General features: G+C 39.6%; 6 protein-coding genes and 1 long non-coding RNA gene across 7 annotated transcripts in view; 3 read left to right on the top strand and 4 right to left on the bottom strand.

Moving 5' to 3' along the window:
- The first annotated feature begins 34,270 nt into the window (after nucleotides 1–34,270).
- Nucleotides 34,271–62,870, top strand: LOC109139494 (uncharacterized). The gene is made up of 3 exons (XR_002042215.2): nucleotides 34,271–34,399; nucleotides 43,865–44,150; nucleotides 62,737–62,870. It is a non-coding gene; the product is annotated as an uncharacterized LOC109139494 (long non-coding RNA).
- Nucleotides 62,871–67,336, top strand: hs3st1l2 (heparan sulfate (glucosamine) 3-O-sulfotransferase 1-like 2). Its single transcript, XM_010736546.3, has 2 exons — nucleotides 62,871–63,141; nucleotides 65,322–67,336. Exons 1-2 carry the CDS (start codon nucleotides 62,884–62,886, stop codon nucleotides 65,985–65,987), a joined length of 924 nt encoding a protein of 307 aa, XP_010734848.1. The 5' UTR covers nucleotides 62,871–62,883; the 3' UTR covers nucleotides 65,988–67,336.
- Nucleotides 67,337–71,397: 4,061 nt separating this feature from the next.
- On the bottom strand, nucleotides 71,398–74,190 carry h2az2a (H2A.Z variant histone 2a). Its single transcript, XM_010736547.3, has 5 exons — nucleotides 74,043–74,190; nucleotides 72,953–73,030; nucleotides 72,745–72,858; nucleotides 72,494–72,623; nucleotides 71,398–72,332 (listed from the first exon to the last, which is right to left on the bottom strand). Exons 1-5 carry the CDS (start codon nucleotides 74,043–74,045, stop codon nucleotides 72,271–72,273), a joined length of 387 nt encoding a protein of 128 aa, XP_010734849.1. The 5' UTR covers nucleotides 74,046–74,190; the 3' UTR covers nucleotides 71,398–72,270.
- A 607-nt stretch (nucleotides 74,191–74,797) lies between these two features.
- Nucleotides 74,798–78,197, top strand: purba (purine-rich element binding protein Ba). The gene has a single exon (XM_027277380.1). It carries the CDS (start codon nucleotides 74,860–74,862, stop codon nucleotides 75,796–75,798), a length of 939 nt encoding a protein of 312 aa, XP_027133181.1. The 5' UTR covers nucleotides 74,798–74,859; the 3' UTR covers nucleotides 75,799–78,197.
- Nucleotides 78,198–95,735: 17,538 nt separating this feature from the next.
- LOC104923460 (uncharacterized) lies at nucleotides 95,736–99,041 on the bottom strand. The gene is made up of 5 exons (XM_019263325.2): nucleotides 98,851–99,041; nucleotides 97,533–97,651; nucleotides 97,285–97,397; nucleotides 96,924–97,138; nucleotides 95,736–96,384 (listed from the first exon to the last, which is right to left on the bottom strand). Exons 1-4 carry the CDS (start codon nucleotides 99,024–99,026, stop codon nucleotides 96,926–96,928), a joined length of 621 nt encoding a protein of 206 aa, XP_019118870.1. The 5' UTR covers nucleotides 99,027–99,041; the 3' UTR covers nucleotides 95,736–96,384; nucleotides 96,924–96,925.
- A 2,991-nt stretch (nucleotides 99,042–102,032) lies between these two features.
- On the bottom strand, nucleotides 102,033–108,330 carry ckap2l (cytoskeleton associated protein 2-like). Its single transcript, XM_010736550.3, has 9 exons — nucleotides 108,153–108,330; nucleotides 106,639–106,705; nucleotides 106,496–106,550; nucleotides 105,175–106,373; nucleotides 104,546–104,741; nucleotides 104,131–104,289; nucleotides 103,421–103,481; nucleotides 102,994–103,147; nucleotides 102,033–102,606 (listed from the first exon to the last, which is right to left on the bottom strand). The coding sequence occupies exons 1-9, from the start codon at nucleotides 108,190–108,192 to the stop codon at nucleotides 102,294–102,296; spliced, it is 2,244 nt and encodes a 747-aa protein (XP_010734852.2). The 5' UTR covers nucleotides 108,193–108,330; the 3' UTR covers nucleotides 102,033–102,293.
- Nucleotides 108,331–111,619: 3,289 nt separating this feature from the next.
- Nucleotides 111,620–111,756, bottom strand: part of LOC104923462 (interleukin-1 beta) — a 2,764-nt gene continuing 2,627 nt past the window's right edge. Inside the window, exon 5 of the mRNA XM_010736551.3 lies at nucleotides 111,620–111,756. This exon is cut by the window's right edge and continues 527 nt beyond it. The gene's annotated coding sequence lies outside the window, so the exon portion shown is untranslated.

The raw sequence follows: 111,756 nt of genomic DNA, 5'->3' as shown, positions 1-111,756 counted from the left end.
GAGTGACTTTAGGCAAAATGAAATCACCTGAAATCCAGTACAATACGGATACAGAGACAAACAACCATTTTTACACCTACGGGCCATTAAGGGTCACCAAGCCGGGGGACCCTGAGGGGACGCATGCAGACACAGGGAAAACATGCAAACTCTAAAGACCATTATTCTGTCATGTTTTTTTTTTTTAAATGCTGTGCTAATATGGTTTTCTGAATTTGGTTTGAATTCTTTCAATTCCTTCTTTTGAGACAAAGTTAGTAAACTTAAAACAATAAATGAAATAAATAATAAGAACTAAAGACTATCTTTATTGAAATCCTGATCCTCAAAGGCTCTGTGGGTTTGATGACGATTTGAACTGATTCTAAAAATACCTCTGCTTGCCTATGAATGTACATTATACAGGGTTTTTTTGGGTTTTCAAACATGATTTTCGCCACCCTGATTGGTGAAATCACAGGATGTTGCAGATGTGAATGTCCAAAGAGGAAGACACTTTCGTATAGGAGATATGTGTCACTGAGGCACTGTTTATAATGACACTACTATAGATCTGTAGAATTTTTAATTGAGCTTTTAAAATAACTTTTACAGCCGCCTGCAGTTCACTTCATACAGGAGGAGATACTCCACAGTTTATTTTAAGTTTAAGAGGAGACAAATAAAATGCAAATATGACATACAGTACTTCTTTAAACCCTGACATTTTTCAGAATTACTTGAACCAACATGTTCACATTTTAGTTTTGTTTCAGCTGTACAATGCAAAGCTTATGCCAGTCAAATACTTGGCATCCAGTTAAAGAAAAATGTTAAGGAACGTGAAGAATCAATGCCTTTTCTGGGTCATGTAAATATGTAAATAAGGGTAACTTTATTTGGATATTCCACCTACAGATCTTTGTAACATTTCAACCCTAACCCTGTAGATATTTAACAATTTTTTGCCTAAACCTAACCAAACCCTAACCACAGTGGTGTAATATCAGTGAACAGATGAATTTTAATTATCCACATGAAGTGTTAAACCATTAATAAGTGAATAAGCAGAAAAGACTGAATAGCTGAATGGAAACCCTGTGAATGAAGGAAGAGCAGAGAGTTTATGTAGAGCAGGAATACAACAGATCAAATATAATTTCCCAGTCAAACCTGTTGTGTCTATAGCACATCCCACATTTACTTGAATGAGTAAAACTTTAAATAAGACTGCGATCCACTAGCAAAGAAAAAAACATCATTTAATCTCAGTTAAGTTTGAATATTGGTGAAAGCAGTGAATAAACACTCATATATATCAGGGAATAGTTGTTTATAGTTATCTGGAATTGCTGTAGACGCTGCACCAACCTGTCGAGTTTCATCTCTTTACACCGCTGCCAGGTCATGTTACGAAATATCTGATGTCATGCCCTCCAGGTTGAAATTGATTACAGCAAGTTGTGAAATGTATACAATTTTTTGTATAAATTAGAACAACTTTTGTTTCTTCAGTACACAATAAAATAAAACACAATAAGAAAATGAAAGCTGTGAGCAGCGATGCATAGGGCCCTTCACTCTGTGCAGCAGCTGTACTGTTGTTGCTGAAAGTCAGTTGACACACCTCCAAATTTGAAACTGGAAAATGAAATATCACTAAAACGCCTGCTAATTCTACGTAATGTTTCAACATATAAATTGTGGACAACTGCAGACTGCAAAATAATAATAATAATAATAATGATAATAATGAAAGCACATTAAATCTAAAATGGCAAACGGCAGTCACTGTTTGAGCCCTAAAGGTGTAAAACACAAATGGCAAGAAGCTTTAAGGTGAGTATAGCACAATGGATGAACAGTGCTCCCACACATGTGCATTCCAGTGAAACCTGAATCAATATTTTTGTATTTAGCCTTTTCTGCATTTTTTAGCTGCGATAAATTGGACTGTGTGAATGATCAAAGCCATGGATGCGTACGTGACTACAGCTATTGTGAATTCACAGCTACCTGATAGTGAGTAATACATCACTTTGTCAATTTACCAAGAATACAACAAAGGAATGACAAAGGGTGTGATATAATGAATCACAAGTTGTTTATCTTTGCTGCAGGCAAACTATTAATGTACTTTTGATGATCTCTTGTATGGGTGTTGATTTCTCACCTCCTCTCAGTTTGGAGCATGATTAGGCAGTCCAGTATTCCAGTCATCTGTGATATGCAAATCGATAACCACTAAAGTGAGCTATTTCGCAATGCAGTGTTAACAAAAGTGAAAAATGCTTTGTGTACCCGCCCTGGGATTCAGCTGCACTCCTACTAATGGTAGGCACGAAGGTAAGAAATGTTCAAATTCCAGAGGTAGGGAAGATTAAGCAGTAAGAAACTGGATTGAGCTGGGCTCGGTACCTCACTGGTATTGTGCATGGTTCATCTACCACCTGTCCTGTCATTCTTCAGCTGTGACTGTCAAACTAAAGACATAAAAAAGGAAAAACAATTGGATTGGTGATACTGATCTAATGGATGTGTAAAATCAGTGACTTAAATTATTATTTTTTAAAACAAAAGATGCTAGTACTCCAATGTTTAACACACATAAAGTTTGCAACTTAGTAATTCATAAAATGAAGTAATTAAGGCCCTGATATTTCTGATTAAGGTGAGAGCATGTCTTCTGGATAATGAACTATTTAATTTTCATTAGATTGACATATCCTGACATGATCTGTTAAGTTTTATATCAGGATCTGTCCCAACAAAGACCTCAAAAATGAAACTTGTTGTTACAAGTTAAAAATACTTGGTATGCATTTCTGTAACGTTTGTTTCATTGTGAGCTTCAGCAGAAAGAATCAGAAGCATCTGAACCTGCTAAAGGACAAGAAGGCCATTAGCATGACATCACACACACATGCACGCCCACACACACACACACACACACACACACTGTAATGGGAAGCTTTACTAAGTGTCTGGGATGGCCGGAGGAGGACGTGGCTATTTTTTTCTCATCAGGGTGTGAGATTCCTGACACTGTATGTTCATTTAGACAAACACACACGGTCTAATGTATCAGTGTTTCCAAATATGGCAGGCAGTGAGGCGAGCCATCGTCACCAACAGAAGAGCAAATGAAATCTGAGATGATGCATACTGTATGTTACAGTATATGGTAGTCATAGGTCAGATCCCACGCAGTGGCCCAAATATGCAGTTTTCTGTGAATACGGTGAAGTCGGTGTAGATGCAGATTATGAGAAACGTGTCTTTGTCATTATGCAAACATACATTAAAATACTAAATTAAAAGATACATTAAAATACTGAATTAAAAGATGATATTTTTAGCAATTGGACACATCCACATCCCCTGGAAGAAGAGTCCAACCAGATTACCAAATGTACATTTGTGAGCCCTCATTGGCCGAATGAGTTTCATCTAAACCACATGCAGGTTGATTTCACACTTAACTCATGGTTCTATGGGTTCATGATTCATTAATTATGTTCCACTTAGGATGAATTCTAATAACTTGTGATCCCCTGAGTCTTTATTTAGCTCCAGCATCAGATCCGATATTTTAATTTATGCAAAACTGATGACATTCCTATTAGCCTCAATGATAATTTGTATCTAGTGCTAGTCTTGTTGTAGCCACCAGACATTCACACAATCAAACGCACCCACTTTAATCATAGAGATAGTCAGTCAGAAAATGGTCATGTGTATCACTTTTGTAAGGATCATTGAACTATATTGTTATCTCGATGTGAGGGCATCATAGATGCTGATCAACATGGATTTGATTTTTAAAACTTGAAAAAGTAGAAAGGTCATTTGAAATTCAAAGGGAAAATCAAGAGGTCAAAGAGTTTAGAACAGTGAATAATAGAGGGTCCTCCAGCCTCCAGCTCAGGTTGTTGCGGTCTGAAAAGGTTTTTCCACTCTGACAGTAAACTGTGATGAGACCTCCTACAGTCTAAACAGCCGTTTTCACATTGTAAGCTCCCATGTGTTATTTTAATGACACTAATCCACCTTCTCTACATGTGTTCATTTCTAACAGAGATGTCAGGGAAGCGACGTCACACTCTGTCTGCTGTCTGGTATTCAACACTTCCACGCCACTGTTGACTTTTTCCGCTTTTACTGTAAGAGACTGAGCGACTTCCAGGCGAGCAAAGAGTGTTTTTTTTTCCTGCTTAAATGAATGAGTTACGGGTTGAGTTACGCCTATAATGTTGACCACATGGACTATGTATTGTGTGTTTTTTCTCCCTCTGTTTTCTTTATACAGTAACTGTCTCTGATCCAGACAACCGAGGAGTCATGGGCGACTTCAGTCAGCAGACACACACGCTCGTTGACTGGTCACTTTCACTGAACCCAGAACTGTGAGGTCATTATGGGCGCCACGTGATGTGGGTCACTATTGTGCGGTAATTCTGATCAAAGGTGCTTTTAATTGGCTGTGCTGGCTCGTTATTGGCTTGTTTCCATGTGAACGGACCTACGTGCAGAGAAGGACAGTGTCTGGAAAGCGACAATTAGGGTGACAAGCCCCCTTTTACTGTAGCTCTGCCCACGCAGAGTCCCCTCCTAAACTAGGTCACATATTTGTTTCTGGATGATTTGTTGCTGTCATTCATAATGTTTGTGTTTTTGAAAGGTTTTTGTTGTTCTAAGGACAGAGGGCATTGCACAGACGGTAAAACCATCTGAGCTAAATATGCAATTTTGTCCAGTATAAATAAATTTTACTTTACTCCCCCCCCCACATCTTTTCTAAACAAAAGGTGAAAAGGTTAGAAAGGTTTGAAACATCATTTACGTATAATCCATGTGGAGCTTCTTCTTTTGAAACTAGACCACAAAATCTGACAAACAATGCCAACAACTAGCTTTTTCTATAGATTTCAACCATCTTCATCACTGGAGGGATCCTTTGAAATGCAAGCTTGGTAGGTCCACTGATGAAAACCATGGAAATCTCAAAAAATAAAAACTTCTCAACTACTGTATCGCCATGATTGCTGGAGGAATCAGGTCGAACGTGACACGACAACAAAAAATCTGATATAATTATGTTGCTATGCTCCATCTATCCTGTTTGTGTTATTTATCTTAGCTAAGACACAAATTACAAAGTAATCAAAGGAACTGATTCTTTTTAAACTGGGAAAACCTCTGTAACAGATTAGTGATTACTGATTAGTGAAACTCTGCAAGGGCGAGGTTTTTTAATATCTCATTATTACATCGTTACGCATACTTCAATATGTTTTTGAGTAACAGAAAATTACTGACAGTATATCATATATATTCCATATATCTCTAGCTATATCGTGTTTACACTGAGTGAAATGTTTAATGTCAAGACTATAATATTCTAAATGTCTTCATCACATTTCAGCCAAAAATCCAGCCATGTTTGATATCTTTAGGATGTCTAGTAGAATAAAAAATAAAGTTCAGTGGGTGACGTATGGCTGCACAGCCCAAATTTGTGAAAATGGAGGAAAGTTTAAAAATGTCTAATATATTCTAATATTATCTAATATATTACAAAACTATTCTATGAAAAGTATTCCTACATGGACTCTGATTTAAGATAAGGAACATTTTAATCTATTGAAGCGCATGCACGGTGCCGTGTTCCAAAGATTTATGTTAAGTTTTTTTCTTTCTGTCAATTAAAGTGTTAATTTTGTACACTGGATGGTTTTGGCCTCTCGCTTCTTCTTTTCCATCTCAATCTGATTGGACCAGCAGCTGAGAGGGGGACGGGTCCATGTGGTTGGGGGTTGCCAGGGGCTGCTAAGTAATTCCAGCTGTTTCTGGTTTGAAGCGAGTTGAAGTGGTTCATAGAGAGCCACTGGACTGTCCAGAAACATGATGCTTCTCACAGCTAACCCTAAACCTCAGCAAACTAAATAAATGACTGCCTGTATGAGTCATTTCTGACTACTGATCAACGTCAGCAACACGAGCACAACGTTCATGCTTAATCTCAGAGGCACACATGGGAGATTTTAAGTCATACGACTGTGTCACTGTGTTGTTTTTTCTCTCTTCCTGTAACCCCTATACTCAGACCAGCAGCAGGAAAATCCCACGTCTCTAAACTCGAGAAAGTTTGACTAACTGGTCATCTATTGTGACAAAAAGATTCCTCATCAAAATAAAACACACTTTGAAATGCTGATGTAAGTGCTTCCTGCATAAACACATGAGGATATTCAGAGGGAAGAGTGACTTGCATTTTTTGAAACTTTGAACTCTCCTTCTCTGTGTCTTTATTTATTTCACAATTATAACAAGGTGCAAGCAGAAAATATAAGTGTTGCATCCACTGTGTTCAGAAATTATGTTTGTAATTGCTGCTATGAAACATAGTGTGTTGGTTTTCCTACAGTGATATGTACAGTAATAACTCATTGCATGAGTAAATTTCATGTAAATCTGCTTTGTCAATTACAAAAAGGTGGTGATGGTCAGTGTCAGGAAATTCACAAAATAAAACTTAGAAATAAAATGAATGATACATTTTTTCCATACAGATGGAAGCTTTTTCTAAGAATTCTTCAACTATTTTGAATGTTTAACAAGTGTATACAGCCTTACAAGCTCTTAGCTCAGTATGGCTTGTGTCTCTAGGGATGTTAACTGGTTTGAATAACTTAATATTGTGTTCTTGTATTCACAAAAGCATGGTGGGTTGATTCAATTCCTGGGTAGGTCTTGACAAGTGTGTCATCTTTCCATCTTTCAAAGAATGGGTGTATTTACTCATATGGACGAACTTGCAGCTCTGCAGGTGATCACGTCCTCACATATTAAAGGCAGGTTTTTGCACAACATCTCACCTGTAGGTTGTTTTTACTTTTTTTTACATCTGCTCCTCTCCTGTCCACACATGTTGTTCTGTTGAATCTACATGAAATCACACTACCTCTGAATTTACTTTGTGCTGAGTCTGAACAGATCTTGAGAGTGTTAACTGTTGTCAAGCTGTGAAGACTAGTTTCATACACCTGTTTTTATGGTAAGAATAAACTGTCGACTAAATGTCTCACATCTATATGTTGTTTAGGTAGTTGTACAGTGCCATTAATATAAAGCCAGAGGGAGGTTGGGGTGTATGGATGGGTCATCAAAAAAACTGTCTGACTTTAACACTGTTTGCCTTCTGTTTCATACCAACAGTCAACATTGGTTTATGTTATCTCATTTATGACCATGATGCTTCTCTAATGTCAGCCAAGTAGTTTGTGTGCCTACATCTAAGCAAACCTTAAAGGTCCAGTCTGTTACATTTAGGGGGCTATATTCATATTGTATGCTAACGGACTAGCTTTGGCACATACTGTGTTGTAATACCACTTGTACTTCAAGAGGTGATAGGGAGTTACTGTAGTGTCTATCTGAGAACCAAGGGGAGTGTAGGGACAGACCTGCTGGTAATTTATCTGAAATACCCGGAGTCATGCTCTGATCTGGAACTTACCAGCAGGAGGAAAGAGCTATTTAATATAGACCATGTGTCTAATGTGTCTGTTACTTGATTACAGCTATTGATTATACTTTACTATGAACCAAAACAAACATCTCAAAGGTTTACTTGACGTGTGGACTAACCTGACAAAGTATGAATTCAGATGATGTATTCAGTTCAACATCAAAACAAAGGGAAATCTGTTTTTGTTGGGTTCTTACCACTGCAATGTTTCAGTGGTTGTTACTCTCGCATGAACAGAACTGATCCCATTGACACAAGTTTGGAAAGTTGGCTATACTTTTTCGAGGAAGATTTATTTTGCATGTCTAACTGCATACAATCTTGAATGTTGTCATTGCATCAAACTGTCGCTCATTTAACTGTAGAGCTGTCAGATCCAAAACTTAACTGTACCGTGACAACGCTCCTTTGCATTTGTGGACTAGGTTTGTACAATTTGTTACAATAAATTAGTAATACATGAACATCACTTCTTGGAGACATCTCAAATTGCAAATCAGTCAGTTAGGACTAACATTAATAACTGTCAACAATAATTACTGTTTTGGGAATTTTTAACCATAATATTTAGAAAAGTTCCCTAAAGCAAGTCATGACACTTGATGATGGCATGACTTGAGTGTTTGGTGAAAGAGACATTCATACACAAACCAGGAAACTAATCAGGAAAGGAAAAAACATTTTTGGCATATGCTTTGGTCGATCATCAGGTTCACTTGCAAAAAAACAGTGTCCCAGTAAAGCATTAAGCTGTAAGAAAGGTTATATAAACCAGAGGCAAAACAGGTCCAACTGTTGAGCTATAACCCAACCACCACAGAAAGGAGATACCTGCTGTTGTTATTTTTGGCTCAGGTGGATGTGAACTGATCTAATTACCCGTAGGTATTTAAAGAGTTATTGAGAATGTTTTCTTCCGTGTTTTTTAGATTCGCCCTTTTACAAATATCATGCGTCAATGACAATGCACATTTTGCTGTTGGCAGACAGGTGAACTTTCTGCTGATGTTTTTTTTGCATAAAGACGTGTCCTGATGGTGACGTGCGACAAAAGCAAGAAGTTGACTCTATGCACTTATCTTCTGTCAAGTTATAAATAACCTGCACAGGTTCAAATTTCATTGGTAAAAATAGCAAAGTGACGTGCACAAGTACTTACGTTCTTAAGTACAAATATACAAGCACATACCACAAACCAGTTCTGGTTCTGGATGCCTGTCTAAAGTTTTCTTGGTTTGGGCAAGTTTAGTTTCAATTAAGATAATTTTACGTAACAGCCAATCAGCAACCTGTGGCTGTGAAGTAAAGCCATCATGGAAGTGCCAAAAACTGCAGTTCGGCCTCTTAAGGCTGGCTACAGTACAAGTCGCTATAAGCTCCCCTGTTAAAATGTTACTCTAACTTTACAGCAAAAATAACATGTTACATCCTGGTACAAAAAATGTTTTGGTCTATAGCTAATTTCACCATTCATGACAACTGTACTGAGGAGAGCCTCCACATTCTGAGCTGCACAATGGCTCTTCAGAAACTTGTGGGTGACGTCATGGATACTACATCCACGTTTCATACTGTCTATGGTAACAGCGTGATATTTTAGATAATAGTGTTTTTCCATCCTTGTCAACAGCTTATGTTTGTCTCTTGACAACCTTGACAATTTAACAATGCTCCCTGGCACAAAGAAATCAACCCTATCCAACACATTTTGGATGAACTGGAACACAGACTGTGACCCAGATATTGTCACCCAACATCAGTGTTAGACGTCACTAATGCTCCAGTGACTGAAACACAAGTAAATCCCTGCAGCCAGATTCAAAGGTCTGGACGAATGACGCAGCTGGAATGTTCAGCTGTCCAGATACTTTTGACATTGTTCTGTACTTGACAGACAGCCATTGTTTTCTTTTTTGAATCTGAAACAGAAAAGCAGTCAGCAGACACTTCAGCACTGATATTCAATGAATATGTACATTTACTCAAGCAACTGACTTAGGTACAGCTGTGAGGTACTTGTTTATGACTTGAGTACTTACTTTATGCTGGTTTATGTTTCTACACCACTACTTTTGACTACTACCATTGCATTCATCTGATAGCTGTAGTTACTTTACAGATTAGAAATATTCTGTTGACAATGGGGACTCCACAGATGAAGAGTGGCTTTGTTCGTTGTGTGTATCAAACTGGACTTTTATTGTGAAAATCTAAGCTATTATGTTTGCATAATGGTCACCCCTCTCTTCAGGTCATTTCCCTCTGTAACAAACACCCTGACCTGGTCAATAAAACACCATGTTGTCTTTTGTTCAATCTCTGTCTCTTCTTTTTCACTTAGTTCTTTCATGCAAGATGCAGTCTACCGAAAAAAAGGACAAGAAATGATCACAGCCACAACATGACGCCTGCCCGTATTAAGATCTCTGCAGGTTAGCACACTACTAACTCGGACATGTTACCGCCTGCAGCATGCAGAGTCTGTCAGCTGACTTTAGAAGAAGGAACAAAACAAGTTAAACAGAGCTGTTTGTGCATTGCACAGACAATGCACAAAGTTACCCAGTTTCCTCCAACCTGCCCAAGCGTGTGGCAAAGACTTTTCCCCAGCCTGGCTCACAAACAGCACACCAACACCTCTTTCCTCTCACCTTTTACAGACTGGTAACATGCCTGGGCATAAAGCTTCACATCGCTTGACACGAGCAAACACAGGACTGCTTCACTTTTATTACCACTAGCATTGCCATGATGGTCAGACATACCATTTTAGGTTTTTATAATGCAAATTTATTTATTTATTTATTTATTTTGCATGCAAACTGACAAATTTATTTATTTATTTATTTATTTTGCATGCAAACTGACTAATTCTTCAACACTGTTATTCTACACAGATCACACACAAATACACCTTTGTTGACCTTAAATACAGACTCCCGCTTCATTTCTCTTTCTCTCTGATGTAGCACGTTTCATGTTGGTGCACGCTGAGCATACGGTATTTAGATTACAGACACACATATTCTTGGTTTCAAACCTATTAAGAGGACAAGGAATTCCACTTTCATTCATCCCACTCTTGTCAGGATACACCTGTGAAAACCAGTTCAGGTGACTACCACATGAAGCTGAGAGAATGCCAAGCAAAGCAAAGGGTGGTTTCTTTGAAGAGTCTAAAATATTTGAACCAAAATAAACTGCAACCAGACATTGCTGTACCAAAATATGAATTTTATTTACAATGTGTCAAATAAAATTGTACCAAAATATGAATTTTATTTACAATGTGTCAAATAAAATGCGGGTCTTCAGTCCACTAGTTTAAGTAATGTATATAGTTTTTAATCAAACATGAAATGAAATGAAACGAGTCACAAATTATAAAATCAGTAGCTAAATTATGACTAAATCCCCACTAAACACGAACCAGTTTGAACCAGATCAAAACTTTTCTACAAGACTTAATTTACCTGCTCATATTAAACTAAGTTGACAATAAAAGCACACATGCAAGACAAACATTAATTATAGATGTGTTATTTCATAGTTGGGATGCTTTTAGTGTCTCATCTTCAATAAGTTTATCCCTGGAAACCAAATATACACAAACAATTACGCATGCACCTGTGCGCACACCTGTACACACCTGCAGTGACTATGTGTCCTGATGGCTCTGCCAATTTTACTTTCAACCAAGCTGTGAATTACGACACACATTCAAACACACATAAACAGCACACACACATACACGCATTCATGAGAATTTTGATAGAAACTGACTGCCGTGCTCATCAAACTGTCATCCAGCTCTGCAATGACGCGACATCGTCTACCTTCAAACTGTAAAGTTTAGTCACTTGAACATGGTCACGACACCTCACCCTTCAAACATGTCTGTGTGTCTGATTGTCTTTATATGGCTCTCTTCAGCAGAGGTCATCAACACGGTGAGGGTTATGAGACCTCTTGATGACATCAGCTGAGGTGCGTTCACAACATTCATGACCCAACTATGGGAAGATGTCAGACTAAATTAGGATTTATTTGTGTGTGCAATACTACAAACAATCAAATCAATCATTCTATTTATTGCTGTTCTATGTATTACATTAAAATGCCACATATTTAAATATCAAAAATAAACTGAATAAAATAAAAAGAAGTGCCCAATTGGGAAAAAAATATTAAAAGCTGCTGTCATTAAGGTTTTAGGAGGCAGAAGAACAAGCTGACAGACAATTGTGGCTAACGTGCAAATAGTTGCCCAATCATCAAGTCATGTTTGTGTCCATGTTTGTATCCACTCTCGTTTTAGCTCAGTCTTGTATTTTGTAAGGAAACATCCTCAAAACTTGTTTTATCCATTGATATATACAAACAAAAAAAAGCCCAATAAACACATGATGTATATGCACTTGACACATGACACAAGGCCTGAGTGAGTAATTGCAAGACTGGATGATCCAAAATGGTGACTTTTGTCCCAAAGCTAACAAACTTAGATCTGCACTACATTCTGGGTAGTTTTTGTTTCACTAAAAACTGTGAAACAGTCACAAAAGCAGAAATATTCAGTGGGTGTTCAGATATTTACAGCAGGCAGGTAGGCACGTTAACTCCCTCATCTGGTCTGTCCTGAGGAATTTGTTAACAATCTCACGCACAGTGCATGCTGGTACATGAAGAATGGGACAGACCTCCATCACAGACTGCATGCTCACATATTTAGCTGCAGAGGTTTCCTTTTAGAGTCTTTGCTTATCTACTGCAGTAAACTGCCCATCTGTCATCGCACTGCCTTCTCCTGCAGTGACGTGATGTTTGGGTTCATATGAATGAACAACACAGTGAGCTCAGATATACAACTTTATATGGCTGATGAGACATAAATATTACAAATCCACATTGGCATATTGCTTAAAGGCATGTTGAATGAATCTCTGCTGTTTTTCTACCCATGTATCCATCAACAAATGTCCTCTAGAAGAAATACACTCTTTATGTTTTGAGATAGTTTGATGTGTGATGTCATTTTAGACATTTATGTCTTATGATACATATTATGTGTTGTTCTGTTTCAGCTGTTGTACGTTTTTGTTGTTGCTCTTGATGACTTTTACATTGTATTGTTTATTATTTATATTATTTCTACTCATACTGACCAGTCAAAAATCGGTCAGCTTAGATGTCTTGGTCCCTGCCAGAGACCAAGTCTGATTTCTGCTTCAATCTGTCGAATTGTATAAGTCTTCACAGACAAATATAGCCTGAGTCTCCCATGGAAAGACTGGATTATATATGTGTTTAACATGAAAAGCACTAAGAATTATGTGTTTAAAAATTGAAAAGATTAATCTTCATAAATGCATACATTTTTACACTACAGTACCTACACTACATTTTTTTAATTTCAATTTGACTATTAACAAGTACTACGTTCCCGAGCTGCAAATACCAACATTTGAACATACATTTTCACAAATAAATAAATAAATGTGGGTATATGTTCAGTTGCCTACCCTTATAGCATGTTTCTTTTCACCTTGACATGAATTTCCATCCTGAGGTTCTATTAAGATTTTATGTTTTACATGTAAACATGGCATGCAGTCTATTAAAGTATACTAAAACTATATCAGTCCAGTCAGCTGGTGTTGGGTATTGCACACACACAGAGCGGCATGTACAGACACATACTCACTTTCTCACTCAGTGATACCAGCCAGTTTCCCAGCCTGCGTGGGCTGAACGAGGATTTACCCAGTCTCTCTGAGTCACTGCCTCAGTTCAAAGACCCGTGTGTGCAAAGTAAACACCCATACAGTATACTCTCATACCTGCACCACCCCCAAACACCCCACTCCTACACACACAGACACATGCACAAGCACACACTAAGGCCTCCCACAGTTTCGCAGACTGCCTCAGGAAATTTGTCAGTTGACTAACGACAGATGTGTTAGGCAGTTAGGTTTCAGAGTGGAAAGCAGGTTGAACCAGAAACTCATGAGTTCCTTCTTTTATTAAACAGAGTTTGCACTGCACACCAGTGGTGGAGGAAGTTTTCACATCCACATCACTTCCAAAAAAAAACAAAAGAAACATCACTAAACGCTGTCACGTTTCACTGTGAATTTATGCTGTATGATAATAAAAGTATTATCAGATTTAGATAAAAAATATTATTATTATAACTGTTTTCATTATTTACAGTAGACCAGAATGGATGAACCAAATGCTGGCTCTAGATAGCGCAGCATGTTTTGCAGCCACTGTAGTTGCTAAGAGGGAAAAAATCAAATCAGTTGTATGAAAAGATATTACTTTATTATATTTACAATTTACTACTTAAGGTAATGCAAATATTGAACAGTTTTGAACAAGTTTCTACTAACTGTGCCTGATAAATTCAGGTTTTATTTCCATATTTACAAAGTGAGAGCACATCATTGTCAGCACATAAGCTGAGCTCCTCCAAAGAGAAATGTCACTCAAATGTCAGTATGGTCTCATGTTGGAAATCGCCAACATTAGGAGCATCCAAGGTCAGGGGTCACCTCAAACTCAAAAATATTTGTGCAACCACTAATAGGACTGATAGCTTTGCCTCCCAAATGGATTCAGTTTCTTTGGGGGACGCAAGTTGGACACGAGTAGAGTCAGTAGACAATACTTGTTCCTCTGTCATGACACCACACACTCCAGCTGAGAATCTGAAGCTCCAGCAACCATCTGGACTCTCCAAGACTCATCTCCTGCCCATGCCCGTGTCATGCCCAGGTTCCCCTCACCTTCCTGGAGCTGAGGCCCTGCTGGGCACTGGCTCTGGAGCTCTGCAAGTTCACAAAAAAAGAGATATTTTTTTTCAAAATCAACTTAAAAATGATAAATTTAGTGACTTTAAAATCGACAACTAAAGCTAAATCAGCAAATACCCATCTACACAAGACAACACATTCCCAATGGAGTTAAGTTAAAAGATTAAATTATGCAGTTGGAGCTCCTTGTAGCTGAAAATATAAAACTAAACTGAATATAACAAAAATGACAAAACATTTTTTTAAACTACATCTAAACTAAATAAAAATCAGGTACCAAAATCAATTACATAAAGATATTGTATATAAATGGTTGATGTATCACTGTATGCAACCTAACCTGTGCAAGTGTGCGTCTCCTCAGTGTAGATCTGCAGGAAGACGAGTGCAGAGAGGATAAGCAGCCAGCGGCGGGCCTGATCCGGGTCCTCCCTCATTGGGGGTCTCCTACTCTGAGAGGCTGGGTATAGTACGCGCCGGAATCGGCGTCCCCGTGTAGGAGAGGGAGGAGGCAGCAGGGAAGATGAGGAACAGGAGGAGGAGGTGAAGGTGCTGGTTGTCTCCAAAGGCCCCAGGGCAGCAGGGAGTTGTCTGCAGCAGGAGGTGGAAGGCATGCTCGGTGTCTGATGATCTTCTTTTATTATTATGAGTTAACTGTCTGAAGTGATTTTTCTCTCGCTATGTCTGCTTCAACACAAACATCTCTCCATTATAAAGCAGTGAGATCTGTTGCAGGCTGCTGTGATTATGTTTGTATATAATCTTCAAGTCTTTTCCGTCTATCTCACTTTCACTCCCTCAGTCTTTCTGTCTCTCAGTCCTGTCTTAACCTGAAAATCATCCTTTAGTCTTCTCCAGAATCTTATCTCTCCAGCACAAACTTCAATCTGCGTATTTTCCCCAGACTTTAAATCTGTCTCACTGCATCAGATCCTATTTTTAACTCTTTTATCTGAGATGTTCTTTCTTGCTCTGAAAGTGTATCTCCATCATTAGTCTAGTTCTAAATTCAGTATACCGTCTGTTTATATATGTGCAGAGTAGGTGTTGTCAACATGCCTTTGGGCCGGTAGACCTGCCCACTTCTGGAATGACTTTTGTTGTCTTATGAAAATATTTTTAGATGCACGCAAACGCTTTTCCTTACCAAAGAAAACTTCTCCACCTCCTCCTTACATCATGTCTCTGTGCTGCAGCTGCAGAGCAGGCTCGGGTCAGAGGGTCAAGTTTGTGGCTCTCATTGTAGCAGTAGCAATAGGAGTCTCAGCGTATCATTGTCCATCATCATTTTACTTACAAAAGGATGAAATCAAATGTAGTTGAAGCTGCACTGCTTTAAGTTGTGTGTATATCCAAAGCCTGCTGCAGCATATTGCAATTACATTAATATAGCTATAGTTTTGCTGATTAATATACTGTTGCCCATAAAGTTGGAATAATTTTGTTTTCAGACATATTCCTCTTTTTATTCCTATTTATACACATCAGGTTAATTATGGTTTAACTTTCACTGTGATATGTCTGGAGGAGATTGATCAACAAAGTTTTGTGAAGATACACGTTATCTATCAAGAATAAACCACAATTCATCAATCATTTCATGAGAAGAGGTATAATAAATATTATTTATTTTCCTCTCCTCTCCTCTTTTTGTGTTTCTTCTCTCTTTTCCTTCGCGTGTGGATTTTTGTTTTTCCTCGGAGGAGAGATCCCCAGGCTTCAACCACAGAAGCTCTCACTGAAACTTTAGGAATGTTTTTCATTCTCTTTGATCGCCTGCCTGCCTTTCTCTCTGCACGCAACGCACACACACGCACTCACCCACCACTGCATGCAACATGTAGTTACAGTATTACTGTATGTGATGTGCAGTAATTCAACACGGCACTAATTCACACACGACCAACTGTTTAACTCATTTTGGTGAAACTGGATCATATTTTATAGATAAATGTTTTCTATTTTTTCCCCTGATTTCATAATAACATACATTCTCTGGGATTTACAGAGTTTCCTAATAGACAGCAAAGTAAACTGCTGCAAACTATAGCTGCTGTTAGCTAATGCTAGCTCAGTTCGTTAGCTAGGCTGCCTGGATTGTGAGCTCAGAGCACCAGAAGAGGTTTACAGGGGGAATACAGATGCAGAGCCTGTGTTGTGGAGAGGTGAATACATTGAAAAGGATGTTGATGGTGATTGCTAAGAAGAGGAAAGGTCAGAGTTGCCAGATAAGAAAAAGCTTGGCGAACTAAAATGCTGAAAGACAAACGCCGAGCTGGGCTTCTTGCTGTTGGACTAGTAAGTATATTAGCTGGCTTCTACATCTTGTGTTGTTGCATTTGCTTGATGTTTGGATGTTAGCAAAGCGATTGGCTTGCTAGTTTTTGATAATGTAATATAATCATAACTACACATATACACGTGTACAGCTGTCCATATTTACAGCAGTGGTATTGCACTCTGAAACTGGGGACACTAAATGGCAAAAATATCAATTTCTACATAATGACGTATTCAGTTTCAGCCTGAAATTTTGATTACTTTCATGTGAGTATACACAAATGCACAAGATCCCTGAAGTGTAGAAACACATTGGCCAAAGGCTTCAAGGCTTCTGTAGATTATTAAATAATCACAGTGTCTCACATTTGGAGACAAACTGGGTGTAGGAACTTCTCCAATGTGATTCAACCACCATTGGTCCAAACCCTCAGAGTCGATTAGACTGTGATTCACTAAGGGAGTGTCAGTGTTTCAGGCCCTGGCCAAGGGGTGTCTTTATCCTTGAGCCTATTTTTAATAAGGTCTATAAGGTTCAGGTATTGAGCCTGTCAACACCCACGGTCAGTGAAGGAGGAGCAACAAAAACAAAATGATCTTGTCTTAGTTGGATTGTTTGCAGTTGATAGGAGTTAACATCCATCCATCTCAGGTTGTTTGATTTTAGATACCTGGTTCATAATTGGGTACAAAACAAAACAAAGAACATGTAACAGCATGATATACTATGATTTGAAGTTTTTAGGCCCTACTCAGACCAAATCAGGCATTGCGGCAAATAATCACAGGGTGTGCTGGGCTGCTGGGTGTATTCATGCTGAACATAACTGCTATAAAATAATCAGAAAATATGTTTTTATTTCATTTATTCACCGGCTCTCTCAATACTTCCCTCACTCTCATTCATTGTCTATGACGCTATATACAGACATAAAAACAAGCCACCCAGTTTCACTGACGTTTCAGGCAGACTATGAAGGAGTTTGACCGGTCTGTGTGTCTGATTGGCCACCGCAGCGTGACGTCGGTTTGCTTCTTTGCTCCAAAATTTGAATCTGGATCAACTTCTTGAGCGCAGGTCACTGTGTTTTTACCCCCTGCATCCCGCACTGCCACAGCTGGGGATCAAAGCATTGGACCAACTAACAGACAATGCCATCTATAGAGGCATACCGCTACCACGACTAAACTAAATCACCAATGTGCTTACTGTAATTGACATACAGGAGGCATGTCACAAACAGAACACAATGCCTTTAACACATTCAGCTAATCCCAGTAACCAGAATCCATGCACTGGGAATCTATTCTTTACAAACATAAAAGATCACATTGTTCTTCAGTACATAAAGAGCTGATTCATGTATAAATAAGCTCTTTCACATATTGTTGTCCAAGGGTTTACCTTATTTTTAACACAATGTGTTGTTCACATACTCAAATCCTTTCTTGACAAGAACTCAAAGCCATTGTACGTCAGTGCATTCTGATTTCACAGCAGAAAGGTCACTCTTTTGTTCACAAAACATGAACGTGACACTAAACACATCTAAAGACCTGAGCACACGCACCACTGTAACGCATATCACCACGTTCAGACCAAAAATAGCTTTGTTTAAGAAACACACAAGGGTCATGTGTTTTCTTACACGCAGGTAAAAGCAAATAATCCAGAGGTGCATTTAGTTATAAATGAGTTTGAAATACTGTGATCCATATGATGCAAGATTTTATCATGTGAGTACATTTTTCCATCAAGCTAGTAGAAATATGCAGCGCATTCAGAGCAACAAGTAATTTAGACCTATTTAATTTCAGATACAAATTACTGTCTTAGAATTTAACCAAAACCGAATTAGTTCAAGAAACTGTGAGCAAGAAGAAATATAAAATAAAGATTTTCTTAGAGCTCAAACATATGGCATTTAATTGACATTAAATTGTGAATTTTTCTCAGTGGAACCCTAAAAATTGTTAAAAAAAAAAAAATTAACTGTAGAACTCACTCTGAAATTAACCTAAAGCAGTTTTTAAAAAAGATTTTATTGGGGTTTCAGTTTAATAGCACTGACATGTCTCTTTTACTGGTAATATCTAACTGTTCAACTTTGTGGAAACATTGTGGAGCTCAATGAAGAATAAAATAACTTATAAACAAAGCAGGAGAACATAAAATTAGACATGTTGCCCTGGTGCATGCTGGGAGGTTTCTCAACACACCTGTCTAATGTAACATATTTTTTTTAACTGTTATTTAAGAGGACTGAACCCAGAACTCACAAATCAAACAACTGTTTTCAAAGAACCATAGTTTGATGCATGATACATGTCTTGGGTTTATGCTTGTTTTTTCTTCCCATGAATCAGATTAGTAATACAGAGATATAAATCCTATGAACTGAGCCATAGCAGTAATCAGGAATTCATTGTGTCAGAGCGGATATAACCGACATCTCTGTTGCAACACAGAGAAAGTGATGACTGTAATTGTTCATTCAGATAAATTCCTGCAGTGACGATATTAGAGTCAGAGGGAGATGAAGACATGAACAGAGGTCAGCTAATCGTTTGGACAGTTCTGGTTTAATAAAGATGTTTTTAAACTTCATCGTCTATTCCTGTCCTGGCAGCAGTTCCCTCTTCTGTTGACCAAATGTTTTTCTCACTATGTTTGATGCTGTGCGATGCTACAGTAGCTGCTGTCTGTTGTTCCTATACTGGCATGGTAACAGAATACCGATGTGCTGGTTCATACCTGCTCAGAGGAAAAGGCTCGGCCTTTTGACTGCCGGAAACACAGGCCAGCGACACGTTAGAGCTTGAAAATCACATTTATTACAGCTTAATAATACAGGTAAGTGTTTCTGAGAGCTGCGATCACAGTTAACACCCTGCTGAAAGATTCCAGCCTCATCATTGAGCTTGTGTCTCAAAGGAGCGGTCTGAAGGAAAATTCCAGTTCTGTGCAAACTGGGTTGCCTTTTTTTTGCCCCATTGCCCTTTTTTTGCCGCCTCTTACACTACCAGTTATTCTTATTTAGGATGAACATTCTAAATATTTCAGCAAAGAAATTAAACATCCACAACATTTTGAATATCTACTCCCTCCCGCAACTATATAATAAAATGGAGCTTTACAATTGTCGAGTCATCCTAATTTTTATAGTCAAGTTTAGATAACGATAAAATCTGAAATTTAAATTGTAGAGTGCATCTGTGTTAAGGTACCAGTACAGCTTGTTATCAAGGTGTACACCTAGATATTTATAGGTTGTCACCACCTCGATGTCCACTTCACAAGTGTTCACAGGCTGAAGAGGGGGCTTGGACCTACGGAAATCAATGACCATTTTCCATTAGCTGTTTCCAGCTACAATAGTCATTTACACACAGACACACACACACACACACACACACACACACACACATATATAGATATATATATATATATCACCACACTGGGAGGAGGTGGAGCTGATGCTTCAAACTATTTGATTTATCATCTATAGGCAATATCAAATCAATAGTTGGTGTGTCTCCAAGTCTCATTAGAGACTGCCATGACAACTGAGAAACAAACAGCTGACTATTTGCATATAAACTGTTAATGACATAACTTCTGGAGGTATTTTGATACATGCCTCTGCCCTGCTCTGCCTGCAGCAGGTCATTTTCTTTTCTCAGGTACTGTTGATCTGTTGCTGCTGCAACACGAAGCCCTGCTGTTGTTGTTGGGATTTAAAACACAAAATTAAAGGTTGTGTGAGTACACCTTTAGGGTGCACTCACAAATGATTTAACAGTTGAAACATATTTTGTTCTAAAACCCAAAAAGCAAATGACAAAAGTTACAGTAATAAGAAGAGAAAGTCAAATTAAGAACATTTTCTAAGCTAATATGGATCATTTTCAAGACTTTCCTGCACACTCCCTGGTCTAAAGGTTTGGGTTGTATCTGTTAATTAAGTAATTAATGGCAGATTAAACTGTGGCAGGGAGCCAGCACTGTGTTAATTGTGTCTGACGTATGATTTCGTCATGACGTAAGATCACAATAATTTGAATACTACTTTTGTTTGAGTCTTCAATTGATAATATTTTTTTTTATTGAGGTCAAAGATGTTGTAGGAATGCTGTCATCCCTGCTGCTCAAAGTCATACTCATACATCCTGCACAATTCACTACTTAAAGAAATGATTCATGCAGCTTGCCCATCTGTCCAAGCAGTTATCATTCCCTCACTGTCATCTGGCCAAATGCATGATAATTTCAAATTATCTATTGGTAATAAATTGCTTTAAAAGCCTTATCTTGATCCATCAATTTAAGGGGATATATTATAAAATGGTTAAATGCGGATTCATTTCTTTTTTGATTGAAATAAGACTGAAACACACACCTGGAAAACTGTGCATCTACTAAAATTGTTTTATCTACCTGATATGAACCTGATTTCTGGAGTCTAAAATTACAAGAAAGCTACCACTGGGGTAAAAGTAGTAAAAACATTATATCACTGTCCTCAGTAATAGCCACTTTACAGTCCTGGTTGTATGTTATATATAATAAGATTATAGATTAATATCTTGAAATGTTTGATGATTAGTTTCCATTTTTCATTATCATCCAGTGTTTTTTTGCTTTTTATTCTTAGTGTATGATGCTTTCATACTGTTTTTGTATATGTATACTTTTATTACATTTGTTTTGATCATGTGACATAGTGGTTGTCACATGAAAATGAGGTTAATGATTGTTTTAGCATTTTCTGGTGTTAAAAAAAATAATAATTTCAACTCATTTTAAACTTTTTTGGGGGAGTGGAATGCCTCATCTGCCTCCTCCACCTCTGCACCCTTACTTTCCACCACAAACTGTCTTTCTACTCATCCCACCTTCTGTATAATCCTTTCCTGCCGAGGAAGCATGCCGTTTTCGTGCAAAGAGCACATTATTTGTATTTTAAAGGCATCATCCTCCCAGGCTAAACTCTGGTGGGTGGATGCAGAGGACATAAATACAGTTAAGGAAAAGAGAGTAACACACAGACAGCTGGAGTACAGTACGCTGGCCTCGAGCTGAATATTTGTGGGAGGTAGAGGTAGCGTGCAGGACACCACACAGGTTATGACAGTGTGCAGAGAAGAAACCTCAGCTATGAAAATGACTTACTGTACCTGAAGGTATTCTCACACAGGTTCATGCTGAGCTCAGTGAACTCTGGCTCAACTCACAATCAGGTTGGTTACTCGATTCTGAAAAGGTTTTAAAACATATATAGATTGAAACCATCCATCCATTATCTGTAACTGCTTATCCTCATCAGGGTCACGGTGGAGCTGGAGTCTATCCCAGCTGACTTTGGGCAAGATTGCCAAACCAGCAATACTTTACCTACATTACCCACAATGCAACTCGAACCCCAACATTTTGGCCAGAGATTGGGATGTGTTATGCAAGTAGCTGCACATGTAGCCTGAAGTCTCTAACCTATAAAGCAGAGATGAGGAACGGGATACAGACGTCTGTCAAGCTCACTTCTTCCACACTCAGTCCTAGACGACTCAATTGACATCGCTTAAGGACATTCATCAGATGTCAGCTTCCTCTGGAGACACTAAAGACACTTTTCATTTTTTAAACAGAAACATTGTATCACTTTTCTTTTCCAGGGCTGAGGAGAATATCGTCCAACAAATGTGCATGCGGGCATGCTTTTATAATGCTAACACACTGATGATGGTGAACACTGTCTGTATGTGCGTGTGAGGCTAAACACGATAATTAGAGAAACACTTTTGGTTTGGCAGCCAAAGACTGAAGGAACATCTCTGTATGTACAGGTATTAATAGAGCTGTGATTTGCAAGAGTTGGGTGGTGTGTGTCTGTGCATTTAGGGAAAGTCAGTAATGCTGTGATTCAAGAGTCCTCAGGCAAGACAAGAATCTGCAGACGTTTCCAGAACACTTTCACATAACCTCTCCACAACCTCTGCAACAGAGTGCAAAGCAACAAACTAAAACTCTGTCAAAGCTAAATGCCAACCACCGTGAACTGATTCACTATTCAACTAGTGCAAAGATAAATATAAATTTCTTTTGTGTTCCTTCATTTCCGACTCATGTGGATACCTTTTCACCTCTCTTTACGCTGCCTAATCTCTGTTTCATACATACAAACTCAAATCCTTGAGACACAACAGGTTCACTTACACCAAATGTAATAAGAACATTACATACATGTTGCTCAAATTAAACTACTGGATTGGACTCATTTGCAGATACAGCAGGCAGCAGGTTGACTTCCATGGCCTACTTAAAGAATGTCTTACAGACAGGCAGGCAGCAAGATAACAGGCAGACAGGCAACAGGCAGATAGCTTCATGTCTGGGTTTCAGAAGTTTAAAAGCAAAACAAGATGGACTGACACTGAGACATGGGAACACAAAGATAAACTAAATCAGGCCAGACAATCAAAACTAATGGGAAACACACAAAGGCAGGGAGTGAAGTTATAGACACAAACAGGTCTTTCTCAATACTAAGTATGCAAATTTTGGACAGCAGTTTTATGAAATGTCATACGTATATAGAATTATTGTAAACAAAAAACGAAGCAAATTATGTTTTGTTTTAGATTGTTAAAGTGTTGATGACAGTTTTGCACTCTCTTAATCGACTTAATGAGTTACCACTGTTACCACTGCCATAGTTTTGATGTCTTCAATAACAAAAAAGCATTTAGTGAGAAGTTGTGTCCAAACCATTGACAGTATAAAGAATGGACAGAGCCTGAATGACGTCACCCCTAGGTTTCTGAAGTTTTGATGGACACCACCATGTTGGATATACTGCTTTTTCCGCCTCCTGGCTAATCTAAATATCGGCAAAGACTTAATATCATTTAAACTGTCGAGTTAAAAAAAGAAATTCACCCCCCTCACAGTATTCGCTAAAGAGACCAAAACTCTTTATGCAGATTGGCCGCTTGAGGAATTACGTTTGCACTTCCACATTGGCTTCATTTCCCAGAACCAGAGGTTGCCGCTTGGTCCAAACTTTTGACTGGTACTTTTCTTTTTACAGAGATTAAGTGCTGAAAGAAAAAGAATAGTGATACATTAAATAAATCTAAAGTTGATGATTGTCAGTTTATTTCAGATTAGTCCCTGAAGGCAGCATTCCCTAGCAATGAAACATGGCAAAAACAACATAAAGCCAAGGGACAAGACAAATGCATAACTATGGCAGATAATTCAGAGGACAGAGATATGTTGATATATTCAAATATGATACAACATATGGGTGAGGAGTTGGAAAGGTAACACTGTGTTAGAATCACACAAGATTCTTGTGTATGACCCTCAGGACTGTGTGTCCCTCTTCATCCTGCAGACGTCAGCTTAAATGTGACACGCTGAAGAAAGAGAACAAGGACCTTACTTCTCAATGCTCTCAGCTAGCGGAAGACAATAAAGACATTGCGGCGTACCTGGAATACGCTACTGCTTTAGAAAACAAGAAGTAGAAGATGAAAGAGCTGAAGGGACAGCGCAGGCTATCGAACTGGACAGTGAGGCCCTGAAGCTGCAGCACCGTCAGAAGATGCAGGAGCTGCAGAAGCAGGGTGAGACAATGCGTCATTGGACAAATGTTTACTACGCAGTATTTAGTTGTTTCATCTTGCACCCTTTTACAGCGATTTGGAATTGCAGTGATGGAAAATTTGCACTTCGCACTTTGTATGAAGTATACTGTGGGAAGCATCGTCTTGTGTCCTTGTTTACTCTACTTTCCTCTCCTTGTTTACTCTACTTTCCTCTCCTCAGTGACAGAGAACGAGAACCTGACGTAGGAGGTGTCCATTCTGGAGATGCACCTTGTCAGTCAGACTGAAGAGTTTAAGGCTACCATAAAAGAGGAGAGTGAAAAACAGCCAAGGTAAAGTCTTGGACAAAATTAAAATAACATCTGCTGTTAGTCACCAAATAATAAACGCTTACCCTACAATTTATACTGTCCGCTAACTTCAGGTTGACCAATAAGTTGTTTAAGAAAGTGGAGGATTGCATTAAGACCTCGAATATAGTTCAGGAGGAGAGGTTCCAGGAGCTCCAGCTCCTGCTGAACAAGTACATGGAGCTGACGGAGAAGAGAAAAGCCCTCTCTGAGATAGACACCCCTAACATTACCTTAAATTAAATGAAGGTAAGAGTGTAAGTGTTAACACTTTTGACGAACTGATATTATTGGTATCATAATTTCTTGGTTATTATACAGTCTTTGGACTGGACTATGATCTCCTGAGCTCTGTCCCTGCTAAGTTATGCTATGTGCTGTTCCACTTGTTTCTGTATTTGTGCAATCTCTCATGGAGGGTTTCTTTCATTGTTTCTTCAGTTTGGATTAGCCATTGTGAGCTTTTATGATCATTTGGACGTTTGGAAGCATGTTGTGAACTAGTATAAACTGGACTTCAACCAGAATCTTCGGTATCTGCAGTCAAATGCATTTCCACTGAGCGATACCCTCACATTTTAAGATCTGCATCACTGTCTCCATCGACAGGCCTGGGCCCCCATGTTTGTGAGAGACTACAGTAGCATGTGCAAATAGGTGGACAAAGTGTTTGTACTCAGATGTACCACAAGATATATGGCAGTAGAAGCTTCTCAGTTGTAGTCAATTATATGACCTAGGTCTATCTTTTTAAACATTTAAGTGCAGAAACATTATACGTTATACCTTTTACACAGAAATGTGTGACACTGATAAAAAATGTTGTAACACTGAAGTACATATAAACCGCAGTTTTTCATGTTGTAACATGAGATATTCACACAGAAAGATGGTACGCTGAAGATTTTTTTTGTTTGTTTCAATTTAAGAAACACTTTTTTTCAAACTGTGCTTGAAAATCGGCAGTACGCCATCGACATGGCATCAACACAGGATGCCAAGATTACGTGCAGTAGCTCTATTTCCTTCTCTGATGGCCAGATCAATTGCCTTTAACTTAAAAGCTTCATCATGTGCATTTCTTTGTGTGTTTTCCGATGAGGGTGTGTACATGATGTGCAAAATGACAGTTTAAAATCAAAACTAGAGTCTTCTTTGGCGCATAATCTTTCCCCACGTCTGTTTCACTTTTGCGTTTACTGCTAGATAGTGCCCCCGGTGGCTGTTGGCCAGTAAAAATGTATAAATTAGCTGCACCATTGTATAGACCACAGGGTTCAAAGCATGTGAAAAAAGTATCAGCGTATAGTTCGAAAATTACAGTATATACTAAAAGGTGGTTTTGTTTTTCTGTTTATCAGAACTCCAGGAGAGGTATGGACACTCTGCCAGTGAGTCTGCTGGAGATCCTGGAGAGTGCTATCACCAAAGAAACAGGCTACAATCTCAACGTCTCCACTGAGGGAGCACAGACACCGCAGACCACAGACCCTAAACCAGCCAGGTACCAGAAAATTCGACATCTGATGACAGTGGTGTGAATATCCAGAAAACACTATAACTGTTTCCTGCTGACGCTTTAGTCCCAGTGGAACCAAAATAGCTGTTAACTGTTCTCAACAAAAATATTCAAATGGCAATGCACTCCTCTCTAAATGAGACTGTAAAGTTAAAAACAATTATATGAAAATCTACGCTACATATATTGGTTTCACTGTGCTTTCATGGCATCATACTTTCTAGCTGCAGGCAGCTGTTTATTATAAAAGGCTCTGAAAAACGCTGTACACTACTCGCTGGTGAATAATGTAAAGCATTAGGCAGTTAGGCAAAGAACCAAATACTTTAAGAAAACAAAAACATTATTTTATGTATCATTTTTCCTTTATATAAATGCTGTTTCTCTGTCCATCCATTCAGCTCTGTTGATCCTGCTTCTCCAGCTCCTCAGCAGACTGATTCACTGGCAGGAACCTCCACCTCTGCAGACTGCTAAATCAAATCCAGTCATCAGTTAACTCTCTAATATTGTTTCATCAATGTCAGTGTAATAATATCATAATATGTTGCATCCATTTTAATTGGTTGGTGGATTTGTTCATTGCAGACCAAAGACAATAAGGTATCTTATTGACAGCCATGCAAACATCTCTGTGAGGCTGTACTTAAACCAAAGTCTGAGGTCTAGGGTCCAGCCCTGACAGTTGCAACAGCTATACATAACACTTTAAATGACATTAAAGACAGTGTAGAGTGACTGATGATCAGTTAGTGCGTGTGTGTGTGTGTGTGTGTGTGTGTGTGTGTGCGTCTGTCATAGACAGATGCATGAAATTGTGGTCAACAAATCGTCCTCTCTTTCCCTCACTGACCAAAATCATGTCTACTCAGGTTGTTCCAGCAAGTACTGTAAAACGTTCCAGACCTTTATTTCTCTGCTAATCTGTTGCTGCCCCCTGCTGTCTGCAATTTCAACCTGTTATGGGTCCAATGAGGTGGCTTCAAAGACTAAGATTTGAAATTGCATTTTTTTTATATATGTATATGATTAGAAATTAGGGGTAAATGTGATCTCTGGGTGTCACAGACTGCTCTTAACACTTATGTTAGCAGGTAGAAGAGGCATGCAAACGTTAGTCTGCAGGCAAGGATAGATACTTAATGCTACTGCCAATTTATATTACATTACTCATTAACATTAGACTTGTGTAATGTTAGACCCATTCCGTACGCTTTTGAAGCACCTGGAGGAGTCCTGATTCCTGCAGTCACATCAAGAAAAAAGTTTCATTTCAGGACCTTTGCATGATACCCTTAAACATGTGGTGGGAATTTCAGATTCCTTCTGGATATAATGAAATCAAATACACATTCACATGTCCAATCTGCCTGTGACTGCACTCACAGGACCAAGGTGAAGGTGAGGAAAGGCTTGTCCTTCAAGTTGGATGTACATGATTTAACACCATAGAGACCCCACTGTAACTCATTTCTTCCACAATTTATGCTAATATCAGTCTTTGGTCAATAACATTCAGAACTTTTCATCCATGTTTACTTGTGATTAAATCTGACAATCTGTAGGTGGCGCCATTTTATTGATCAGTTGCTGCTGTAGCACTGTGCCGCATTACATTCTGACGTTAAATCATTTTACCACCAGCATTAAAGTTTGATGTAAAGTCTCTCCCTCTGCACTCTCACAGAGTTCATCAACAGGGGTCAGAGGTTCACAGATGTTCTTCACTGGTGATGCATATGGAGCTGTTGACGGGTTTTAAGTCCGTGTTAGGGTTTTATTTCTGTGCATGACAACTGGAGCCTCCTCTCTCATCAACAGCGCAGAGAAGAAACAGAAGTGAGGTATGCTGTTCTCAGTAGGACTTCTACTGTAACTCTACTTCTATTGCTTCCTTCTTCTTTCCTCTGTGGATTCTACTATTTTGTGTCCTTCCCTGTATCAGATTTAGCAACTTTGCATGTTTTTTACATTCATTTTCTTCAGATTATGCAGTAGGCTACTACTCTCATGATTGTGTAACGTAACATTCAGGTGCAGGGGAAAAAACAGCATTTTTGCATTTTGACATGGGTAGGGTTTGATTATCTGCACTTTACTTTCACTTTTGACAAAAATTACTTGTCAAGGACCTTTGACAAAACGAAGAGTGAAAATGTTCTTTGTGATGGATCACCTTCTCCTGCATCCTAAGCAAGTTTCTACAGCACAGAGCGGGTCCTCTTCCACTGGGGACGTGAATCTAATATAGATTCCTAAAAAATATTTTAAAAATGAATTAAATATTGAAGTGTGATATAAATAAATAAATAAATAAATAAATACACTGACCACCTTCGTGATATGATAAGATAATATGAAACCAAAAGGTTGCTACCAAGACATAAAATCAATCTAAAAACAGCTTGTTTGTGTTAAGAAAATGAAACACAGAAGCCCTCCATCATTAAAAGTTGAGTGGAAAAGAAGAGTGGAAGCAAATAGAACAAAGGAAAAGAACATTTTTGGGGATTACAGTAACAGGTCATATTCATGGAGGATCATAGTTTATTCTTTGCAGAAACTGTTTTACAGTTTTTGCTTCAGAAATGTTTAATTTTTGTTATTTTGTTTTGTTTTATTCAGTAAAGCGCTGGGACACACAAACCAAGGCCACCTGGGAAACACTCTCTTAGGTTTATCTTAGTAACTCTGTGAAGAAAAATACACACGATCACACATGCCCATTTGTTTTTGTGTGTGTGTACACTGTGTGTGTCTTGTTATTCTGATGCAGCAGGCATACAGCTGGGTAGACAGATGTGTGAAACAAAGAAAAGTGTGTTTTAGACAGCAGGGATGAGACAGGCCTGACAACACTGTGATCTGTGGAAGACACCTGGAGCCGCCTGTCACAGACACACACAAAAACACACACAGACGCACAGGTATTAGGTTATTAGTGCGCACACACCAAGAATGAATGAACAGAGACAGCTTTTACACACACATAAGTGCAGACTGAGAGGGATGCACACACACACACACACACACACACACACACACACACACACATTAAAAGCTCCTCGTCGATCCCCTAAGGAAGAAACCTCATTTGTTTCACCATGGAGATGGAGGAGGTGGAAAAAGACACTTGCCCCTTGGAGGACTCTCATGTACGAAACAAGCAACCTGTCCACACACACACACACCTACACACACACACACACACCTACACATACACACACACACCTTCCCTTTAATGTCAAAGTCTGGTTTTTGTGATTGTGATTCCTACTGATTCCAGGTGAGACCCCTCGTTCACCTAACTTTATTAAACATTCAGACAACATGAGAAACTAATAAGCAATGTGCATTTGGAGCAGTTATACATAACATACATTCAGCCACCTGCACACACATACAAACAAACAAACCCATTCAGCCACGTACACACATTTGCACACACTCCTCAGGGCTTTCTGTTAATCTTTGTATCCCCCCTCTCATCATCATTAAACCAACCATAAAGATCTGTTGTCCTTTCTAATGTCAGTCATGAACATCACACACAAACATCACAGCTTCTCCAGCAGGGACACTCAAACTGTTCTGTCTGTGTGTCTGGAGAGACGGCCGGACTAACAGATCCTCTGGACTGCTGGGTTTGTGTCACCAGCTGTCTTGGATGCATTAGCCACCCAGACTGGACCGTCCCCCGGCTGAAATGGCAGCCTCGCCTCAGTCCCCTGGTGAGCTACGCATCATTAGCCTCGATCTTGGCCCTCACACTTGCTGCATCCCCCAAAACCAGAGGGATGGTTACATGGAAGTGTACTGCTGTGATTAATGTCGATGTGAGGGGATGTTTTTCGATTTACGCTGGTTGTCATTATTTTTGTTCCGGCTGTGTAGCTCAGAATGAAATTACAGATGCCTTCAAACTCGGCGAAGTTTAGAAAATACACATACTGTATGATAGGACACAAAGTCAGTGCATTCAGTTCATGAAAATGCATAACCAATACTGTTTGTTTGAAAATCAGAACTGGATAATGAACATGGAAAACAGTGTGTACTGTACGTTAAATTGTATTTATATAGCACCAAATCATAAAATAAGTTATTTCAGGACACTAGACCATACTCTTTATAATATTATTTACAGATAAGAGACTCAACTATTCCAGTTCCCACCATAAGCAATCACATGGTGATAGTGGCAAGGAAAAACTTCCCATCACTTCCCAACAGCCATCACTTTGGTCCAGACTGAAATATCTTAACAATAATCTGATGGTTTGCCTTAAAATTTGGTGCAGACATTCAAGGTTCCCAGAGGTTACATCCTAATGACTTTGGTAATGCCCTGACTTTTCCTCTTGAACCACCATGAGGCCAACATTTGTGGTTCCACATTGTGCCATAATGACCAATTTTTAAAATTTGTCCAGTACTAGTTTACAACTAAATACTTACAAAACTAATGATGTTCCCATCAATCTCAGCACCTGTGCTTTTATGTTTTTATGTAATAGCAGCAAGGGCTTTGAACAAATAATACAGTGAAAAAAAAAGTTAAACAAAAGATGACGTATTGTGTGAGTATGAAAGACACCTTGATGAACATAAAATTCAGTGCTTAAATAGCAGAGTTGTCTGCTGGGTCAGAAAGTTGTCTCTTCTAAATCCCTCGGGCGTTTCATTCACCCTCTGGTAATGTTGTTATGACGGCTGAGCTAATGCATATCCTGTCATGGCTGCTTCCCTCAGGAACTGTTGTGTGTGTGTTCTAAGTATCTCACCAAAGAAGAGCAGAGGAGGAGAGCGTAATTGCAGTACATTAAGAGACAGATTATACTGACCATGCTGACATCAACATGTTAGCTAATTGACACGTTGGGTGGGGGGGAGGGGGTTGGGGGATAGGCTACTTGTTTTATCAAATCCTCTTTGGGCTTAGACTGAATAAGATACTTGCTGAATGAATGTCTACAAGCACATCCTCACAGACACTTACACACAAGCAAAAAAAAACTCCAATTCCCCAGTGCATTTTGGTGTAAATAAAATAACTTAAAAACAATAAAACATGATAGCAGAACATGATGACGGTAAGTTCCCCCCCGACTCATTAGACCTAAAGACACATACAATTGAATATCATCAGTATAACAGTGATGCCTTTAAATTTGCTAGTGATATTACCTAATGGAAGTGTACGTAAGGCAAAAAATAAAGGACCCGAGACAGAACCCTGGGGCACACCACAGACCAGAAGAGCTGCTTCAGACATTACAGGGACAGTAAGAGAACTAGTCAAAGGTGCTGCATATAAACTGCTGCATATTATTTGCTTACAGTATATGGCTGTAGTATGGCTGAGTGTTTTCTGCTGAAACAAGTTGACAGTCGATTTGTGGGTCATGTTCTCGGGGGCCAAGGCACACACGGCTGGATCGTTGTAACAATGTGACTTGTGTAAAATTCGTAGATAATGTTCAGTCAAACTAACAGCATCTCTTCCACCCTGTCCTTCATCTTCTCTCCTCCTTTCCTTTCCACTCCTTTTTACACTTATTTTCCTCTTCTTTCCTCCTTTCATCTCTTTGTTTCATCCCCTGTCCTGCCTCCTTTTTTCCTTCCCTCTGCTTCTTCCCTCTGCTTCTTTCCTCTCCTCGTTTTGTCTTCTCTTCTCTTCTCTTCTCTTCTCTTCTCTTCTCTTCTCTTCTCTTCTCTTCTCTTCTCTTCTCCTCTATTCTACTCTACTCTACGTTTCTTCATCTCTCCTCGTTTTGCCTCCTCCCCTACCCCCTTGTTTCCTCTCCTCTCCTCCTTATATCCTTTCCTATTCCTTTTTTCTTCTCTGTCTTCTCTCCTAGTTCCCTCTTCTCATTTCCTGTTCCCTTTTTTGTCTCCTCTATCCTTTCCTAAATTACTGTCCCCTCTCCACATTTTATTCCTTTTATTTCCTTTCTCCACTACTTTTTTCCTCTCCTCTCATCTAGCCACAAAGGCTCAGAGGAGCGTCATAGAGGAGCATCTCCAAGCTAAGGGCTCCAGACACAACACACCCAATTCACTCTGCTGGGGCAGAGGGACGGAGTCAGACAGAGAGAATTAACAATGGACAACATTAACAACAATAATAAGTGTTCTTGCTGAAGCAAGCAAACTCATTAAGTACTTCCCTTTACGAGCTACTGTTTTATTTTTTTAACGAGGCCCGATGTGGATAAAAGTCAACCAAAGGTTGGTAGATGGTGGTGGTGGGGTGGGGGACACAACTGAATTATCAATGAGCAAACTGACATTAAAACAAAAAAAATAATTGAATACCGTACTTTTTATTTGAATGTCAAACTGATGACAATGTGTTACTATACAACACACAGAGCATGATTACAACAAATATTAGAGCTTATAGATATGTAAATAGTTGCATTTCCCTCCTCTCCTGTTATCTCTCTACTGTTATCATCTAACAATGGCAAAAAAAAGAGAAGAGAAAATACAGGCTGTAAAAAGGGAAACGCTCACTTAAAGCTCATTAACCTCAGTAGTGTAATGAAGCAAAACTACAGTGTTTGATTAAGTGCAGGATAAAAAGAAGCCCCTCTGTGAAAAAGAAGCTGCATGCAGCTGTTCAGCCTTTAAACTCAGTCAGTCTCTGGTCGGCTGCCAGTGGATCAGCTCCCAGGTTTTGTCCCTCGAGGACCGTCACAGAGCATCTTTGCTCCATCTTGTATTGTTTCCAGCCTCGGGAAAAGTGATCCTTGTTCACAAATATTGATTGTTGAATATCAGCCATGGGAACAAATCATCATTCAGTCAATTTTAGAAAATGGAGAGGCCACAGCTTCTTATCTGTGGAGCAATTAAAGGAGCAAAGGATGAAAAGCCTTTGATTTTACTCGGTTCAAGGAAGATATTTCAGGAATGCAAGAGTAATGATGCAGATGGCAATAAAATGTTGGCATCAGTATCTCAGAGAGAAATAATAATTTGTACTGGTTGCCTATTTATATATTTATATATATATTCATATTTATATATATTTCTCTGAAATCGTTTTGGCCTTGGTTTTTTTGACATTTTACATGCCAAATGAGCATCAAAAGAGCACCAAGATAAAAGATGAGGCGATGATCTGAATCTTAAATATAAAATTGAATCAATCTTTGCCGATTTGTCTTGAAATTATCTCATAACATCATACTATGATTAAGTTGGGCAACATTTTGACAACAGCTGTGATATTGCATTTCAGCGTTTGCATGTTAGCTCTCTGTTATGAAAACATACAACTGGTACACTGAGACAAACAGAAAGATGCACAAATCTAAATTAAAGCTTCATTTAATCCCACTTAAGAAAAAGGTAATGGTCTCTTCCTAAAAACTGAAACCATGCAATAAATGAATGAAAGGATGAAGCGATTGAACCCATGTGTTAACCAAAAACCACATAATTCCATTTTCCCTAATGGACCATATTTCCAATCAGTCCCTTCACATACTTCCCTAGAAATCTTTCAGCGGTTACTGTTTTAGTGGCATGCAGATGTTGCTGTTTCCTTTTTTAGTCTGATTGACAGGTTTGTACCATAATAAGATCTCATCTCGTAAAAGATAGAAGAAAGGCAATGGGACCACATCTGACATTTACCATAAGTGTGCAGTAACATGCTGGCATAATTATGATACTTAAATGTTTCTGGTGGTTTGTATTAAAACTAGAGCTGGTGTTTGCAAGTACCCTGTAATGTCACCTTGACACAACAGAAAAGCCCAGGACCCTGACGATGGTTGCTGTACTCTCAGCTGGAATTTGAGTGCAACAGCTAATTAATCTGTTTTGTAGAAATAGACAGAAGGATAAGATTTCAATGATTAATTCAATTACTGCTCCTGCATCATGATTTTATATTGTGCTCAGTGCCCCTCTTTGGACCACTTATCATTCCTGTTGCTGTGTTAGTTTATGGACTGATGACAATGCTGTGAAAAAGGTAGTGAAGTAGATGTATTAAACAATGTTTTTCACCAAGGAGTGAATTCATAGCTTCCTTTAACTGTAATTATTATGAAATTGTTTGGGTTGTGTAACAGTCTGGAAGTGAAACCAAGAGAGTTGGTGACCATGAAAAATGCAGGTAATCAAAATCAGTGTTCCTCTTCTGTGGTGTTAATAAGCCAGGGGGTTACAGAAACTGAGTAAACTGAGTCTCATAAACAAACTTGCAGATCTGCAGTGGGCTGAATGGACTCTAGGAGCTCAAAAAAGCCATCTGGAACAGTACCCTCCTGTCAATCAACACTCTTAACGGGTAAGTAAATAAATAAATAAATTTACGGTTTTTTGTACCAGACTCTAAACATGTTTATTTCTGCTTTGAAGTTTGAAGACATTTTAAATATGGAGCCTATGGAGATTGGCTCATTTCTGTAGTCAGCCATTCAAGGAACTGCATTTTTTTCTTAATTTTACAGCCACAACAGAGGTTGCCGCTTGGTTGGGAGTAAGAACATGTTGACCAGAGAAATAGCAGTTTAAAGTCAGCGTATGCTTGTCCCTGTAAAATCCAATCCCCCAATGGCATTTTAGGTGCTTCTGTGGTTAAAATGACAGTGAGATAAGTCCAATGAATCCAAAACATACACCCCTGAAACCCCCCAAACACTTATATACACTTATAAACACTTACATATTTCTTCTTTTTTTTTCTTTTGGGCTTTCTGATGAAGACTGACTTTATTGTTTCCTGTTTTATTTTGTAACTTTACTTCCTGCCTTTGTTGCAATCTTGATAGTGTGTTCCACCTGGATGAGTTTCACCTGTCACCAATTAGTTTTTATGTCTTGTCTTCTTGCCTTTAGTATCGTGGTATTGTATTTAGTCCATGTGTTCTCCTCTTCGTGTCTTTGTGTGTTCCTGCTCCTGTATAAATGAGCAGGGGGGAATGAGTCAGAGATTAATCAGGCTATATCATGCAAATGAAGAGTAACTGTTAAGAGCGGGAAATTTGTCATTACTATTGCAAGTTTGCACTTGCATCCTTTTTCTTCTCTCTCCTCCTTTTGGACTTGTTAATTTACGTTTACCGACAGGCTGCCAAAATCTCGCCTGTGATGTGTGTGTGTCTGTGTGTGTGTGTCTGTGTGTATATATATACAGTCCCATCGGAGGCCATCATGCTCAATTCTGAATCGCTGCTTAAATCTGATTTTTTTTTGGTTGACAGTTCATATCTATTCTAGGATATAGAACATATCCCCTACCAACATACGCTGACAGGGATGTCAGATGTGTGTGCATGCAGAGTCAGTGTAACAAAAGGTGTCATTGTTGTACCCGTGCTTGTTTTCATACATATTTTTAGTCAAGGAACAAAATGTACCTTCCAGTGACGGTCCAAAAACCAAATACCATTTTTCTCTTTTCACTGATTAAAAAAAAAATCCCTGAGCTTTTTTACACATGAGTGAGTTAAGAAGCCCTTCAACATTTAATAATTATGCCTCTGGCTCTGTTTAACTCATGGTGGGAGTTGGAGGTTTGTAAAGTGTCCACTGCTCTGACGTCCCAGGCCACTTCAACACACAGAGTATGCGAAAATGCCAAAAAATGTCTCTTTTAGTCTCCTGAGAAACCATTTGCATCCTGCTCTCATGGCAGGTAATTAATCTGAGACTCTGAGACTTCAGTACATGTGCACAGACACACTTGCTGCTGAGGTTTTATTTAAAATGCATCAAGTCAGCAGTTAGTTAAAATTAGCAATAGCGGATTTCCGTCTAATGCCACTTGCAGTCACTCAGAACTCAGAAGGAAAATGGAGCATTAAAGGCAGAATTTCTTGAAAGTCTGGTCACATTAGCATTGCTGACAGCAAAATCTTCAACTCTGTAAGTTTTGATTGAATTGCCATGACCAGAGTTAAGTTCAACGTATGATATGATAATCCTGAAGCTATTGGCTATGTTGCTACAATAATAAACTTTTACTCCTTGTGTCTTTTTTTTTTCTTTTTACATAACTCACAACCAACTTTCGTGCTCCACACAAGAGATAAGTATATCACCAATCTTCTAACACCACCTACTTTCACCTACATGAACACGGTAGAATTTGGCTGTGAATTTGGTGGTTTGGTTTATTCAAATGCCGCAATCATAGCAGCGTTTCTGCAAACCATTTCTCCTTCCTTCTGACAGAGGAGGTCAGATAAAAGTGAAAGGTGCGAGGCAGCAAAAAATCCATTAGGGAATCTCTGGCTCGCTGTCTCCTCAAAGGTCAATACTGTCAAGACAGTCCACAATTGTCAGTGGCATAAATTTGTGAATCAAAGTTCAGCAAAGTTGAACTGTCATTGGATCCTTTGATTTAAGAAGATGTGTGATCTTTTGCTGGAAAATAATCCTGAACTTTTCTAAAAGTTACTAGCTGAATACGTATCCGAATCCTTGAACAGCCCAGTAAAGTGATACTCCATCTGCAGTTGGATGAACTAAAGTGTTTGCTCTCTACTTGTAATTAGTACTGTTGTTGGATCAGATCTGATTAAAGCATATTTGGAGTTCATCATCATGTAATCATAGGACAAATAACACACATAGTCAAAATCACTATAATACACACTTAATATACACAATACACTTCTTGTTGTCATGCTTGTTTTTTATGCTTTTGGGCTTCCCTGGTAACCTTGTGTTTATCATCACAAACAGTGGGTAAAAACAGATGCACTACTTCTCCCTTTTATTATTGCACTAGGTGGGTAAGCTATACGTGTTTGCTCTTTTAGAGCAGATGTACTTCTGCAATATTTAGATAGCAACACATCTGCCTCAAGCTGAAACATCCTTTAATTGTAGGTCATTAGGTCACATAAGGTTCAAATCAATTTTCTACACATGATTTGACAGTGGAACAACCCTAAGTCCTCGCGCACATTGTGGGAATGCACCTTAGAGTAAAATTTTAGCCAGGGAGTGTGGACATTGGGGATTGGGTTGCGGTCAAATAAGCCAAAATAATGAAAATCACCCGTGAGAGTAGGTAGAGACAAGTGCACCACAAAGTTCTCCTGTTTATTTATCGTCTACCTTCACCTAAATCAATACATGCTATCACAAATTGCATCAGGTTATTGCATTGATGCATTATTGGAACTGCAGATTATTATGTGAGGTCCTCCAGAAAGACACTATTTAAAAGTATATTAGCTCAAGACTAAGATAAAGTTAAAACTCGCAAGCTCAAGAGATATGTCACATATGTGCAAAGGATATTTTTGTGTCCACACCCAATGAGCAACTTTGATTGGAATGAATGGATGTTGGAATACTATACACTTTTCTTAACACACCAACCTTCCCTGCACAGTTCTTGTGAAGTGACATTGCAGTGAAGTTCAAGTAGGGAGGGAACCGTTTGGAAAAAGGACAAGTGCAAACCTCATGAACTTAAATTGCAAAGAAAGAAAAAACATCACTGTGTTGATGCTAAGCTTAGACTCAGGTGTATGGAAGAACACATAAGTCGCCATCTTAAATGATCACTCCATAAATAAACAGCCTCTACCCGCTTTTAACTGCTTTACTAGAGTCTTCTCATACAATCACAGTCTTTGCACACGTCAATAGCGCAAAGGTTCACCGACCCAGCTGGCAACTGTTGGATAATTAGCCTCTGTTCGCTCTGTTTGGACTGGTGCAGCTAAGTGACTCATCAGACACATCACCTTCGGGTTCAACCAGGGATTCCCCTGCTTTTCCAACTGGCATATTAAGCCCTTATCTGCTATTACAGCTTGGATGGGGAATTGAGTTGATAGATTGGACTCCAGCTCCTTCCATTTAGCTATATATGTTTCATTACACCAGTATAAAGGGGAGCTATCTGTGCAGCCTTGTAGTAATTCCTTAGGCAGGGGAGATCCATTTGTCCCATTCCCTAAATTGATTTTCACCCACCTCTATAGGCAAATTCCTAAAAAGGTAAAGTAGGCGTGGCAACACATTCATCTTGATTGAACTTATCCTCGCGCTGAGACTCAGGAAGGGGAACAGGTTCCATCTATGTAAATCCACTTTTATACTTTTATACTAATTTATTGGCCTAGTACCTCTATAAATAAATTGAAGAGGAGAGGCGAGAGAATAAAGGCCTCTGATAGATCACCATTGACCTTGATACGGGCTGAGGGTCTGTTATATAACGCCTGGATTATTCTGATGAACCTATCCTAAAATCTAAACTTCCCCAGCACCTAATACAGAAATGCCCATCTATCAGAGTCAAAAGCTTTCTTAGCATCTAGACTCCCTATAATTACTTGAGTTTTGTCATTTTGTATTTGTCCTAGGATGTGTAATATTCTTCTGATGTTATCAGTTGTTTGTCTGTGATGTATAAAATCAGTCTGATCTAAATTAATGAGGTCAGGCAGCATGTTCTCCAATCTGTGATACAGGAAGAATACAGGTGAGTAATTTATAGTCTAAGTTGAGTACACTAATAACTGTATGTATGTATGTTATGATCGAGCATGATCCGCACATTGCGGAGGGCAGTAACATGACACAGAAGCAAAAGATTAAGCTTAACTGAGACATGTGAAAGTGTAAACGTATTAAACCATAAAGATGAAGTACACGTAAAAAGATGGATGATAGGAACTTATGGTTATTATGGTTACAGTTGTTTTCAGTCATTTCTGTTGTGCTTGCATAAGGTAACATTTATTGAAGACATTTCTGTTTCAGTCCTTTTTGACAGTGAAGCATAATAATAATAAAAATGTATTTTTCCTATCTAAAAGAATTAAAACAAGCAAAATAATCTTATTAACAAACACAATAAAGGAAGATTTTGTGCAGCTGGTTACATAAAAGCCCGCACAGCAAAAGAAAGACATCTGAATAGTATTAACATACATTTACAAACTCACTTACAGACTCAGAAGCCCAAAGTACACCAATGAAACTGAAACTAAGAGAGCTGATAAAGTTGTGCTGCTTCTTATAAAGGTAGACTTTATTTATATATTTTTTAAAAGACTCTAAAACCCAAAATGAAAAAGAACATATTAACATATTATAACTCATATTAAATCAGCATTGATGTTGGTGCAGTCTTATATGCATAACATGTTTCTGAGTTATGTAGAATTTGCTTCTATATGATATTTTACGTCAGATAATAGCCATTTAAATAAATTAGTTAACTTAACTATGCTACCACGTCCCTTGTGATCATGCTTTGAACATAACAAAATCCTTCTCGTGTTCTCTTGGGATTGGGATCGCTGCAAATTTAATATTAGTTACATATAAAAATGATCAATGCAAGTCTCCTCAAACAAACCTTGCCATGTGACTTTATGGGAAGAACTTTGTTTCCCAGAACTTGTCATCTCATGACTAACTTGCTTTTCTGTTGTGTCAGTTTGAATAGAGTCAATCAAGTCTCAAGGCAAGTGGACAAACCGTAACTCATCTTTTTTATAATATTCAGCCATCTAATTAAGTTAACCTCACTTAACTACAAAGCTAGTAACACACTAATATTAGAGAGCTGATGCTGAGCTAAACGTTTAACTGTACGTGTGACTGACATAGTTTGTTTTCTTGTGCTTTTTACAGTTTGATGTAGTTGATCCAGTGTACTTACTTTTACTTACTGCAGACTTTACATTTAGTGATTTTTTTTTGTTTGTTTGTTTTTGTTTTACTTTATTTTGGTTGTGATGTCACAACAAAAATTCTGACAAATGGCACAGCAGCTGGGTGCTCGCCATGATGTTGTTGCTGCAGCTTAAAGTCATCCTTGGCCGTGCACAAATAAAATAAAGATTGTTCCCAAGTCCCAGATCTCGGGTCTGAGTCGAGTCAAGTATTTTAAGTTTGAGTCTCGAGTCAAATCTCTTATGTGTGCCACATAAGGGTGACTCGAGTCCATGTCACAGACTTGAGTCCCCATCTCTGCTATGAGCTGCATTCACATACACATAGTCATGTGATCCACCTTTAATAACATTTATTATAGATTCTTCCCGCAGTTCAAAAGCTGGCTGGCATGCACAAATTATTCCAAAATAATAATAATAATTCACAGTACTCTTGCCAAATTTTGAGCCTTTTGATGTGAAAAAGGCTCAAACTGAGAAAAAAACATTTTCTCCAAATGTTTTCTCCCCTGCACACACTTCTCCCGGTCTGTCAGGTCATGTAGCTCACAGTGGTGGGATAGAGAATGGAGACGCAGAGTCGGAGTGCACAGCTTTGTAGTCTGAGGGGCTGCTTCCTGTCCTGCATTATTAATACCTGATGTTCACAGTTGACCTGGCGCTTACAAATATCCCTCACCGGGCCATGAATGGAGGAGTGTGTTTGTATGTGTAGCAGAGAGAAAGAGAATTAAACTAGTGGATGGATACACCACATCTAGTTCATTGCATAAAATGTCTCCTTTTTGAGGCAAATTGCTGATAAACGGCTTAATCCTCATCAGAGTCTCTTAGGCTGGGTGTGTGAGGCAGTATGCTGCTAATAGCTGTTAGCCCTGTACGACAAGATTTGCAATTTGTTCTTGACAATCTGCCTTAGTTCAGCTAGAATTGGCGGTTCATTACTTCCTTAAATGAGGCCGGTTTTACCCGAACACTCAGCGAACAAACAGGAATGTAATATAGATAATTTGCCCTGAAAAGAAATAGACTAGTGGAGTGGGCCTGAGCGATCTGTCACAAAGCCCTGTGAGAAAACTTCACTGACAACCATATAATGAGCCTCTGTGAGGATCTCCCACTATTTTATTGTGTCTTTATCTCCTCTCTTTAAACTGGGAGGGTGAAAAGAAGAAAAAAAAAATAAGGGGCTGCAGGTTTGGAGTAAATTACCATGCTTATTTATTCAGAGATGTCGCCTCATAGAGCAACCAACCCCCTGGGTCTTCTCACAGGCCCGAGTGAGCGCCAAATAGCTTTCCTGCTTAGAAGGAGAGAAAAACAACAGAAAATAAAAAGGGGGGGAATGGAAAAGTAAAATTTTCAAAGAAGTTGTAAAAAAAAAGGGTTTAGGCGACAGATAAGAGAAGGCAGATTACAGGTCGGGGTCAGGGGGGAGGTTGAGAGGCAGCAGGAAAGAAGAGGGGACAAAGAGACAGGAAGGAGACCTGAACACAAAGACAAAATGACAAAAAAATGAGAGGAAAAAACATTTTTTGGGGGGGGGGGCACATCAGAATGATAGTCAACTGGAGCCCTGGAGGGTGGGAAATGAGATGAGAGGGCCTGAGGGAAGGTGGTAGTGGTGGTGGTGGTGGTGGTGGTGGTGGTGGTGGGGGGGAACTAACATGGGAGGAGGCGATGAAGGGTGCAGGGCTGGTTGAGAGTCTCCCAGGGGTCTCAGAGGGAGAGGAAGATGGCTCAGTGAGTGCACCCCCTGCAGAGAAACTCAACGGGGGGTCAGCTTTTTGTTTTGGAGAGAAAAAAAAGAAGACCTCCTCACCACTATCGACAGTAACATGGTGATAACATAGGCTCATGCACTCCATATTTCAGCTGGTGGAGGGGCTTTATTCCGAAAAATAGGGGGCCACCCCCACAGTCACAAACACACACACACACGCGCCCTCCCAGCCTACCAACACACACTCAAATATAAATGTACAATCCAAGTATTAGACTTTTATTAGACATTTCTTTAAAAAAGTGGAGGAAAAGTTGGTAGATCAATAAAAAGCAAGCTGTGATAAAGTCCAGTGAAAACAGACTTTTGAATTAATCATGACTTATATGAAGCATTTGGTTTAAACATCACTCAAGCGTAGAGATGAAAAATAGCAGCACCAGTCCAAACATCAGATCTGCATGGACTGATGAGGAAACTGGAACGTTCGTCAACTGAATACATGAAACAAACATAAATGTCATATTTTTTTTTGACACATTCCTTCTATACCATGAATACAACACTGTAGTTTATCTTTATTCAATCACGCGTATACACACACACACTCCTGCTGCAGAAAATATATAGTTAGATAAAAACTTATGTCACTGTATATGCTACAGGAAAGTTGGAAAGTTATGTGCATGGGATTTGTTTACAATAAGAAAAATATGGGATATAGAAGGTTTATAAAAAAAACACAAGTTGGCTGGTAATTACTCTTGCTGTATTAGATGTATATTAAATTAATTGCTAGGAGACAGAGTTGAATATGAGGTTGCAGCACTAATTTTCAGCTTTAAGGGTGTTTGAGGTTGTTTACATCCATATCTAGTCAACAGTAGGACTTGTAGCCCTCCTTACCCTTGTGGGTGTTATGTATAAAAAGGGTTACAATCCCCAGCTGTAGATGTAAACAACCTCAGATTAAAGCTGAATATCAGCATTTTAACTTCATCGCCATTGTGTAATTTGACCCAATGTACTGCAGAACAGTGCCAAAACAATAGTCCAAATACTTCAGGACACTGGGCTCGACAAAAACACCTCCCCTTGCTCAGCCTCCCGAGGAGCAGTTATTGTGGATCTAGAGCAGATTAACAGGCTAAAGCTAAATTCTGTAATCGTTGTGATGGGCTTAAAGAAAACTGAGCGGGGGTCTCTTCAAGGTTAAACTGATTGCTGTCTTTTTCTCTGACATTCTTGCAAGATATTCAGGTATTGATTTGGATGGCAAATTTGGCAAACTGTGTGTAAAAACCTCTTGGGAACAAGAGGAACAAGCTAAGAACGACTTCTGTGTTTCTGAACTACCAAGCTTGTCTTGTTTCAAGGTACAGAGATATTCAAAAAAACAAGGGGATTTCTACTCAAAACATATTTTACTTTCAGATTTCTTTACTTGTTTCAAGAAAGTAAGGTTTGCAGGACAGAAATGGCTCGACATGAGGGGAATTTAGTCGTATTTAACTGAAGGTTGCAGAAGATTTGATGTTAGAAAGGAATGTGAAGGGTACGGCTGTGTTTAAATTTTAAAAGTTACATATTTTTTCATTCACACTGTTTACAACTTGGTTCCTTGACACTCAGCATCATGGCATTTAGCAAAAACTTTAGCCAAGTAAGCATTTTGTCCCTGAGATGATTTTAAAACTGAAAAGATGTCTTTCTTTTTCCACCTGCAGGCTCACTATTCAGTTAAATATCTTTGTAGATTCAAAGGCAGGGAAAACATGGAATGTGTAAAAAGATTACATATCTTTTTACACATAACTATCTATCTATCTATCTATCTATCTATCTATCTATCTATCTATCATATCTCATATCTAATAAACAAAAAGCAACAGCTCACAGAGAGAAGAAATCAGAGATATTTGGGTTCTTTTGTTGCCTTTGTGCTGTTTTGTGCCAGCACTCTGTAACTTATTTATGATTCAGGGGACTCACAACGGCAAACTGGAAGGGGAATATGAAGAGGAAAGACAACAAAAGAGATGGTTAAAAACCGGATCGGCTTGAGTGGAATGGGAGCAGAGGCAGAGGAGGAGTGGAAATGTTTTGCTCCATGAGTCCTTCAAGGTGATCAGATGAAAGACGGGAAAAGACCTGATGTGACAGAAATCAAAAAAAGACAAGAAAAAGGGAAATAAAGGCAGGAAGTAGGAGAGAGAGTAGGGTGTTTCCCTCAGGCAGAGATGTGTTTGTGTGTGAACTAATGTCTCTCTCTCTCTCTCTCTCTCTCTCTCTCTCTCTCTCTCTCCCTCTCACTCTCTCTCTCTCTCTCACACACACACACACACACACACTCCCTCCCTCTCTCCCTGTCATTCAGTCAGTTGCAACAACACGCTCGAGGTCGGCAGCACAAAGCAGAGTCGCTCTCTTACCAGCTTGCATACCGCACCACTCACAGACACACACACTCAGACAGTCAACACACACACCTTGCCAGGAACACCCGGGGAGCTGAAACACAACTGACTATAGAGGAAGGAAGAAAAGAAGAAAGGAGGAGAGACCGGCAAAGAGAAGAAAAGGGAAAAAGAAGTAAAAGAAGAAGAAAAAGAAGACTTATAGACAGATAACATATAGATACATTTGTGGAAAATATCAGTCAGGTAAGACCTTTGTTCTGTTTCTATTCACTCTTTTTCATGATAGCACAATGTTTGCACCTCACTTCATGCTGTGTGAGGCGACTGTACCTGTGTGGTATAAACGGGCAGAGTTAACCTCATCTACCCTCACTCTCTGGAAGTCGTTGACCTCTCCTCCCTCTTTAGAGCAGCTCACGTGTTTTTGGTGACTTGTTTGTTTATATCTCACCTGTGCGAGACTACAGCAAAGACGTGGACATACATTTGACTTGCTGGTGCTTGCTTTTAAGTCACAAATGCTGACACGTGGGGAAAGTGTGGGGTTCATTCATGTGTGTAGATGGAGTCTTTTCCAGGGCTCTTTTGTGCGTGCGTTCAAGTTTGTGTGTCAAGTGAAAGCAAAAGGAAAATGTTTTAAGAAGGAAGTTTTGAAATCTAATAAAGGAGTTCCTGAGTATTTCCAAGACTGCTTCCTCGTCAGATAAGAGCACTTTTTTCCTTCAATTTCTGTGATGCCAGGGGCCAGAAGTTAGTTTTGCACATTAAAAAGGAGGTAAAAGTTTGCTTTAAATGGAAATGAATTCTTATTCTAATTAGTTTGTATATAATTTGTACAAACTAAATAGAATTTTCACCAGCAAAATGCTGTTTGTAATGTAGGTATTCTTTTTATTGGTTCGTTGATGATGATGTTGCCAAGCGACCTAGACTCATCTTTACTCTCAAAAACCAAGACTGTTTTCCCCCAAAAAAACGACCACCTCAGTCGTTTCAGCTGAATGTCCCCAGACATTTGTTTAAATTCAACTATGTATTTCCTTATTTAATTTGGAGGACTTGATGCAAAGACCAAAACACTTACATTTTATTGTTTATCTTCGATTATTCTGTTGTGTTTATACAATGATTGTGCAGAACATTCTATCTGCATGTCTACAGGATGATTTAGCGCAGAACTACTAACAAAGAAGTAATTCCCAGCCAGCAACACTTATCATGACACTCCCACATGACTAATTGGTTAAGTGAGTCTGTAACATGCAAAACAAAACCTGCTCTGGAGTGTCTGCAGCATTTAAACAGACTGTAAAAAAGACAACTTGAGCCGATCCAGGTCAGGGAGACTGCGAAGGGTAAAGACGTAGTATGTTTTTGACCTTCACCGTGTTGATAAAGAGCTGATGTGAGCGGAGGAGGAAAAAGAGAGAGTGAGAGAGAGAGACAGAGGAGACGGAGAGAGCAAAGGCATGAATGCAGTCATTGTCTGGTGTTTGTGTGTGTGTGTGTGTGCGCGCACGCTGAATGGGGGGGGGGCTGTGTCAGTGTCATGTCAGGGGGTAATGTTAAACCAAGATGTGGCGCGTCATGTTAAATAAATGTTTTACTCAGGTATTAACCGTGAACAGTCATGTGAGTATGTTTTATAATGTTTAATCCATGATACTGTAACAGAGAAATTCATGACTTCCTCAGAAAAAACACCTAGTTTACAGGCATGTGTTTTATATTTCCTTTTTTTCATAAGTAGAAGATGAACTCGATACTCAGCATTAGTATAGCTTGACATCTTTAGCGGATTGAAAAATGTCACTCACCGGAAAACAATGACACAGTTGCCATTAAGCTCTGTAGAGCTAAAGGGAACTGCTATAATTACAGAAATTATCTATCCATATCCATTATTCATCACAAGAAGCAACGTCTTCCACATACAAGTGGTTATATAATGATTTCCAATATAAAAAACTGGTTAGAGCAGTTTTAACATGCTCATAAGCTACAGGAGTTGAAGCATCCCTCCAAAAATATATGTATATGTGGTGGAAATCCAAGTCCAAAGTGAGAAAATCGCACACAATAGTACAATATGACATCACTAGGATCACAGTGAACTTTCAACAAATGTGGCTCAGTATTTCTGTCCTGACTCTTTCAAATGGTTACAATGAGACACCAATTTCCAGAAAGCAGCTCTTAAAGTGTCTCCTGAGAGAAATTATTGCATTTCTTCTTTATTTTCCCAAAAACAAATAAAAACTGTGATCTTGAGTTATATTACACTTCAAAAGAATTAAAGTGGGCCACAAAGACGAAAGAATGACAAAACACCAAAGCAGTTAAAACCACAGACAGTGAACAAGTGAATCAATTACAAAGTGATTAGAGCAAACAATGTCAATAAAATGCAGACAAGCAGAGCAGCAGCGATAAACATTTCATCTTAAACTCACTTTATTGTGTTTTCAGGGGGCTGTTTTTTGGTTCACACTGTTTCCTGTTTAACTCGGGATGGAATCAGTTTAATATCCCTAAAACTAATTAAAATTATGTACTTAGGAAGCTTCCCTACCAGCATCTCACAGCTTCCAATCCTTGTTTAGACATAATCCTAATTCTTTAGAAAGCCGGCACCCCGTGTAATGCAGAGGTGGGGAACATGTTTTTTTTTTTTTCAAAACTGTATTCAAATATAGGACCTACTGCATGTTCTGTTAAAGAGGAAGAGTGAGGTGGAGACAGTGATGATGGAGAATTAGGGACAAATCGAGCAAGTCTGATGGAAATATGGCGAGACAGCGTGAGCAAGAGTAATTTGGATCAAAAGTCAAATGGGTTTTTTAGAAAATTAGGAACATGAGACGATTTTGAGAGCAAGATAAAAGGACAAAAGCACGGGTGGAGGTTTGACGTCTGTGTGTGTGTCTATGTGTGTATGTGTTAAGGGGGTCTCTGCCACCTTGGTAGCAGAGTACATTATGGCTGTTTGGGCACATTAAGGGGCATTAGCTGGAGGAGCATCCCTGAATAATGCATGGCCTTTATTTATGAGTCCTTATGAAGCACGCACACACACGCATGCATGCACACACACACACATTTAGATGCTCTTAATATCACAAAATTTGGTGAACTGACATCTCGCATATGCTTTTATTTGTGTATGAGAAACTATGACGTGTGTGTGTGTGTTTGTGTGTGTGTGAAGCATCTGAGTGTGTGACTAACAATATTTCTGAGACACCGGCAAATTCCTACACGCCGACACAAAAAGGCGACAACAGACGGTCAGAGCGCTTTACTGAATGGTCATCAGGTCTAACAGGACAGCCAATGAGCCCATTAACATCTCAGACACATACTCTTAGTCACACACACACACAGATTTATGACTTGGTGCAGCGACTGATTTCAAAGATTCTTTTTTTTGGTATTTTGAAGCTTTGTTTGATAGAGACAGCTGAAAAGTGACAGGAATGTGGGAGGAGAGAGATGGGGAATGATATGCAGTAAAGGACCGCAGGTCGGATACGAAACCATTGGCCGCTGTTTCAAGGATTGAGCCTTCGTACATGGAGCGGCTGCTCTACCAACTGAGCTAAACAACACCCCTCAGCAGCGACTGATTTGGAGTCTTTGTTTAAAGAAATTTTGCCATTTGCTATATATGCCCTGGAAAAGGCAAACCCATCTCTGTGAAAAGCAATCTCTAACAAAATGTTATGCTTATTCTAAATGAATTACACATTGACAGTATAAAGAGTGGACGACGTATCCATGATGTCACCTGGACTGTGGTGGCTCTGGCCGCCACCATGTTGGCAGTCCTGCCTCTTCTGCCTCCCGGCTAATCTAAAAATCAATAATGACGTGGATCGTCTGTGGAGCTGTGGTGGGCTGAATGTACAGTTGTCATGAACAGGCAACTGAGCTATTGAGACCAAAATCATTCTTGTACCAGGCTGTAAACATGTTTATTGCTGCTTTAATATGGGTGCTTATGGAGACTGACTCATTTTGTAGCCAGCCTCAAGTGGCCATTTGATGAACTGCAGTTTTTCTCACTTCTTCCGCATTGGCTTCACAGTCACAGAGGTTGTCACTTGGAACTTATGTATACACATATGCAATGATGATTGCTAGGTAATATGTATAGTGATGTTGACCAATGTCAAGTCTCTGTTTGATCATGTGACAACACAATACAATATATGGTACGTAGGGCCCATCATAATAGCATGTACTGAGGCCTGTTGTAACCACCTTACGTCACTAAATTATGTTTTGTCTCGACTGCTGTTATGTTTATTTCACGTTAGTTCATTGTTGGGGGACCACAATGGATCAATCAATCAATTTATTTTGTATGTAAAGCATCTTTAAATCATCTGTTGCTTGATTTTCATTATGTTTTTCTATCTGAAGTGAGACTAGGTTAGAAACAAGCTTCAGTTAATGAGCCCAAAAGACACTGTAAAAAAGAAAATCCCTGGAGGGAGGCAGTGCACTCAGGAGGTCAGTGTTAACTGTGTTTGTAAAACCTTGGGGTAGGTGTTCCTCAGCCTGGCAGCCGCCCGCTCTGTCAGGTTGAAGGTTCACAGTGACTCCAGCTTAGCAGGGAAACACACATACACAAACACACATACATGTAGGCTGTCAAGGCCGTCACACCTCAGCAGCTCTGAGGTGACATGAACTCCTGGTGGCACAGACAGATGGAGGGAGCCAGCAAGATACACACACATACATAATTGTAATTTGTGTTGTTATGGTCTCACTTGTTTCCTGGCCAAGACCTACAGGAATGGACCTGACAGCCAAACCGGACTGTGATTTCAGACACAGTTTAACCCAAGAATCATGTCAGAAATCCTGTCATAGAGGAGTACTCTGCTCAAAATCTATGTTTTGAGTATCAAATACCGCACCATATGGGCTTGAAACGAGTTGTGAGTTGTGCTCATGTGTGGACTCACAGCTCTTGAAAGATTTCCAAAAAAAAAAAAAAAAAAAAAATGCTGATCAAGAGTCACAACTGGTTTGGTTCTGAAAACATGTTCCTGTTATTTCAATGTGTCAGATACAAACTAATCAACACTTCATATATTAAGCTGACAGGCTGTACCTACAGGGTACAGTGTTAGGCTGCCACTAAAAACGACAGAACTTGATTACACATCTACATGTGACTTTTCTTTACTTCTGAGTTGACTTGTTTGCATATGTTGAAGACTGAAATGATTTAATGAAATCCAATAAAATTATATGAAAGTACCCTTCGCCACTTCGGTTGTTGATACTCACTTAACGATTAAATTGTCAAATATACTATATATTAATATTTTCCCATTTAACCCTGAACTAGCACTTGAGAACATGCTTACAAGCCAACACAAACACTAAAGATCAAAAACTCCAAACCATAGTTTTTTCAGATTTTTAAAGGTTAAATGTTCAGAATCGGACTCCTTGCCTACACGATGCCTTTCAGCTCTATTAATTACATGATAGTGCATTGATCCCCGGGAATGTTCCTTTCGCTTGCCCTACTGCACACTCAGAGCTCAGAGGTCAGCTACAGAGCAGCTGTCCTGAGGCTGGCTGGATGGATTTGAATGTATGGCTCAAGGGCACAACAGCAGGATTAGATCTCTGTCAACACACTGGACTTGAGCCAAGCTTTTCAGGCTGATTTTCCCACTCACTATGATACAGACGGATGCAGTGTACGTGTTTTTGGTCGGTTTTAATGTTTCTGAAGCAATAAAATAACTACAGCTGGAACAAATGTTTTCTCTTTTTGTCATATTTGCAATGACAGAGGTCAAATTTGAAAAACAGCGACATGTAGCAGCCTCTGAACTCTTATATCTGATGAACCCTTGTCCCATCCTACGCATAGTCTGCGTCTCCATTGCCCTCTCGCCTCCTGGTGTCCTGCCAATTAAAATCAATCAACCCAATCTCCCATATCGACCTGTTCTGTACAGTAACAAAGTCATTAGATTTGAATCCTGGCATGGTTCCAAAATTTAAGAAAGAAGTATCAAAGCAAGTTCCTGGAGGGCAAACAAAAAAACTCCAGAGGGAAGAGCAACGCTTTAGATTTGCAGGGTGACCTTGATGGATTCCAGACAGTAGCAGGGAGCTCAAATCATAAGCTGGGTGACAATATGTTTGTGTGTGTAAGGTTAGTGATTAATCATTCTCATTAATTCCCAGACGCAGAGATGGTCTGATGACTGTGTGCATGTGTGTGTGTGTATGTGTTGCGGTGTGACAGGGAGGAAGGAGGTGGTGTGCGGGGGTTAAGTAGGAAGGCAATAAAGCCATTTAAGAGTCATAAAGTGCTTGGTCAATCAAAACCACCCCCTGCTAGGCACCTCATGTCCTCCACCGTGTGTGCATCCATGTGTGTGTCATATGTGTGTGTTGAGGGGGCGAGCGAGCCAGTCTGGAGAATCAGTGGGATACTGGGCTCAAAGAGAGAAAGAAAGGGGGAACGAAAGAAAGGATGCACCACCAGTGGAGCTCATGAAAATAGCCACAGAGCGGATGCAGAGTGATTAGAGCGTAATGTTTCCGGCTACATCAACGTGTTTGTGCCTGCAAAAACATGTGCACACATTTGCACCTATGTCTCTGCCTGTGAGTCAGACTTTCTGCCTAATTTGGAGCCGTTACAGCATGACACTGTCCATTATGTGCCACCTGTTCGGCTTGCAGATGCACTTTTTGCCTTTTAGGAAACTCTTACTGACATGTTGCAAACAAACTGCACATTTCTTGTCATCATCCCAACACAATGTTGTGTTCCAAAAAAAAAAAAAAAAAAAAAAGCAAGGGGCTGAGCAATGACACCATCAGTACTCGTGTTGCATTACTCACAGTTCTGCTGAATTTGAGCAACGTGTAAACATACAGTATTACACATTAAAAAAAAGGACAGCTCAGCTTTTATTCAAAACATCTTGACTAGTGTAGCTTCAAAAAAAGCGAAAACATAAAACTGTTAGCAGGATATCTGTCTCTGTAGGTGTCTGTGTTGACTTTAGGGATGAACAATTGAGACACCAATCAGACTAATCGTCCATTTTGGCCAACAAAGCCACCAGCAGCTGATTTGGTTTATTACTGTCGCTGCAGGGCACCGTTTGGCCATAGCACCACACCAACTGTGGCATCATCTGTAACCACCACCACCACCACCCTCGCTCATCCCCCTGATTCTTTCTCTACAGCTTATCTCACTCTCTTTTTCCATCCACCTCAACCTCCCTGTGTTAATAATCATCAATCCCTGGGGTCTACTGCCCAGGTGAGCGTGATCTAAACAGTTGTTGCCATGGTAAGCTAACAGCAGGAGCCCAAATATAACTGATGATGCTGGTACATCATTTTTTTTTTCTCTCTGTCCCTTTCACTCACTTTCCACTTGCCTTCCTCCAACCTTCAAATCCTCCTCTTTCACATAAAAGCCATCTGTTTTTCCAACCTTCACTCACTCTCTGTTTTGTTCTATTTTCCTACTTCATGTACAGTGTGTAACCCCCCATCCAAAAAAAAAAAAACACAGTTCAAGACCTAGATAATATTTGGACTCACTGGCCCGTGATGATATTGACTAGACACAACTTGCCCGCCCCCATCTGTCAGTTTGCCCTCATTCCAGACGCCCATATGTACACAAGCGTGACACTGAAATGTAAAGCAACTGACACTGAATCCCCTCGAAAAAACAAGTCAGTGGTGTCTGTTGCTGACCTCGCCAATATGCCAAGAGGAATGCACCCAAATCCTCCCATCACTTATCCCGCCAAATACCACACACACACACACGAGCCCTGCACCCCTCGAGTGTGCCGTCACTCAGTGACAATCGGGTTAAATCCACTCTGACAGGTCAGTCTCCTCTCACTGTCAGGCCAAGCTGTCTGGGCCACTGTCACAGTGAAAGAGGCCACATATGTTATGTCTGTAAGTGTGTGTGTGTGTGTGTGTGTGTGTGTGAGCGTGTAAACAAGTCGCAGTAATCAAAATGATGTGCTACCCCTCGAGTGAACATTAGGAGGTGATTATCCACCAATGTCAGCCAATTTTACCTTCACTGCATTAAATGATACGTTTTTGGTTTGTTTGTTTTATTTGTCAATGTTGTATCCAAAAAATCTGGAAATATATAATTTTTTGGTGGAGGTTTGAAGGAAGAAATGATTTGTGTTTGGTATGTAACTCCACTTATAAAGCAATCTTTGCTTATATACACAACGTGATGCTTAGAAAATATATATTTTGATCCACAACTAACCTATCTGTGCTGATTTTTCACAATTTTTACTTTAAGTGCAAAACACCATGTGTCCTTGTGAATGTTATGTTTTCATAGTTTCTAATATGTTACTACATTTGGTTGCAAATTCTGGTATGTGTGTCCTATTTTATTGTAATTTAAGGAAGGAGCATGTGTGACAAATTCTGAAGGTGTTTCAGCACCATGTTTGAGAAGCACTGGTCTAAAATATAATTGAATGCTGTAGCATTAAGAACTAAACAAAAGTGTACCAGAGAGAAAAAAAAAAAACAAAGAAAGACACATGGCCCCATCATGTACCTGGCTCAGAGAATAACCAAGCCTCATCGGGCAGACAGTCTTTCTCCCTCACCTCCATAAAACCTAATGACATATGCTTGGCCCTGCACACACACACACCAGACAGGCAGACATAAGTGTGGATTGTGTGCCCAGACACTCAGGCCAAAACCCCTTTTAATTAGAGCAAAATTTACACACACTCCCAGCATGCTTTGCTTTTTCTGTGTAAATCTCTCTCTCTGTCACCCACCCACATGTGCGCACACACCCCCACACACACATAAACTATATATACATTATTAAAGAAGCAGTTTTTCTTTTTCTGCATAGACACACAGAAAGATTCCTTTGATAAACTGGATTTCCTAATCAGACCCCCCTGCACACTTTCTGATAAAAAACAACAGTAGAACCCCCCACTTCTTCCCCTGCACACACTCAATAATCACACTCCATGCACACACTAAACACACACCAGAGAGGAAAGGGAGCAGGCACATTTTGGTGTTTGATACGGTTGACCCAGATCTTCAGACGTGCACGGCTGAAGATGCAAGGAGGAGGAGGAGGAGAGGGGAGGAGTGGCGGAAGATTTGGGTTTAAGCAGTCGGGGGGTTGGGATGGGGGTTATCTGGGTGTTATGCATGTGTGAATGAATAAGATGATGAGGGAGTGAACGGGCTGTGGGTGTTGGCCACTGGGCTGCTCTGAGTTTTTTTTTTTTTTTCCAAAGAGTCTAATTTGAAAAGCAGCAGGGGGCTGATGGGTAAAAGACGGACAGACCTCAGCAAAGGTCGAGCGAGATATAAACAGAGAGAGTGAGAGAGATAGAGAAGCCAACAAATAAAGAGATGATGGAATTACATGAAGAGAGACCTTCTGTCTGCCTATTGATTTGACATAAACCTAAGCACTAAATCATTGGCTGAAGAATCACAGTCTTAATACTGTTAGTTTACAATGCTAATGTTCACTTATCAGCTAATAGACAAGAAATGAATACAGTAGCAAGAGACATCAAGAGATTGGCACTACCAGACCACCATTTTGTGGGATTGTTATTAATACCCATTTGCACTGACAAACTTCTGAGATGAATAGAAAGGAAGAAGCTCTTGTTAGGGCAGTTCTGTTTTCTACCCGATATCTATTTCCACCATTTGTTTTCTTTACTCTGAATCTCTCTCAGGAAAAGATCAAACCCTCCACTTTTGTAGGTATCTAAGCATATCTCTCCCCAGGCTCAGTACCTGGTGCAAAGTGCCTCGAACTCCTCACACAGAGAGATAAAGTGCCTGGAAGAGGCGAAACTCCTTGACTTCAATAGAGATGAAGGAGTTGTTTCCAGTCTCTCATCCACATCTTGTTTTTCTTATCTATGAACCTTGAAAGACCTGGCAGAAGATAGGAAGCTTTGTTGGGCTTAACATAATGTGATGGGAAAACGAGAAAGGTGGGCTTGCAGGATCTCTCAAGAATCTTTTCTGTATCCATACATTGTCCTCCATCTTTTCTGTGCGACTTAGGAACACAAGATAAATGCCGCTGGTCGGCCAATTTAGAAGCATGACCAATTCTCGTCTTTCTCAGATGGCTTCATCTATTTTGATTACAGACCCCCCTCCAAGTGTTGGCTATCTCCTCTCCAGGTGGGTAATGGGACCAGGATGGGAAAAAGGCACAGCCTTGTTACATTTGTTTTTTATTTTATTCTGAAAGGCAATCATCATCTCCATGGCTGTGGTGGATGTGTGCCACAATCAGCAAGAGTGATTGTTTGAACGGGGCCTGGGCACGAAAAAGGTATATGAACACAAACAGAAGACCTACAAAGTGCAGCTGAGGTGGAAGTTTGGAGGTAAAGAAAGACAAATGACAGAGGAAAAGAAGGCGGGCCCCAACAAATAAAGGAGAAAGAAGTAGACCAGAGTGTGAAAGAGAGATAGATGAGGGGGGGGGGGGGGGGGGGTTGAATGGAAAAAGAAAGGAAGGAAGGAGGACAGAGAGAGTTTTATCTGACTCTCACAGCCTTGGTGATATGACAGGCTTAGAAATCCAAAGCATTTCACTATACCACCCCCTACCAGGGACAATCTTCCTGGCTGCCTTACACACACACCCTCCTGCCGAGCACACACACACACACCAACTGTACCTCAGCCCCATCCTGTCTTCCTACCACCCGTCTCTTCCCTCCCTGCCACCCTCCGTCTCTGTGTACAGGATAATCCTCCCCCCACCCCCCCACCCCCAAAATACCATCGCTCAGTAAAAAGATATTTCCAAGGGCCTGGATCGCGGGCAGTCGCATGCTGCGTGCTGGCACAAAAGGCAAAGGCGCTGCACACATGCAGATGAGACTAGATACACACACACCCACGCACACACACACACTAAAAACTTATAAAGCACAGAAACTCTCCCAATACGCAGATGACAGCATCTGCCTTTCACAGATAATTACACTCCACCCTTTTCTTTTTTTCTCTCCATCTCTATCTTTTCCAGCCTGGACAGATACGTGTGTTTGTCAATATGGAGAATTCACGCATCATTGACAATCCTGGCATTGTTGTTGTTGTTGTTCTTCTTCTTCTTCCTATCCATGCTGGCTAATGTGAATCACAAGAAGTGATGAGCAGGAAAGACAAGGACTTACAATGACTCGTGAGGCTCATTGAGCAGGACTAAGAGGCTAACTCGGAGCTCATATGGCGCTGATAAAAAGAGCCGCCCAGCCATTAAGCGGAGCTAATGAAGTCTGCCATTTTGTTGTGTGTGCCATTTACAACAAAAAGGTCAATCATTACGTATGGCTAGTTCTAAGTGCAGACAATAAAGTAACTAAAGTAACAGAAATGTCTCAGGAATTTGCTTTCATAATGCATTTTTTTGCAAATTCAATTACAAATAGTAAGTAAGTAAAATGTGTATTTGACACATACTTTGAATGAAAGTGCTAAAAATGGTTAGAAATAGATTAATAAGTACAAACTGGATATTTTAGACATTTACTGTCATGCAGTTTATAGTTTTAAAAATAACCAAATTAAAGGTTTTCAAATATTTTTGGAACCAGTAAAGAAAAAGTTCCAATTACAGCAAAAATTGTAGGGAGTGAACTAAGGACAGGAGACATGAAGCGTTTCTAAATTTAACCTTGTCTCATTTCCTGTCAAGATTAAAAGTTCATTGACTCAAAAATATTTCAGGGCAGAAAGGTGAGCTTCTGTTTTATTTATGAGCAGCTAAGAGGCTGCTGCGGGGCATCCCCATTAGCATGGTGCCAGGGTTTGTTATCGGATTTCACATAAACAGGGACGGACTCAAACGACTCACGGAGATAGAGTCAGGAACAGGCTGAGGAAACAGAGAACAAAGGTGAGGGTTGACGAGGACAAGGAAAGGTGAGAGGAAGGGTAGGAGGAGGTGGAGGAGAGAAGAAGGTCATGAGGTGAGGTGGAAGCGAAGCGACTTGACAGCAGGGGAATATTTCAGCTTACAGAGGAGTCACAAGAGACTCACACAACCACTTAACACACAAGCGTGTGCATGTGTCTCGCTGTGGAACACAAACATCTACACACAGACACACACAACTCCTCGATCTCTCTTTGTCTCCATTGCTCTCACACACACACACACACACACACACATAAGCTGTATGCACTCCACACTGTGATTGGCATCAGCCCACAGTTTGCCACTTTACATCAACATGATGACTGTCGGTGCTCATTCTCTCTGCTCGCTGCCAGCAGCTAATGTACATGAGGCAGAATTCAAGTGAACACTCATCAGGGTCAAAATGGGTCTGTTATCAGCCAATGTGTATCAGTATGGGGTATACAGTATGTTGGCCAGTAAGTGACAGGAAATTGCAGTACAGAAATGTACTGTAGGTTTGAGGTTATTAATAAACAGTAAGTGGTGAGTGACAAAGTGCAATGGAAACATTCAAAAGAATCATGTTTTCTTCTTTTCCCCAGCATTTGATGTTTGATTTGTGCGCTTTTATTACGTAATCTTGTGGTATGGCTGCAACATTAGCCCATCTACTGCTTATCTCAATGAACTAAATCCTAATATTCACGTCATGGATGGAAACGTGCATTCACCTGCCATCTCCTGAGTTTGCCAAGTTGATCATTTTTTAAGCTGTAGAGTATTCCTCTCAATATGTATCTTTGTGACAGTAAACAACCCAATATTTGCAACAGTAAATGCATTTTGTGAGAAATGTAATGCCACCTGATCATTAGTAATTAACATATCGTTGTAAAATACTGATACTGAGCAACACATTTTATTCTATATCTATAGAATCCTAAGCATCATTAGACTATGGTTATGTTTGGGCTCTCGCGGCACTTACAATTAAAATTGGTCTTTGTTAAATACTGAAAAAGTCAGCTGTGACTTGAACCACAAGATTGGACAATTTTAAGTTATTAACGTCCAGTTGAATCCATTGCCTTTCTCTAACCTTCTCTAACTAACACACAAAGGAGTCAGGATGCAAACTGCTGTCTCCACTAGACCACCCATGAATGAACACAGTATATAGTTATAATATAGCTTTCCTATATTAAGAGAAAATAACCCAGACAGCAATTACTTTTCCCCTCAAAGCACAAATACATTAGTAGTACATAAATGTCATTTCTATGAGATAGGATTGTTCTGAGGGAAACAAAGGGCCAGTGTAAAAGCTGATTCAACAGTGTTCAGGCTGCAGTTTGGAGTCTGGTGTACATTGACTATAAAAGACTGATGGGACTCAAAAATCATTTTCACACACAAGCCACATGAAAACAATATTTTTTTAATGACAATTGTGTCAATTCATAAATCCTGCTAATCTTTGGGAGCTTGCACATAACCAGAAACACAATATTTGCTTTGTCAGTGGCTGGAACTGGTCAGAAGAATGCAGTAGTAAACCTACCAATTATCTATGGATAGATGATGTTTAGATGATGACAATGAGCCTCCCAGCTACATATGGAATTTAAACTAAGCCCTGTGTTTGGCTTTCTGCATTTCTGAAGATATGGTTGGTATGGTTTTGGGAAATTATGCCATTTGGTGCTTAGAGCACAAGACAAGATTGCTGATAAAAAGCCATGCACAACACTTGTTGTGATCTTGTTTTCTTGGGTACAACCATAGATAGTGTAGAAATGAACGTCGTATCTTCAGCGTCGACCTTAGGTTTCTGTGAAACTTAGAAAGTACAGTCCTGTGTCTGCCGCCTCCCTGTTAATCCAAAAATGGGCAAAGACATGGATCATGTGCAGGTCCACAGGCACGCTAAATAATGCCTGGATGCTCAAACAAAGCCACCCATAACGACATCCACCTGTCAATCAAAGCAGCCAAGAATCAGAATCAGAATCAGAAATACTTTAATAATCCCAGGGGGAAATCATTTAGGCTGTTAATTATGCAGAACATTGAGCCTTAATGTAATTTGAACAGGGAAATTTGCTATTGTGCCAGACTCTTAACATGTTTACTTCTGCTGTGAAGTTGGAAGTTTTCAAAATGGGGGCTTTTGGAGACTCGTTCTTTAGCCAGCCTTAATTAGATGTTTGAGGAACTGCAATTTTTAGCACTTCCACATTGGCTTCCCCTCACAGCCACGGGGGTTGCCAGTTGGGTATAACTAGACTGTTGAATGATTGTTTGTAAATATATATATAGTTAAGTATATAAGTTTCAACTTCATTTGACAAACATGAGAAAGATATTATAAAAATACAATATTTTGATGAGGCATGGCAGTGTGAGTGCTTTGGTTAGGTGGTCCACTTGAATGACTTGGTCTCCACAACCATTTGATGACCCTCTATGCAATGTTTGAATAACTTTAGTGATCTCTAAATCAGTTACGTTAGCATTTAGGTAAAATCATTGGCTGTGCCAAAGTACAGACTCACAGATTTGATAGTGTGGCTTTAATTTTTCGTTAATTTGTCGATCCTGATTACTTAAAACACAAAACACAAATGTCACAAAGGATTTTGTTTGGTTTTCATCTCATGTCTGCCTGTGTGACAAGTGACACTACACCTTGGTGGAAAAACTAAGTTTTCAGGTCAGTGAGAGCAGCGTCTGAATTCCCAACAGGTCCTTTGTTAGAGTAAAAAATCAAAAGGAATAAAAAAAATCTAGCTGTTTTCATAGTAAAATAAGCTGGCCTTCATTTATATTCTATTAAATCAAAAATAGTATGCCTTAAAATCACAGACAAAAAATAGGAATGGCTAGATTTGTACTTTAACTTAATACAATTTCACAAACACATATTTTCAAATCAACTGGTCTAAAGCTGTTGATTATGAATATGATTTGATTACTCTCACTCACAAAAAGAAAGAACCCCAAGTAAACGAAAAACAAAGAAGACACTGAAGAAGGCCAAAAAAAAAAGGTCTGTTAAAGCCTATCCTCACTTCTACCTACAACACTAAAGTGAACACTCACAACACCCACAGCACCGTCTTTAACCACACAGTGTTTTACATTGGTACATTGGAGCTCCCATCCACAGTCAACAAGGGATGGCAAAGGTTGCAACATCGATGACGACAATGTCACCAAGCCAGGGGATAGCACAGAAGGTTGGGGGGTGCAGCGACACTCCCTCAAGGTGCAATTAGTGCTCTGCAACAGGAAAAATGCTAGACAGGGTCCCTCCTCTACATTGTTATACTAATTAATAACTCAGTCGCATCAGGGCGGCTCTAGCACAATAACAACAGTAACAATAACAACAGGAAAACCAGAAGAACAAGAAGGGTTCAGGGTGAACACTACTGTATGTACTGAATGAACTGAAACACTGACAAAACATATTTCCAGTGCAGCTGCTCACTGCTAGGTTTGAGTTGACGCCCCAGCATTTCAGTTTTTCCCACTTGGCTGCTTGTAAGTATGACATAAAAGTGAAACTTTGACCTTTTATTCAATGTAATATCTGTCCAGCTCTTTTGGTTTAAATAACAGCATGAACATGGCTCTGCACACTGTAACCACATTTAATGGGATTGATTTAACCTGTGATATTAAGACCTCAGTTTAATGAGTCAAAATGTAAAACCGGTACAGAAAATAGGTCCAAGTGCAAGAAAATTAGGAAATGTTTGGCAAATTGCGACATTCAGATTGTGTGAATTGATTTTTGATTGAAAATTGAAAATACCCTGACTACATACAAAGACAAGAAAAAACAAAAACAAAGCAAGCAAACATATGAAAATGTATCCATATGTGCCGTATTGTATCAAATGCATTTCATTCTCTGCCTCATTACACAGGCCATGCTTATTGTCCTCCTATGTGACTGGGTGAAACAGCCCAGTTTCTACAGCTAAAGGCAGATTACAAGATCATAAAGAAATAGATTAGACATTTTGGCATTTAACCACAACCACCCTTTGTGCTAAGCTAAGCTATGCTGTCCCATGATTTTTAGATACTTACCATACAAAAATCTAACTCTCTACAAGAAAGAGTCTTTTCCAAAATGTTAAACTATTCCTTTGAGTGAGCACTGATTAAAGCTGGAGTTGAGTTGAATGTGAGATTTGTCCCCATCTTGAGCACTTATTACTGTGCTGTTTATGTTTATCATGCCTATTAAACTATGGAAGCCACTCATCACTTGTGGATCATTTTGGTCAGGACCAGTGCAAAACAGGGCTTTAAAACACATATCAGCAGGGAGATGTGATTAGGCAGCTGATCAGTTCAGTTCGATCACATGAGGGTTGCTTAACGGCAAAGGATTGTTTAAAAAGAAGAGAGTCTCTGAATTAATATCATATACTGTGTATGGACATCTTGTGGCCCAAAAATAAAGAAAAAAAGATATTATTTGTATTTAAAATGATGACGTTTTTGGCTGATATTTTCGCAGTAGCTACACTGCAAGATGCCACTAAATTCTTGAAATGCTTTTTGAGGAACCTTATACTTTACTTGTGTCTTTCCATTTTCTGCTCCTCCATACTTCTACTCAAAATTAAAGTAAAAGTTCAAAATACTTATTCCATCACTGGAAACCTCATCATATATACAGATTAAACCCATCTCCAAGGGACATCTTGCTGCCTTCAGACATTTAGGATTCACTGTAACTTGTCTTTTCTACCATAAAAATGGTTCAGCTAATCACAGAGGAGTGTTAGTGCTTCTTGGGGAGACCCTAAACTAAACCTCATAACAGCATTCATTTTCAGTGCATCTTCTATCTGTCTGCTTTAGATATAGATGAATATTTTAGTATCTTCTTGCCATGATTATATGACAGTCCTATATTCTGGGCTGAATCCACCACTGGCATATTAGAGTAAAGACTCGTCTCAGATATATAGGATCATGAAACCGTTGAGCAAGTACGCGTGCATGGAGCGACTGCTGAGATGAATTGAAACGATCTGTGACTACACTCTTATAATCTGAGTGATGTCAACACTGCATCATCTGCTGCTCAAAGGAAACATTTTACATTTTTATTCTTTCTGTACAGAAGGTTTGGTGTTTTTATTTGGTTGGGACACACAGATATATCTGTTATTCAAAGCTGTGCATCTTCAGTAGATTTGTTATTGTGTAATTTTATCAATTATTTGCAGAAATGCAGAAAAGAAAAGTATAAATCATTTATGTGGCATACTTTCAGATATAAATAATATAAATTTCACAATATGAACATGCTGCCATACAGTGTTCTTATACTTTTATTTGTTCACTTAGAGTTTTTACAATTTAAAATATGATGAAAGAATGTAGAAGTCAGTCAGTTGAATTCTTATTTTATATCTGAAACTTTTACAGCTCTGTTGGAGGAATCTGGGCAACTCGATATGTGGATAAACAGCAATTAGTGACAAGACTACAACAGAGCTTCTGTAGAATGGAATAAGTTCCCAGTCAGTATCGGGGAATCAAAAAACTGCCTACAGTCTAAGAAACATATCTAAAGAAGACTATATTATGGAATATATACAGACGGGTGACAAATTAAGGGAAAAACCAACATAAAGTGTCTTAACAAAGTGTTGGCCCGTCACATACTGCCAGAAGAAAACAGCTTTAATGCGCCTTGGCATTGATTCTCTGAATACTACTGGAGGGATTTGGTGTTTTGATGATGGTGGTGGAGAGCGCTATACAAAACGTCAGTCCAAAATCTCCCTTGGCTTCAATCGGGTTGAGATGTGGTGACTGTGAAATCATTTTCATATTGATCAAGCCATTCAGTGATGCCTTGTGCCCTATGCATGGAGCATTGTCATCCTGGAAGAGATCACTCCCATCAGGATAGAAATGTTTCATCATAGGATAAAGGTGATCACTCTGAACGACTTGGTATGGATTTACAGTGTACTCTAAGCCAGAAGCCAGAAAAATACCCTTCACAGTAGAACAGAGTCACTGGATCTCCTCACTGTAGGGGTCAAACATTCAGGCCTGTACTGTGTCTTGTCATTTCACGTCTCTGTGGACAAACTCTTAAAGGTGCATTCATCTTTTAATGAGGGCTTTATGCACTTCAACCGTACTATAATATGCTGTCTAAGTGATTGTGAATAGACTGTTCTTTCTGACAGTCTGATCACTGACACTGAGAACTGACATTGTCAGTCACTTGTCTCAGTTATTCTTCTGCTTTACCTTAGATATGATATTACTGGACAAGCATCATAACCATCAAATTTGCACCGTTGATCACAATTTCTGACCCGATTTACTGCTCAGTCAGTCACATAGATCTACACGCAGATGCTACTTTAGTAACTGTTCCTGTTAAATGACTAGCCAGTTGAGTAATCTACGATATTTTCCTCTTTAACTGGCACTGCTCAGCATCTTCATACATGCCTCAGAGCATGATTGGATGATAACTGCACCATGTAGTGCACCTGTGATATCCATGTTTCTCCTGTCACTTGCTCAGGTTTCTCCTTTAAATTGTCACTCATCTATATATGTTTTTCTATCTGATGTCATCATAGCTTTCATAAACTTTAAGGATGATTGTGTATTTAAATGAAGCTGTATTGTTGTAATTATTATAGCCTCCTAATATGTGACAATAAACTTGATAAAAACTCTTTATCCGTCAGAATTTAAACAATCTCTGCTTTAAGTGTAAATGTATCACTTTTCTATCTTGTATTTCTACCAAAAGTGGACTATAACCATTATTTTTCTCTTGACTCATAGGTTGTCCAATTGAAGAGCTCCCTCCTGAGGCCTCCTGCTGACTGATAACAAGCACAGCTCTGTACAAGTCCGGGAGCTCATGAGCGTGTGTGCATAACCTCCACTCTACCTCTGTGTGTGTGTGTGTGTGTGTGTGTGTGTGGCACCATGCTGTGGACACTGCTACTAGCCCTGTTGTTGCTTCTGCTGCTGCAGACTCAGCTGTCTGTATGCTTAAGGGAATTACGCAGCGGGGGTTCCAGCTCGCCTGCCTACTCCTCTTCATCATCCTCTTCCTCCTCCTCTTACAACGCCTCACAGCAGAGGCTGCCCGGAGCTATTATTATTGGTGTGCGGAAAGGCGGCACCAGGGCACTGCTGGAGATGCTCAACCTGCACCCAGATGTGGAAGTGGCAAAGGCCGAGGTAAAAAAGCATCACTGTCACCTAATAACTGTACTATCAACAGTGGTGGGAAGTAACTGAGTAGATTTACTTAAGTACTGCATTTAAGTACAATTTTGAGGTTTTTCCAGCTTATGTTACTTTATTCTTCTACTTCACAAGATTTCATAGGGACATACTATTTATTGTACTTCTATGACTGTACTTTTGTAAAATGTGAGACATCACAACACAGATTAAACCTGTGATTCTCTGCCTTCATGGCTTGTGAGTCACCACAAAAGGAGGTCTAGAAATGTCTATAAATTGTTAGATGTCTATAAATTGTTAGCAATTCCACCAAAGAGATGTTTCCCTTCTTAAAAAAAATGTATCCGATTTTTTCGTCTTTCCTATCCCATTAGTCATCACATGACCTGTCCCTCACGATTCTTCTTGTGACCCTTCAGATTGGTTCAAGTCTAAGTTGCAAGTCTCAAGTAGCACCAGCATTAAAATACTGCTTGGGCATTGGTGCATCACAATAAACAATAATATAATAAATATATAGCAATCACAGGGAATACAAGTACTTTTACTGCTGTTATTTTAAGTACATGAAACTGATGATGCTTCTGTACTATTACTGAAGCCGATTTTGGATGCATCTTTACTGCCTATCACACAGATTAGACTTAAACACTCTCACTCACTATCATTAAGTATAAACAGTGAAGTACTGTAAAATCTAATCTATCTAAATGTAATAGAACTGCAAAAGCTGTGTCTGTGAACACTCCAAACATCACATATTTTAAATGACAATTTATTGTGAAACACACAAAGTGACAATTTTCCATCTATATAGTTTAAAACCTTGACAGTACACATTAGTACAATTTTAAAGTACTACCTAACTTAGCTCCAGCTCAGGTCAGACAATACAAGTAATTTTAATGTTATTAATTGGCATATTTCACTACCCAGACAATTTATAGAACAAGTAATTCATCGTAGTATTCATAGTAATCTAGAAAATAAATGAGAAGATGAAGATAAAGATTAATTCATAATGAAAGTAGTCATTAGTCGCAGAACGACTAAATTTGTACTTGTCAAAAACTTGTGTTGGCTATAGTTACTTTGCAGAATATAAAGTACCATTTACCTTGAGACTCCTTTTAAACTTCTCATCTCATGTATAAAGAAGTTAGAGCCAGTGCCACCTGAACCAGCTACAATATTAAAATGCTGCTTAAAGGTTACCACATTAATAATTTATATTGCAAAGATAACACAAGAAAGAGCACTAATTTCTTCAAAATGAGTGCTATTAGTTATGAAACTTGGGTGTGTTTTTCTCGTGTACTTTAATTAGTTATAAGTCCTTAATAATTGAATGTGGGCTATCATCATACTTATTTAAAATAATAAAAGTCATCAAAAGTTTCAACTAAGTGAGAATTGTGAGGTTATAAAGGCCACACTGTACACCTGTATGGTGATACCAGTAATTGGGGGTAATAAGTCAGCTGGCAGCAGCTGACCCAGTCATTAAGCATGTCTGAAACACAAATAGCATCATGATTAGGATGATGCAAGTGCACTATCTGAACTGATGTAATGATCCAGTAGTGATAAATCTGCTTCACTGATGGATCTCTTATTTCCCCAAATAAACCTTGATATTTCCAACCTGGTACAAAAAAACAGCAATTTGCTTAAGACCTTGCTTAAGACTTAATTTGCTTAAGACCGGGCAGTGTGTTGCCAAGCTGCTGCAACTGTTTTACTAAATAAATTTGTTTCAATAAATGTATCAAGTTTAACCTTTAAAAATGTTCAGGTGAATTTGTGTTACGCTCTAGATGAACTTTTCCCCTTTCATCATTATCAGTGTAGAGGCATTAATAGAATGAGAACAAAGTCAGCTCAGCCTATACATGCTTTGCGTACTTGTGATTATGAATGATGACAGGTCTGTCCCAAAGAAGCTGCCGAGAGAGAAATCCTAACCAGGGTAGTTTGAGGTGAGGACTGCTGGCACAAAGGAATAGATTGGTTTTGACAAGAAAGACAAAGTGACTTTTTAATGATAAAACGCTTATAGATACATTTGAAGAATGTTTTCAGCATCACTGGATCAAGAAGTGAAATTTCATGGATGTGTACTGTTTTCATTTTTGTCCTTAACACTGCTGCACCTTTTGTCCCTCTGTCAGGTGCACTACTTTAACGTGGAGGAGCACTACCGCAGAGGCCTGGGCTGGTACAAAGCCCAAATGCCCTTCACCCTCCCTGGTCAGCTGACGGTGGAGAAGACCCCTGGCTACTTTGCGGCCCCTCAGGTCCCTGCACGTGTCTGGGACATGAATCCAGCTGCCCGCTTGTTACTCATTGTCCGGGATCCGGCCGAGAGGCTGGTCTCTGACTACACCCAGGTCCTCCACAATCGTCTGACCCGCCACAAGCCCTACCAGCCACTAGAGCAGCTCCTGATCCACAAGGGCCACATTGACCCTGGGTACAAGGCACTGCAGAGGAGCCTCTACTACCAGCATCTAGCCCGTTGGCTAGAAGTATTCCCCAGGGATCAGATCCATGTGGTGGATGGAGATGCCCTTATTCGGGATCCCTTCCCCGAGCTGAGAAAGGCTGAGAGGTTTCTGGACTTACCACCCAGGATAAGCCCCAACAACTTCTACTACAACACCACCAAGGGGTTCTACTGCCTCCTGTCTGCCGGACACGATAAGTGCCTGGACGAGTCTAAAGGCAGGCCGCATGCTCCGCTGAGCTCCCAGGCATTTAAGCAGCTTTGTCACTACTTCAGGAAGCCCAACAAGTTATTCTTTGAAATGGTGGGGAGGTCGTTTTCCTGGTGCTGATTCAGTGGTGAATTGCAGCCGTGGAGATAAAACACCTCCTGAACAATGCCAACACATTCAGGGACACAGAAAGGGAACCGTTGTTTGTGTGTTTTTGTAGGTAGATGAGTGGAAAGATTTTAGTTCAATTAAAGTCATACACATCGCTTGTCATTGATACCTACTCAGGTATAAATGTGGCCAATAGTACATGTGTGTGTGTGTGAAGATATGTGGAGAATTCAAACTGCTTGTGTTGAATATGTGGCCAACACGAACCTTTACCATGACCATACTGGTGCCTCCTTGGATAAACTCACTTGAAGAATCTACAACAACTGTGCCATACAGAAGTCTACTACTAACTGCTCGTGCTTATTTGTGAGGTGTCACAAGAAGACATGCAGACTTTGAAGTGATGTAGAAATAGACAAGTCATTAAAAGATGGCTGAATTAATTAATTGTTGCACTATGAACTCTAAGTACGTAAAAAAATAAAAAATAATTAAAAAAATCAATCGACGTTCAATGTAGAACAGTTCCGAACAGAAACTAACTCCTTGCTTTGATTTTTCTCAACAGCTGTAACATGTCGTTAGTTTGTTGTGTGTTAGTAAAAATGTTTTAGTTGAGTTTAAATCATTCTTTGTTATTTTACAAGAAATCTTTTAGATGTTCAGTGAAAATATCTATTTTTAGCTGTTTTGAAAGTAGCCATATTGAGAACTCGTCTTTTGTTTTTTTTTATTTTTAAAAGTTTCAATGCCAGTGTCGTACTATCACTAGTCTGTGTTTCTTTTTCAAAGACATCATTGTAATAAATGTGTTCAGCCCTACAGTCTCCTGCCTGGTACTGCATTGAACCCAGCTACAAGGTTTAAAAACATCAAACATGAAGACACATAGAGCCACTGACAGGTCTCTCTGAAAGTTCCTCTCTCTTAGAGTGTATGAAGATGTTCTCTGTCAGTGTCTATCTAACATGTTTCTTTACAATCGAGGATCAAAGGACACCTACATTTCTTTTCATTGTGGAGTTAAGGGATAACCGTCAGTTTCACCTCCACACTGTAACAGATCACACCTGTTTGATGCCTTAATAATCAAAGCCAGTATGGATTAGTTAGTTCAGTTCATCTGGAAGGTCCGGATCGGACACACATGTCTTGACATTACTGCAGAAAGTCCAAACTCCAAGGTTAAAGGATAGGTGGAACTCTAAGCTGACATAAATCTGTTTCTGTCAAAATATTTTATCAAGACTTATTTTATTTTCACCACATACATTTTGTATAATAGGGAGACAGGGAGTCGCATTGTCCATGAAGGAGGTTATAGAGAAAGTAGTCGCCATCTTATGACTGCAAGTACTGACACAACAATAAATTTGAGGATGCTTCATAGATCACTGACAACCTTTGTTTGTTATTTCCTTTGTTTGTGTGTTATTTGTTACATGGCTATATGGAAATAAATAGTGTTTTGAAGTAAAATTAGTTTAATATATATATATATATATATATATATATATATATATATATATATCTATATATATAATTATATATCTTATATCTCTATAGATTCTATCAGAATTTTTTTATTTACAGTTGTAGTGTAAAGAGTAGGGGAAGACGTTCATTAGAATAAAAAAATAAATAAATCTTAATTCTTCACAAAGAAATATGACCTGGATGACTGAAACCTTCAAAGACTTCTATGAAGGCCGATAGATCTTTTCATCAGGATGCACAAAAGGATCTATAGTAGCAGGTCAACAAAACTGCAAACGCATTAATTCATTAAAGGTTGAATTATAACTCTTGTTAGGGCATCCACCAATAGAAACTATAATTAAACCAATCTGGTTTATAAATTAAGACGTTGTCACTGTTTTGTGTGTTACATTTCAGGCATCTCCTGTTCACTGCAGAAGAGAATGGGAGCTGAAGGCTGACCTCCAGCTGTCACCCTCCCACTGTCCTCGAGAGAAAACTGTAAAGACGGAGGGAGACAGAGATGTAGAAATAAACAAATGATTCTCAGTCTTTGAAGATGTGAGACAGCTGTGTCTTTCATGTGTTCCCACAGAGGATCGCACTCATGTGGACAATACATCTGATGTCACATTCGATCAGGGAAATCTTAACTTCCTGTGTTGGGTGTTGGATGGGTTCTTTAGTTGGCAGCAGTTTCATAACCAACTTTTCAGAGTTATTTTTACTGTCAGCTTTATTTTAGAAGATGTGATGATCTGGTAAAGGGGTACATCTGCAGGATTATTATGTTCTACTTTCGTGCCAGCATGCCACTGAGATGTGTGGTTATATTACTCAGCCAGGATGGGTATCGCTGCTTTTGTTGAGAGAGTAGCCACATGAGCAGCTCTAAGGATGGTCAATTAGTCAGCTTACCACACTGGTGCAGACTAAAATATCTCAACAACTATTGGATAGATCAATTTTGTAAAGATTCTCCTCATTGAAACTTACTGACTTTTCCTGTAACAGAGACTAACGTTGGTGGGTTTTGAGGGAAGTGATCCCCTGACTTTCATAGAGAACCATAATCAGGTCAAATTTTTAATTAGCCATACTTTGGTTTATGACAAAATATCTGTAAAACTAGTGACATTTCCATCAACCAACACATAGGTAAACATGTCAACATGGTCTGCGTGAGCATATTAGCATGCATTAGCACGTTGGCATTTATCTTAGAGCACTGTGCCTCAATACACCCTTGTGGAGCCACCAGCTTGGTAACAGGTTCTTGCTTCTAGAACAACCCTATCACATTTTCTGAGAAAAGATCTACCTGACAGTGAATGCGGATGCACAAATATAGCAAAGCAGCAACTCAGATTTACGTCACTGTGTCCCTCTGGTTAAATCTTTAAATTACGTCCATTTGTTGCTGATACTTTCACGAAACTTTAATATTAAATCAGACTCAGATCTGAGTAAATAAAAGTGGGATTTGGACGTTGGTGGAAGTATTGCTGCCTTGCAAAGGTCAATCCTGTTAGTGTCATAACAAGATCCTCGCTGTCAGTGTTGGGCTGTGAGACACCACGCAGAAAACAGCATGTTTTATCATTTCAGGGTCATTAACCCTCTGAGTCAGACATGAGTAAACCAAACTTCAGAAGTTTTCTTTTTTGAATAAACCAGCTTTCTGTTCCTGGCACCCTCAGAGCTGCTTGTTCTTCTGCAGTCTTATTGCTGAATCTCTTCCACATCATTTGTAGCTCATATAATAAAGAGATTTTCTGACACTTAAGCCAGTGGGAACTGCAAAGGAAATAATGAGATGAGATACAAAGGAGATACTAACTATAGTCAAACTCTTTTATGTTTTTCTCAGGGAACAAAGGTAATTAGGCTTCTCATAGGTGATGGTAATAATATAGAATCGCTATGAGAATGAGGTTGTACAAAAGCTATCAGAAGAGTTTACATTTGCCTGTAGCCTATTAGGAGTGGTTCAACATTTCAAGAAATATGGTCACTTTCTTGCCAAGAGTTAAATGAGAAGATCGATACCACTTTGGTGCCTGCTTGATGAACATGAAGCTTAGCTTAGTTTAGCATGAACACTGGAAACAGATGGAAACATGTATCTTGGCTCTGCCCAAAGGCAAAGAAAATCAGCCTAACAAGTTTCTTTAAATCTACTTGAAAAAGTTACTGCACCCAGCAAAGAAATTCAGCACAGATAGCTCTTTCCACTTGTTTCAAGTTCTGGCTGCTGGTTGCAGCTTCATATTTACTGTATATGAGAATGGGATCAAGCTTTTCATCTAACGCAGAGCAATAAAGATACATGTTCAAATGGATTCCCTTAATTTAATTTATTGTATCTCTAGATATGGTGTTATTCCAAGCAAACAAAAACAATCAAATTTAAATATTATATCATATTCTAGTTAGAGAGTTTTACCCTGGTTGAGGGGTCTTCAACTAAAAGCATGAAAACACATGCATTTGGAAGATAGTATAATGTTTGCCATTTGCTGTGTCTGCATGAGTCCTGGTTGTAGTCCACAAATATCGTCTGAAATATAACTCATATGAACTCCTACCATTTGGAGAGGATGTAACGTTAACTAAAATGTCTAAAAAGTCTTTCAAGGTTGAAATGTTTCCACAAACAGTTGAAGGCATCAACAACAGCACCAACGCCCTTCAGAAAAAATCACTAGTGACGCAAATGTAGAAAAAGGAATAAGCAAACTGAGTAAACACAACCCACATATTTCAGCACTGAATAGCAGAGATTGGAAATATATATAATATATCACAAGACTGTCACAACAAACAGCTGGACTGTCCTTGTTCCTGTTGGTAAAGCTGCTGTAGGACATCGTGGGAATGCGTAAGTTGTTCATCTTGAATGCAGTCAAAGTTTTATGGGGCGTTTTCTATACAGTTTGGTGTCACATCCTGGTGTAGCTGTAGATCACATGAGGTCTGTTCATCATCAAAGACAACATCGCCCAGGGCGCAAATGTGGCCAGGACCGGCGCTGAGTATAGTATAAAAGTCTACAGCATTCTGGTCTGCCTGTGTGAGATACTGTATACTTATAATTTTTAAAAAAGTGTATTGAAACAGTGATAGGATAGATGTCTAGTTTTCAATGAGTATGGTTGTTTCCATATTATTTATCATTCATCACAACCAGCTTCCCATCACAAACACAAGATTAACACGTTCACAGCCTCATTTTAAATCCTAATCATGGCCATCACATTGTTTAATGCCACACAAACATTTTTATGAGATAATATGACCATAAAATGTTTGCATCTTCGACTGTACCTTCTGTCAGTAAATTAATGCATTCTCTAGCCTCACTGGAGTGTTGGGAGTAGCAGATACAGAATACAAACTGTATGTGGACATCATTACATTACATTGTAGTAGTTTGACAAGTATATTTTACATCAATCTTATTTCTGTGTTGTATTCCATTTGCAGAAATGTTTTCCTGTTTATTTAAAAAAAAAAAAAATCGGTATAGTTATGTTTGCATAATTTTATGTATTTATGATGCAGATCTGCCTAGTACTGTATTGGTCATTCAGGAGAGGTAGATGTTATAGTGAATGTCAGTGGCTCCCTCTCCTGGCAGATTGTAAAAGTGCAGGACAAATCATGTCGCTAAATTTGATTTGTCAAACGACTACATTGAGTTATGATCTCTGTTGTAAAACTGAATGTTACTCTGAAACCTGCTTAGTACAGCCATTTTAAACTGTTAAATCACCTTCTCTTGCTGTTTTAATTCTGCAAATACTGAGAATAACAGATTTGAAAAAAATAACTGCACTGTTCATGTATTGGACATTTGAAGAATCTTACATGTAAGATTTAGAAATTGCATAACTCAAAAATAATTTCAAGTAATGCCTTCCAACCAAGCCAAAGACATCATGCAATGGGTCTTTATTCAAAGATAAAATATGAAGTCATTTCCCTGAACACAGCTTTTATAAAATACTTATTTGAAAAGATTTAATAGACTTATGGTCAGGACATTTAATTTTGTCCCCAACTATAAGAACAGTGCACTAATACGGTTCAATCTGCCAGATCTTCAGCCCACTTTCTCCAGATATCAGGGTACCAACTATGTAGTACTGATATGTAGTTGACAGTAGGCTCCACAGTGAAGCAAAGACTGCAGGATCACTGTCACCCGATCACAGCAGTGGAGGATCACATTTATATTTATGACATGTTTGAACTGCTGTAAACAAACAAAACACTGTATCAGAAAGTTGTGATAAGTGGTTTTCAATGATTTGGAAAAAAAAAAACTTTTAATACAACACTATCTTTGTGCAGTTCAAAGTATTAAAAATTCAAATAGGGAAAAAAAAGCACCATCTCACATTTAGCTCTCCTCCCAAAAAACTCCTTAAAAACTTGTATTATAGTAAATATTGTAACTTCAAGAAAATAACCACAAAACAAGTTTTTTTTTTTATATAAAAAATGGTTTTAACAATCTTTTCGGTATAAAACATTACAGAGTCCTAGCCCAATCAAACAAATTCTGTCACCATTTGAAATAATCATAAACTCCCCAGTCAAACGTTCTACAATAACATACAAAGGGTTTTTTTTGTCGTTAAGGGGTTTTCTGATTTTTTTTTTTCTAGTTATGGGAAAATATTACAACACAAAACCTAACAATCACTCCTTTTTTTGCTATAATATTAATAAAAAAAAAAAGAACAAATGTGAACTCCTGGTCCGAACAAAGCCCAAGCCTCGAAATTTCTGGTCATGGTGACATCTATGCAGTCTTCTGCTGGCCCTTCTTCCCAATGAGGGATTTGTGGATGTGGGGAATGACACCTGAAAACAAAACAAAAACCATTGGTGAGATTCAAAGTTTTGTGTAAAAGCAGCTGTGATCTGCAGAAAAATACTTCTACAGAACGTCTGAGTGCAGAATTAGAAGAGCACAAAGACAAGTATTGACACACACAAAAAAAATTGGAGAATAACATGCTTACCTCCTCCAGCAATTGTTGCCTTGATAAGGGAGTCCAACTCCTCGTCACCACGGATGGCCAGCTGCAAGTGACGGGGAGTGATACGCTTCACCTTCAAGTCTTTGGAGGCATTACCTGCCAACTCTAGTACCTGAGAACAAAAATGACCACAGGCAGACATTAAAGCTAACGGCACCAGTTCCCAGTCGTCGCAGGAAGCAAACGAGTGCAGCAGTCGATCACAAAACATACACAAATGGGTGGAGACTTACTTCAGCGGTGAGGTACTCAAGAATAGCAGCACTGTACACAGCTGCTGTGGCTCCTACACGACCATGGCTGGTTGTACGAGTCTTCAAGTGCCTGTGGATACGACCCACTGGGAACTGGCAGGAAACAGACACAAGACGGTGATTTGAGTAAGACAAAAAAAAATATTAAAAAATCACATATGACTGTTATGAACATTGAAAGATTTACCTGCAGCCCAGCCCTCTGGGAGCGTGAAACTGCTTTCGCCTTGGCTTTGCCACTGTCTTTTCCTGCCTTGCCACCAGCCTGCACAGGAAACAACAGAAAGCATGAAATCATACAAGAGGGGCAACACTGAGGCAGAAATGTGTGAAGACAAACAAACAAAAACAAAAACAGCAGCAACTCAAATAGGCAAAAGGAGCTCACAAAACGAAAAAAATAAAGCATGAAGTGATTACATTACGAAAATAAACAACAAAATGAAGAAAGTCAGCGCTAGATGAAACTAATTAGCACAGCAGCGGGTAACGGTGGACACACGATTTAACTATTATCGCTTTCCCGCCAATCAGAAATTAAACACATGCACCCAGAGCGGCAACAATAACGGCTGCCAGCAATTGCGAGCATAAAGCACAGATGTAGCACTATGAGTTTGGAGAAAACTAACACAATCCCCATTGTGACAAAAACACTGAGAAGCTGTCAGCGGGCAGCTGCCACTGACCCCGCGACGGACACAAAACAGACGCGGCGCTTTAAGACAGCCAGCCTTTGACTTCTCATTCACTAAATTCAACAGGGGAAGAGAGAAAGGGGAAAAAAAGTTTGCTTCAGAGCCACCTAGGCGCACACAGATACCACACGGACACTTTTACTCCATCCTGCTTGTTTACAGACTCGTAAGGAAAGTCTATCAGATAACCAACCGTTAGGCTAATGAAGTAGCCAAACTTAGCTTCCTAGTGGTTGCTAACCAACCTCTCGGAGACTTCGCCGAGTAAAAAAAATAAATAAATACTTTTAAGACTCAGAGTTCATACTTCTAATAAAGTACTGCGTTTCTGCAAAAGACGAAGTATCCGTGGAAAAACACACACGGCAGCAAACGTGCTACCTTCAATGAAAGAGCAACAAAGTCCGACTTCTCGCGCTAACGTTAATGCTAACGCGTTAGCTGACAGTTAGCACGCCTTCTGCTCGGATTTCCTCACTTCAAATTTAAAACAGCACTTTCTACACTTCACGGTTAATTACCGCACAGATGTACAGACAGCACCGGGCATGCATTGAACATTAGCCGGAGCGCACGTACCATTTTTCCGCCTCGTTATTTGATTGCAGAAGTGAGCAGATAGCAAACAATTCCCAGCTCCCGAAAGCAAAGAAACAATAAAGCCTTTCGGAAATCTTTTGCATGAGACCCCTCGTGGGAGTCCCGGAGAGCCAATCAGAGCGTGCGTTGTTTCTTCGAATCTCTGCCTCGACCAATCGCCGGACGTTTTACACAACGCTCACCCATCCCCCACCATAAGCTCATCGTGCCTTTGCGCACGAAACCAACAAGTAGGCGGGACTGTGTGTGTGTGTGTGTGTGTGTGTGTGTGTGTGTGTGTGTGTGCATGCGTGCATGTGTGTGTGTGTGTGTGTGTGTGTGTGTGTGTGTGTGTGTGTGCGCAGTGTCCTTCCAGGGGCATCCATCCCAAAAATGTACAAAATACATAATCAGGAGGCTGTAGTTGGAATTATCTCCTGAAATCCAGTGCAAGCACACCATAACTTATTCACATATGTGCTGACTGCATCAGGACACTGGTTGTGGCAACGTTACATCTACCCAAGGACAAACTATCCGCTGTGGATATTCGTTAAGCCCGAGTTAAATACCGACATGGAGCGCTGGTGTGGATTGTAAATACAGTATGTGCTCGAGTGTCACGGTGAGAGGCAGGACGGCTGGCCAATGGAGACGCACGTCCTCTATCTGATGTTGTGATTGGCAGCGGGACCGGCCAACCGGAGCTCAGCAGGCAGCGTCCGGTTTCCTCTGCGAGGCTCTGTGCGAGCACGGGGAGGAGGAGGGGGGAGCGGGGGTCAAAGATACGCAGAGAAACGGGCTGCTGGTGGCGAAGATGGCGGATGGGGACAGTGGCAGTGAGCGCGGTGGCAGCAGCGGCGGCGGTGGCGGAGGGGGAGGAGGAGGCGGCGGCGGCGGCGGCGGGTTTCAGCATTACCAGCGGGACTCGGAGACCCAGGAGCTGGCCTCGAAGCGGCTGGACATTCAGAACAAACGCTTCTATCTTGACGTGAAGCAGAACGCCAAAGGCCGGTTCATCAAAATTGCCGAGGTCGGCGCCGGGGGCTCGAAAAGTCGACTGACCCTCTCTATGTCAGTCGCGGCGGAGTTCCGCGACTACCTGGGGGATTTCATAGAGCACTACGCCCAGCTTGGGCCTAGCACCCCGGAGCAGATCGCTCAATCTTCCGGTGGGGATGATACCGGGCCTAGACGGGCCTTGAAGAGCGAGTTCCTGGTGCGCGAGAACCGAAAATACTACCTCGATCTAAAGGAGAACCAGCGGGGTCGGTTTCTCCGGATCCGGCAGACCGTCAACCGAGGCCCCGGTTTCGGAGTCGGAGTGGGTGGCATCCCCGGGGCTGGCCTACAGGCCGGACAAACCATCGCACTCCCGGCCCAGGGCTTAATAGAGTTCCGTGACGCCTTGGCTAAGTTGATAGACGACTACGGGGGAGACGAGGAGGAGCTGGCCGGCGGCGGAGGGGCCGGGGGCTACAGCGAGCTTCCGGAGGGCACCTCTATCATGGTGGACTCCAAGCGGTTCTTCTTTGACGTGGGATCCAACAAGTACGGAGTTTTCTTGCGGGTGAGCGAAGTGAAGCCCAGTTACAGAAACTCTATAACAATCCCCTTCAAGGCGTGGAGCAAGTTCGGGGGAGCGTTCAGCCGCTATGCCGAGGAAATGAAAGAGATCCAGGAGAGGCACCGGGATAAGATGTACGAGAGGAGAGCCGGAGAGGAGTCTGAGGGCGACGACGTGGACGACGATTGATGGAGAGGTGGCTACTTGTGATGGATTTGACAACGTGATGCAAAGCCTGGCGAGAAACAGAGAAACAGAGAGAGAGGAGCGACTATTCTGTGCATGACGAATCGAACTTTAAAATGCTAAAACAACGGATTAAAAAAAAAAAAAGTATATTTGACTGAGAAATTACTGTCTATATAAAGTTTAGGTGGATGTTATAGCTAAATGAGTGCGGACTGCAGTAGTCAGCTCCTGTATGAGATCCCCCATTGATAAAAAAAAATATATATATATATATGCACTTCTATATATATATATATACATATATATATGCACTTCTATATATATATATACATATATATATGTATATTGATTGTCTGTTTGATGACTTCACACATGTAGCCCAGCAAATTAAGTTTGTGCTCAAGACACAACAGAACCGGTCCCACCTCCTGGTTGATATCCAATGGCAAGAGCTCACCTGGTGCTGACCTGTAGTCTGTGATGATGATAATGATAATAATAATAATAATAAGGAAGTGTGAAATGTGTGACATACTCATACCAGCAGGTGCATATAGTGGGAGTGAGACAGAGCGCCTGCATCACTCACCATGGCTGTGTGTGTGTGTTTTTGTCTAAAACGACCTGAAACGGACGGCTTGCCCAGACAGACCCACAACACCCAGTGCCACAGTCTCAGCTATAGGGTGCGTCCTTGGCATCGCAGGACATCCGCTCGGCCCAGCAAGGTGCCGTAAAGTGATCTGTTACAAGCACACGACTCATTTGGATTCTGTGGACAATCCAAATGAGTCAAAATGACCCCTCCTTCTCCTTCTTCTCCTCCTCCTCCTTCTCCTTATCCCTTCCTTCCCGCTCTCTCCCTCCTTTGCCATCCCTCAGGTGCTAACCTCCTGCTCCGATAGCTGAAATGTGGTGAGGCCTGCTCACACGTGGCTTCTTTTATTGTCTCAGGTCCAGCGAGTCCAATCCATATTTTTTTGGAGTATATCAGCATTACATGTGCCTGTGCATCGTTCTCAAGAGGTTCTGGGTGCACATCTGGTCAGCCAGTTGCTGCAGCTGAGACGTCTGTGGCAACTGATGATGTCTTATATGATGCAGGCCCATGTTTGACCCCTGTGACCTTTCTATCAAAGGGACTCGTTGAGCTCAGGCCTCCAGCACTGGTCACAATTCTTCAAGTTAAAGCTTAATATTGCCAGGCTTGAGTTACGGTCTCAAGGGTATTGACCTTGTTGGCTTATTTAGGGTGCGTCATTTGGATCCTTTAATCTTGAACTCAGACCATTAATGACTGAAGCAATGTTCAGTCTGATTGTAAGAAAGATTAGGTGCTTTTGGAAAACAAAACCCACAGTGGGGTGCTGTTCCTAAAAGGAAAGGAAAAAAAAAAGAAAAAGTATATACTGGAAGAGATTTACTTACTAAAAAGATCAAGTATAGATAGAATTATTTTTCAAAAGAGATATATTGAAATATGTCTTAGAAATATGAGACATTTATTAGATAATGCTACCTAAAGTGGCTTATTTAAAAACACTAAACTTGGATGCAATTGTCCAGGGTGATATTTCATACCTGCTTTTTTCCTAACATTTCTTTTATTCCTTAGAGGAAATTAAGAAGAGTACAACAAATTGATAACACAGTATGTTATAGCAATTTTTAGAAACAACTTCATTGAAGTAGTTTGTCAGCAAACACTCAGCACTCCAGTTCACTTTACATAGCAGAGTTGTCCCCTCGTTTCAGTCCGACTGTTTAACCATGTTTTGTCAGAAACTGGCTTTCCATCAGTTGCCATACGACGCAAATATAAACACCTGCAATCATCAACATTTTGTCTTTAGAGCTCCTTTTAGAAATACATTTCTTTTATTCTTTTTTTTTTTTTTTTGCATGCCTGCTCTTACGCGGAGCTGCCTTGTGTTCTTTTATTTTGCATATTCTGATTGCTGTATGATGGTATTTATCCATTTTTGAGAGCGGTTTCAAGTTTTCTTTCTTTAAATGGAAAAAAAAAAAGTTTAAAGTTTACTTCTCAGCCTAATAAAAGAAAAAAAAAAGCCACAAAGTTCTCATGCTTTGGGGAATGTCACTTTCATTGTCCCACTTCCTTTGGTGTGTAAACCTCTCGTTGAATTTTACTTTACCCACTTCAACACAACAAATGCAGAAATGCCATATGAAAAAAATAAACACCTGGGAGCAATAGTTTTTTTTTTCTTTTCTATTGATATAAATATACTATATATATAATATTACACATGAGATTGAACTACATCCTTCTTCCTGTACTGTGTTACGTGAAATGGCAGCTGTTTCAGTCGTGTGTTCTGCTGTAATATTCTACCAAGTTCCTTTCAATGAGAAATAAAAAAGGTTTTTGCTCAGGAGAGGTGTGGTCTTTTTAATCCTCCCATACTTCAGGGTGGAGATCACAACAAAGGTGTTAGGGATTTTTTTTCTCATTTCCTTTCAATAGCTTATTTACATCACTGATTAACCAGGAAGTTACTTTCTTAATTAACTGATGAATCATTTTGACCATTCACATTTGTTGTGAATTTTTGGAATTTTAAACAATATCCTGTACCAAATTTGTTGCAGATCCTGTCAATTGATTAGTAAGTTTATTGACATAGAAGCTCAGCTAGTTATCAGTATCTGTCTGATGCAAAGTAACTGTTTTAGTAGTTTTATTTTACAACAGGAGAGAGTTTATTGACTGGGTGTTTTCCCACTACCACAATTTCCATAATTCTTCACACATTTTTAAAGTTAATAAAATACAGTAAGCAAAAAGTGAGCTTCATATTCACACATTATTTAGTATCTAAAATTTTAGCTTTTGACTCCCTAGGATTGTTGGAAGCAATGGTGGAAGAAGTATCTTTTATACTATTAGATAGATAGTCTATTAGAAGCAGTTCCACTTAAGTAAAAGTGTTATTTAAAGTATCAAAAGTTAAAAACATGTTATGCATAAAAATGCATAATGTAAAGTTAAAATGAATTTTAACTAAACATAAAGTTGGCCAGTGTAGTTTAGTGGCTCTCAATTTAGGGGGTGAGAGGCTCTAAAAGGTCACCAGATAAATCTGAGGGGTCGTGAGATGATTCATGGGAGAGGGAGGAGGGAAAAACACAAAGTTCAGATATGCATATCAGTTTTCCCGTTTTCAACTTTGCTCTAAATTTTGCTGTTGCAATTTACACAAGCGCACTGTTTTCAGCGCTCTCCACGTCACTGAATTTGAAAAGGGAAGAACGAGTGTCTCCATCAAAGTGTTAGTGACAAAATGTTGTATCAGCGACATAAATGAGCATGTAAATGTAACATTCGTCATACATCCTACACTCTGGTGGAAGGTGTGTCAGTGAAATCACTTGCTGTAATCTTATTTTTGTTGGCCTGCTGTTACACATCATCACCCCTCCTAGACTGCTACATAAGACTACAAGTAAGATATATTTGTGGTGACAAACACACCTCACTGGTAAGGTCAAAAAGCTGCAGTATTATACATAGGCCAGTAGTTGTTTTGTCCCTGATAGTATTTATTCAGCATTGCAAATAAATGTTTGCTTATGAAATATATAGAAACGTTTGCATAAGTTTGCATAAGCAAACATGAGGGATACCTACTGGTAATAGACATTATCAGTTGTGAGGTAAGATGCCAAGTTTCTACAGTAGCCTAGAACAGAAAACTAAACACTGGCTCCAGATAGGGCCTTTCACATTTTATTATTATCATTATTATTCTTTTTTTTTTTTTTTGTGCACAATTCTCGACCACCTTAGTCTTTCATTAACACTTGACAGGAGATGGTGAGGCAGGTTGTAATAAGCAACTACACCACTAGATGCCACTAAATCCTGCTATATATATATACTGTATGTGCACAATATATTACTGAAATATTTTTACTGATGCACTAATATGTAAGCAGAATTTTGGTGGGGCTTTACCTACTATACACACTGTTCTACAACAAATCTGCATATTTTACATAGTTTGCATATAAAATCTGGATCTGAAAAGTGAGTACTGCATTGAGTAAAAAGTACTTCTGCAGTGTGTTGAAGTAGAAGTGTCTGAAGACTGTACATTTACTTCATTATATTCAACTGTTGAAAGAGGACGATAAAGGTAAAGTCTTAGTCCCACTCCAGTTTCATTTGATTTTGTCTGATCAAACAATTCAAAGCACGTCATTATCCAAATTTTATTTGTATACTGCATTTATTTATTTCAAAGCAACAGTTGTAAAGTGCTCCGCAGGAACAAATATATATATGTATATTTGTATATATATATATATATATATATATGTTATATATATATATAGAGAGAGAGAGAGATAAATATCACAGCCAAGCTATAGCTAACATACTAGCAAAGCATCAGCATCCCATTGGAGTTAGCTCTGTTTCTGTGTTGGGATCCCTGTCTGCTTCTCCAACCAAGGGCCACATTAACCACCGTCTGCTGTAGGTCATACAAAGCCCACTTAAAAAAAAACAAGAAATATCCCTTTAAACTAAATGGGGTCAACTAGAGGCCAGCGTATCTTTAAAGTGGCAAGTCAGCAGGGCAACATGTCAAATCACAGGTAGAGGAAGGATGATTGCCATGTTGAGTATGCCGTTTGGGTGAAAATCCTGCTAAAACAGAATAGACCTTTTTCACAACAGCCATTTTAACATCACATAGTAAGTAAACACAGGTGTTATCAGTAATACTGGTTAAGGTTCCTGCAGTTTTTCTTTTCTTTTTTTTTCTACAACCGGTAACACCAATTTCTCTTTACCGAGCTCATTCTTCAAAAAATCACACAGTCTATTTACAATGCACTAATACAACAAAAACACTTCACACATCTTTGGATTAACTGTACCAGAATGCTGACCTCTGTCTGCTACATACATAAATCTGTAGACACACTACGCCAGGCTGCATTTCACAATCTATCACCACTGCCTTTGAAGTCTTTTATTCATTTTTTTAATAGACTCAATATTCCATGACAACAAACTTTTTTTTAATGCTTTATCCCCGGTTCAACCAGTTAAAGTATTTTGTGATGTGGTTTTCAAAGTTTATAAGAAATGAGCGGATGTGAGTCATAGATTGATCAGAAACATTCACTTATTTTTATCTTCCATGTGCAGCTGTGCTTTCAAAAGGCCTTTGTTGAATATCCAGTTCCAAGAAGCAAATGAATGACCTTTAAAACTCATCTGCATGGTCTATCCTTGTAATAAAGCTACAATATAAATCAGTGAGCCAGTAGATGCAACATAGCTATAAAACATGATTCTCTCTGATGTGTTCCATCCTTTCCAAAGGGTTGTTTCTATGATGTTTCAGCACAGGGTGGGTACGTCCTGTGATTCACGATGTCCTGTAAAGATGATGCTTAATCGTCTACCCTGTATTGTACATTCATTTTCCCATACTTAGCCCCATGATTCCCCTGTACAAACACTCTTCCCTTATGTGCACATGCATGCAAACATTTATATTCAAATAAATGCGAAGCCGCTTCCATGCATTACATTCAGCCTCTGTGACCTTTCTGGGCATTGACTGATGAAAAATGAAGAGGCACAGCTCAGGAGAATATAACACCATGCTGAGCCAGACACCAGTGAAAGAGGGGATTATTTCACATGGCCTTTTTGTCCTGATGGCCCGCTCCAGAGACATGAACTACACTAAGCTGCCCAGCCATCAGCCTGCGCAGGCAAAGAGTGAGAGGTAGTGAATGTTATGAGGTCGTATGGTGTTGAACACAGCTGGTGCCAGCTGCTGCCTCACGTAACTCCACTCTTCCAGTCACACTCCTTCCTGCACATGAGTAATTTATAATAACGCAAGATATTTGTGTGTACAGAAGGAAAACTCTTTTATATTGGGAAACCAACACACATCATGATCATCATACTTAGTAAGAAAAGATTATAAAAGAGGTCAGAGGTCACAATTTTGTGGAGCACAAAAAAAAATCACAGTCAGATGTTTGTGATCATCAGTGAAGTCAGATCATTGGAATCTTGGTTCAGTGGCTTACAGGAAAAAAAACAGAAGCTGTGCCAAACTTGATCAGAGGCAGGAAATATTGCGTAAAAACTTTACTGTGCCAACCAGTAGTTAAAAACACCACCACTGTGGCTGTGAATTATCTTTTTTTTTTTTTAATGGTAATAGCGAACATGTGCAGAAATTTTCTTGAAGGCTTTAAAATCTGTGCAACAGATGACATCCCCTGTGGTTATACCCTGGATTCGGCTTAAGAAAAACATAGAAAGAATGCAGAAAGAATGAAGAAACATAGGCCGCACATACACACGGCTATGTCACATTCATGTCATAATGTAAAAGATTGTAAGCATTCATGAGTTTCAGAAGCCAGACCACACCTCAACCACGCCATTTCCAACAGTTCCTCCTAACCCACTGGTTCCCTTCGCTCTCGTATTCCACATACCTCTCCCGCCCACGCCATTTCTTTCACCTTTTTCCCCTCTCTTACTTGCTCTCCAAACCGAAGCTTCCCCACACTGCAGCACCAGACGAAGTAGTGAAGTACATGAGATCACGCTTCACTCTCAATCCTTCATTTTGTCAATAAATCATTTAAACGCATCTGGTTGATGGTGTGGACCATGCTAGTGAAATACCGAGGTGCTGGGAAAACTCATATCAGCAAGTTTGTTAGTCAAGGTAATTTAAATATAATACATATAGTCCTTAATTGCAAATGCACATTATTTTTCACCCTGAAGTGATTCATTGAACTGGGATATATTCCCACATGTTTATTTAGAGCACATAAAGGATAAGCAGAAGTGAGAGTGAGAACAGGAATTTGGTCAAAAGGACAGTGCTGACGAGGTTTGAGGTTAACAAGGAGATTGCATGCAACAAATCTGGACCAGAATGGTTGGGGATCCCACACCTGCCGATTAAATATGCTATAGCTGTGAATGAAGGGCTTCTGAGCTATTTTTAACTTGTGTTGCCATGTATGAGGAATGTTCTCTGCTGTGCACTCAGGCAAACTACATTTCTGAAATGAGGAAAATTGGTTTAATTTAATAGCACACACTTTACCTTTAGTAACTATAATCATCTTTAGATTTGACATTTTGAATGATATCCCTCCAATGGTGTATATTTGTGAACAGGTAATATTTCATCCTCCATATGTCAGCAGATACAAAATAAAAATTTTAAAGTGCAGGACCTCCGCCAAATAAAAACACCTGCCTCAAAGAAAATATTATAAAATAATACTGTTTTAAGGAGAAATAAGTGAAATGCAAAAGAATAAAAAAAAAAGGCAGAGAGCCATAGCTGTCTCACAGCTTTGAGGAACAAAGCCTACAGACATTTAGCCAACAATGCCACAAAGTTCCTGAAAAGTCCAGCAATACTCATATCCTTCCTCTGCAAAATTCTCTTTAAAGAAAAGGATACTAGCATCTACAAAAAAGAGAGAGAGAGAGAGAACATGCAAGTGTGAATGTGCCTCTCAGTCATGTCAGCCTCCTGCAGCCCTGATAAGGATAAGCGGTCACAGAAAACGGAAAAGCAAAGTTGGCACAGTCTGTGAGAACATGGAGAGAATTTGAAGCAATTTGTCAGTATGATGTGTATATCCTGATAAGGATAAGTGGTTACAGAGAATTGGTTGATGGTTATTAATGCTAGTTTTCCTGCTGCCTTAACTCACTTGTAAAACCCCAACAGTTAGATACCAAACAAACACCAATACCACATCAATGCCACACATTAGCAGCAGAAATCAAGTGATTGCAGCTCCAAACGGCAGTTTGCAACCAACGGTTTGTTCACCTCACCTGCAGTGAGGGAAAGCCACTGAGGGTTAGGTTCAGAGAAATACACAAGATGCACCACTGTTTATGCTTTCTACAGAACTGCTTTTGAGGAAAATCTCTGTACCATACTACATGCTGAGGAAGTCTCAGATATCATAAAAAATTCTCTTTAGAAAAGGAAAAATTATGCTAGCATGTACAAACAAAAAGAAAATCCACAGAGCTAAAAAGAAAAAAAGTTGTAATACTAACTTCAACAGCTGAACTTACATTTTGTTTCTACCAGTATCTCAGTTTGTAGGGATTCTGCTTGGGAACCAGAGGGTGAACAGTTCAAGTCCAGCATGGACCAAAAGTATGGAGGGTGGACTGGTAGCTGTAGAAGTGCCAGTTCACCTTCTGGGCACTGCTGAAACCCCCCAGTAGGCAACCTCCTTTTTTTCTGCACCCCATGACATTAACACCAGGGTTACTGTCACCAATCAGGAAGATCCAAACGCAGTACAATCTTACTGTGATTAAGTGTTCTTTATTATACTTCTCGCAACAGATGACTGCACTATGCAGGAACATAGTCTCTTTAAAAGTCCGAAGGTGGCCGATGAGTAATCTTCCATAGAGAAGCCGGACCGGCAAGATGCCAAACAGGTGCGGACAAAATAACTGCAGGAAACTCACAGGCTGGGGTCGGAGCCAACAAGCATGGTTGGAACCCTGAAATCAAGCTGAAGAAGAGTGCTGGGAAGTTCTGCATAGTACAAAGAGAGTGAAAAATTACTGGCAGAGCAGCAAAAGGAATGGATTGTGACAGGTTTTCAGGCTGCATTAATTCCCATGTGATACCCCAACGGCTGTATACCCAACAAACATTAGCGGCTAATGTTTGTTGGGTATACAGCCGGCATTGCTACTCTGGCTAATGATTAGCCAGAGTAGCAATGCCACATCAATGCCACATGTTAGCAGTAGAGATCAAGTGACTGCAGTTGTTCATTTCACCTGCAGTGAGGAAAGTCACTTATGGTTAGCATTCTTAGAGCAATTCAATTGATAAAATCTAGTTTTCAGCAACAGAGATGGCACAAAAGGTGCTTAACCATTTATCCTGCTTAGAAAGCAAAAGAGCTTCCCTTCTTCAGAACTGAAGGAAAACCGATGATTTATGTCAATGTCACATGTTAATGCTCTCAAAATATATTTTACAGTTTTGGTTGTTACGGGATACACAAGACCTATTATCTGCTTAGAAGGCAAAAGAGCTTCCCTTCTTTAGAACTGTTTTTAATGGGAAAAACCCCTCCCAAAAAAAATCCTTTCTTAAGTAATGCTTTTTAATTTTAAGAATTATGCTGCATTCTTAGAAATGCCTCTTCCTCTTCTTCACTACTCTTCACATTATCTACCTCTACATACATGCCATGCCCACAAACTCCTCGTTCACATACACCAATAATTCCCACATACAGTCTATACAAAAATTCTTAGAGGTAGAAAATAACAGTAGGATGTCCTACATGATGTGTGATGATAACAACAGTGAGCTTAAACTGAGCCAGAACGGCTTCTAAGAACCATCATTAACCCTTAACCCTTCCCACCCACTGACGAGAAAAAAGTTAAATAATTACGTAATTAAACCATTACATACATACGCCAGAGAGAATCTGACCTTCTCAAGTTTGATATGGGTGAGGACCTCCCTAAGCCAGCTATTGTGTGAAGGTGAAATAACTTGTATCCATTTAAACAAAATGAGGCGTCTGGCCAATAGAGTAGTAAAGGCCAGTACCCGGTGTTTCGATGCAAAGTGTTATAAGTGGAGGTGAGCCAAACAGGGCCATGTAAGGCTCAGGGTTAAGATCCACTTCAAGCACTGTTGCAAGTCTATCAAAAATTTGGCGCCAAAAGCTAGTGAGGTTCAAACAGGACCAAAACATATGTGTAATAGGCAGGTGACTGCTTACATCTATTACAACTGTCACTGGTGCATGGGTAAATCTTCGTCGATCGGACATTTGTGTAGTGCACTCTGAAAAGAACTTTACATCGTAATAAGCTGTGCCTGGCACATATAAAGGACGTGTGAACTAGCTTAAGGATTTGGTCCCATTGATCGTCTGAAACTGGAACTCCTATCTCCTGCTCCCAGGTCTGCTTCAGACGAATTGTTTGGTCAGGGTTGAGGGAGTCAATGGAATTGTAAATCACAGCGATGGAGCGCTTTTGAGCAGGATTAAGGGTGAGCAAAGAGTCAATCAGAGACCCGGGCGGGTGGTTGGGGAAGTGTGGGTAAGCAGTTTGGACAAAGTGCCTGACTTGAAGGAAATGAAAAAAGTGAGAGTGAGATAATTCAAACCTGGCTGCGAGCTCTGTAAAATCAGTAAATGTGTTTTCTTTGTAAAGGTCTTTGACATATAATAAACCTTTGTTTCGCCAGATAGTAAAGGTAGGGTCAGATGAGGAGGTTGGGAATAGATGGTTTTTGTCCACAAACTCCTGAATTTCAGGTCCACCTTCTCAACGACTGTGTGTACTTACTCTTTTCTAGAATACTGTCAGGAAGACAGAAAGGAGTTTTTAACTGAAAAAGATATAATGTAGCTGTAGAACGAGAGCAACTTGACTTATGACCACGTATTCAGTAATGGATTGTTATTCAATAACAATTAGTTTGATTAAAAGTCCTCATGAGAAGTCACTAAAGATAAAGTCGGCAAGTTGGTAAAACTGGAGACACTGGGGAGGGGAGCTGGCCATCATATATGTTATCTGCCTCCAGATAAGCTAATAGCGAAATAAAATTTCAATAGCCTGGTTTCAACCAGTAGAGGCAGGTCACTATGCATATTTATAGCACATTATATAGAATTAAAATACTTGATACCACAATATCAAGATTTAAACGTGAAGTGATCAACAAGCTTACCAAATACCCAAATAGATTGGTTCATTGATTCATTTTCATTATGCTTATTTATTCATTGTACATTTAATGTTACTGAAGATTTTGCTTTCAGTAACTTTCCACTCTTTATGCCTGACCAGTTCCAATAGCATTGTGCACACTCACACACCTTACAACAGAGAGATGTTAACATGTGTAAGTATCAAATAAGGACACAGGCAGGAAAGTTGATGTGAACCAGATGTATAAAATGGACACCATATAAGGCATCTATGTGCAGACACCTCACCATCTAGGTACTGAACGTACCTTGGATTTGGTACGGACCAGGTTTTTCTGGCCAAAGATGGCAGCTGATGTTGAAAGAAAAAAAGACCTGTGAACGGTGCATCCGCAGAAAGGCACAACCAGAAAAAGCAGCACCACTGGTGAACATAACATCCACCAGACCTTTAGAGCTTCTCTGTATGGATTTCTTGTCCGTTGAGCCCGACAGAAGCAATACGAAGGATATCCTGGTGATAATGGATCACTTTACGAGGTATGCCATCGCCATACCAACGTCAAATCAGGAAGCTCAGACCGTCGCCAGGCGCCTTTGGGACAACTTCATGGTCTATTATGGAATTCCGGAACGGTTGCGTAGCGACCAAGGACCTGACTTCGAGTCACGGACGATAAAAGAGCTCTGCAAGATTGCTGGAATCCGTAAAATCCGTACGACGCCCTATCACCCCAGAGGGAACCCAGTCAAACGTTTCAATAGAACGTTGCTGAGTATGTTAGGGACACTTGAAAACAAAGACAAATCACAGTGGCGGAACTTCGTGAAACCTCTTGTACACGCATACAACTGTACGAAGAATGATGTAACAGGGTTCAGTCCTTATGAGCTCATGTTCGGTCGTCAACCGAGGCTACCTGTTGATCTGGCCTTCGGATTACCTCTGAGCAGGGCCGGTCCTAGCTATGGGCAATGTGGGCGGCCGCCCAGGGCGCATTCTCCGTGGGGGGCGCACGAACGCCCGAAAAAGCAAAAAACCGCGGTCATTTTTCGATACCGCTCATTAAGTTAGCGGAGCGGGCGCCCCGGGAGCGGGGGGTTGACAAGGCAGAGGGGGGCGTCGGACAGACCGATGGGGGCGCACGCATCCAGGGGCGCACGGCGCATCCAGGGGCGCACTGGCGGCCGTGAGGGCGCACGGGAAAATGTTCGCCTCGGGGGGGGGGGGTTCGCCCAGGGCGCAAATGTGGCCAGGACCGGCGCTGCCTCTGAGAGATGGTGAGTACAAGTCTTACTCACAGTACGTTCAAAGACTCAAGTCCCATCTGGAAGAGAGTTACAAGATAGCCAGGATGAATTTTTAAGAAAATATGAGATTCACAACTGTCTGTGAAGTTCCCAGACAAAACATCCACTGTGAGATCCCTTCCCCAAAGGACAAAAGGAGGAAACTGTCCAAACAACACCTACAGTCCACGTTCTCTGTTTCAACGGCTGAACACAGCTCTTACTGAAGTGCTATTGAAAGCTGAACAGACCAACCCAACTTTTTCCCTCAACTTGTTACCAGACAACAGTTCCCATGCACAGAGACGTGCATACATTCAAGAGGGGAGGGTGTAACCCAGATTAAAAAAAACATGTGCATTAAAAAGGTATATTACATTGTGTATTAGAAACACAGATAATTAAGTTAAAAAATGTGTTAATTTCAAATCTAAAAAAAGATAGAAGATGTGAGTTAAAAGACTGTCAAATTTATGAAGAAAAGACTATTTGTAGTTATTCATGTGGAACAACTAGGGGAACTTTAATTTGAAAGGGATGAGTTGTGGTCCCGGTCTGTCATCCAGTCGGAGGAGCAGACACAGTCTGTAATCCCACCTGACGCAGGTTCACTTTTCGCCGAAGCCTCTAGAAGGAGCAAGAGGAAACACGCTCTGGACACGGTCTTAATGTCAGACCGGAGAAAACAGAAAAGTGGATAAACTGAATAAAAAGTGATAAAAACTCAGACAAAACCAAAGGAGGAATCTCCCCGGACGACCACGACCTGCAGGAGTGCAGTTGGAGGATTCGCTCGGGTGAAGAATTGCAGCGTTTTTTGAGGAACCCTTGGATTTCGATAGAGCCTGTCTGGAGGACGGAGCCAGAGTGACACTGATGACTGATCTGTCACTAAGTGCAATGAATTTTTGCCTACTTCCATAACAACATTTCAAGAATTAGAACTAATATTAATCAAACAAGGTGTTTTAATGTTTTAGATTGTACTTAGCACTTTAATTATACCATGCACTTGTTTGCTCAGATTGATGCCAGTAAATAATCACTCATTATTTACTGGCACTTTCCCCGAGGTTTTAAAGAAGACAATAGTCAAACCACAACTTTAAAAAAATAACCTAGATTCCCAACTTTTCAGTTTGTTTTTAGAATGCACAGCATAGCACCATAGCACAGAAACTGCACTGGTCAAAGTACTGAATTATATTAGAATCAATAATGACTCAAACAAACTCTCTGTTTTGGTCCTACTTGATCTTAGTGCAGCTTTTGACACAGTTGACCATAATATTTTACTGAACAGACTTGAAAATTGGGTTGGCCTCTCCGGTGTGGCCTTGAATTGGTTCAGGTCATATCTGACTGGGCGGGACTTCACTGTGACACTGGGTAATTTCTCATCAGATGCAAATATTATTGCCTGTGGAGTCCCTCAAGGTTCTATCTTAGGGCCCCTTCTGTTTAACATCTACATGCTCCCACTCTACAAAATTATTAGAAGTCATAACATTGAATTCTTTAGCTACGCAGACGACAGACAACTGTACATCGCAGTATCCCCATACGACCTCACCCCAATCAACAACTTAGTACAATGCCTAGCTGAAATAAATGTCTGAATGGGGAATAACGTTCTACAACTTAATCAGGAAAAGACAGAAATAATAATATTCTAGCCCAAAGACTAGAGAGAACACCTCTCCCAGCATTTTCAATCCCTGGCCCTAAGGACAAAAGATCAGGTCAAAAACTTGGGAGTGACCCTTGATTCCGACCTCAATTTTTAGGCCCATATAAAAAACATAACCAAAACATAATTCTATCACCTTAGAAATATCACCAAAGTCAAATCATTCATCAACAAGGCAGACACAGAAAAACAAATTTACACTTTTATCACTTCAACACTCAATTACTGTAATGCCCTTCTGTCTGGTCTTCAAAAAAAAAAAAAACACTAGGCCACTGACAATTTTAAAAGCCCTGCGCTGGTTACCCGTTAGTTTTAGAATTGATTTTAAGATTCTCTTATTGGTTTTTAAATCACTGAATGGCCTGGCACTGACCTACCTTTGTGACATGCTACAGAAGCATGTACCAAGCAGGTCTCTCAGATCCTTGGCATCTGGACTCCTAGTTGTCCCCAGAACCTCCACAAAAATGTTTGGTGAGGCCGCTTTTAGCTACTGTGGCCCCCATCTCTGGAGCCTGCCTATGGATCTGAGGGACTGCACCTCTGTAGACATTTTTAAAAAACAACTTAAGACATACCTCTTTAGCCTGGCTTTTACCTAAGGTGCCATTCACTGCTGAGTTTTTATGTCCTGATCACTCCCTGTTACTTTTATCTCTGGTGCTTATTTACTGTACAGGTCTTATCTAGCTTTACTGCAACTGTTCTTAAATTATGCTTTTTACCCTATAGGTCTTAATTTTTCTTATTATGCCTTGAGAACTGTTTTTGTCTATTTCTTTTTTAAATCTGCTCTGTAAAGCACTTTGGGCTACAAATTATGTATGAAAGGTGCTATATAAATAAATAAAGCTGAAAGCTTCAAAAGAAGACGACAGTGTTACAATGTCTAATGCAACTATGTTTGTTATCACCAGGGTCAAGAGGCCTGGAACACTGTGGACAGGTCCCCAGTTCATCACAGGGCCAACACATTGAAACAAACATCCGGTTCATCACAGAGCCAACACATGGAGATAAACATCCAGTTCATCACAGGGCTGACACAATGAGACATCCAGTTCATCCAGTTCACTAAAACCATCTTCATTAGTCTCAGTCATCTTTGTTAATTAATTATTTTAAGCACATTTCTTTATTTTCACCTTCTCACACTCAGAATTGATTTTTTTTTATTGGACAGTGACAGGACTATAATTAGATTAGATTAGAAATACTTTTTAATCCCAAACTGGGAAATTGCATTACACCCATAGTTACAATATACACCACAAAGACCTAAAAATAAAATAGAAAAGAACAACCTAAGTAAATAAGAAAACAACCTAGGCATATTACGTAATATAAATATAAAATATAAGATGAGACATATTAAAATAAAAGTAGTAATACAAAATATAAAATTCAAGTATACAAATAAATAAAATATATAATAGTGTGCAGTATTTAAATGTAAAAATGGGCAGTATATTGTGCAATGGACAAAGTGTGTAAAATGCATGTGAAGACTGTAAATAATGACTAGTGATTTTAGCTTTTATTGTATAATGTGATGTGGCAGGAAAGATTTCCTGTATCTATGCCTTCGACAGCGGAGCTGGAACAGCCTGTGGGAGAAGGTGCTCCGCTGTCTGACCACTGTGTGATGGAGAGGGTACTGTTCATTGTCAATGATGGATAACAGTTTATTCAGCGTCCTCCTCGCCACCATGGTCTCAAACGACTTCAACCTGAGACCAAGTGCAGAGCCAGCCTTCGTGATGATTTTATCCAGTCTGTTAGTGTCACTGGCTCTGATGCTCCTGCCCTAACACACAGCAGCAAAGAAAGTGGCACCAGCAGCAACAAACGTCCTCACCTGTGGCCTTAGGTGGGCTAGGACCAGTCTCTCCAGGACCTTCATCACATGAGATGTGAGGGCGACTGGTCTCTAGTCTGCCGGGGCAGATGGCCTCAACTTCTTGGGAACTGGAACCATGCACGACATCTTCTACAGCAACGGGACTTTCTCCGGACTCAGACTCAGGTTGCACAGATGTCCCAGTACCAGAGACAGCTGACTGGTGCAGGTCTTTGGGATCCTGGGTGTGATGCCATCAGGGCCCGCAGCCTTGCGCTGATGTAGTCGTTCCAGCTGCCTCTTTACCTGGCCTGTAGTCACCGTTGGGCGGGGGTTGTTGCAGATATCATCTGTGGAGGAAAAAGATAAGAAGAGGGAGAGGGGACAGATGGAGAGGTGCTGTACAGGAGTATGCTGGGGGGTGGGTCATACCACTCAGAACAGTGAGGGTGTATGGGGGGCTAGAGGTGTCAGAGGGGTGGCAGGAGGTGAGCTAAACCTGTTGAAAAATTGGTTAAGCTGGTTTGATCTATCCAGGCTCCATGATGTCTGCCTGTCTTTCCCCTTCATCCCTGTGATGTGCTTAATCCCTGTCCACACATCCCTCATACTGTTCTGCTGGAGTTTGCCCTCCTGTAGTTGTCCTTGCATTTCCTCAGTGTCTCCCGGGGTTCATGCTTCACTCTCCGCTGCTCCTCTCTGTCTCCAGACCTGAAAGCCATCTTCTTCTTGTTCAGAAGTGCCTTCAGGTCACTGGTAATCCAGGGTTTATTGTTGGAGAAGCAGTGCACGGTCCGGGCTGGCATGATGGTGTCCTCACAGAATCTGATGCAGTCTGTGATGCAGTCAGTCATTTTATCAATATCCTCCCCATGTGGCTCACAGAGTGCATCCTAGTCAGTCGACTCAAAGCAGTTCTGCAGTGCCTCAGCGGCCCCCTGTGTCCACCTCCTCACCGTCCTGGCTGCCTTTTCACAAGAGGAACATACCTAGGAGTCATCATGACCAAGTTGTGGTCTGACTTGCCGAGAGGGAGAATGGCTGTAGCGTCATATGCATCTATGGCATTAACATAGAGGAGATCTAGCATTTTTATTGTCTCTGGGGGGTGGGTAAGTGCTGTAGTGGGCTGGAGTCAAACCAGAACCATGCACTCATTTATAAGTATGTTAATAACAATTTAAATTAAGCTTTTACATTTTTTTGTCCTGTTTGCTTTGTTACTATACTTTAAAATTAAAACTGAGACTTTGACAAGGGCCATTGTGATGGTTAGACATAGGGGTTAGAGCATCACCCAAAAACATTCAAGATTTCTACAACTCTAAAATGGAAAGGTAACTCTTCCAACTTCTCTTCCCTGTTAAGGCTACAGAGCATCCTAGCTACCACAGGAGTCCTGAGACTCCCGGAACTTGCAGGCTAGCTTTGTAAACTTTTACTTTAGATAAGTATTCAAATCACCCCCTTTTCTTTAAATTATTTAAATTATTTTGCAAGCAAAAATGAAGGCAAGATACTGTATGCTTCATACTTTTTGTAATGTACTGTGTGCAGTACAAGTATCTTTAATCTTTACAACTGTGTTGTGGGTGGAGGCTTCCTGCAGGAAATACTTCAACCTGTTCTAAGTGTTCTCCAAAAGACATGTGGCATACTATACCGGTAAAAGCAACTCTAGTCTGCTGGGGAATGCAGTCTGACTTGCATTCTTACTTCTTACATAACTTTTTAACAAGCAAACTTAATTCAAGAATATGCTGTGGGTTGAAATGAGTGACACCGACAGAAAAGGAGAAAGATGAACACAGAGTTATCATAGATGCAAACACGCCTTATGCCTGAGCAGACACTGTAAATGTATAGTCTCTGTACACTGCTGTTACCATTCATGTTTTTCTTGTTGCATCAGTAACTGATGTCCAATAAAGAGCTGTGTTGGCTGGTGAAACACTTCCATGAATCTTGCTCTCATGTATCCTTGCTCCTCACACCTCAGAGCCAAAATGAGCTTTGTGATGGCCAGCAAGATGGCAGACCAGAATGGCTTCGGGTTCAAGCTTGACTGAAATATCAAATAGAAGACTTGAAATGAGGAGATACAATGGCAGTGAGATATGACGAATGTCTAACTTGGAGCAAATTATCTTACTGTCTTTCCCAGGGACACTGGTGGAGCTGGGAATCAAAAAGGATAAACACCCTATATAAATAGTGTGGCATTTTTCCTGGTCCCAATGAACCTACCAGTGCATCCATCTCAGCAGAGACTCTCAGGGAACAGTAGTTCTCTGGCTCATGTCTCAGCCAAGTGTCTGACAGCTTGTTATTCTAATCTGTGACTGGTATGTGCCTGTTGGGTTATGTAACAGTGTGTAATGAAAAATATATATTACTTGATTGTGTGTTTTTTTATAGCCATTTTTGATCTCAGTAATATTCTAAGAGTTTTTATGTATAAAACAGTGTGCCTTATAGTCTTGTTTGGTTTTACTCAGTACCATTCACTTAAAAATATTTCTCTCACTTATGCAAGTTTAGTTGTTGGATGTATAAACTTGGCCTTGGTTCACATGGTCCAGCAGAGCTTGTTAGTGAGGTTTGATAAGTAAATCATACTAATGAGAAATACTCCTAGAAGTGTATAAGAAACAGCGCGGGACTGCCCCACCCTGAGCATTTTCTGCAGACTTTCTTGTGCAACTATTCCTCTTGCAAGATAAAAAGACAAAACCTTTCCTGTTGAATAGATGGTTTCATGCACGATCAGTGGACCAGAGAAGTGCTGCATAAATCCATTCAAGTCCATTTACCATGTAAAACCATTTGGAAGTGTGCTCCCCAGTAGAATATTTATTGCGATACTAGTGTATGTCGTTTTCCTAATAACCGCTTAGGTATAATTAAATGCAAGGACGCACATAACCAAAATGTTTTACCCAAAAAACACGAGGTAACACATAACAAAGGTGTGATTATTATTAGTATTATTGTCATAAATATTATGAGTGACCCCTGTTACGTTATGTGAGATACAGAACTGACAAGACGAAACAGGAAACATGCATAAGAGAGATAATCCTGCAACACCAACATTCACACAGTTAATGGCTGGCTCCCAACACTTATAAAACATCTTGTTTCCTGTATTTGTTCTAATTTGGCCCACGTGTTGGTGTGGAAACTCCTTTTAAGGAGATGTTACCTGTTATGAAGGTGAGGCAACAGGTGCAGCTGCAGATAAGCCCTGAGGTGTGGAGCGGCTGCCAGCTCATCTTTGCACCTGTTTAGAAAATTATTTGGCAATGATTTGTTTAACCATAAACAGGGAGAGGCCAAAGGCCTTTTTGCTCAACGTCAAATAGATTTATCTTTACCCTGGAATTTTTATTGTTCTTGCGGTTAAAGTGGGACACTAAAGCCTTTTGATAAAAATACAGCCTGTCTTTTAGTCTGATTCCAGTCAAATAAAGGCAAATGTCAAAACAAGGACTTTTTATGTAGCAGCACTTATTAGAGTTGGAAAACACTCCCATTTGATATCTAACAATGTACCATTTATTGAGGCAGACTCAGTAAAGCTAGAAAGAGAAAACATAATCCTTATCTGCATTAGTCTGTCCTCCCATGTTCATGAAAATTTCTAGTCCTCCCATGAGAGTTTTACAGGTTACCATACAAGACTGTAGCCATTAGAACAACAATTGTGGCTCAAATCTGTACACAGTTATGAAGGTAATAACAAAGTAAAATATTATATGATGTATTATATATTTAATGCAAGGTAGAACTGTATATGTACAAACCATATTTCTTAAAGTTGGGATGCTTTGTAAAATGTAAGCCCGGAGGACACTGTGTCAGCAGACTTTTCCACAATTGTCTTCACCCTTGCATTTCTAGATGTAGAGGCAAACTGTGTTAATCAACAACAATTTTCTGAAGGGTTCTAGAGCCGACATGTCAGTCATGTCATTTTGTGATCTAGTGCTGTTTGAGGGATCAAAGGTCATGCAAAGATTTCTTTGGGTTCTCTGGATTATTTAATGATATTTAGAAGGTGAATATAATGTATAATATAGTATCATTTTATTATAAAAACCATTGCAATGATGCCTCTTTCGTAGGCATGCTTGTAATGGCACATAAATAAGTGAGCTACTGATGAAATCTCAAGAAATATCAAGAAGAGTTTTAGCACTCACTCACAGATCACCTTACTTAGAGGACAGAAGCTCAGGTTTATATTACAAAGACAATCCGGTGAGGGAAAATTAAAGTGATAGATTTTGCAATTAACATTTATAGCAAAATTTTGTTTTTGATGTTGAAAAAATGTCACCACACATACAGTTCCTTGTAGTATATAAAATTTATTTACAAAATAAACATCCCTTAACATCCCTTTACAATAACTTCTCTGCCAAACCAGCAGAATACAATTCAGAATATCCAACTGTTAGAAAATGTGCTTATATTCACAGTTAATTAGTTAGTATGTTCATAATATATTAGTATATTTTATGTGATTATTATAATTTCTTCAAGCTGTGTTAGAATTACTGGCAGAGAGTCACTGTATTGGATTGTGAATATTGTTGTGGTAATAACCCCAAACTGCCTCAGGCTTGGTCTGGAGATCTAGTAAAGAGGTTAAGAAACTCTTTGTAAAAAAAACAACAAAAAACATTCCAATAAGCTTCACAGCATATGCACGTACATTAGTCATACAAATGTTTCACAAGGATTAGTCTTTCCAAATGTCGATACCAGTATATCGAAAGCATCTGCAGAAACACATTCACATTAAAAGGGAGGAAAGAGCTATAAACTTGATGTGCCCCCAACTAATTGCAAGCCATTGCATACCCATTTGTTTATAAAGAAGTTTAACAGGAAAACACTTATCCACCCAAGAAAGAGAATTGACCTAAATAACTTCGGTGACTGCTTGATCCAGAGGAGAAAAGGAAGGAGGGGATTTTTTCAGTTATGTAACCACCTGAGGAAAAAAAAACAAAAAAACCACACAGAAGCAGGGTTAGGGTTAGTTTCTGAAAAAATAGATTCATTATAGTGAACCACAAATTGAGATTAATAAGCAATGGTTCAGCATAATCTCTATCTTACTATTTGATGGACTGACATGACATTTTGTACAAATATCCATCACGCCCACGCGATGAATTCTACTGACTTTGGTGATCCCTTGACCCCTTTTCCAATACAATAAGTAGGTCAAAGTTTTCAGTTATCCAGTGTTCATTAAGTGTAATGTGTATTCATTAGTTGTCAGACAAGCCATGTATGGTGTCAGTTAAACAGTTTAGTTAAGCTAAATAATTTAGTATTGCTATGATCTACAGCCAGCAAAACAAAGCTCAACAGTGTGTTGGCAACCACAGGCATGTCAGCTGGGACCATCAAAATGTGCAGTCTAGAGTGTTTTTTTCTGTATCAAGTAACATAAAGTATAAAAAATAAAAATAAATAAATAAAAAAAGTATAATACGAAATAACTTTTGAAAAATTCAAACATACCTCTAGTACTTATTTTTATCGGTGATCAGAACACACTCCTGAGATTTGTCAGTGAGGATGAAACTCTTTCGCTTAGAACTTAGACGTCTGGAGAGGTATAATAAAGGTGCAGCCACAGACCGCAGGCTGTAATGTTCACCGTGTCCTTGGTTTACCTTTTGAAACCAAGCACTCTGACCACCTGAGGAGACGGTAGAACCAGCAGCCTTCTCCAGCTGTGAACACACAAAACACAATGCTTAGGCATGGCTTCCAATATATATATATATATATAAGATATATATATATATATATATATATATAAGATTATGCGTTATATATTATACTGTTATTTATATATACTGTAGATATTCACATTTACCTTCAGTTTTTTTCCATCCACCTTTGGGAAATAGTGTGTATCTTTATACTTGAATATGAAAGCAACTTCGTTCGTGTTGTTTCTTTCACGCCTCTTTATCTGCACACAGGGTGCTAAATATGGAAGCAAGACAACAACATATTTACTATGTACTATCAGTTTGTATTGTAATGCATAGACCAGTGGGACATCAAATTAGTCTGATCTTCACAAAAAGAAACATTTGATAGATAGAAAAACAGTCGTACCATTTTCTTCATTTTGTTGCTCAACAGCACACATCTTCAAGCCATCAGGAGTATCCTCAACAGTCAAAAATTTACCATCCTTATCTTTCACCACAGCCATGTTTTCTTCTTTAGGTGATCTGGAAATGAGAGGAAAAAACAACTTTTAAGAAGTCATCAAGTCGCAGTGTGCAGTGTAGGAGGAGCTTCATGAACTCCAGTTTTCCAAAAGAACATTGTGCATGCCTTGATTTCTTTCTTACGACGGAGTATCAGGGCCACATAAAAAAAAGGGAAAAAAAGAGATCGATTTTACGATGGATCGTAAGTTCTTCATGTGTTTTGCATGTGAAATCTTGAAGATGCCTATAGCTGTCGGGTAAAGGAGTGCACTAAATACAATATTCTAGTTCTAGTTGTGCGGAGCTATAAAACATCATGATTCCATTAGTGTATGAATGTGCGTGTGTGTGTGTGTGTGTGTGTGTGTGTGTGTGTGTGTGCGTGTGCAGCGCCGGTCCTGGCCACATTTGCGCCCTGGGCGACCCTGTGTGTGTGTGTGTGTGAATAAGCACTTTGAGTAGTCAGTGGACCAGAGAAGTGCTGCATAAATCAATTCAAGTCCATTTACCATGTAAAACCATTTGGTAGTGTGCTCCCCAGTAGAATATTTATTGCGATACTAGTGTATGTCGTTACTCGGGTATAATTAAATGCAAGGACGCACATGATTTCCATTGACCAAAATGTTTTACCACAAAAACAACGAACAAAGTTGTGGTTGTTATTAGTATTGTTATTAATATTACGAGAGACCCCTGTTATGTTATGTGAGATACAGAACTGACTAAATAAAACAGGAAACATGCATAAGAGAGATAATCCTGCAACACCAACATTCACACAGTTAAAACTTTGGCTGGCTCTTCAGTCCATGCACATATGATTTGTAGGATATTTAATATTTACTGAAGTAAAGGCTCAATTTCTTGCACAAACCAGTATAAATGTAACTTTACGCACCGTTTTGGCTCAGAAAAAGAGCGCACGGTGCGTAAACAACATTTTCATCAGGCGCTGGCTGATTTGTATTTGTATTATGAGAGGACAACCTTTCATTATCCGAACTTGTTGTTATAGCATAAAATGAGAAGTAGATTCCTCACTTCATGTACACTGAAGTTATTACAAACCTTTAGTTATGCAGCAAAATGAGTGTGCATGCATGTTGGCAAAGTTATTAAAATGACAAATAGGTGGAAGCAATGGAAAGGAAGGGTTAAAGTCTGGTTAAAGTCCACAGGGAAGATGAATACTGTCCATATGCATCTTTACTTACGAGTAAGTGATGAAGCGTCGTGAAGCTGTAAGGTCGAGCCTGTGATAGTTCGGGACAGAGACGCGTTTTGCTCTGCGCGCTGCAGAGACTGGAGACCCCTTAAAGTATCTGAGCTGACGTAGGCACAGGACTGTGCCAGCGGTTCCGGAAGGAACAGTAAAACCCTTTTCAAACATACGTATCTTTATATAAATCTGAAAGCCTTCCTGTCATTGGGGCAGTCGCTTTGAATGCATAATTAGTCAACGTTGACGAGTGACTGATATCGTCGCACCCTTTGGCACAACTTGCCGAAGGGGATAAGGCTTGCTCAATCAGTGCACTCAATCTTCAAACACATGTTTACAGCTCCAGCTTTAAGAAATCAAACAATAACCAGCTATTCATTCTTTCTTTCTTTTCATTCCCCTGCCTGTTTTGTTTGTTTTGGCCTTCTGTCAGGTAGAGCATCTTGTAAACCCTGTTTATGAAGCTGCTATTAAAGTTACAGGAAGTTATTTGCCCTAATACCAGGTTATAATCTCTTCTTGTTGTCATTAAATCTTTATAGGCTCGTGTAATGATACCTGGAGGACTGGATCTATCTCTTATGTTCCCTTTTATAAACCAACCCATCCAACAAAGGATAAACACCCTGTGGAATAAACAGTGAAAGACTTACTCTTTCATATTTAGCTCACCCAAAAATATGCCAGCAGCACATGCACTTGTTTTGACCATGCTGCTTGACTTCAGTGAGTAAACATTATACAAATAACATTAGTTAGAGAAGTAGATGGGTGAGACAGCTACATATTTATGTATTTTGAGTAAAGTATTCCTCATTCCTCATACAAACTATAGTATGTCATGTCTTTTCCACCCTATAAAAATTACTATTGAATCTTGATTTAAGGCAAAAAAGAAATGCTGGAGCTGCCAAATATTTGTCTGAGAGCTTTTCTATGGGTGGTTTTATTCCTAAATATTTGTCTGAGAGCTTTTCTATGGGTGGTTTTATTCCTGATTTCATTTGCTTGAAATGTGGACATTTCCGGCAGTACGTGGCATGTGGCACTATGTTAGGCACTAATAGGCAATAAAATGCCAGACGGTGCAAAAATTTCACTTTCACAATTTCACTCCTTACAGTGTCCATCTTAAGTTTTCATCTTTAATAGTTTTCATCTTCGGTAACATTTGGAAAATCTGAAGAGTTTGAAGTAGACACAGTTTAGAAAAAGACACCTCACCATGTCAAGGTATTTCCAGTTCCATAAAGAGGTATATGCATACAAAAACATACCATACCATAGTGTTTTTATTTATCATATTTAAACCTTTATTCTCATGCCAAGCTTTTGTTCAAGCATGTAGATATCACTAAACCCATCTGTCAGAGAACCAGAGAATCAGCCACAGTTATGGTATTGTCCTCTTGATTCTTCAAAAACCTCAAAGCCTGGCCACTAACATGTGGTGGCCAGACTCTAACCCATTTAACTCATCTTCAAAGAAACTGCAGTGTCATTGTTTGCAACAGAATGACTTCAACAACACTTTATTATGGGGAAGTCTACATTTTAACTTGTGTCTTAACACTAGGGTTACTTGTATGAGAAGCCTGTTTTCCCAGATAGTTTTTTCCATCATTATTTATCTAAACAGTCTACAAGTTTTACAAGAGACCTGTACACAGTAATTAAAACAATCAGAAATACAAGTATAATTTCGCAAGTCTCTAACTTCAAGCAGTTTTGCACTTTTCCAGGGCATAGTACCAAAAATGAGGTCAGAGGTCGTATGAGAAACTCTTCTGTTTCCTTGTGGTCTGGTGTCAAAGCTGATTACTCTGAACCCGGTCAGTATTTTAGTAACTGAATGGCCTGGTAATTTAAAATAAAGCTATGGGGATATCTGCAAGAATCTATTGGTTTGCAGGACAATTATTGTCATCTAACCAGATATGAAAGCATTCATACCTTCTATGATACTGTTGTGCCATCTGCATTATTATATGTAGTCATCTGCTGGGGAGGCGGAAGACCAGACAGGAAAAGACTCATCAACTGTCTGGACAAGAAGAGGTCAACAACTTTCACAACTCTCACCTCCTGCATGCCTTAAACAGCTCCTTAAGCAACTGAGTGTTCTCCCACCATGTGAAAAGGAGCTCCCCCCCCCCCCCCCCCCCCCCACGCTTTTCAGCTTGACTTTTTCTCTCTATATATTTCTTATTTATGAGGAATTTCTTTTCCACCTTCTCTATATGAGCTGCTATAACTAATAAATCAAAGTCTTATATTTCCAAAGAATATTGCAGTACAGCAAACACACTGTGGTCCTCAAATCCTTGAAAAGCTCAACTTTTCTTTCAACAATCTCCCTGATATTTGGAAGAAGTCATGGACAACTAAGCGTATTAAGTGTATTACTAAGTGTATTACTAAGTGTATTCTCAGAGAAATACAGCAAACTGTGAGGGAGAGATAAAGGTACGAGTAAGGGTGAGTAGGTGCTTAGTGAATTAAGATTTAATAAATTCCCATTTTCCGAGAATGAAGTTGCATAATTTACAAAAGTAATGAAGTCAAATTTTTAAACAAAACCTTGCAGCTAAAATCTGATGTAAGAAACACTAGTCATGGACTGTGTCATCTAATTGGTCTGGTAATCAGCACTTTTTGTTTGTGAAAGTTCTCAAACAAAGCAGGGAGGCTTTCCAGTATGACGAAATTATGGTGTCACATACTCAGATGAGTTAGATTCATAAGAAATAAGCTTTAAATACTGTATGTCGTGAGACTTCTTGTCTTCTTAACGGTCCTTGAAACTGAAACTGAACTTGGTAATAAACAGTCTTTTAATAAATGTGTTCTTAGCAAAGAGGGTCACAGTGCATGGCGGCCTGCCTGAGTTACATAGACACAGTAAACAGTATTTATTTAATGAAGCTAGACTTCTTCCCAGTTTAGACTTCGTGTGCCAGATATAAAGTGGAAGGGCACAAACAGTTTTCTGTGCGTTAACTCAAAATAAACTTCCAAAATTTTGGATGCGTGCTAAAAGAAAAGCGGCCTATTCCAACTGAGATTGGGCGAGAAGCCCCAATCAGGATTCAAACTAGTGAAACTGTCTCGCTGTGATATGACAGCTTACAGAAATGAAAAGTCAGCCAAATGAAAAAAGTGCAGAGTACAGTATAGGTTAAAAAAACCCCAAAACATTTATTTTACATTACTATGTACACAGCATCAAAGGGTTAAAATTATACAAGGACCAAAGAGATAAATCCAACAAGTTCTCCAAAAGCAATACCTTACAACAGAAAACAGCTTATTACCTCAAATGAATCTTTACAAGCATAAAACTGATCACCTTCTTCTCTGGAAAATGTTGATCTGACAACACCAAAGTATGTACATTTTACTTTTTCTTTTAACTGGTGGAGATGAAGTAATTGCCTAAGGCGAAACATTGTCATTGCAGACTAGCTGGACGAATACCTTGTCTTTAAGTGCTTCGTTCTGTCTGTAGACATACATCGGCGTGTTGTCAGCAGACGGGCTGGTTTCCCCATCCTTCTCTTCACTTCTCTCTTTGTCCTCCTCGGAGATCAGGTCATTATAGGAGGCTACACAGAGATCATGGTCCTGGAGGGACGCAGGGTATCGGAGAGAGGCTCTCTCGATTCGCACCGAGCGTCTAACCGGGGTGAAGAAACGAATCTCCTGGCCGTTGATCCGTGTCGGTTGCTTTTGTTGACTTGGAGGGCCACTGGGGGGGAAATCAAGACCATCAACATCTTTTGTCCTACTCTGGTTGTTTTCTCTCAAGAATTTATCTAATGTGTGACACACCATAAACATACAGACTTGTTTTTGCTTGTGGTGGAAATACTGGAAATAATTCTGACTCACAACAAAAAACATTTGGCACAGACCTACTCTGGATACTCTTCAGGACTCTGCCTTTACCAAAGCAGAGAAAGGAAGGCTCTGAATCTGTTGTTATAATCCATGTCTAAATGTTATCTACCATCTGTAACCGATTACCCTTAGCAGGGTCACGGAAAACTATGCCAGCTGACTTTGGACGAGAGACGAGGTATCTAAATGCTAAAATCCAGTAAAATGAATGCAGACGACAATAACAAAAACATACCCAGGAGTAGCTGTGATCTTGTACTTTACTACAGATGTGTCTCCTTTCTCCCCACATATGAAGGCCCTGACAGGTTTAGGAGTCATCATTGGGCTGTTGATACTCCCAGGAGTACTTTTAGCTGTTTGAATCTGGTCCTCCTCTTTCTCATTTTCTTCAGAAAAATGAGAAAGAAAAACAGAGTTGAAGTCATTTAAAAGGAACTTTAGTGGAAGAAGCTGTAAACACAATATTCACAGAGCATCCATAATCTTCAGAGCAATAATAATAATACATTACAGTAATTGAAGGTTTGATTTGCCTCCTTCATTGTAGATGAATGCCTATATAACAGTATCCTGCTGCTCATTCACAGGGCAGATATGCTAAGCTGTAGCACTGCTATAAAAACCAACCAACAGGACGATGTAAGGTGTAAGCCGACTACCTTGGATCTCGTCCTTTTTCTTCAGAATCTCAAACACCACCGTGCGCAGCTCGTCTACTGGCTATAGAATGAAATAGAGGGACGGAGGGTTAACAGGACATCGCAACTTCATAATTGTCAAACAGTAAATCCGACTTTTGATCTGTGATCCATCAGTTCCTACTACTTACTGTTCTGCTTTTTCTGTTTTCTAGTTGCTGTAGTAATTGTTTTTATTTTGCTATTGTCAGCTGTTCCTTATTGCTATTATTGTTATTGCTATGGAAAATCCAAAATAAAAACTTTATCAAGTCATACACATGTGTCTATTTCTCTCACACTCTTTCCTCCTACTACCCTTTAAAGTCAGGCTTCTCTCTCCCTCCCTCCCTCCCAGTGATGTCATTGGGAGTCACCAAAAGTCACCAGATGGCGTTATCATATTGATCAAACCATGTGCATAAAGCGTTGTGCTTGTGTCGTTTGCAGTGAGGGAGATATCACTGGAAGCTAAAAGGCAGACAGAGAAATCTTTAGTCAAATAAAGACAAATGCACAAGGACATTGTATATTTAAGGTCAAAAATGGTTTTGTTTTTTTACATGCTATACCTAATCCAGAGATTCATAGAAAAAGTGGGAGAGAGAACCATCTCTGATTTAACCTGCTTCAAAACTGTAGAAACCTTTTTGTAAACACATTCTAAAGTTTAAATATTACTGATGTCAGACCTCCAACACAACACTGACGGCCTCTTCGAACATGGGCAGTACGTCCAGGTTGCCCTCTTGCTCTTTCAGTCGGGCCTGGCAGATCCAGTATTTGGCAAACTTCTGGGACACCGCTGGCAGCCGTGAGAGAACCTCCCTTACCTGGTCTGGAGGGCAACCCTGTCAGTGCAAGGCAGGCAAACACACCACACACAGATGGCATCAGAAGTGTTTATCAGGTGACTGAAACACATTTGAGACCTGCCATATCTATTTTTGTGCTATGAATGTTGGCCGGGAAAGACCTTGTAAATGGATAGTGTATATCAACAGATATATTTCCAGCACATAACTTCCAGTAAAGTGTAATATCCAGTGAAGGTGATCAGACCAAGAAAAGAACTAGATGAAAAAACAACTTCTCTTAATGACATACTTCTCCAAGCAATTTGATGCAGTCAGCCAGGGATCTGTCCACGGCACAAATGAGGGACTGGGCCTCGTCTTCCTCATTCATGGTGGCCCAAAAAGGTTGGGGCACAGCCACAGTGCGTCTGACTTGAGGTTTCACTGGCATTGGAGGACGCTTGTACGATATACCCTTGGCTTCACGCCATTCCTGTAGTTTCCTCCTTGAGATCAAATAATAGAGCAGATGGCACAATTATAAGTAATCATTTCTCTGTTTAACAGTAATCTATTATCTCTAATCGCATCTTCTCATCAAGGTCATGGGGCTATTGACTTGCAGTATGTTTGACAGTGACACCCTCTTATCTGTTAAGAAAACTTATACCTGAGTTTTGAGTCATTTTGATAAAATCACAGGAAGCCACCTATGAAAGTACACTTGTGTGTAAGATGTGGGTGAAACCAATCCGTGTCCACCCAGATTTAATCATTGCCAACAGCCAAATATTTCCCTGTTGTCACCCTTTGACCTAATTAAAACGTGGCATTTAAATGCATGTGTTCAACCACAGTGGAAGCTAAAGATGTGCTTATTCGGTGGTATCATGTCATAGCTCCATGCTATACATTTACATGTGGCTGTCGTCTACTTACATTCTTTCTTCCTGAACAGCTGTAGCTTTCTTTCCCTCGTTCCGAGAAATTATGCTGACTGGGACCCTTGGTGTCTTCATGTCTGTGGCGTGGCTTCTATGGCTGACGATCCTGGCATCCCGTGGCACTGTCTGTGACATCACTGTTCTTTTTATATCGGTTTGGGGTGGTGCAGCATTTGCTGAATTTATTACCTTCTTGCGGCCTGTCTCTTTACTTGACTTGATTTTCCCTCCCCCAGCCACAACATCAGCTTGTATAACCCCGCCGGCCATGCTGGAACTGCACCTGCTCGCTGGTGCCAAGGATGTTCTGGGGGCAACTTTGGAACGGCCATTTTTCTCTCTTTCACCCTGAGATCTTATCTTTGTAGTCCTGTCCATGGGCTGCCAAGCTGATCTAATGGTTTTTGACATCACTACTTTCCCCTCTGGCTTAATGGGTGCTGCTGTGCACCGGGAGGAGCTGGGAGTTGATTTCAAGCTGCTCAATCTATTTGATAGTTGACTCTTACAAGATGTCAGAGGGTGTTTAGCTGAAAGTGGTTTGGAGTCTTTAGTAACAACTTTTGCAGTCAGCAAAACAGTTGTTCTCTCTTTAACAGGGTTGTTTAGAGCAGTGGTAGGTAATGTTTTCCTCGGAGCCATAGCAGACCTCTTGGAAACAGAGACTGATGAAGTGTTGGATCGCATCTTGTTAGAAACAGAACTAGCGGTGGTAGCATCGGCAACGAGGGCAGAGGGTTGTGTTAACTTTTGACTCTGACTGTTCATTGGCTGGGTCACTGCAGGGACAAGTCCTGTTTTTGTTTTAACAATAGGGCCAAGACTCATCCTATAACTAACTGTCTGCGGATATGACAAGGCAGCATGAGATCTACTGCTGAATCTGGTGTCTGATTTTGTAGTTGAAGGTGCATGTGAAAAGCCTCTCTTTGTGTTTGGCTGTGTTTTCAGCTGGCTGGCTGCAGTCAGATTGGATTTGGAGGATGCGGCGGTGTACGTTTCCGTGGGAACAGGCTGTGTTGCACCATTTACTGCAGATGGACGATTGCCATTCTGCTTTCCGGTCAGGATTTTGTTGGTGGCAAACACTCTTCTGGTAAGGTGTATTGTGGATTGAGCAACCAGAGTGGGAACCTTTCTGTGGTCAGAGCTGATTCTATCAGCTGGCACCTTGTTTTCTTTTCCAGTAACAATCTATGAAAACAAAAACATTGTCACGTGTTACCTTTGTTCTGTATTGAATAGCAGCATTCAGTCTAATAATCAGGCCAACTCAGTATTGCACAAAGGTGCAAGTGTTTTTTCATTTCACCAACCTTTGGTGCAGATTTCACAGGATTTTTAACCTGACAGTCATCACGGAGGTATGGCCTGAGAAGAAATGTTTTGTTGCATTTACCTTAGATATTAATAAACAAAAACATTTAAAACACAGTTGCACATTGTTCATCATTTTTACCTTGAGTTTGGCTGTTTCATCTTTCCTTTGGCTGCCAGGTATTCCATCAGCTTCTGCTTGCGCAGTTCTGTGACAGGAAATGAAATTGAAATTCAGTAATAGTCCCGTGAATGATCCATTTATAGCAATATAGTAATGAACATAAATTCATCATTCAGTCAAACTTTTAGAGATTGCCTAAACTGAAATGATTTCTACTTTAAGGCATATTACCCAGCCAGACAGTGTAGCGCTTGACTAATGTGTCAGACTTACATTAAAAGATTTGGGGAAAAAAAAGCTTGACATCATTTACAACTACAGCTGCAAATATTAGCATTAATATAGTATTACTTAAACTATTTTGATAATCCATCATCATTATTAATAGTGTTCTTTGGAAACAAAAAACAAGACATTTGAGTGTGTCAGCTTGGGCTTAGTGAAACAGATGGAAATGTTCTGTTCTATGTTTATGATATTTTATAGCCTAAATAAAAGAAAACAGATTAAATCAGTAATAAAAATCATCATCAGTTTTTACTTTTTATTATTTATTTCCCTGGATGTTGTGTTTATACTGAGGAACAGAATAGAGAGGTGAATATTTTATGTTTCAACTTTCTGTTTACCACTGTGGCAGCAGCTGAGTCACCTTAAGCCTCAATGAGACCTCTTGTGGATGTAGCTGACTTCTCAAATGTCTTAACTGAGTAGACAGTCCCACAGAAACATACTGACATCTGGCTGTGGGTTGGTGAATAACTTACACTTTTTTTTTTTTAGAAATTCCAAATTTGTGAAAATGACTAGAAGTAACTTATTTGCAGTCCTATTTGAATGCTGCCAATTTAGCACTTACTTCCTCTGGTAACTGCACAGTGCTGTTGTTTATTTGTACAGAAAGACAACTCGCCTGTCTTTTATTGTGTCAAATTATGTTAAATATTCAGGCCTGACAGAGCAAGTTTTGAACATAGATGATGTGATGAAACTGGCTCTGCCCCATGAAAAAAGAACAAGAGTTCACTTATCTCATTTCATACAGAGCAGGTCTAGACCGTACTCTTTATAATATTATTCACAGAGACCCAAGAGTTACATCATCTAAACATGAACTGTTTGGAGGAGACTGGGTGAACCTTCATGGCCTGATTTGGTGCAAACCCACTCCTGAGAGCCAGCTTCATCATATCATTTCATGTTTTGTTGTGACTACACACGAGTGTGCAAATCTGTTATCAAAGCAACATGAGGCTACTTAAAATATTAATAATAATTTAGCTTTGTTTACACATAATGATTACCACATAACTCCATATGTTCTTTCAAAGATTGTGTGTATTCAGCATTAATCTATAATGTTTGTTTGGATGTTTGTTATTTATTATTTATTAAATTTATTTATCTGGACATGATTTCGTCTCCTCGCTGTTACACGTAGCTTTAAGGTTAGCCATTCACTACGGTTAGGCTAACAAACGGCAGCTAACGCTAATTAATTCAGCTAAGTACAATTTAGCAAGCTCGCTAACCTTTTCTGGAAAGTGTCGATACGGCTTCTCCTTCCTCCATCTCTATTAAAAGTCAGTTTGTTTTCTCGATTTTATCCAGATTAGCGATAAAAGCGTCTGGCTGGACTTCGTGTGGCGGTTAAGACGTTATTTTAATTTCTAAACGGAGCTGTTGTGTATCCGGTTTTGAAATTGCCTCGTCTTCTCTGATTGGTCGGTTTGAAATTTCGAAAAAAAAAAAAGAAGAAAAAATACGCATGCGCAGAAAAGGTCGCGATGATTGGGGCAGATTCCTGGTTGTGGGCGGGGCCTACATCAAAACATACTGACGTCAGTACTGTGTCAAAGCCTTGGATGAAAATAAGTAATTAAGTTTTTTGGAACAGATTTTAAGCAATCTTACACAGTGCTTGTTCAAGGTCTAAATTTAGCCTAGTCCAAAAGTGAATTAATCTAAAATGGCCATGTCAAGTAGTGAAAAAGACAAATTGATAGAAAATCTAGAGGCCCAGTTTAAGTTTTACAAGGAAAGATCTGAATCAGGCTTTGCACAGGCTATGGATGAGTATAGTTGTTTATTGGCAACAAACAAGGCTCTTAAGGAAGAGCTGCAAACTGTCCAACGGTATAAGTATAAACTACAAACACAGTTAACCGTAATTAAAACTGAACACCGAGTGAACATGCAACGACAGTTAGACATTCTAGAGTCGACCAGAAAGACGGTGAGGAAATTACAAAGTGAATGCCAATCTCTGGAAAACAGTCAAAGAAAAGGAGTACAATCTGTCCGACTCTCTCCACGCTGCCATGACGCAACAAAACAGCAGACAACCTAAACAATGATGAGTGCAGTTAACATCTGAGTGGCATTTTCCTGGGTTCAGCATAAAGAAAAAAATAAAATAAAAAACACAAGCATCAGAACATTATGGTTATGTCTCATCTCTCCATAGACAATGAAATCATTTATCTTCATGTCGTCTTTGTGGGTTTATTTCCACTTAATAAGGACATCATATTAGAAAACAAAAAAAATCAAACAACAGGACATTATGGTTATGTCACATCTCTCCATAGACATGAAATCATTTATCTTCATCTTCTTTGTCTGTGGGCCACCAGGGCCCCCCCCCAAACTGCAAGTTTAGCTTCATATTATATTATATTTGGGGAGAATTAAATGTACCTGTCTTTATTTGTAGCCAGACAAACCCCCTCATTTGTTGTGTGAAACACATATATGCTTAAAATAGCACTTAAAAAGCATGTAAGTGCTGATATGTTAACTGCCTCAGCTATCTGGCTATGATTGTATGTATGTAAATAAAGTCAGCTTTATCCAGAGTTTGCTTCACACAAGGGCTCAAACAAATGTGTCATGTGAATGGACTGTGCTGTCATACCGTGGGACTGACTGACTGAAGTGAAACCTGGTGTGTCATAGTATAGCAGCTCACATTACACTTGGTAGAGTGTGTGTGTGGCTGGGCAAATGTACGTGAATCGTCACCCAGTGAGTGTCTTATCTCAAACATAGACCTGTACTACTATTTTATAAATCAAACCAACTATTATCAGAATAATTATTGTTACTACTAGTAGTAGTAGTATAGCAGTGGATTATTCATGATATATTTTAAATGATCACTGTGCTCAGAAAGATTGTCCAATTCTCTGCTTTATTGTATTTTTATATACTGTGGTTTGGTTACTGGACAACTCTGCTGATTTAGTTGAAGTCCCTTTGCCAAATTTATTACAGCGTTTATCGTGACAATGTAGTTTACTAATTTGATCAAACCTGCCTTTATTCCCACAGAGAGTTTTAGTTTTGAATGAGTAAAGTTTTTAATATAGTACTTTCTATTTCAAAAGAACCATTGTAACACAAAATAAAGTAAATTTAAAGTGTACTATACTGCATAAGAGTAGTTCTGCCCTCAGTAAAATACAGCTTAAGACCATATCATCAGTTAGATTTGTCAAGTTGTCCACTTTGTAATGCACTGCAAAATATATGCAAACATATTCATATGGTGCTCATCACTCATTTACCTTCATTTTTTATTACTTTAACAAATATAATTTGGAGATAAATGCAGAAAAAGTCTGAAAGTGACAACTGAAACTGGTAGTATGCTTTAAAGGGACACTGTACATTGTAATATTTAATATAAAAACAGATTCAGAAGTTTTGCATTAGTGCAACACAGCTGCAGTTATATGATATAATTATTTGCTTCTGATCAGTTTTGCTTGGTAAGCTAAAGAGCTTTGTGTTTGCAGGAGCAAGTTTTAAAGAACTGTCCAAGGAGAGCCAGAGGGATTTTCAACAGCTCCTGTCCAGCAAGCAGCAACATGACTATATGACTATTCTTACTAGTTTTTTGTTTTTTTAATTTTTTGCACATTAATATGGATGTTGGTCCATTGTATTTTTTTATTAATTTAAGATTTAAAAAGGAAGAAAGAAAAAGTTAAGAAGTTAAGAAAATTAAGAAAAGTTAAGTAATTTATTTTTTACTGTTTTGGATTGGTGTGGAGGAGCGTTTTTTATGTTATGTCATCTTGTTTTCAGATGTTGCAGATGTAAATGAAGTGACATCATACATCAGCTTTTAAACATGTGTGAGCCTACCAAGAACTCTGGCACATACAACAACCATAAATCCTGCTTTACAGCAAGACTCAGCAAGCCACCGGCACTCAGGATCTGTGAAGAGGGTGTGTGTCAAATTTACCACTGACAAAAGACCAGGAAGGCATCAGACCCTGTCTTAAGGTCTGTGCTGCTCACCTGGCCCCCATCTCCACCCAGATCACTGGAGCTGTGTGAAGTCCCCTTAAACACTCCACAATAATCCCAGTCCCCAAGAAACCCTCCATCACAGGACTAAATGACTACAGGCCTGTCACCCTCACATCTGTAGTCATGAAGTCCTTTGAAAGACTGGTGTTGTCGCACTGGACTGCCTGCTGTTTAGCTACTAGACACTGGTCCACATGGGACTGCACTACATCCTGCAACACCTCGACTCTGCAGGGACCTACACAAAGATGTTTGTGGACACCTCTCAGTGGATTACAAACTTCCTGACTGCCAGGAGGCAGCAGGTAAGACTGGGGAACATCACTTCCAGCACCAGACAACAGACAGTCAGCACTGGCGTCCCCCGGGGGAGTGTGCTTACCCCACCACTCTTCTCCCTTTACAAAAACGACTACACCTCAAGAGACCCATCTGTTAAGCTCCTGAAGTTTGCGGACGACACAACAGTCATCTGCCTCATTGAGGACAGTGACAAATCTGCATACGGCTGGTCCTTTGGTGCAGTCAGAATTGTGTATTATAAATGATTATCCTCACTGCTAACATTTAGTTTTGTTCTTTCAATAGTGATTATACTATATATATAGTAAAGTGATTTACCAAATTTTGAGTGAACATAAATTCTGAGTGAACATAAACAAAACACAAATCCAAATACTTTAAATTATGAAGTTTTATTATAGATTCATTGTACATCATTTCAAAAATAGTAGCAAGCAGGTTTTCAAATAAATATATAGTTTAAAGTTGTGTATAAATAGATTAAATTAATAGATTAACACACTTTACCAG

This window comes from Larimichthys crocea, chromosome III, assembly GCF_000972845.2.
Source record: "Larimichthys crocea isolate SSNF chromosome III, L_crocea_2.0, whole genome shotgun sequence".
Taxonomy (NCBI): Eukaryota; Metazoa; Chordata; class Actinopteri; family Sciaenidae; genus Larimichthys; species Larimichthys crocea.
Note: the sequence above shows the minus strand (reverse complement) of the source record. Positions and strands in the feature narration are given on the sequence as shown.

Bases quoted from the DNA above. Each gene is read 5' to 3' on its own strand.
- ckap2l (XM_010736550.3), bottom strand. From the start codon at position 108,192: ATGGAGGAAGGAGAAGCCGTATCGACACTTTCCAGAAAAG. The intron at 106,551-106,638 runs GTAAAAATGATG...ATTTCTTCTCAG, and splicing joins ATGAAACAGCCAAACTCAAG to GCCATACCTCCGTGATGACT. The intron at 106,374-106,495 runs GTTGGTGAAATG...TTGTTTTCATAG, and splicing joins CTGTGAAATCTGCACCAAAG to ATTGTTACTGGAAAAGAAAA.
- purba (XM_027277380.1), top strand. From the start codon at position 74,860: ATGGCGGATGGGGACAGTGGCAGTGAGCGCGGTGGCAGCAGCGGCGGC.
- hs3st1l2 (XM_010736546.3), top strand. From the start codon at position 62,884: ATGCTGTGGACACTGCTACTAGCCCTGTTGTTGCTTCTGCTGCTGCAG. The intron at 63,142-65,321 runs GTAAAAAAGCAT...TCCCTCTGTCAG, and splicing joins TGGAAGTGGCAAAGGCCGAG to GTGCACTACTTTAACGTGGA.
- h2az2a (XM_010736547.3), bottom strand. The intron at 72,859-72,952 runs GTAAATCTTTCA...GTTTCCTGCCAG, and splicing joins CCCAGAGGGCTGGGCTGCAG to TTCCCAGTGGGTCGTATCCA. The intron at 72,333-72,493 runs GTAAGCATGTTA...TTTTGTTTTCAG, and splicing joins GGCAACAATTGCTGGAGGAG to GTGTCATTCCCCACATCCAC.
- LOC104923460 (XM_019263325.2), bottom strand. From the start codon at position 99,026: ATGTTTGAAAAGGGTTTTACTGTTCCTTCCGGAACCGCTGGCACAGTC. The intron at 97,652-98,850 runs GTAAGTAAAGAT...TCTCATTTCCAG, and splicing joins CGACGCTTCATCACTTACTC to ATCACCTAAAGAAGAAAACA. The intron at 97,398-97,532 runs GTACGACTGTTT...TTCCATATTTAG, and splicing joins GCAACAAAATGAAGAAAATG to CACCCTGTGTGCAGATAAAG.